This window comes from Sciurus carolinensis, unplaced genomic scaffold (assembly GCF_902686445.1).
Source record: "Sciurus carolinensis unplaced genomic scaffold, mSciCar1.2, whole genome shotgun sequence".
Taxonomy (NCBI): domain Eukaryota; kingdom Metazoa; phylum Chordata; class Mammalia; order Rodentia; family Sciuridae; genus Sciurus; species Sciurus carolinensis.
In genome coordinates, this window is record NW_025920268.1 from 11,290 (window position 1) to 155,468 (window position 144,179).

Consider the following 144,179-nt stretch of genomic DNA (forward strand, 5'->3'; position numbering starts at 1 on the left):
AAGTAAAAAAGTCAAATTTCTGCCCCTCCAAGTCTGAGTCCACCTCCTATAATTAAAATTTATATATCACTTTCCAGTTTTTCAAATAGGCTACTTTTAGAGAGGTTTTAGGTCATTGCAAAACTGAAAAAAGTCAGAGGTGCTGTATATCTCCATATTCCCCACATAAGCATACAGTCAATTTCATAGTTGATTTTTAAAAACAGAAAGTATATTAAAGCTTTATAACCAAAACTATGTTAAGTAATAAATATTATTTTAATTCCCACTTATAAGTGAAGAAAGTAAATCACAGACTACTGATTCTCACTCCCAATCTCTGTTTCTAGATGAAGATCATAGAAAATAACAGGTAAAAATTGCCCAGTGTCCTTCAGCTCACCTAAACCACAGGAATGTGAGCACTCCAGCTACTACTGCAGCTCCTCCAAACCACTCCTATCATGAAGTAAGTAAAAACATGCTAATCCTAAACCTAATGTAAGAAATTTACAGTCCCAATCACATTTAGAAGTCAACTCAAATCCTCCTGCCATGTGAGGCTTTCCAATGGACAAGCCAAATCAATTGTTTCAATATGCTGCTACATTCTCAGTCCTCTGTATTTTGGCCCTTCATCTTACCCCTTACAATATAATCTTACACTTTTTTTCAAAGACAACTTTTTCAGTGTTTTTAGCCAATTTTCTTTTCTAAGCTGTTGAACTTCAGTATCCACTACAATTTCACAATAATTTCCCTCTAAAAATGGTGACTTTCCAAATTCTAAATCACAGCCTCACATATGGTGGTAACTCCAAAGCTGTGCAATTCAACTGGCCACAAATATAGCTTAAATATAAATTTAAATTAACAAAAATCAATTAAATTTAAAAATCTGTGTCCAAAGTCACACTAGTCATTGTGAAGGACACAACAGACACACTGACTGCCATGTTGAACAAAATACACTGTGAAACATTCCAATCCCCCATAAGGGGCATGTCTGATCTACAGAATAAATACTTTCAAATAGAATATGCCTCCATATGCAATTTCTTTTCTGTATGGTCCAGTACAAGAACATCTGCTTCTCCTCCTACTCCTGATTGCTCCTCCCAACTTCTTTTATGTTGGCATGCTATACAAATTTTCCTCATTTCTCTGCTTGTCTCATTCCAATTTCTCACAAGATGAACTTTACCACATCACCATTCATATACTGGTGGCTTCCAAATCCCTATCATCAGCACATTTTATCATCTAATTTTCAGACTAATAATCCACCCATGAATGCATTTTCAATTGATTAGTTAAAAATGTTCAAGTAAAACAAGAAATTAAAAAACAATAAAACCTTTTCAAACTGAATCTTATTTCCTTTACAAAACTTGATTTTTAAACACAATTATTCTTTGTAATTGACAATTCAAATAATATGACTTCTCTATTCTTAAATTTCTACTGGCTTCACTATAATTATGAAATGAATATCCAAGTACCTCCCCGTATCTGTCCCCAATGTATTTTTCAAAATACAATAAATAACAGCATGTCTAGGACATTTCAGAAGGTAAGGTGCTGGATGGAAGTAAGACTGTTAAGCAGAACAAGGCCAGTGCTTCTAGTAAACAGTCTGGAAGTGAACTAAAGGCAAACACCCCAACTCCATGAGGAGTACCAGTCAAAGAAAGACTGAATACCACTGAATGATTCCTGGAGAAAAAAATATATATATATACATATATTATATAAATATATATTATATATATAAATATATATATAATATATATATAATTTATACTATATTTATAAATATATACATAAACAGTCTGGAAGTGAACTAAAGGCAAACACCCCAACTCCATGAGGAGTACCAGTCAAAGAAAGACTGAATACCACTGAATGATTCCTGGAGAAAAAAAATATAATATATATAATATATATTATATAATATATATATATATATATATATATATATATATATATATATATATATATAAATGTATAATACCAGGCTTAAAGAACTTGAAGAGTTAGCTGAGAAGTGCAGCAAGCATTTCAGGCAAAGAGAAAAACAATGCACAGAGGAAATACAAGAAATCCTTTGTCAGGGGCACAAAGGAAGGTATAAAACAAGTTGTGGAGATGAAGCTGGAGATATACAGAGGAACAAAAGGTTTTTTTCCACAAGTAAAATTTTAATATTCTATTTTATTAATTAAATCATTTACATTTTTGCTATAGACCAGATACTTTTTATTTTGTTAATTATACATGACAGAATGCATCTATACATTTTGAAATATCATACACAAATTAAGTGTAATCTCCCATTTTTTTATTATATAAATTGTAGTATCACATCTTTCATGCAGTCATGTTTGAACATGAGGTAATAACAAATGTTTCACTCTATCGTCATTCTACCCAAATATAAATCCCCCTACCTTTGCTCCCCTCTACCTAATATAATGTGATTCTATTCTTCCCTATTGCCCCCTCCCACTTATTGTGAAATAGCATCCACATAACAGAGAAAACATTTGGACTTTGGTAGTTTTGGGGTTTGGTTTATTTCATTTAGCATGATATTTTCTAACTCCATCTATTCACCAGCAAATTCCAGAATTTTATTCTTCTGTAAAGCTGAGTAATATTCCATGACATGCTCTCTATATACCATATTTTCTTTATCAATTCATTTATTGAATGGCATCTAGATTGTTTCCATATTTTAGCTGTTGTGAATTGAGCTGCTGTAAACATTGGTATGACTGTGGCACTGTAAGCCCTTTGGGTATAAACAGAGGAGTGGGATTGATGGGTCAAATGGTCATTTCATTCCAAGTTTTCTGAGGAATCTCCATACTGCTTTTCATAATGGTTGCACCAATTTTTGTTCCCACCATCAATGGATGAGTGTGCCTTTTTTCCCACATCCTTGACAACATTTTTTGTTGTTTGAGTTGTTGAATTATTGATAATTGCCAATCTGATTGGAGTGAGATGAAATCTTAGAATAGCTTTTATTTGCATTTTTCTAATTGCTAGAGATTGAACACACACACACACACACACACACACACACACATATATATATATATGTGTTGAATGATTGTATAATTTCTGTGAAGTGTCTGTTCAGTTTCTTACACCATTAATTGTTTGGGTATTTGTTTATTTTGGTGTTAGGTTTTTTGAGTTCTTTAAATAGTCTACAGATTAATGCTTTTTTTCAAAGTGCATGTAGTAAAGATTTTCTCTTAATCTGCATGGACTCTTTTCACATTATCAATTGTTACTTTTGCTGAAAAGAAACTATTTAGATTGAGACCATCCCATTTACTGATTCTTGATTTAAATTCTCGTGCTTTAGGGGTCTTGTAAAGGAAACCAGATCCTTGACTGAGATGAAAATTTGGACCTACTTTTTCTTCTAGTCGTCCCAGGATCTCTGTTGCAGCACCAAAATGTTTGATCCACAGTGAGTTCAGTTTAATGCAGGGTGAGAGATGAGGGCTTAATTTTATTTTGTTACATGTGGCTTTCCAGTTTTACCAGCACCATTTGTTGAATGAAGTGTCTTTACTCAGGGAATATTTTTGGTGTGTTTACATAACATGATATACCTCTTTTTCTGTGGGTTTGTCTCTGTCTTCTATTCTGTACCATTGTTCTATATGTTTGTTGTAGTGATAATACTATGTGTTTTAATTACTATGGCTCTGTAGTATGGTTTGAGATCTGGTATTGAGATGCTCCCTGCTTCACTTTTCTTGATAAGGATTGATATGGCTTATTCTGGATCTCTTATTTTTCCAAATGAATTTCATGACTTTTTCTAGTTCTATGAAGAACATCATTGGGATTTAAGTAGGAAATGCATTAAATTTGTATAATGCTTTTGGTAGTATGGCCATTTTGACAATATTAATTCTATCTATCCAGGAACATGGGAGGTCTTTCCATCTTCTAAGGTCTTCTTCACTTTCTTTCTTTAGTGTTCTGTAGTTTTCATTGTTAGAGGCTTTTCACCTCTTCTTCTTCTTCTTCTTCTTATTATTATTATTATTATTTATTTATTTATTTTTTTTTTTTTTGCGGTACTTGGGATTGAACTCAGGGCCTTGTGATTGCGAGGCAAGCACTCTACCAGCTGAGCTATCTCCCCAGCCCAGCTTTTCACCTCTTGTTAGGTTGATTCCCAAGTATTTTTTTAAGTGATTGGGAATTTAGTAATGTTCTTTATTTCTCTTTCAATGGATTCATTACTGATATGTAGCAATGTGTTTTACTTATGGGCATTGATTTTATATCCTGCTTCTTTGCTGAATTTATTTATTCTAGAAGTTCTTTCATGGAATTTTTTGGATCTTTCAAATATAGAATCATATCATTGTCAAACACTGATTGTTTTTGTTTTTACCTATTTGTATTCCTTTAATTTATTTTTTCTGTTTAATTGTTCTGGCTAGAATTTCAAGGACAATGTAGGGTAAAAGTGGTGTTAAGAGGGCATCCTTATCTTGTTCCAGGTTTTAGAGGGTATGCTTTCAATTTTTCACTGTTTGGAATTATGTTAGCTTTGGATTTAGCATACGTGGCTTTTATGATGTTGATGTTCATACTATCCCTAGTTTTTATACTGTTTTGAACATGTAGGAGTGTTGTATTGCCAAATACTTTTTCTGCATCTATTGAGATGATTATGTGCTTCTTGTTTTTAAGTCTATTGATATAATTAATTATGTTTATTGATTTCCATATGTTAAACCAACATCCCTTGGATGAACTGAACTTGATCATGGTGCACCACTCGTATAATATGTTTTTGTATGAGAGTTGCCAGACTCTTATTGAGAATTTTTGCATCTGTGTTCATCAGGGATATTTTTCTAGAGTTTTCTTTTTTTAATGTATCTTTGTCTTATTGTGGTATCAGGGTGATATTCATCTCATAGAACAAGCTTGGAAGGGTTTCTCTTTTTCTATTTCATGGAATAATTTGAGGAGTATTGATGTTTAAAGGAAATGGATTAGAATCTGTCTGGTCTTGGACTTTTCTAAATTGGTAGACTTTTAATGGTGTTTTTTATATTTCATTACTTAAAATTATTTTGTTGTAATCATTTATGACCTTCTGATTCAGTATAGGTCGGTCATATGTCTCTAGAAATTTGTCAATGTCTTCAATATTTTATGTTTTATTGGATTATAAATTTTCAAAATAATTTCAAATTGTCTTCTGTATTTCAGTAGTATTCATTTTGAAATTTTGTTTTTCATCACGTATTTTAGTAATTTGGATTTCCTGTGTTTATTCTTTGTAGTGTGGCTAGTGAGTTATCAATTTTATTGGTCTTTTTTGAAGAATGAACTCTATTGTCAATTTTTTCAAATATTTCTATTGTTTCAATTTTATTGATTTGAGCTCTGATTTTAATTATTTCCTATTTTCTACTCTTTTTGCTATTTATTTGTTGTTCTTTTCCTAGAGCTTTCAGATGTAATGTTGTCATTTATTGGATAACTTTTTATTCTTTAATAAATATCTCAATATAATAAATTTTCCTCTTAGTAATGCCTTCTTAATGTTCCAGAAATTTTGGTATGTTGTATCAGTGTTCTCATGCACCTCCAAATATAATTTTATTTCATCCTTGGTTTCTGCTACTATCTATTCATCATTCAATAGTATATTATTTAGGGTCCACGTGTTAGAAATAATTCTATTTTATAATTGATTTCTAATTTCATACCATTATGATCTGATAAAATGCAGAGTATTATCTCTATTTTTTGTGCTTATTAAGAGTTGCTCTGTGGCATAAAATATGATCTGCTTTAAAAAAGTATCAATGTGCTGCCAAGAAAATAGTGTATTTGTAAGGAATCCCACAAAAACCATGCCAGACACAGGAAATCACATAAGGGAGTTTATTAAGCAAACAGAATGTCTCTCTGCAGGATAAGAGAGAAAATGAGAGGAAAAGAGAAAGGGTGCATGCAAGAAAGAGTGTGAAAAGCGAGGAGGAGAAAGTAAGCAAATGTGTAGGAGAGCAAAGCAAGAGAAAAGATGGTGGGGTAGCTACTGTGAAGGAGATGAATTCTGCTGGGCTAACAGGGGACCAATAAGGGAGAAGGATACTTGCAAACTGACTGATGAACCAATAGCTAGCTAGGATGTTCACAGACTGACAGTAGTTGGGAGGCGGGGAAATGGCTGCAATGGAAAGGGCAGGGAGAGCAGCTTTGTACATCACAGTATTCACTCATTGATGGGTGAAATATTCTATTAAATGTTATGTCTAAATTATTGATTGTGTTACTTAGTCCTATGGTTTCTTTAGTTATTGTTTAGGAGATCTGTCCAGCAGTGACAGAGGTGTGATAATGTCACCCAGTATTATTGTGTTGTGGTCTACTCGATTCTTGAAATTGAGAAGGGTTTTATTTATTTTATTTTTATTTATTTTTTTATATTTTTTTATTTTTTCATACACAGATGTTCCATTGTTTGGAGCATAAATGTTTACAATCATTATGTCTTGCTGCTGTGTGATTCCCTTCAGTAGAATGAAATAAACTTTCTTATCCCTTCTGATTAACATGGGCTTGAAATCTACTTTATCTGATATAAGTATGGAAACCCCTGCTTGTTTATGCAATCCATATGAATGATATGTTTTCTTTTTTACTTATCCTTTCACCTTTAGTCTGTGGATGACTTTGTCTACTACGTGAGTCTCTTGGAGACAGCATATTGTTGGGTCTTGTTTTTTAATCCAACCTGCCCATGTTTCTTGATTGATGAGTTTATGCCATTAATATTCAAGGTTATTATTAAGATATGACTTGCATTCCCAGTCATGTTGGTTTATTTCTGGCTTTTAATTTGATTTACTTTTTATTTTGACTATTCATTTTGTGTTATTCCTCCCTTTGCTCTTTTTCACTTTTCTTTTTCACTTCATCCTCATGGACTATTTTGCTGACAATGTTCTGTAGTGCAGAATTCCTAATTCTTATTTTTTTAACTTTTGTTTATCTTAAAAGATTTTTATTTCATCTTCAATCTGAAAGTTAATTTTGCTGAATATAAAATTATTGGTGGGCAGCCATTTTATTTCAGAGCTTTAAATATGTTGTTCTATGACCTCCTAGTTTTGAGGGTCTGGATTGAGAAATCAGTTGAGATCTGAATTGGCTTTCCCTTATATATAACTTACTTTTTTACTCTCACAGTCTTCAAGATCTTATCCTTATTCTATAGTTTAGTCATTTTCACTTTAACATGTCTTAGTGTGAGCTTGCTGTAGTTTTGTATATTTGGGGTCCTGTAAGCCTCCTGTATTTAATTTTCCATTTCATTCTTTAGGTTTGGGAAATTTTCTGATATTGTGTCATCAAAAAGATTGTGCTTTCATTTTGTTTGTATCTCTGCTCCTTCTTCTATCTGAATAATTCTTAAATTTGTTCTTCTTGAGTTATCCCACAGTTCCTAGAAGTTCTGTTCATGTATTCTTACCATCTGTGCATGGTCAACATTATTTTTAATATTAAATATTTTGTATTCATTGTCTAAGGTTGTCTCTTCCAAATGGTCTAGTCTTTTGGTGATGTTTTTGATTAAGTTTATAATTTGATTTATTGATTCCTTCATTTTGAGGATTTATGCTTTCTTTTCAGAATTTCTAACTCTTTATTGAAGTGGTCTTTCAATTTTTGTATTTCCTCTTCTTTGATTTCACCCTTCATACATGCTTTACTTCACAGATCCAAATTAATCATGTACTTTCTTTACTTCTTATTGGACATTTATTCTATTGTGTTGTTAGTGGCTTCTCTAATGGGGGCATCTTGGTTTGTTTGTGGCATTTTGTTCTCTTGTTTTTTCATGCTACATGTGTGTTTTTCCATTGAGTTGTATGGATCTGAGACAATACATATTCTACACTGTCGACCTTTTTTGTAATGAATATTTTCAGTATCCTACCTTTAAGAAGGAGACCAATATCAACAACACCCAGTGCAAAAAATATAAAGTCTCAAATCTAATATCTTCCAGCAAGGTGACCACTGCCCTCTAGCTATAAAAAGCAGTGATGAGTTCAACCAATGTCCACGATAAAAACAGAAAATTTGCTATACAGATTTACAATCTCAAATACTGGCCAAAGAAAGATAAGAAACTGTGCAGGATGTGGTGTTCATGAGGGAGAAAGAGAGAAGCCAGAAACAAAAAGTCCACAAAGCATGGGAGAGGAACCAAAAGAGACTGGTTGTTATGTGGAGAAAACCTAGAAAGGGAAACTAAGAAGACAGATAAACAAGAGGAAGAATACTTATTGAGAGAAGAAAAATTAAAAATATAAGAATATACAGAATAGCAGAACTATAAAACACCAAGTGCATATTATCATCTTCCACAAATTGATGCACAAAAAACTCTCTGCTGCAAATATGGTAGAGAGAGAGATCAGAGAAGAAAAAAATAGTAAAATGAATCTCAGTGGAAAATGAACAATTCTCTTTGCCAGCATCCAAAATCTTCTCAGCCCTGTCTCTGAATTCCCAAAAGACTGCCTGACCCAGACACGTCCTGGAAGACCCAGTCACTGTCTCAGCACTCTGGGCCTTAGATTGTCTGGGTTTGGCCACATTGCACTCCCAGGTTCACAATGCCACTGGAATTTGGAAAAAGACAACCAGGGATGAGCAATCCTGAGATGCCATAACTAGGTGGGAGCAACCCACACTCCCAGGAGGAAGACCCCACTTGCAGCCAAACCCATATGCATCCTGACACTGAACCTCCAGTTCCTGGCCAGTGTCCCCAGACAGGTGCAGCTGTGCCCCAAAGTGGAAGTGGCACCAAACACACTGGTACCCCATACTGTCCGCAACCAACCCTGGAGTCACCCTGTCAGTGGAACTCTGGGCAGTGATGGAAGTGGTAGTAGCATGAGCTGATGGTAGTAGGTAGGGGGTCAGTAGCAGTTGCAGTCATCATTGGTGTTGACAGCAGGTGGGGAGACTGTGGCAGCAGTGGCAGCTGTGGTTCTGGCTGCAACTACAGAACACCCAGAGAGGAGAACTCTCAGTTACCTTCTAGGAGCAGCAACAGCTTTTGAGTCAGTGACAGCAGCAGTAGCAGCAGTGTAGTTGGAATTTGAGCATCTGAGGCACCATCAAGGGCATCATACCTCCAGGTGACACTGCAACAGCATCAAGAGCAGCAGCAGGTCCTGGAGAAAGACCTCTGGGCACCTGCAGCAGGGGCATCAGGGGCAACTGTGGCACAGATGCCTGCAGCAGTGGCACCCAGGGAAAAGACTTCCAGGCATCAGTGGCTGCTGCACCCCACCCCCCAGAGAAGACCTGCAAGCAGTTGCAAGCATCCGTGGTCATGCTATCATGGGAAGTCCCAGAACCTGGAGAAAACTCCTCCAGATTTCTGTGGCTGGTTTTAGTTTTTTAAAGTTTGAAATAATGTCTTCAATTTCATTTTTTCTTGTTATCCCATGATTCTGCAAGATTCAGTCAGTCTTTGCAGCATTTAGACTCACTTTTTGCTGTGTTTAGGCCAGAACGATCACATCATTTGTAAATAATTTTAATATGATAATAGCCATAGTTACTGAGTGTTCACCATAATGCTATAAAGTACTAAATTCTTACTAGGCTCTTTAATATTCCTATCAATCCTGCTTGAAGAAGAGGAAATTCAAGATAGATGAGATCAAATTCTTGCTTTAGGTTATAGAGCTAGTAAGGGATGACGTGTAGGTACAAATTGAGGACTGTTTTACATCTTTACATGTTTCATAACTACTGAGCTTCCCTGTCTTCCATGGACTTCTTCATAAATATTCCTCCTCAATACTGCTACTTTGTGCATAAAAATCCCTAGGAATAGTTCAGAGGGTACCAGAAGTATGTACCAGTACAGAGCAGATAGAACCAAAGACAGAAAAGTCACAGTTATGATGGTATATATTTTATAGAAAGCTCACTCCTAGCTTCCAGGTGATAATTGTGGCCCCAACTTCATTTTCAAGGGCAATGAATGACTTATAGGTTTGTTTTAGTCATCTCAGGGCAGGAGGGTTGCTTTTCTATGAACTAAAATTTCATCAATTTGTCTGCCCACTCAGACAGTCTTAGGTTCAAACACAACAGCCCTGATGAAGAGGAGGTGGGTGTAACTGTGAAAGTGGTCCACTTCACCTTTTGAATATAGATCTGAGGCTTATTTTTAAAAGAGGCAGGCTTTACTTTTCCACTTCTCCCTCTCCCCCTCCCTAACCTGGGAGTGGAGAACAAGATTACATTGAGTTCTCTGTGCTCCACAGGAAGGTCATATCTACCAGAGGATCTGGAAATGAATATCTTCCAAATTAACAAGTCAATATAAACACTCCATCAGGGTGCCCTGGGACCCCCTGTCAGGGTGCACCTGGAATGTAGCCTTTGAAGAGTTTCTTTAAAATGATCTTGTTCCTCCTGATGGAGAGAATCATATCCTTTGTGACAGGAGTTTCCTGTGTTTCTCCTTTGTTAGCAAAGAAATAAACATTTTGTTCTTTTTCTCAAAATCATATCCTTGTTATTTAATTGTCATTGGGGACAAGGACAGAGCATTTGGTTACAACTTTGTTCCCCTTCCTGGGAACCAAAGAGTAGGCCCCCACTCTGGTTTTCTTGGTCAGGTCTGGCACTAAGCAACTGCACTTTCATGCTGAATGAAGATGTATGACAAACTTTTTGAGAGCTGAATACTGGAAAGTTAGTAGATGGGAGAGTATGCCTGGGATTGAACCAGAGGAGTTATTTCTGTAAGTAAATGTAGTGACTGAGGGATTGCCAGCAGCTGCTGATGACCATTTTGCTTCATAAAATGCCTACCTTCCTTTTCTGCATTTTAAGGATTTCACCATCTTGTTTTACTTTGAGAAAAAGAAAAATGAATGCAGTAATATCAGGACACTTTGGCCATTTGGTAAACTCACTCTGTGTGCACACCAAGATCCTTGATCCTACACAACTGGTTGCCCTTTGTGGGAATGTCTAGTCCCTTTTTGTGGGGACATCTTTGGTGCCACTGGTGTAGAAGTCATGATTAAATGGTATTTAGGAACTTTGGGGGAATTTCTCTCAACTGCTCTGTCTGTTTTAAAGGTTCCTCTCTGACAGCCATGGTTCGGGGATCCTCTCTGTCTGTTTCTAGCTCTTTTGTTTGCATTTTCTTCTGGCCCCTTAATACATGGGAAATACTGTGTTGATCCTATAGATTGTTTCATGTGAAATATCTTGGCTGAATGGACCACCTATAGATACAAACCTGTCTAAGAAAAAGATGCTTTAATGTAACAGTCTGGTCTTTGAATTGTTTTCTGAATTATTGTAAAATCTTACACATGGGAATTGATCTGACAGAGATAAAATAGGAAAAACTTCTGTGTGTACAGGCATGTATGCAATTATGTAATAAGAAATCTTAAGAGGCAAAAACTAAGTTGGATGCAAAATGGTGCTCCCTCGAATGTGTGAGTATAGGAGGACCACACAGTAGGATTTATTTTTTTCTTTTCAACTCTGTGCAAAGAGTCTGAGTACTACTTCTCAGTCTTGCCCCAGCAGCTGCAAATCATATTGGTGTGGGTCAGGGACACATTCCTGATATAAAGGAGAAAAGAGAAAAATCACAGGAAAGCTGCCTGGTCTACTGAGAAATAGACAAGTAGTATGTGGCCTGTACCCTATGTTCCAACCACTTTTTGCCCATGAGAGTAAAACCAGAGTTTGAGAACAGGGCTCAGTTCATCTGCTTCTGCAGATGAATGAATCTATATGAGCTATAGGCCTCACTGATTTTCTATCCAGATTTTGGTCTCTTGGATTCAAAGAAAAAAATCCATGGATGGTGGCAGAGAACAAAAATAAAAGAAATAAAATTAGTTTTGAATGAAAGATAAAAAGGAGATGGATCCCCCTGTGATATGAGTGGGAAACTGTAGGAAAGTTTTTCCACTTAATTATACCAGTTCAGAAACTTAGACTTTGGACAAAAAATGTTTATCAGAGTCTATGCTCAACAGATATTAAAAGTGTTGAGGCTAATTGTTGTAATCTATTCTGTACAGTTGTTGGAAAGGTACCAAGGTTGTTGACTTGGACCATAACTTTCTATTTGGCTGTGTGCTTTTAGTTCTTATGTCTGAATCTTTTGTAACTTTCATTTGGTTCTACCCTACTTTTATTTTCCTACCACTCTGGGACAAAGGAGTGGACTGGAATGCTTAACCTAACAGGGTTGCCTTCACATTTGAAAAAACCCTATCTGGGGCCCAATATACTCATTGATGTTCAACTAACATACTTTAATGGGGATGGAAGATGAAAACTGCCAATCACAAGAAATAAAACAATGGGTTCAAATATTATTAAATTATATTATATTTAATATATATACTTATAAATATATATTAATATATATTTATGAATATATTATATTCAAATATTATAAAATTATAACATGAAGACAGAAGTGTCTCCCCTTATTAAGATCTGCCCTATTTGTTCAGGGGACACTTCTTGGTGAAGGCCTTCCCTCTTGCCCACAGAGCTAAAATAAAAAGGCCTCCCTTAGTCCCCACGATTTCAAACACCTGTCTTTTGGCCCTGCTGAATTCTGAAGAAAGAGATCCCTAACAATTTCTTTGACCTTCACTAGACAGTGCCTTTATATACAAAATTATGTAAAGAGAGAGTCTCTGGGTACAATTAACAATCGGGAACTCACTTAAAGTTGGTTGCATTATGATGATAGTAAGGGAGACTGCTCAAACAATAACCTGTGTTACAAACCCTTGAATGTATACTGGAGAAAAAAAAATAAGACACAGATTTTAAATATGTCAAACTATCTGACTCCTTTGCTGGGATAAAATTTGTTGTGTAAATTAAATTTACAGATAACATACTCACACCATAATTAAAAATTTCAAGTGAAAGTGTCTTCCAGGAAAAGAAAACAGAAACTGCTCCACTGGAGGTCTACTAGAAGTGAGAAAGACCTTTTAAGAAAATGTGACCCTGAGAAAATTGATCAATGTTATCTTAACTAAGTTTAGTTTTAGGAGGGAACAACTTGTCCCAGGTGGAAAAAAAAAAAAAAAAACAATAGCAGCTGAATTTACAAGAGCTAGATTGTGGAACCAACCTATAAGCCCTTCAACAGATGAATGGATAAAGAAACTGTGGTATATGTACACAATGGAATATTATCTAGTCATAAAGAAGAATAATATTATGACATTTTCAGATAAATGAGTGCAATTGGAGAATATCATGTTAAGTGAAACAAGCCAATCCCAAAATACCAAAGACAGAATATTTTCCCTGATAAGTGGATGATGATATATAATAGGGTGGTGGGGAGGTGGATGAGAGAAGAATGGAGGAATGTTAGATTATATAGAGGGAAATGAGAGGTAGGGATTATGGAAAATGGTGGAATGAGACAGATATCATTGCCCTATGTACATGTATGATGACATGAATGGTATAAATCTACATTGTGCACAACCACAGGGGAAAAAAAATATGTGCCCCATTTGTGTACAATGAATCAAAATGCTATCTGTGAATATAAAATAATAACAATAAAATAAGAGGCACTCATTCTTTTCTGAATGGTTGTTTAAATTGTACAATGAATCTGCTTTGCAAGATATCCTACTCTGCCTCTTCATCCTGTTAAAAAAGCTCACAATGATGAATACCAATTTATGGAATACTTGACAGCTATAAAATATTAAAATGTGATGTCAATTGCTTATAGGATGTTTCTTTGTCATAGAAACAGATGACTTAAGATCTTGACCAGGCTTGATTTTTATGAATAACCTAAATAATATACCTGAATAGAAATATATATATATATATATATATATATATGAAACTAAATATATTTGTCTGAACCCTACCTAAATATTGTATAAAAGTTTAAAAATGAAAGTTCATGTAGATTTAAAAAGCAAGTGCTATCTTTTATACCTTACATCTGGCATAGAGTAGCAGTGCCATTTAGAAAACTTAATTATATCTATCTGCTTTGACTAGGTCTAATTTGAATTATTAACACTGTTCCCTAAATGTATAAGAGATTTAAGGCTATCATTTATTTTTACTAGTACTAGTAAATTTTGCAAGCCTGTAAATATATGTGGATTCTGAATTTACTGTGAAAATTAAACCTAGTTAATATAAGGACATCTGTAAAATGGTGCAACTATTAGTTCTTTGTATATGAAGTGTACTCATGATCTTCTAAGATACAAATTATAAATATAAAACTGGGAAGAGCACTTAACCAAGCTGGTGTTCTCCAAAATGAAGTTGTCTAAATTGGTAATTTTAAATTATATAGCAATAAAAAAATTAAATTGGAATTTTATATCATTTAATATTCTGTCACTGAACCTGTTATCAATAAGATGTACGTAAAATTTATGTTACTTTTAACATGGAGGTAAAAATTTAAATGTATTTTAAAAAGATAAAGAAAGCCTGATCTCTTTAAAGGTAAATATTGGAAAACATGCAAGCATTTTGCCACTTTCCAACAAAGAGGATCAAAAATCTCTCAGCTTTTATTTGATTCATGATTCAGATGTAATTTGTGAAGAGCCCAACTTAAAGTGAGATAAGGTACTGCCTCCCACCTTACTCCATGTTAGAATGACTCCCAATTAAGTTAGACTTATGCTCATTTAAAGTTGTGTTCAAAAGATCAATTTTTGTTGTAAAGAAAACTGTGGTCTCAAAATAAACAGGAGGTATAATATAACTTAGTAAGGTTTGGGATTACGAAAAAATTGTGTTTTTTCGAACATAACTGATACCGCCGTTCATCAGTGATGAGTTCTGCTCCTTCTAATGTTGAAGACTGAACACTAGAGAAGCATGCCACGGCAAGCATATTAAGCAGGTTTTATTAAAAGGTAATAATACAGACTTCTCCCAGCGGGAAGAAGGGGGCAATGGCTGATGTTCTAAAGTCCCCAGAAGTGAGTTCACCCTACTTCTTTTATAGGTTAAAGTCTCTTTTTTTCTCCAGTTCTCTCTCCCCTTATCTCTTCTTCCTGCCTAAGTGAATAGGCCTAGTTTTGCATAAAGTGAGAAGCCGTGGACAGGGGCAGGCCAAGGTGATTCAGGCAGATAAGGGCCCAGGGGGCATTAATTAGCATCTCCTTGCTTGCAGTCCTTGATAAAGGCAGGTAAATTTGGTAATCAATGGGCTCTGCAGATCCTTGAAATTCCATTCTTCTAGGAACAATCTCCAACTTCCAGAGGCAGATGATGTCATGGCTTCATTCCCTCTATTTGACCTGATCCCCTATTTCTACCCTAACTACCTGTCCTTAATTCTGGTTTCATAACTATTATACAAATTGAATGCATTTTTGCTAATGTTATTTTCATTTTTTATTTTCCTTGTAAATTTTAATTGTTATGTGTTAGTACTTTATAGAAGTGTAACTTCTAATATAACAACCCAAGTTAATTTGAGGTAATGCGTAATCATCTACAGAGTGCAGATCAGATGTAATACTCCCACTACTAATACTGACCCCAATTAAAGAGAAGGGGTAAATGACTGTAGAATTAGAGATATTGAGGTTATAACCTGTTACTCTGAAGCCAGAGTTGGCGACAGGCAGTTAGTGTATAAATAGATCAGGCCAGATCGAGGAAATTGAGACCATTAAAGTCATCTGCCTCTGGAAGTTGGAGACTGCCCTCGGAAAATGGAATGTCAAGGACCTGTAGAGCCAATTGATAACCAAATTTACCTGCCCTTGTCAGGGACTACAGGCAAGGAGATGCTAATTAATGCTCCCTGGGCCCTGATCTGCATGAATCACCTTGGCCCTCCCTGTGCCCATTGCTTCTCACTTTATACAAAACCAGGCCTAATCACAAAGGCAGGAAGGAAAGAGATAAGAGGGAAAGAAAAAAAGAGAATAAAACCTATAAAAAGACAAGATTTGCTCAATTCAATGGATTCCACCTTTGGGTCCCCTTCTTCCACCTGGGAGAAGTATGCTTTCACTTTTCATTAATAAAGCTTACTTTCTACTTTATGCTTGCCTAGGCATGCTCCTCTGGCATTATACTTCAACACCTGAGGAAGCAGGACTCATCACTGGTAAATGGTGGTATCAACTCCCTCCTTAAGAATTGGAAAACTGCCTTCCTGGATGTTTAAAAACAAAAAAACTAGAGACCAAAATCGAGGAAGTAAAAAGACCAAGGAAAAAACAGTCAATATTTGACCCTTGCCCTCTAAAATCAGTGAGTATCCAAGAATGATAGGAGGCATTCTTCTAAGGACTCTGAATTTCTGATGAGTCACCAGATCTGCCAATTAGGAAGATCAAGATATCTCTAGAGAACAGAAAGCCAGCTCATATTTATACCGCCCTTTACCGGTGACGAGTTCTGCTCCTTCTAATGTTGAAGATTGAACACTAGAGGAGCACGCCAAGGCAAGCATATTAAGCAGGTTTTATATAAAGGTAAAAATACAGACTTCCCCCGGGAGGAAGAAGTGGGCCATGGCTGATGTTCTAAAAGTCCCAAAAAGTGAGCGCATCCTACATCTTTTATAGGTTAAAGTCTCTTTTGTTCTCCAGTTTTCTCCCCCCTTATCTCTCTCTCCTTCCTGCCTACGTGACTAGGCCTGGTTTTGCATAAGTGAGAAGCCATGGGCAGGGGGAGGGCCAAGGTGATTCAGGCAGGCAAGGGCCCAGGGGGCATTAATTAGCATCTCCTTGCTTGCAGTCCTTGATAAAGGCAGGTAAATTTGGTAATCAATGGGCTCCAGAGATCCTTGACATTCCATTCTTCCAGGGGCAGTCTCCAACTTCCAAAGGCAGATGACTTCATGGCTTCGTTTCCTCGAATTGACCTGATTTCCTATTTCTACACTAACTACCTGTCCTTAATTCTGGCTTCATTCCCCCCTTTAGCTTTAGGAACTCCTAACTGCTTTAAGGAAAAGAAAGGGGGTGTCGTTCGTTCTGGCTGCTTCGAAGCTGAAAGGGGGCAGCGAGGGGCAAGCAGTTTGGAGTTCCTTTTTTAAAAATCGGGTCAATCGAGGGGTCCACGGTAGAAGTCTGGTTGGGGAAGAGCAGGTTGTAAAGTCATCTGGGGGTGGGTGCTTCTATGATAGAAGAACAAAAAAACATGAGTACTGAAATGAGATTAGTACAAAGTAAATATTGCAGCATCTGGAACATGCCACTGAGTATCATGAAAATGACAGAAGTCAATCTCTCACCAGGTGGTGGAAGAACTGAGAAATTGTTACTATAACTAGGCCTAGCAAAGGCTGGAGAGGACAAGGCCTTTATTTGGGGACTTTAACATTGTCCAGGTTATCAGGAATGTAACACAACATTTAACTCTTAATGTCATAGATGTCCCCAGAAAATATAGTTAAGCTACTTAATGTCATCTGATTTTTGTAAAATATCCCTTTATTGGTATAACCTGTGTTTAGTAGAGAGCTCTATACGTCTGTTACTTAGGGCTAGATAATCATACAAGCAAACATAGATTAAGTCTACCTGTGTAGCTTAGGAAGGTCTGCAGGCCTTTAACTGACTAAAAACTTCTGACTCTGGCAGTTTCTCTTGATAGTTATCAGGCACATTTGCTGAAGAATCTTTCATTTGTAGCTTCCAGTTTTGATTCTAGTGGGCTAATACAAGTGTACATCTTAAGTTACATTTAACTATTATTTCTTTTAAATGCCCAAGAATGATTATATTTTGGTTTTAACTGTTTTGCTGGGTGTCTAAGATCAAGCTGGTCAAGTTGACCTGGTTCCTGTCTTGTTAAAGAGCCAACTGATTTCCCACAGGGGCCACTCATAGAGAACTTAAGAACAGCTTCTTAGCTCCACCAGTGCCATTGGTTAGGCAGGGTCTCCTTGATGAGGTGACTTCCTTTGGAAGCATTAAGGGATGTCTCCCTTTTTCCATGACCCTCCTTTGCAGCAGATGCACTGAGTGATTTTTCATCCTCTAGTCTCAACAATCTCCTTGATCAGGAGGTTGTGTGACCCAGAGTTGCAAAGCTCCTTAGAGAAGTTCTCTTGTTCATGGGTTCAGGCTGACTGAGAGCAAAAGTTCCAAATACTGGTCTATCTTGCCTTCTGTATTTAATTCCAATCTCTAAGTTTGATCTTAATCATCCAGCAAGCCAGTCTCACCAGTCATAAAGTAAGAGTATGGGGCTTTAACTTCAATGTCCATAACTTTACAGTTATTTACCCTTTTATCTAACTGGAGTCTGCATTAGTACTGGAAGTTACCACTATCTGTTCTACAGGTGATGGCTTATTATCACAAGTTACCTAGGTTGTGTGTTCTTGAAGCAGCTACTTCTGCAAAACATTAACAGGTAACAGTTTTACAAAATGAAATTAGCAAGAGTAAAAATATATTCCGTTTGTATAATAGCTATCTTGAATTTTGACTGAGAACCACATTATATCCCCTATTTGAGATCACAGTAATTTTACAACAAAAACCAATCTTTTGACTATAACTTTAAATAAGCTGAAGTCTGACTTATTTTGGAGTCACTCTAACATGCAGTAAGGTGGGAGGCAGAGTCTCATCTCAGGTAAGGCATGGCTCTTTACAGATCTTAAGTGTTCTAGTTCTGATGTTGATTTTGCTTCTTCCTTAAATATCATTAAGTAGTTTACATATACTGTGTCCTGAGTCTATATAAACTTTATAATTAACACAATTTAACATTGTATCTAAAACATGAATCAAAGAAAGGCTGAGAGAGCTTTTAACTTTCCTTGTGTGACAAACTGGCAAAATGTTTTCATGTTTCACAATATTAACCTTTAAACAAGTCAGGCTCTAACTTTTATAAATACATTTACATTTGAAATTCTTTCTCTCAGTGTAAAAAGTAACAAATTTTACATATACCCTATTGATAACAGGTCCTATAATAGAACATTAAATGATAGAAATAAATCCCCAATAAAATTTACTCTTTATAAGTTTAAGATTACCATTAAGACAAGTTAATCTGGAGAATAGCAGAGCTTGATAAATTCCCTGCTTTAAAAACGTGTATACCTGGAAAATATGAACACATTTAATATACAACTAGTGACTATTTCACAATTACCTTGACACTTTTATCTTACCAAATTTAGTTTTTAAAGAAAAATGTAGACTCTGTAACATAGTACAATACTCTAACAGTTGTTTAACCATAATTGTATAAACCCCAATTTTTAAGACTAATTGTTCTAAAGAATAAACTTGATAGACATAAAGTTAAGAGTAAATTAGTGTTTCTAAGAAATCCTTGTCATTTTACCATGTCATTTTTACCATATAGATTAAACTTTGGTTTATATCAGAACATTAGTATTTCACCTTAGGAAAAACCTTTAATAGCTTTAGCTGTCTCATATACATACAACCAACTTAGTTACACACAAACTTGCTGAAACTTGCCCTTTACTTACACACAGACTTTCTTAGCACTTACTTAGACCCTCATGTATTTCATCACACAAGCACTTTCTTACCCAGAAACATTTCCTTTTCCTTTTTACTAAATATATTTCCATACCCAGAACCTTTTATTTTCTTGTCCCGACCCGCGGGACATCAACGCGGAACGGCAAACCTAAGAGAGAAGGAATGAAGGGACAAGAGACGCAGGGAGAGGCAGCAAGACAGGAATTCTGATCAAGCTGCAAATTTTTATTGTTCACACAGGGGTATTTATATGCTCAGGGAATGAGGGGTATGACGAGGTGCAGCCTGGTTGGCTGTGTTCTTCTATTGGGCTCCTGATAGGCTGCAAGTTCGCGCCGGCGGGAAGGTGAGGTTCGCAACGGCGGGAAGGTGAAGTCCCGGAAGAGAAGCAGGGACGGCACCATACTGTCAGAATTATCAGCCAGGAGGGGGGAGGGGAGGGGCGCTGCTGCTTATTGTAAAGGTCAGAATGTTCTCAGAATGAGAACTTCTTGGTCCCTGACATTTCCCCCTTTCTTATATAAAATTATTGACCATTTTTCGATAGCCATATTTTAAGGGGGTGATAGAGGTTATGTGGCGAGACGGGGGCACAGCTTGCCTGAACAGGTATAGGGCTGGAGTGACAATCCCTCGGGAACTGCGCCTGTCTTAGGTTGTCCGTGGCAGAGCAACATCCTTACCAGTCATTGGATAATGAGGCTCTAGCCCTCATTTCCTGTCTTAGGTTGGTATGAGCTCTCACGAATCTTACCCGTCATTGGCTGTCCAGTTCAGCTCACAGGGGTGATGGTCTTTTAAGATCACCATCACGATCCATCATCTCCAGTCGATGGTAATGAACCTGAATAGGTTTCACCTGTATAGCCTCAATATGAGCTTTAAGAAAAGCCATGATCTTGTTGAATATCAAAGGACCTATAGATACAATAAGCAGCAAGCAAAGGAGGGGACCTAAGAAGGGAAGAAGATAGGGAAGGAGTCCACTGAATTCAGTCCATAGTGGATTATCAGCCAGTGCTTGTCGGCATTTTTCTGAGTCTTCCTGCAGCTGTTTGATCTTGTCCTTAACAATTCCTGACTTGTTGGCATAGAAACAGCATTTTTCCTGCAAAGACAGACAAATGCCTCCCTGTTCGGCAGTTAGAAGGTCTAAACCTCTCCTATTTTGTAGGACCACTTCTGCTAAGGAATCCACCTGATCTTGAAGATCTTGTATGGTGCTTGAGAGTATCTGTACATCAGAAATCAATTGTCTGGATAATTTTGTATATTGAGTAAGAGAGACCCCCAAACCAGCAGTACCTGAGGCCACTGCTGTAGAGGTTGTGCAAGAACAGGGTCTGTCATTCAGGGGATTTTTCGCATAGATTGTTAGCTGCATCTATAAGAGAGGAAGATTCATCCTCAGGGGGAAGGTTTCCGTCCCTGGGTTGTGGTAAATCATTGACCTGTTTGACCAGGCGTTCTGGTAACCATCTTGGGGCTGCTTGTTCTTGATCTAAAATACAAGCTGAGCCTCGTCCCCAAATGAGGACGGGGTCTGGGCCTTTCCATTTATTTGTTAAAGGATCGCACCACATAACAGATGGGCGAGCAGAACTAGAAGAGGGATGCCAATGTCTGTCTGCGGTCGAATGTCCTTCATTGTCTAGGGTAAGAAAGTTAAGAGCAAATAATGCATGATTAAGGCGATCCCTGGGAGTGGTAAATGCAAGGGAAGAGGCCTTAAGGCGGGTAAGCCAGGTTTTTAAGGTGAGGTGTGCACGTTCCACAATGCCTTGACCTTGAGGGTTATATGGAATTCCAGTAGTATGAGAGATTTGAAGAGTGGCACAAAACTGTTTGAACTTGGTACTGGTATATGCAGGGCCATTATCTGTCTTAATATGTGCTGGCTTTCCCATTATGGAAAAGGCTGAGACAAGATGAGAAATGACATCCTTGGTAGCTTCTCCGCAATGCGGTGATGCAAAAATAAAGCCACTAAAGGTATCTATGGAAACATGTATGTACTTTGTTTTCCCAAATTCAGGAAAGTGAGTAACATCCAGCTGCCAAATCTGATTGGGCAGTAATCCTTGAGGGTTAACACCCAGATGTTGAATAGGAAGGGAGACAACGCAAGCAGGACACGCTTTTACAATTTCCCTTGCTTGTTGCCTGGTAATTTTACAAAGTAGCCGAAGGCTCTGAGAATTTAAGTGGTGAAGTTTGTGTAAATCTGTGGCCTCTCGGATGGATCCAATAAGAACTGGGAAAAGGGACCGAGTGGCTGCATCAGCCTGAGCATTACCCCGTGATAGGGGACCGGGAAGATCAGAATGTGCTCTAATGTGTCCTAAGAAAAATGGATGTTTTCTAGCCTGAATTAGTTGTTGAAGCTGGTTAAACAAAAAGGCTGCGTTGGAGGAAGCCTTAATGGCGGGTGAAATCTCCAATAGGGGCACAGAATGGGCAATGTAAGCACTGTCTGTATAAATATTAATAGGTTTATCAAAAAATGTCATAAAGACTTGTGTTATAGCAAACAATTCTACAAGCTGTGCTGATGGATAAGCAGTGTCAAAGGTGGTAGGCTGATTATCAACAACAAAGGCTGCACGGCCATTGCTGGAGCCATCTGTAAAAACAGTAAGGGCTTGTGGAATAGGAGCCTTCCGAGTAACCCGAGGAAAAATAAATGGGTGTAACTGAGCAAAATGCAAAAGGGGGTCATTGGGAAGGTGGTTATCGATTATTCCCAAAAAGCCTGATAGAGCAATACCCCATTCATCCCTCGTCTGTAGCAAAAATTGGGTTTGATCCTTAGTGTATGGAATCAGAATGTTATCAGGGTCTTTGCCAAAATGTTGTCGAGAAAGCAAGCGACCTTTAATATTGATAGAAGCTACCTGAGCAGGATAGACAGCAATAACTTTAGAGGATGTGGCGGGCAAATGAACCCAGAGCAAGGGGCAACCCTTATTTTTAAAATGTGGATCCCGCTGCCAGAATAGTCCCGTGGGTGTATGAGGGGTGTGTAATATAACCAAAACCAAAGGAAGGTTATAAGATATTTGTGTAACAAATTGTTGAGCGATGGCTTCTGTGACTTGAATTAATGCTTGCCGTGCCTCGGGAGTAAGCTCTCGAGGAGAAGAAGGGTCAGAATCTCCCCTTAAAATATCATTAAGAGGCAAAAGCACATAGGTGGGTAGTTTTAAATATGGTCTTAGCCATTGGATATCCCCTAGTAGTTTTTGGAAATCGTTAAGAGTGTGGAGATGGTCCACACGCAATTGTATATTAGGGATTTGAATTTGATTAGTTTGAAGTTTGAGGCCCAAGTAGGTGTAGGGGTCCTGTGTTTGAACCTTATCAGGGGCTATCTGAAGTCCCAAGGCAGTAAGGGCTTTATAGAGATCCAAATAACAATTGTTAAGATCATAGGTATTAGGTGCAGCAATTAACAAATCATCCATATAATGTAATATATAAACTTGTGGCCACCGCTCTCTCACAGGGTCTACTGCTTGAGCAACATATTTTTGGCAAAGACTAGGGCTGTTAGCCATACCCTGGGGAAGGACCTTCCATTGAAATCTTTGCATAGGGCCCTGAAAATTGATGCGGGGGAGGCTGAAAGCAAAATAGGGTCTGTCATCAGGATGTAAAGGAATAGTAAAAAGCAATCTTTTAAGTCGATGACCATTTTATAATAGTCCCTAGGAATAGCTACCGGTGTAGGGATGCCTGGCTGTAATGCCCCCATCGGGCGCATAACCTTATTGATAGTGCGCAAATCCTGTAAAAGGCGCCATTTGCCTGATTTCTTCTTAATAACAAAAATAGGAGTATTCCAGGGTGAGGTTGAGGGTTCCACATGGCTGGCTGTCAACTGTTCCTGTACTAACATAGAGGCAGCCTCTAATTTTTCTTGGGTAAGGGGCCACTGATCCACCCACACAGGAGTTTGAGTTTCCCAAATAATTTTGTCTGCATGGGGTACAGGAGGGTCAGGGACCGACACTAAAAATCCACATACCCAAGTCCAAATTTGTCTGTTTTTTGTATGGGCTGTACAGGCTCAACCTGTCCTTGTCCTAGCCTTCCAAGGCCTGTACCAGGGATAAAGCCCATACGAAGCATTTGATGAGTGACTAAAGAGTCGGGACTAGCAAGAATAACTTTCATTTGGCTTAGAATGTCTCGTCCCCAAAGGTTGACAGGGAGATCAGGAACAACGAAGGGGGTAACGGTTCCTTTATTCCCTGTGTTATTTTTTGTGTCAGTCCAATTAAGCACCCTGGAGCTAACTAAGGGGTTTCTTGACTGCCCTATTCCTTTAAGGTCAGTTAGTGATGAGGTGAGGGGCCATTCTGATGGCCAATATTTTTGAGAAATAACTGTGGCGTCCGCACCAGTATCTAGGATCCCTTGGAATTTCTTTCCTTCAATAAATAAGGTAAGAGTGGGTCTTTTGTGGGAGATAGGTTGGACCCAATACACATCAGAGGAACCTAAAGAGGCTGTGTTTCCTGGTGAATTTCCTGAATTGAGGGGAAGGAGTATTAATTGTGCAATTTTTGTTCCTGCAGGGATGGCAGCTACTCCGTTAACAGCTGTGGCCAGTATTTTAATTTCTCCAGTGTAATCATCATCAATGATGCCAGGGAAGACCTGAACACCTTGTAAGGTGGTAGGAGCTCTCCCAAGAATAAGAGCACACATATGAGGTGGAGGGGGGCCTACAACCCCAGTGGGTATTATTTGAGGTCCTTGCATAGAGTCTAATATTGTATCGGTGGAGGCACAGAGGTCCAATCCTGCGCTACCTGGGGTAGCACGTTGGAGGGAGGTGATTGTGGAGAAGGACAGGGAGCCTGGATTGGGTTGGGAGTCTGAGAGGGAACAAACCTTATTGCCCCTGGGTTTGCTCTGGGGGTGGTCGGGGCCAGGGGCTGGCCCCGAGAGGAGTTTCCTGAGAAGTTAGAGGGAATAGGCTGTCCAAGGGCATTGGTCTTGGATCTACACTCCTTGGCCCAGTGGCGACCTTTACCACATTTAGGGCAAAGGGTGAGCGGAGGTGGTTTAGCCCCTGTTTGAGGAAATATGGGTCCTTGACCCAGTTTCCCTGTTGGGCAGTCTCGCGCAAAATGGCCAGGTTGTTTGCAAGTAAAGCAAGTACGTGGGCCAGGGTGGTGAAGGGCCTTGGTGAAGGCGGCACCAATGGCGAGACCAATGGCATGGGCTGTTCCTACCCCGGCACACAGCCTAATGAAGTCAGAAAGGTCCCCTTTATCTTTGTGGGGCCTAAGAACATCTTGACATATTGGGTTGGCATTTTCAAAGGCAAGATATTTTACAAAGGAGCTCTTGTTTTCACTTGGTCCAAGTAGGCGCTCCGCAGTTAGATTAAGCCGGGCAACAAAGTCACTATAAGGCTCGTCTGGACCCTGATGAATTTTTGCTAGGGAGGTGGTGGCCGAGCCCTTTTGAGGGAGCCGTCTCCAAGCATGCAAACCAGCAGTTTGAACCTGCGCTAGGAGCCCAGTAGGAAAGCGCGCCTGTTTAGGGTTGGTATCAAATGGCGCATTACCCACTAATTTAACATAGGTCCAGGATTTAGAGGAAGCCTTGGTTGAATTTTTTTGGGCAGTTTCCCGACAGTATTCCCTAAAGTCTGCGTTCCACAACAGGAAGTCACCTGCACTGAGGGTGGCTCGGGCCAAAAATTTCCAATCATTAGGGGTGAGCCACTGTGTACTATGGTTCTCTAGCAAGGCCAGTGTATAAGGTGCAGTGGGGCCATACTGTGTACAAGCCTTTTTAAGTCTTTCAAGAAAGCGGAGGCTCAGCCTTTTATAAGAACCAAGGGCTCCACTCTGTCCAGAGGTGGGCTCCTCCTCATCCCCTGATTCCTGGTCCTCCTCTTCTTCCCTCTCTGGTTCTACCTCTTGTTCCTCCCCTGATTCCTCTTCCTGACTTCCTTTTAAATTCACTGCTTCAGTTTGTGCGGGCTGATCTGCTTGACTGCGAGTGACTGGAAAGGCAAGAACAGGCTGACCACGTGGCTTCACCTTACGAGTATTGAGGGGTCTTGGGCCAGTTTGTGTTAACTCCGTGCCCAAGGCCAGTGAGCGAAGCTCGGCATCAAGGGCTTTTAGTTCTTTTAAAAGTTGGATTTGTTCCCGCCTATGTTGGAGAGACTCGCGTAAAGGGGTTAGATTAGGCAAGGGAAGTGGGGAAAAAATGTCTGGGGGGGGCAGTAGGTCCCTGAGGGGCCGGAGCACAAAAGGCAGGGGATATATAAGAGGGAGGTGGATTTTTAAGAGGTGGCAGGTCTGGAGAATGGTATCGAGCCGCTGCCTCCTCCAGGGTAGCCTCACCCTCTGGGGTCAACTCATCATAGGGATTTAAAACCGGATAAATCTTAGGGGGACTTTTAGGGGACTTTTTTGGTAAGGTGGGGTCTGGGAGGTTCCTGGGGTCTGGGAGGGTCCCAGGGTCCTGAGAAGGCTGAGTAGGGGGCATTTGAATACTAACCGAAGGGCATGCCGATGGGGGGCGAGAGGTAGATTGCATTGCCTGCTCCCCAATCTTTACAAGTTTTAAAGTACCACTGTCAAAGGGTGAACTTTTAAGAATCTCATTAATTAAATTCCAATAAGAAAAGACAGTGACGGGCACCTTTTGAGGACCAAAAGTCTCATAATAATCTTTGAGGCAGTCTCCTACTCTGAGCCACCTTTTACCATCAATCGATCCCTCGAGGGGAAACCAAGGACACAAATCCTCTATGTATGAAAAGAATAATCTTAAATCCTTTTTCTTAACACGCGCTCCCCGAGTCTTGAGGGCCTCCTCGAGACCCGTCAGAAACAAATCATGTGACGAGACTGCTTGTCCCATGGTACGTCACTTACCTTGCGCTGACCTCACTCTCCTCCTGGATCTGACTCCCGGTTGCGTCTACCAGGGCGATCCCGAATCCTGCTTGGCCAAGTCTTCCCCGGAGGGCAGCGTTCCGCTTCTCAAAGTTTCCAATCGACCACGTTGGGCGCCAACTGTCCCGACCCGCGGGACATCAACGCGGAACGGCAAACCTAAGAGAGAAGGAATGAAGGGACAAGAGACGCAGGGAGAGGCAGCAAGACAGGAATTCTGATCAAGCTGCAAATTTTTATTGTTCACACAGGGGTATTTATATGCTCAGGGAATGAGGGGTATGACGAGGTGCAGCCTGGTTGGCTGTGTTCTTCTATTGGGCTCCTGATAGGCTGCAAGTTCGCGCCGGCGGGAAGGTGAGGTTCGCAACGGCGGGAAGGTGAAGTCCCGGAAGAGAAGCAGGGACGGCACCATACTGTCAGAATTATCAGCCAGGAGGGGGGAGGGGAGGGGCGCTGCTGCTTATTGTAAAGGTCAGAATGTTCTCAGAATGAGAACTTCTTGGTCCCTGACATTTTCTCTTTCCTATTTGTTGACCCCCTTTTTGTTCACATTCCGAAACAACTCTTATGAAATTTCTGAATTTAGATAAATTACTCTTTTTTAATAAGATTAAATATTTTGTTGTTTATAGTACTCTAATTGAAACACAGTTGAAACTTTTGGGACCCTTTGTATATAGAATTGCACTTGTTATGACATAACTCTTAGTAACTTTGTTTTTAGTTTAGTGATGACACAAAGCAAGTTTAAACCCTTTTATTTACCGACCTAACCTATGAAAACACCAATAATGTTTAAGTATGTTACCCCATGTAATTTAAGGAGTTAAACCTACTCGATGTTATTTAACAATTAGCATTTTACTTTGTAAATTAATCAGATATCTCTACAAACACATTTGAGTAATTCCATACATGTTAACTCTAATTCACTTATTCTGTAAAAACCAAGAAATCAGACAAGTGTCCTGAACAGTATCTGCTCTCTCTTTCCTGTTGAAGAAAAGTCTTAGAAACAATTGATATTAGACATTTTACTTCCACAGTTCCAAAGTGCTGGGGACTCGAACCCGGGTCTGGAGCATGTGAAGCAGGCACTCTGCAAGTTGGGCCATATGGCCAGCACTGATATTAGACATTTTATTAACATCAATATTTTATTAGCTTGACCACCTAGAGACTTGCGATTTATTTTCAAAGACATTTTACTTTCATTAGTTTACCCAATTTGAATTGAACCTTTTTAAATCATGTGAATTAAGAGTATCTGGATCCATTTTTAAATTTCAATTTTAGGAGTGCTCAGTTTTGATACAGACAAAACATGACATCAGACAGCACAACATACAAATAACACAAAATCAAAGGGCTTGTAACTTTATAGGTGAATCTCCATTGCAATGCAACAGATGTTCAAAAACTCTAGTTGAATAAAAAAATAGAACTTATCAAAAAAATTATGAGCTCAAAAAATATATAGAATTAAAAAAAAACAAGAGTCCTGGAAAAATGATACGGCCGTTAATTACTTTAGTAAGGCACCATAAATTTTACTTTTGCTGGAGTTTATGTAAGGCTCTTTTTACCTTTTTTTGGGGGTTTGAGACCGGTCTCCTACAGAGCCTTTAGGCTTCCTATTTACATTTCAATGTAAGCCTTGACTGAGATCTGGAAGGATCTAATAGGTTTTAATAGAAACCTTGTGCCTAGGATATTTAGCCATTTCATTAGGACAGGTTGAATGTCAAAGAAAATTATGAGACCTTATTTTCCATTACTTTTGAGAATGAAGCTACTTTCCTAAGTTCCTCACTGAGATATACCATTGGTTGAGTTGCCTATGGCTGCCTATCCAGGATTTATTTTCCCCTTTGTGACAAACAGGTTAAATCTTGCTTCATAGGTAAACTGAGGACAGGAGCTTGAAGTAAGGCCCCTTCTTGATATTCCTGGGACAGAATATTGTCCTATAGTGGGTTTTTTCTGTAGTATTGAACCTGTTGATGACATAATTAAACTTTATCTTTGATATCTTATAATTTCTATTAGCTAAGAAGTTTAGGAGTTCTGCAATGGCCTTTTGATATTACTCCTGGGTGGAGGTGAAGCTAGAATTAAGGACAGGAAGTTAGTGTAGAAATAGGAAATCGGGTCAATTTGAGGAAATGAAGCCATGAAGCCATCTGCCTTTGAAAGTTGGAGACTGCCCCTGGAAGAATGGAATGTCAAGGATCTCTGGAGCCCATTGATTACCAAATTTACCTGCCTTTATCAAGGACTGCAAGCATGGAGCTGCTAATTAATGCCCCCTGGGCCCTTACCTGCCTGAATCACCTTGGCCCTCCCCCTGCCCTTGGCTTCTCACTTATGCAAAACCGGGCCTAGTCACGTAGGCAGGAAGGAGAGAGAGATAAGGGGGGAGAAAACTGGAGAACAAAAGAGACTTTAACCTATAAAAGATGTAGGGTGCGCTCACTTCTTGGGACTTTAGAACATCAGCCATGGCCCCCTTCTCCCTGCCAGGAGAAGTCTGTATATTCCCTTTAAATAAACCTGCTTAATATGCTTGCCTTGGCGTGCTTCTCTAGTGTTCAATCTTCAACATTAGAAGGAGCAGAACTCGTCACCGGTAAACAGTGGTATCACTGCCACTTTATGAGCTCTCCTCCTCCTGATTGGTATTAGGGCCTGTGACCAGAGCTCTGCCATCTCTCAGGACTCAAGACTGTGGGAAGATAATAAGCTTACCCTGCATGGGTAGGAAGACTGTAAAATTCTAAATGACTTTCCTGCCACAGTATCATGGTCATTGCTCCCTCTAGTCAAAGCCCCTGGATGCATATCACTTCCCAGACACCTCACTACAATCGAACTCAGCACACTGAGACTTCAGCAACTATGATGGGACCCAGAGAAGCAGGGAGACTGACCGACTGTGGCAAACCACTTGGTGCCAGCAGGAAAGTGTGTCCCCGTCATCTAGTGTTCATGAGTGGCAATGGCGGGGATCTGTGCACCACAACCAAGGATATTCCATATAAAAGAGATTTGGTCCTCCCAAACTAGTCCTCTCAATAGTGGTCACAGAGAAGCAACATGGTTTCCAGAACATACAAAATAATGAATTGGTTTTTGCTTCCACCTCTGGAGAAGTAAAGTCAAAATGTTTACAGGGTTTTGACTATTAGGCTTAACTGTGTTTGAAGGTCTTAAAGGAAACACTGGAACAATATTCCCTGAACTCCTGAGAACTAAGGAACCACGAGCCTAGCCCCTTGTTTCTCAGGGTCTGTGCACCTTGGTTTTAACTGGATAATTCTGGATGCCTATGTGCTGGGGATCAGTGAGTGAGGTTATCATAAAATATCTTTTTGCAAAGTGGTGAAAAAGATCCTGTTCTTGGAAGAAAGACCAAAGAAAGGCATAAGTATTTAGCTCCAAATATGCACATGGAGGGATCATAAAAATTAGAATTCCTGAGTCACTCTGAGTCAGATACTGCAGGTCTGGGGTGTGACCTGAGAATCTGCTTTGCTATCAATTTATCTGGTGAAACAGATGCTGGTTGGGGGCCAAATATTGGGAACACTGTAATGTACATACCTGCTCCCCATGACCTTTCTGGCACAGTCATTTTCCCCGCCTCCCAACTACTGTCAGTCTGTGAACATCCTAGTTAGCTATTGGCTCATCAGTCAGCTTGCAAGTATCCTTCTCTGACATTAGTCCCCTGTTAGCCCAGCACAATTCAACTGATTCACAGTAGCTACCCTGCCATCTTTTCTCATCTTTCTGTCTCTCCTACTTACTTTCTCTATTCTCCTCACTTTCACACTCTTTCTTGCACACACCCTTTCTGGTTCCCTTTCTTTTCCTCTCATTTTCTCTCTTACTCTGCAGGGAGACACTGTTTGCTTAATAAGCTCCCTTATGTGATTTCCCATGTCTGGTGTGGTTTCTGTGGATCCCTTACAAACACAACCTGAAACCTAGTGTGACTTAGGCCGAACTGCTAAAGGGCAGGAGCAAAGGACCTTTAAATGTTTATCAAAGAAAAGAAAATGAGTTGCTAACTAACCTCTGGATAGCACTTCCCAGTTCAAGCTCAACTGAGAGCTAATACTGAAGCCAGAATTGGGGACAGGCAGTTAGTGTAGAAATAGGAAATCGGGTCAGATCAAGAAAATAGAGGCCATCAAGTCATCTGCCTCTGGAAGTTGGAGACTGCAATGGGAGAATGGAATGTCAAGGACCTGCAGAACCCATTGATAACCAAATTCACCTGCCCTTGCCAGAGACTGCAGGCAAGAAGGTGCTAATCAATGCCCCCTGGGCCCTTGCCTGTCTGAGACACCTTGACCCTCCCTCTGCCCCATCCGCTTTTCGCTTTTTACATTTCAAAACCAGGCCTAATCCCGCAGGCAGGAAGGGAAGAGATAAGGGGAAAGAATGGGAGAATGAAACCCATAAAAAGAACGAGATTTGCTCATCCCATGGATTCCGCCTTTGGGTCCCCTTCTTCCACCCGGGAGAAGTCTGCTTTTCCTTTTCTTTAATAAAGCTGCATTTTCCACTCTACATTTGCCTCGGCGTGCTTCTCCGGCGTTATACTTCAACACCTGAGGAAGCAGGACTCGTCACCGGGTAAAAAGCGGTATCAGATTTGGAGGTCCCACCGAGATCTACGCCGAGGTAAGTGAGCTTTTCTCTTCATGCACCCCAATCTGTCCGAGGTGCATCTTTCTGTCTCTTTCTTTCTGGAGGGCAAAATGGGCACCCGTCGGCTACTTAAATGCAACTAGTGCAGCCGCCATTCTTAAGACTCGGGTGAGAGGTTTCTCGGCTCAGGCAAGTTTCCAATCCCCTGCTCTGCAGGCATGTTGGGGCTCTGCTGAAGCCATTTCCTACTTTTCTGTCCAGGCCCGGAGCTCAATTGCCATGAGTACACAGTGTCCCTAGTCCTGATCTGCCCAGGATGCATGGAGGCGGAGGAAAGGTTGGAGCAACTGCGGGGTTCTCGGCCGGGCTACTCTCGGGTGGATCCCAAAGGTTCCTTCTCTGGACTCCCCCTCCCGACCGCCCTAAGGGGTATCCAAGGTGATCAGTAGACAAATGGCACCGAGGGAAAGCGCCAATTACATTTGTATGGGCCGCGCAGCACACCGCACACATCCATTCCCTCCTGGATGTTTTCCCTTCGCTCGCCGATCAGACATTAAACATTCAGATAGTAGGATCATAGGAAAATCAATAGGAAAGTACTCAGGTTATCTTTGTTTGCATATTTAGCCTTTGTTAGTTTGTTTAAAGTTTTCCTGTGCTTAAAGGTGCTCAGTGTGTTCTAAGCTGCAAGGAGGATGTATACTTTAATTCAACCCCTCCCTTGAATCCCTCAGAGAACAGGGTATTATATGTCTAACAATCAATGGGTGTCCCCCTCACCCTTTGGAGATCCCTTTAGTCTACAAAATAGGCAAGAAGATGTACAATTCTTCTTTTGTTGTAGGAATTTATAGTGGCAGGGAGGAAAGCAGTAATGCCCTTAAGTTTGAATCCTCCAAGGGTCTCTAGCACAGGGCAAACTAGAGCCCCAGCACTTTGCCAAAGGAGGCCAGAAATACTTTGGCAAAGCCAGGTAGTGAGAGATGGGTTTTCTGGACCGGATTGAAGCTCAAACTTAGGGAGACGTCCCTGCACATAGTCTCCGGCGCGGGCTCCTGAGGTCTACTTTTCTTTTCTTCCACTTAGATGGGAGCTTCACTCTCAACAGTATTGCCAGGTTCACCACTAGCCTGCATACTGAAAAACTGGGGCAAATTTGACCCACAGACACTCAAGAAAAAGCGCCTCATTTTCTTCTGCCGCCAGGCCTGGCCTCAATACAAACTCTCTGATGGAGAATCTTGGCCACCAGAGGGAAGTACAAATTTTAATACCATTTTACAGCTTGATAGATTTTGCAAAAGGGAAGGAAAATGGTGTGAGGTACCTTATGTTCAGATCTTCTTTATTCTAAGGGAAGACCCCAAATTATGCCAACAATGTAAAATAGATTCAGCCAGAACCACTACTCTAAAGGAAGAAAGCATTAAAGAGTCACCTACTGAGGGAAAGGAATTTTCTGCTAAAGTCCATCAGCAGGCCTCCTGTCCTCCATACCCTGGTCCTTCTCCATCTGCCCCAATGGACAGATCAAATGTACTACCTCTCCAGGAGATGCCGGGAGGAGAATTTGGACCAATTAAAGTATACAACCCCTTCTCCCTCCAAGACCTAAGACAGATAAAAACAGACCTAGGGAAATTTTCAGAAGATCCAGATAAATATATTGAGGTGTTTCAAAACCTATGCCAGGTGTTTGACCTCACCTGGAAAGATATTATCCTGTTACTTAACCAGACTTTAACCTCCAATGAGAAGGAAGCCACCCTGAAAGCAGCTGAACAATTTGGGGATGACCTACACCTTGCTCATGCCGCAGGAGCCCAAACTAGATCTAAACCCAACTATCCATCGGGAGCACAGGCAGTTCCAAGAAATAACCCCGACTGGGACCCAAACGATGAACAGGATGCTTGGAAGATCAGACACTTCCAGATGTTAGTCCTTGAGGCCCTTAGGAGAATCAAACAGAAGCCTATTAACTATTCTAAGGTTTCTGAAATTACACAAGGTCCTGAAGAAAGCCCGGCTATTTTCATGGAGAAACTCAGGGAGGCAATGAGAAAACACACCACCGTGGATCCTGAATCCACAGAGGGCCATTTACTTTTAAAGGACAAATTTATCATTCAGTCGACCCCAGACATTCAGAGGAAATTACAAAAATTGGCATATGGCCCTGATCAATCCTTAGATGATATCCTCCGACTTGCAACTTTCATTTTTTATAATCGAGATGTAGAGGAAAAGAAGGAAAAAGAGTGTAGAGACAGAAGAAAAACTGAAGCACTGGTCTTAGCCCTAAGAGGAGTTAGCTTCCCGGGTGATGAAGAAAGAAAACGGAATGTACCTCAGGCCACAAAAGGGATTTGTTTCCGTTGTGGAAAGGAGGGACATTTCAGACAGGAATGTCCCCAAGCCAAACGGCCACCACCAAAGCCCTGCCCCAAGTGTCAAGGCAACCATTGGAAAAGTGACTGTCCTCAGGGGCATAGGTCCTTGAGGCCAGACTCTTCCACACAGGCCTGATGGGGCCCGGGGCCAATTCTAATGGCTCCCATAACTCCTATCACTATGCATGAGCCCCGGGTATGCTTCTCCGTAGGGAGCCAAGAGGTCAACTTCCTCTTAGATACTGGCGCTAGTTTTTCAGTGCTCACCTCTTATCCTGGACCTCTTTCCTCTAATACTGTAACGGTGCAAGGGGTGTCTGGACGGCCTATTACCAGAAAGTTTACTTCCCCACTGAGTTGTGAGTGGGATGGGATGATGTTTTCTCATGCATTCCTGATAGTGCCAGAATGCCCTACCCCTCTATTGGGAAGGGATTTCCTTTCAAAACTTCAGACTTCCATTACAATGAATTTGGGACCACAAGGATCATTATGTTTACCTCTACTAGAATGTGATATAAACCCTGAGGTATGGGCCACTGAAGGCAAGATTGGATGGACAAAAAGAGCAATCCCAGTTAAAATAGTCTTAAAGGATCCCTCTGTCTTTCCACATCAGAGACAATACCCGCTACGCCCAGAAGCAAAAAAGGGCTTATTAAAAATCATCCAGAACCTCAAACAGCAGAAACTTTTAGTACCTTGTAACAGCCCATGCAATACACCAATTTTGGGAGTTCAAAAATCAAATGGGGAATGGCGTTTAGTCCAAGACCTCAGAATAATTAATGAAGCAGTTGTTCTCCTCCACCCAGTAGTTCCTAATCCATATACTCTGCTATCTGAGATTCCAGCAACTGCCGCTTGGTTTACTGTGTTAGATTTAAAAGATGCCTTCTTTTGCATACCTCTGGATTCTCAGTCTCAGTATCTGTTTGCCTTTGAGGAACCAGATAGTGGATCTCAACTAACCTGGTCAGTACTCCCCCAAGGATTTAGAGATAGCCCCCACCTATTTGGACAAACTCTAGCTAAGGACTTAGCAGAATTCAAAGATAAGACAACTGCAATTGTTCTCCAATATGTGGATGACATCCTGTTATGCGCCTCCACCCAGGAGGAATGTCAAAAAGCTACTACAGAACTCTTAAACTTCTTAGCCAATCAGGGTTATAAAGTCTCAAAAAAGAAAGCTCAATTATGTCAGCAACAGGTCCAATATTTAGGATTACAACTATCCCAAGGAGTCTGCAAATTAGGACAGGAAAGAATAGCTCCCATAGGACAATATCCTCTGCCTCAGACCCTAAGGCAACTCAGAGGCTTCCTAGGAATAACTGGATACTGCAGACTTTGGATTCCTGGGTATGAAGAATTAGCTAAGCCTCTTACAGTCTTATAAAAGAAACTTTGCAACAAGGAACAACCAACCTAATATGGGAACCAGAACATATTAAAGCCTTTGAGACATTAAAAAGGGCCTTACTCCAAGCCCCTGCTCTTAGTTTACCTACTGAAGAGAAATTTAACCTGTTTGTCACTGAAAGAGGAGGAATAGCCCTAGGAGTGGTAACCCAAAAGAATGGGCCTATTCAACAACCAGTAGCCTATCTCAGCAAGGAACTTGATATGGTATCTCGGGGATGGCCCCACTGTTTACGAGTAATTGCAGCTGTAGCTCTACTAGTCCCTGAGGCAATCAAAATCACCCTGGGAAGAGACCTTATTGTCTACACTTCCCATGATCTCTCAGGAATTTTAAACTCAAAAGGAGGACTATGGCTTTCAGATAGTCGCCTTCTAAAATATCAGGCTTTACTTCTGGAAGGACCCATAACTCAAATAAGGACTTGTTCGACTTTAAATCCAGCTACTTTCCTACCAGAAACATTAGAGGAAAGTCCTGAACATGACTGCCAACAGGTCCTAGCCATAAATTACTCAGCCCAAGAAGACCTTCAAAACCTTCCCCTGTCTAATCCAGACCTCACCATGTTCACTGATGGAAGTTCCTTTGTGGAACAAGGAGAACGCAAAGCTGGATATGCTGTGGTGACTTTACATGACACTTTAGAAGCGCAATCTTTGCCCCCAGGCACAAGCACACAACTTGCAGAATTAATAGCCCTAACAAGAGCCGTGGAACTAGGGAAACAACAGAGAATTAATATTTATACTGACTCTAAATATGCCTACCTAATCCTGCATGCACATGCAGCAATTTGGAAAGAAAGAGGATTTCAAACAACTGAGGGAACAGCTATAAAAAAACTATAAACAGATCTTAAAACTATTAGAAGCTGTCCATTTACCCAAAGACGTAGCAGTAATCCACTGCCCTGGACATCAAAAAGGAATAGATGAAATAGCAGAAGGCAATAGACGAGCAGATCAGCAAGCCAAAGAGGCTGCTAAGGGAACTTTGCAACAAATAGCGACTTTAGCCCCTTTGATATGGACAGGCCCTCCCCCAGAGATAAGGCCCCAATACACCCAGGAGGAAACACAGCAGGCTTTATCTAGAGGAGGTAACCTCTTGCCCTCTGGGTGGATTCAAATGGAAGATAACAAACTCTACTTACCTGCTAACTCCCAGTGGAAGATTTTACACACCCTACATCAATCCTTCCATCTGGGAGAAGAAAACACTCTCAAATTAACTCAAGAGATATTTGAAGGGAAGCATATTTCAAAAACAATCCAACAAATAGTCAAAGCCTGTGAAACGTGCCAAAGGAATAACCCCCTTAACTCTACCAAAAAGCCCCCAAGGCTACAAAGAACAGGACAATTTCCTGGAGAAGACTGGCAACTTGATTTTACTCACATGCCAAAAAGTAATGGATTTCAATATTTATTGGTTATGGTAGATACATTTACAGGGTGGACTGAGGCCTATCCCTCCAGAACTGAACAGGCAGGAGAAGTAGTCAAAGCCTTATTACAGGAAATAATTCCTCGATTTGGTCTGCCCCGCAGCCTCCAAAGTGACAATGGAGCTGCTTTCAAGGCTGCTGTCACTCAGGGAATATCCAAAGCCTTAGGCATAAAGTACCATCTCCACTGTGCATGGAGGCCCCAGTCCTCAGGAAAGGTAGAAAAAACTAATGACATCCTAAAAAGGCACCTAAGAAAACTCACTCAAGAAACTCACTACCCATGGCCTAAAATGCTTCCTCTAGCCCTACTCAGAATCAGGAATACCCCCAAACATTAGGGCTCAGCCCATTTGAGCTCCTATATGGAAGACCATTCCTAAGAAATGATATCCTTAAAGATCAGGAAACTGCAGATTTAGTGGCTCATATCACAAAGTTGGCCAAATTTCAAACTGAGATCTGTAAATACCCTGCATCTGAGCCAATCACTTCTCCACCTCTGTATGAGCCTGGAGATCTAGTCATGATAAAAACCGTACCTTCAAGTTCTCCAAATTTAGACCCTATTTGGAAAGGACCTTTTCCTGTAATCTTATCTATCCCCTCTGCAGTAAAAGTGCTGGGACAAGAGAACTGGATTCACCACTCTCGAGTTAAAGCCTGTCATCCTGAGTCGACTCCCAAAGAAACTTCCTCCCAAGGAACTGAGGAGCGATACTCCTGCACTCCAATAGAGGACCTAAAATATCTCTTCCGCAGAGACAATGGTGATATGTAAACTTTTCCTCCTCTCTTTCTTTATTATTGTAGGCAGATCCACTGAAACTAATTCTTTCCTAAATTGGGCCCAGCAATATGCCACTAAATTACAAAAAGATAATTGCTGGATATGTGGACTATTACCCCTTTCCAGCACCTCTGGACTACCTTGACTGCCCATCTCTCAAATGACCCTCCAACCTATCACTCTTCAACCAGACTTTTACCATGGACCCCTCGATCGACCCGATTTATAAAAAGGAACTCCAAGCTGCTTGCCCCTCACCGTCCACTTTCAGCTCGAAGAAGTCAGAGCGGTCATCGACCCCCTTCCCCAGCAGCATGGAGTTCTAAGATTAGAGGGGGGAATGAAGCCAGAATTGGGGACAGGCAGTTAGTGTAGAAATAGGAAATCGGGTCAGATCAAGAAAATAGAGGCCATCAAGTCATCTGCCTCTGGAAGTTGGAGACTGCAATGGGAGAATGGAATGTCAAGGACCTGCAGAACCCATTGATAACCAAATTCACCTGCCCTTGCCAGAGACTGCAGGCAAGAAGGTGCTAATCAATGCCCCCTGGGCCCTTGCCTGTCTGAGACACCTTGACCCTCCCTCTGCCCCATCCGCTTTTCGCTTTTTACATTTCAAAACCAGGCCTAATCCCGCAGGCAGGAAGGGAAGAGATAAGGGGAAAGAATGGGAGAATGAAACCCATAAAAAGAACGAGATTTGCTCATCCCACGGATTCCGCCTTTGGGTCCCCTTCTTCCACCCGGGAGAAGTCTGCTTTTCCTTTTCTTTAATAAAGCTGCATTTTCCACTCTACATTTGCCTCGGCGTGCTTCTCCGGCGTTATACTTCAACACCTGAGGAAGCAGGACTCGTCACCGGGTAAAAAGCGGTATCAATACCTCCAGGTTAGAAGGATCACAACTTCTAACACAAGTAATTACCCTCTGAGGTTACCCTTTCCTGCCTTTGGGAACATCTGCATGAAATAAAGGAGGTGGGGGTCTATCAAAAAGCAAACTATTCCCACAACCAGGAGCACCAGGTCTGGGTCCCAGCTCCTCTCTTGAGGAGTCTATTATCTCTGTTATTTCTTTTAAGTAAAATTTATTTTCTATGCATGCCTTGGCTCACTCAGTTGTCAATCTTCAACACCAGGCGACCCAATTCTGATTTCTCATATCAATAGGGAACAGATAGCTTTGAGTGGTGAGAATCCCAGTCTAATTAAGAGAATTATTTTTTGAAGTGGGCCCACTGTGATGACCCCACATGTTTTCTTTTCCAAGAAGCAATGTACCTGCATCCCTGCCTGGCATACGTGGATGGGCAATGGCACATTCCTCAGCAAATTACCTATATTCTGCAGGGAAAATGCAGGCCTGAAATAATGTTGATAAGAGGGACTCAAGTTACTCTGAAGAGGGAGACTTCTGTGACCCTTTCCACAGACCAGATTCTGAAACTCCGGGTGATAAAGATAATATCTAAGAATTTATGGTTAAGAATCTAATTAGAAACAGCATGGGCCAAGGTGACCTAGACTTGTCATTGGCAGTGGGGTTATGACAGTCTGATGTCATCCAGCTGTCAAAAGGCAGACCTGGGCAGGACTCTCTTGAAACTTCCCTGAGATTCTCCAATAAAACTAGAGTGAAGGAGAGGAACACTTCTCTCTCCTCTTTGAGATAATTCACTCTCTCTTGAGAGTGTCCCCTTTCCCTTGTACTATTACATCAATAAATTCATGTCTGTTACTTTGAGTGACATGACTAAAATATTTCTAATTTGATTGCAAGAATCAGGATTTGAAGGTGGGTCTTTGCACTGTATCAGTTTCCCAGACATCACCACTTCTGTAAGCACTAAATATTTTAAAGAGTTCTCAAGATCTGCATTAATCTTACTTCAGCCATATTGTCAAGCTTTCTGGTTTTTCCAACTCTTCAGGAAAACTCAAAGGAAGAAAGTATACTATAGAGCTAAACACCAGGAATGTCTTTCTGCTCCACATAGTGGATGCTCCAGTTGATATAGTTTTTAATATGAATTGTAGATTTATTGAAATATGATTTGCTTAAAAATAGAACAAATAATTATTTACAAACATGCCTAATGAGAAAATGCTACATATAATACAGAAAAAAAGCAAACACTTTCAGAGTCCATTTATCCATTGGACACAATAGGCACAGTGCCTAGATCCTATAGGAATGTTTTATTTTAAAATCTAAAGAAAAATAAAAGAATTTAATATGTCCTGGATTATATTCTTCTTCACACAATGTAAATTTTAACCTTCTTTGCATAGGGAAGGGCATATGAAAGCAGAAGCAAGTCTTTAGGACTCTTGAAAGATGTACTCCAAAATGTGGCCATAAGTAGGTCATTCTCAAGACTTATATGGATTTAATTCATTTTCCCCACATTTTTATTAGTGCATTATAGTTGTACATAATGCTTATATTTGTTACATATTTTTTACATGCACACAATCAAACTATTATTTAACAATGATTTCCTAGCACTTCCCCTCCCTCCTCATTTGGTCCCACCCCTTGGTTCCTTTTCTTTACTGATCTCCCTTGGATTATTAGGAGATCCACCCACAGCTTTGTTTTCCTGTTTTCCCTCTCTAGCTTCCCTAGGGAGACATATATCCCTTCATCTTTTCAGTTTGACTTATTTCACTTAACATGGTTGTCTCTAGTTTCATGCATTTTCCTACAAATGACACAATTTTATTTTTATTTATGGCTGAATAAAAACCTATTGTGTATCTCTACCACATTTTCTTCATCCATTCATCAATTGATGGACACATAGGCCTGTTCCATAGTTTAGCAATTGTGAATTTTGCCCCTATAAATATGGATAAGTATGTATCCCTGTAGTATGATGACTTTAATTCTTCAAGATAAGTACCAAAGAGTGCTATAGCTGGGTCATATGGTCATTCTGAGCCTAGTCTTTTGAGGAGACTCCATACTTATTTCCACAATAGTTACACTAATTTTTAGTCCCATCAATAGTGTAAAAGTGTTTCTTTTTCTCCATATTCTCTCCAGCTTCTATTATTTGTGTTCCTGGTGAATGCCACTCTGATGGATGTGAGATGAAATATTAGTGCAGTTTTTTTTTTGTACTTTTGATTTACATTTCCCTAATTAGTAATGATGTTGAACTTATTTCCATATACACTTTTGCCATTTGTATTTCTCCTTTTGAGAAGTGTCTGTTTAGTTCACCTGCCTATAGATTAATTAGGTAATTGGATTTTTTGGATAGTTAATCTTCTATTGTTTCTTGTTACCATTCTCTAAAAATGAAAGGATATTGAGAAAAACAGCAGGTCAGTAAGCATTCTTTTTTTCAAGTGAAAGAGAATCAACTGGTACTAGGGTTGAGACTCAGTGGTAGAGTGCCTGCCTAGCACACATGAGATCCTGGGTTCAATCCTCAGTACCACATAAGAAAACAAAATAAAGGTATTTAAAAAAATAAAAGAAAATCAATTCAAACTAACATAGACAAAGGTGGGGGCAGTGTTTTATTTTACAATTGAAAACCCTGGGGGTAGTTCTGACTGCAGGCACAGCTGTTTTCTGCGATGTCCTTTTTTTTTTTTTTTTTGTCTTTTTATCTCTTAGTTTTCATCCCATTTTCTGGTCTCCTCTGTTACTGAAGCCTGAATTAAGGACAGGAAGTTAGTGTATAAATAGGGGATCCGTCAAACCCAGAAAATAAAGCCATGAAAGCCGCCTACCTCTGGAAGTTGGAGACTGCCCCTGGGAGAATGGAATGTCAAGGATCTCTGGAGCTCATTGATTACCAAATTTACCTGCCTTTTTCAAGGACTGCAAACATGGAACTGCTAATTAATTCCCCCGGGCCTTTGCCTGGCTGAATCACCTTGGCCCTCCCCCTGCCCATGGCTTCTCACTTTATGCAAAACCAGGCCTAGTCACTTAGGCAGGAAGGAGAGATAAATGGGGAAAGAACTGGAGAACAAAAGTGACCTTAACCTATAAAAGATGGAGGGTGTGCTTACTTCTGGAGACTTAGAACATCAGCCATGGCCCCCTTCTCCCTGCTGGGAGATGTCTGTATTATTACCTTTAATTAAAGCCTGCTTAATATGCTTGCCTTGGCTTGCTTCCCTAGTGTTCAAACTTCAACATTAGAGGGAGCAGAGCTCATCACCAGTAAACAGTGGTATCATAACTACAAGATGGCAGTAAGCTTTCTGTGCTCACCTCCTACCAGCCATTTGTGGGCCTCTAAAAGAATATGTCTGAACCAGTTCAAACCAACTTGGCAGATTGTGTTTCCTTGTTCAGAGGGTTTCCATGGTCTGATTTCTTACACTTGGTCATCTTCCCACCTCACCCAACATAGGGTGAAATGCAGAGGAAGGATCCCAGGAAAAATCAGGAGTTACTTCTGAACAAGAGAAAACAGACACTGGAGACAGATAAAAATATTCTGAGCAGATTCCCCTGCTGTCACCAGTGTGGCCAAACCTTCAGTTCCAGTGAGGGGCAAAAGGGGATTAAAAAATCAAGATGCACACAGATTTGAAGATTACACTGGGATAAAGTGGAGCTCTGCTCTCTGATGGAGATGTAGGTCTAAAGAGTTATACCAGCGATCCTTATTTATATATGTCTCATTATCAGGTTAATGACTATGAAAACATTATTCTTTGTGTTCAGGAATGTCACAGGAAATAGGACATCTAAGTAGCTTTTTCACAGTCACAAACTTAAATGAGCATTGTGTAACTCTCAAGAAAGTCCATTATTAAAAGTTATTCTAAAGTGAGCAGACATAGGAGAAGTGAAGCTCGTGAAATATTGTGGTTATCTAGCATAAAATTTTTTTCCTTCCCAGGAGATATAAACCTGAGATCAAGATCAGAGTTGATAGGACTCTTACATAGAGCCTCCTGATGCAGGGCATTGCCACAGCAGCAGTCCAGCATCCTGTGCCCTTGTACAGAAATATTTCCATGCACCAGGCATGCCATAACAATGAGGTTATCACAGAACCCCAAACTCAGTAACTGCTATCCCATTCTCTGCCACCACTTTCCACACTGATCTGCAGAGGAACAGCTAACTACACCACAGAGGTGGGAAGCCTCTATTTCAGCTCATGGCACTGTTGAAGAACCTAGGTATCAGGACATCCCCACTTCAGAAATGAGGAGATAAGGGCTCAGAGGGTCTTAAACTTCCTTCCCAAGTCCACTGGTCTTGAAAGTGGTAGAAACAGAACATAAAGACCAATCCAGTCTCCAAAGGTGTATTTTAAATCATTCTTGGTCTACCAGGTCAGTAATAGTCTCCCTGAGGTACAAAAGGTTTATCATAGACCTTGAGAAGGAAAATGGAAATCAGAAAGGATGAAGACTCCCTGATAGTACCTCCCAGAGACCCCGCACCAGTCAGTTTGTGGCCAAGTTTGGAAGAATTCTTTTCTGCTTACATCTTCTAGTTGTTTTCACACATGATTATTTCCACATTGCCTTTGTAATTTTTACACTTGTTATTTTTTGTTTATTTATTTTTCTTAAGTCACCTTGCCTGTTATACTTACAAAAATGTATTTAAATACTCAGTGGTTTATGGAAATTTTCAATAAAAATGAGTATCATTTTCCCCAAATAAAAAAAAAATCGACTTCAAAATCCCTAGAACTACTCATTTAATTACCAGTCATATGTGCACAATTCCAAATCATTCATCTGAGGCAGAGTCTTCAGATTGAGCTTGGGGAATTGGAGTTACTGGATCACACCAGAACCCAAATGATCCCTGTGATCTTCTGCCACATGCAGTTATCCAGGCACTTCTTCAATCTCCATTGCACTCTGAGAGCAAGGTGAGTGAAGTCCCAACTTCCCTCAGCCAAGAGGCCAGGAAGATGTCCTACCGCAAATGTAGTCAGGTTCACACAGTTCAAAATCAGGTTTCTGTTTCTGGTCACTGCATCCTTAGTTTCCAACCACATACCATTTTAGATGTGATCTAATTCAAGGGTCATGGTTCTTTTCAGCAACTTCTTTCCTGACCATTGAGTCATGACTCCCAATTCAACTATTCTGTGATTATTGCTTGTTAAGTGCTCCAGGAAGAATAAACCAGGTTTGTGTAGTGTCCCCAGGAAGTTGGGCAGTATGAGGCTGAGCAGTCACATCATTTCCTACTGCCCTACTGTCCATTTGCTTCTCAAATGTCTGCCAGAGACAAATCTCCATGGAAGAACAGAGGAACCACCAAAGGAAAAAGGGGCCTTTGAGAGCATGCAGGAAAATGCCCTTGGTGTACAAAGAAGCAAGCTATCCCTGAGGGTCTTTATCTCCCCATCTTGCAAAACCAACTGGGGCACAGCTAAATTGAATCAATATCCCCTGACTCCTGACACATGTTTATCATTTATTCAACTGAAAATATTTCCACCACAAATTACATTGGGCTTCTAGCTTTAAGGACAGATGATTAACCCTTCACTCTAGAATAATCTAATTTCCATAATAAGACAATGCAGTCACAATGATATTCTCTCACCTGGGAGATTAACCACATGATCTGCTAGACTCTAATGATCCTATAGAAATAGAAAACACAGGCTTGGATTACCTAAAAATATCTAAAAAGTCCCACCTCACCCCTCCCTCCTCCTAAAATCTCCAAGACTTTCCATCCTATGAATGGGAAAGGCTTTATGTGACCATTTAAACCAGATGCTCCACATGGACTAAATTTTATCTTCCTTAGAAAGCACTATGGAGGGCTGGGGAGATAACTCAGTTGGTAGAGTGTTTGTCTTGCAAGCACAAGGCCCTGGGTCCAATCCCCAGTACTGCAAAATAAATAAATAAATAAATAAACAAATAAATAAATAAATAAATAAAAGAACTATGGAGTCATTGTGTATTTCAGGAGTTAGGCTGTGGCCTGTGCTCTTTTCTCTTACAGTCAACCACTCTACTCCTTGTTTTTCAGCCCTATATTACAACTGAGCTTCTGTCTGGCTACCTCTGGGTCATCTCCCAGTGTTGGTGGGGGATAACCAAGAGGGGAGGCTGCTTTCCACCATCTAAGATTCAGCACAACTGCACCAGGAAGAGAGCTGAATGGGGGCAATTGACACAAACAGTCTAAGATATCAAAGGTGTGTATTATTCAAGGGCTGAGCTTGTGCCAAGAAAACAGTATTCCAAGGAAGACTGGTCTTGTTGGAAAGGGATGGGAAACAACAGAATTCCTTCCCCAACCAAAAATCCTCTGCATTCATTCTGAATTTACTATTTTGGGAAAGATGTTTAAATTTTACAGATTATTTTTATACTAGCTAAAACCTAGAGGAATCTAAATATTCAAGAGGAGCAATATGACTGAATCAATTGGTACATTGTTCCACAACTCTTATGCAGACTTAAGAATGATAGTTAAAAGTACAGTGGTTTAAGTAACTCAGAAAGTACTCAAATGTAAAAAAAAAAATAGAAAATTGAATTTATGATGAGATTACTACTGTGCCATCTGATGATGTACTTGCTGAGCAAAAGATCTCAAATATATTCAACTTTAGTGCTGCTAGTAAACTTGTGGGGTGGTGTGCAGAAAAATAGAGATATGTGACCTGATAAGACTCAGTGTCCCCACTTAGAGCCTCAGAGCTGCCTGAGACACCCAACTATCTCCTGCAAACTCTACACAGCTGCCACTGGAAACTAATGTTAGGAAGCTCATCTAGGTGTACCTAACCTGTCCTGCCCCATGGAAGGTGCCATGCTAAGAATAATGGCACTGGATATTGCAGAATCCAAGTCATCTTGAGGGTTTTTCCCCTAAATATTCAGAATTGAAATAAACATTCCCATGGGACTGAATGTGTTAATGTTGTCTGGGAATTGAGCTCTGACCCAGACCTCAGGGATTTTACCATCCAGGGTGAATATTCACAAGTGAACATTTTGCTTCTGGCTGGTCCTCTAGCACTGTAAGGGAAGTCAAGGGTGCCAGACTATGTTGCCAGTCAGTGCTGCAGTTTTCTGAGTCTTTTTTTTCTCTCTCCCTCTGCCTGAACCCCCTCAGCAGGACTCCACAAGGAATTTCCTTCATCAGCACTATTGAAGGTCATATATCGATATGCTGCTTGTTACCACTAGGATGAAACTAGAGTCCTGGTCTCCTTACTGTCTTTACTTCTTGTTAAGACTGATAATTGCACTGGTGAGAAAATACTAGGAGACTGTGGGCCATGTCTAACATGCCCAAGAGTCTGTGCCAGTCTTTATCTCAGCACAATGTGCCCAGAAGAAATGGCTGAAAAATTAAACCTCAATTAGCCAAGTTGTGATGCCCAGAGGGACATGGCAGGCCATGGTTTGGAGGTCTTTGGGCATATTTGTTCCAGCCTAAGTTTGGTTTAGCAAGGGAAATGGTCTTTCGGAAAATGGTCTTAGTTAGGGAAGTGGCCCATTCCTCATATCAAGACCTGAGGAGCAGGCCTGGAACCATTAGCATTCACTTCATGGGGGAATGCGGGGCTTCTGGCCCCAACATGTTGCATTTTCATGGGCAAGACAGCTGTGTATTGGGCATCCATGGAATCCTGGGTATGTGTCTTAAACTTCCTAGTCAATCTTCGAAGATAAACATTTTTTTGATTTAAAAAATGGAGTAATGTGGCCTCTGAAAGTCACATAATATCCTGACATGGACTTGTTTACCCACATATTGTCTTCATTATAATCTCTTACTCTCACATAATACCCTCACTGTGACCTCTTACACTGATATGCTACATTACTCTGGACTCTGACATTCATATAATACTTTACTTGACCTCTGACACTCACATAACACCCTCACCATTGCCTATCACACATAGTATTTTCACTAACTTCTGACACTCAACTAATGCCCTCACTGGGGCCTCTCACTCTCACATATTATGCTCAATGTGACATCTGACTTTCACATAATATCCTACTGTGGCTTTTGACATTCACATAATACCCTCACTTGGCCTCTGATTCTCACAAAATATCCTCACTCTTATGTTGACATTTGCATAATACCAACACTGTGATCTTGACAGTCACATATTATCACTATGGCCCCTGCCACTGACAAAGTATACTCACTATGGCATCTGATGCTCTCAAATATACTTACAATATTCACATATATTCATATATTTTTTCAGAATAATCCTTGAGATTGAAAATTTTTCCTGTGATCTCTGACATTAAAAAAATATCTTCTCATTTACAAAATGTCTTTCACATATTACACTCACTGTCACATGAGTTCCTCACATAATACATGCAGTGTGGCATAAAACACTGATATAATACCATACTGTGGCCTCTGACACAGAATGTCCTCAATCGATCTCTGACACATAATTCCTTCATTGTTACCACTGACACATTATATCCCTGTAGTGACCTCAGACACACATAATAGCAAAATTGTGGCTTTCTACAAACAAATTCAGTGAGGTCTTTGAATCTTACATAATACCTTAAATGTGGCCTATGGCACTGATATAAAACCCTCACTTGGTGTCTGACACTGACATATCATAATGAATTTTATACTCACTTGACACAATCACTGTGGTCTCTGACTCTCATACAATTTTCTCACTGTTAACTCTGACACTCACATATTACCATATTGGAACTTCTTATATAAAATCAACAATGTGACCTATAAAACACAAAATATCCTCTCTCTCCCTGCTGCCTGAACCCCTCACATCTTGACCTGTGACACTGACATAATATTCTCACTGTGATCTCTGATCCTCACATATTATACTCTGTTACTTCTGACACATAATTACCTCAGTATGATCACACTAACATAATAAACTCAGTGTGACCTCAGGCACTCAAATAATACACTAAGTTTAACCATTGTCACTGATAAAATACCCTAATATGATCTCTGGTCCTCAAAAATGCCCTCACTGTGATTTCTCACACTCATATAATACCCTCAGTGTAACCTCAGATACTAATATAACACCTGCATATGCTCTCTGACACATAATACAAAAAATGTGGCCTCTGACACTCAGAATATTCTCACAGGGGCTTCTGACACTCACCTAATACCTTCACTGTACCTATTGTCCATTACAGAATACCTTCATTCTGCCCTCTGACAATTATAAAATATCCTCAATTAGCAGTCTTACAATATTTTCACCAGACCTTTGACATTATATAATTTACTCACTGTGACTCAAAAACTCCCATAATACCTTCATGTGGCCTCTGGCACTTGCATAATATCCTCACTTGTCCTCTGACACTGACATAATATCCTTACTGCTCTTGTGTCACTCACATAATACCCTTACTGTGGACTGTGATCACACACAAAAAAATTCTCACTATGTCCTCAGGCACTCACAAGTTATTGTCACATGGCCTCTGTCACCCACAAAATATCCTCACTGTGGACTCTGACATGAACACAAGATAGTCAGTATGATCTCAGACATAAAGTAGTCTCCTGTGGCCACTGACACTCACATAATACCCTCATTTTGTCCTATGCTATTCACATAATATCTTCATTTGTCAGCTGAAACTCACATAATCCCCTACTGTATTCTCTGACATTCACATAACACCCTAATTCTGACCTCTGACACTGATAATACCATCACAGTGACATGTCTCACTCATATTATTTCTTTAGTGTGACCTGAGACACAAACCTGATACACTCAATGTGTCCTCTAATTGACATCATATCTTCACTGTGACTTCTGGTGCTCAAATAATTATCTCAGAGTGACCTCAGACACTGACATAATACACTAACAGTGTCCCCTGACATATACTATCCTATCTGGGGCATCTTACACTGCAATAAAAACCTCACTGTGACTTCTGGCACTCACATAAATACCTCACTCTGGTCTCTGACACTCACATAATAGCATATCAGTGGCCCCTAACACTATTAAAATAACTCACTGGACTCTGACACTACATAATATTTTAGCATGACCTCTTAAACTAACATAATGTACTCACTATGACACTGAACACTCATTTACTATCTTCACTGTGTCCTATGACACTGACATAATATCCCATTTTATCCTCTTACATTCATTTAATAATATGAATATGACCACGGACACTCAAATATTATCAATTTGGCCTCTCCTCTGATACTCACATAATACCCTCACTGTTGCCTGTGACACACATTATATTATCACTTGATCTCTGATGTTTATACAATAACTTCCATCGTGGCCTCTGACATTTGCAATGTCCTCACTTGGCCTGTGACTCTAACAAACTACCCTCATCATAACTTGTTACAGTCATAAAATATCCACACTATGGTCCCTGATGTTGAAAATATTTTCTCATTATATCCTCTGACACATAATATCCTCACTTTTCCTGTGTCACTCACATAAACTCTGTGTGATTTTGAAACTCATATATTACCCCCACAGTGAACTCTCACACTCAAACAATACCCTTACTGTGACCTTTGACACTGACTTAATATCTTCATTGTGGCTTCAGATTATATCCTAAGTGTGACCACTGACACTCACATGCTACACTCACTGTGGCCTGTGATGCTTACATAATACCCTCATCATGACTATATGGAAGGCTAGTCAAAAGAGATTTCTGAAGAGTGTAATGAGGGTTTGTGAAGTTAATATAAATGTCCACTCCAGTGTTTAGAAATTCTTGAAATGGAGTATTGTATGTACTCACTTATTTGTATAGGGACATGTCTACTTTAGGTGTGTAGAGACTTCTCTTGAGACATATAGTGAGGTCACTTTTCAATGTGTCAGGAGGGCACTCAGATGTGTAGGGAGGCTTCTGTAATTTTTGTATGGAGATGATTCCGAGCTGAGAAAGGAGGGTTACTCTTAGGTTTAAGGTTAGTTTTTGAGGTTAGGGCTTGGATTAGGATTATATTTAGAGTTAGTATTAGTATTAGGGGTTAGTGTTAGAGTTAGAGGGTTAAGACTTTGTTCAGTGTTGGTGTTAGGATCCAAATGATTATTTGGATTGTAATGGGAAGGACTCTGTACTATGTTGAAATGGCTATCTGAATTGTTGTAATGGTTCTCTGTGGTGTATTATGAGGGTTCCCTGAGGTGAGTACAGAGGCTCACTGAGATAATTAGGGAAGGCTTCCAAAAAACATAGTGAGTACTTACTGAGGTCTGTAAGACTGTCTCTCTGAGGTGTGTAAGGGTGTCTCTCAGCTGTGTAGTGAGGGTATTCTTTGATGTGTCAGCAGGAAACTAAAATGTGTGTACAGAGAGCCCTCTGAGTTTTGTAGGATGTGGCCTCTGAGCTGTGTAGTCAGGGTACTATTATGTGCATCAGAGGACTCCTTTACATATGTGGAAATGCCTCCTGAAATGAGTTGAGGGGGTTCACAAAGGTGAATCAGGGAGATGCTCTGTAAATTGTAGAAAGAGCTCACTGAATTGTGTTTCAAGGGCCATTTGAGGTGAGTACTCAGAGATTTGTGAGATGAGTAGGGAGAACAAACTGATGAATGAGGAAAGGCACTATTATGTTTTGCTAAGGTCAGGATTTAGGGTCAGGTTCAGGTTCATGTTCAGTGCCACTGTCAGGGATGTCTTTCTGGTATGTAAGAAGGGCTGAGATTTAGGCTTAAATTAGGGTAAGTGTCAAGCTCAGGGTTAGGTTCAGTATTTGCAATTTATAGGAAAGGCCTCTGTTGTGAGTCAAAAGGGCTCTATGAGATGCATATTGAAGACTTTCTGTCATCAGTAGATACTCTCTGAGGTGTTTATAGTGCACTTGCAAAGAAGTTTAATTAGTAGAACTGGACTGCAAAGGAATCTAATTTGTACAAAAAGAAATGCAAGGATGTTCCTCTGAATTGTGTAGGAAATGCATTTGAGGTAAGTAGAGGCAGCTATTTATTTGTCTAAGGAGGGTACTCAGATAATTTGGGAGGTGCTTTGTATTGGTAGTATATGACTGTGGAGGGAGCGAACTATGACAAGTGTAAGAGAGTTCTATAAAATGTGTTTGAAATTTCCTAATGGTGTGTGGGAGGGTTTCCTGAGATAAGCTCGGAGGGCTCACAGAGGTGCATAAGATGGTTGTTCGGTGAGTTGTAGAAAGGGCTTAATGAGAAGTGTTTGGTGGGTCTTTGAAGGTAAATCATGAGAGCTCTGTGACATGAGTAGGGAGAAAAAACTGATGTAGAAAGGAAGGTTCTATGAGGTTAAGATTAAAGTTAGCATTAGCATTAGTAATGTGTCAAGGTAAGGGTCATAGTCACTGTCAATATCAGCAAGGGCTCTCTGTGGTATGTATCATGGGCTAAGTGTTAGTGTTAGAGTTATGGTTGAATGGTGGGTTGGGGTCAGTACTTTCAGTGTATAGGGAAGGTCTCTGTTGTGAATTGAAAGGATTCCCTTAGGCATGTATTGAGGTCTTTCTGAGGTGAGTAGATGAGCTTTCTGAGGGATTTAGAGAGTACTTGAAATGAAGTGTAGTTAGTAAAGAGGGCATTTAAAGGAATCTAATTTGCACTTGCTGAGTTGTGTAGGGAAGTCTCTCTAAGGTGTGTAGAGACTGCTGTTGAGGTAAGTAGGAAGGGCTTTCTTTGATGTGAATGAAGGTTACTTTGAGTTGTGTAGAGAGAACTCTGAGGTTGGTAACTTGCAGTCTCTGATCTGTTTAGAGGAACATCTATAAATTCCATAGAAGAGATCTTTGACATGTATCAGAGATCCCTATGATGTTTGTGGGTGGTCCTTCTGAGATGAGTCAGGAGGGGTCACTCAGCTGTATAAAGAATGTGTACTGAGATGAATAGAGAGGACTCAGTGAGTTGTTTGTGGAGGGCCTCTTTAGCTGAGTATTGAGAGTTCTGTAAGAGAAGTAGGGAGAAAAACTGATATAGATGGAAGGACCTTATGAAAGGTGAAGGGGGATCTTTGTCACATGTAGGTCAGACTTGGTGAGATGTGTATGGAAGACACTCTGAGCTCTGTAGTGTAGGTGCTCTGAGATGTATAGTGGGGTCTGGTTTAAATGCATAAGGATGGCATTCTGATGTGTGTATGAGGGCTCTCACAGGTGTGTAGGGAGTTTTCTATTTGATATGCCAAGGGATCTATGGGAGTGTAAGTGGGCCTTATGACTGAGTAGACGTGTTAACACATTTGTGGAGTGAGGAGCCCCTGAAGTGAATAGTGAGATATCTCTGATATGTGTACGGAAAAGACACTGTGTTTTGATGGGAGGGTTTTTTAAGGATAGTATAAGAAATCTCTGAAGTGTTTTTTAGGACTTTCAATGGAGAATGATGGGAGCTCTCTTAGGTATGTAAATGCAGCACCCAGAGATGAGTAGGGAGAGTTTTCATAGAAGTGAGATCTATCTGTTTTGTATTTATAGCACTTGTTGAGGTACATAGCATGGGCATTCTGAGGTTTGAATTAACATCTCTCTGGTGTCTATATGGAGTGTTTTCTGAGATGTATATAGAGGGCTATATGAGTTGTTTGGTTGCTGCTCAATAAAGTGTGGAGGAAGCATCACTAAACTGTGTATGGATATCACTTTGAGGTGTGTAGGACGGGCTCTTGATATGAGTAGGGTGGGATTATTTAGACGTGTAGTGGAATGAATTTTTGGTGTGTAGTAAATGTTCTCTGGGGTGTTAAAACAGGTTGTCTTTGTGTAGGGAGGTCTCTGTGATGTATGTCGGGAGGACCTTCTGAAAGGTTTAGGGGAGATTTATAAGGTTTGTCAGTGGACTTCTTACTATGAGAGGGAAGGCTCACATAACTGAATAAGTAGAGCTTTTGCAGTATATAAGAAAGACCTCTGAGGTGACTGGAAAGAGCTCTCTGAGGTGAGTAGAAATTCTCTCTGAGGTGTTTACAGAGCATCGCATAGAAGTATAGTTTGTACAAAGGTCTTGTATAATTTGTACTCATTAAGATATATATGGATGTCTACCTGAGGTTGTCTACACAAGTGGATACTACTCTTGATATAAGGATGGTTTCCATTGATGTTTACTGACCATACTACGATATGTGTAGAGAGGATTCTCTAAGATTGGTAATGCGCAGCTGCTGAGCTGTGTTAGAAGGTGTGTATGAATTGTGTAAAAGGGTTATATGATGCTTGTCCTAGGACTCATTTTTGTGTGTATTATGGTCACCTTAAGTGAGTTGGGATGGCTCACAGAGTTGCACAGGGTGTGTGCACTGGAAATTATAGTAAGAAGTCAGTGAGCTGTGGTTGGGGGGCCATTTGAGGAGAGTAGTAAGAGTTTGGCAAGATGAGTAGGGAGGAAAAACTGGTGTAGAAGGGAGAGTACTATGAGGTTAGGGTTAGTTTAGGTCTAGGGTTAGGGTTTAGGGTCAGGGCCAAGTCATGGTCAGTTTCAGAGTCAGGGAGAACTCTGTGGCATTTAGGGAGGACTTAGGTTTATGATTAGGATTAGGGTTAGGTTCATAGTAAGAGTCAGTATTTATGGAGTATAGGGAAGGCCATGGTGGAGAGTCAAAATTGTTCTCTGAGGTGTTTATATTGAGGCCTCTGTGAGGTGAGTGTATAGGCTTTTTGAGTTATTTTTAGAGGACGTGCAAAGAAACATTGTTTCTTCTTGCAAAGAAGTATGGTTTTACTCACTGAGTTTTGTAGGGACTTTTCTGATGTCTACAGAAACTGCTCTAGAATTGAGTATGGAGGGTACACTTTGGTATGAAAGTTAAACTGAGGTATGTAGAGCAGTCTCTCTGAAGTTGGTAGCATGGGGCCTCTGTGTTATGTTCCGTGGACTTTATGAGGTGTGCGGGATAATTCTATGATATGTGTTGGAGAGCTACAATTGTGTGTAAGGGTCTTTTCAGTTGATTTGGAAGGGCTCACTCAGGTGTATAGATAGGGTAAACTGAGATGAGTAGAAAAGGTTCAGTTAGCTGTGTTTGTATTTTTTTTTTTTGATGTGAGTAGTGAGAGCTCTGTTAGATGAGTAAAGAGTACAAGTGGATGTAGAAGAGAGGGTCCCATGAAGTTTGGAAAGGAGATTTGTATTGTCTGAATTTAGTAATCATGGAGATGAGTAGACTGGACTCTGAGCTTTGCCATGTAGGTTCACTGAGTTATGTAGTGAAGCCTAATTAATAATTCAGAGGGATAGAATTCTGATGTGTGTTTGGAGGGCTCTGAAAGTTGTGTAGGGAGGTCTATATTAGGTGGGAAGAGGTATCTTTGAAGGGTACAGGAGGTCTGTTTGACATAGTACAAATGCTATATTAGATATGTAGGGAGGGACTTCTACAGTGAATAGTGAGGTCTTTGATATGAGTAGCAAGAATAAACTCAGGTACAGTGAGAGGAATATTTGAGGATAGAAGAGAGAAATTTTTGAGGTGTTTTGGTAGGACAATCATAAGAGTATCTTCAGGTTTCTTTTAGGTTTGTAGTTTTGGCCCTTGGAGGTAAATATGGAGGACTTTTTGGCTAGTTTTGAGAGCTACAAGAGATGTGTTGGTAGGGTTTTTAAAGTTTTATTGAAAGGGCATTCTGAGGTTTGTATAGGCATCTCTCTGAGATGTTTAGGGAGAACTGTTGAATGAGGTGTATAACGTGGGTGCTCATTGGTAAAAATTAAGAGTTAACTGAGGTGTGCATTTGTGGACATCTATGGTGAGTAAGGAGAGATCTCTGAGGTAAATGAGAACAAACTGATGTTTGAAAGGAGGGTTCTATGAAGTGTGTAACAGGGTCCTCTGAATAGTGAAATTATGGCATTCTAAATTGTGTATAGGCATGGTGTGTGGTGTGTAGCAATGGTTCTCTGGGTCCAACATTTATTGATAAATAATGTGTGTGGAAATCGTGTCTAAGGTGTGCATGGATGGTCCTCTGAATTCTGCAGAAAAAGCACTTGATATGAGTAGGTATGGCTCTGAGCTGTGTAGAGAGGTGACTACTATGTGCATAGGAAGAGTTCACTGAAATGTGAAAGGAAGGTTCTCTGAGATTTGCAGTGCATATTATTTGAGGTATGTAGGGAGGCCTGTATTAAGTGTGCAGGTGGAATCTATGAGAGGTGTAGAGGGTTTTGTCTGCATAGAAGTGCACTCTGTTTGATAGTTAGGACCCTCAGAAATGAATAATGAAATCTATCTGATATGACTAGGTAGAACACAATGAGATAAAATGGAAGTATTCTTTGAGTATTATAGTAAGGGAAATCCCTACAATGTTTAGGAAGACAACTCAACAGTGTGTCCATAGTCTTCTCTGAAGTGTGTCAGGCCAACCCTCAGAGGTGAGTAGAAAGGGCATTTTTCTGAGTAGTAATTTGTATCCGAGTTGTGTAGTAGGGTGTGTTGTTGTTTGTAGCATGGGAAATCTGAGTTTTGAATTAACATCTCACTGGAATTTATAGAAAGTACTCTCTGGGATGTATAGGAAAGGCTTTCTGAGTTGTTTAAGTGTTGTTCAATAACGTATGAAGGCAGTGTCCCTATGGGGCATATGAATGGCAATTTGAGGTGTGTAGAAAAAGTTCTTGTTATTAGTAGGGAGTCATTATTTAGACATATAGGGAAGTGAGTTTGAGGTGTGAAGGAAAGATTCTCTGAGATGTTAAGTGGGTTCTCATTTTTATGTAGATTGGGCTCTCTGACATGTAGGGAGGGCCCTCTGAAGAGTGTAGGAGGGCTTTATGAAGTTTGTATGAAGACTTATTGATGAGATTGTAAGTGTTCACTTAAGTGAATAATGGGTTTATTTGCAGTGGAAATAACTCTATGCATAGGAAAGGTCTCTATGTTGAGTCAAAAGTTTTCTCTGAGTTGGGTATTGCAGGCTATCTGATGTGAGTAGAAAGGCTCTCTACTGTGTTTAGGGAAGACTTACTAAGAAGGATAGTTACTAGGGCTTGTGAAGTACTAGTTTGTACTCACTCAAATATGTAGTTATGTCTCTCTGAGGTGTGGAGGGAATGATGTAAGGTGGCACTCTTTTAAAGGATAGTATCACAGCTTGATCAACATCAAAAACAATGAGTCACAAATATGAGACACAAATATAAACACACAGAGACAAAAACAGTAAGGGTCTGGTGCTATCTAAATGGGAATTTGAGTGGAGGGCTAGACTCTACTCACTTCCATGGCCTGTCCTGTTTCAACTATGATCTTCTTGGGAAATATCACCAGAGTTGTTAGTCCCAACAATAATACAGTACTTCCAATCTTGGTAAAGGCACCTACTAGGGACTTTCCTGATAAATAAACATCCAAAGATGAATAGACAACAAGAACTCATGGCTCTGGACTTGCCATCTCAACAGAATGAGCATTTATTTGGAATATGGATGCCTAGCTACTAGGGTTCCAAGTTTTGTGTGTTCTACGGCCAAGGAAGTGAGGTCACTTCCTTGAGGACTCCTTACTCAAAGCCTTTTCTCACACAAGATGTTTCTAAAGGCCCACTGAGATGCAAATATCTGACATCTTTCCTTGCAAAATTCATAAGTGGACATGGTTACATCAACACACACTGGATCTGGTCCCTAGAGTGTCACAGGTGTAGACAACTCACCTGGTTTGGAGATACAGTTTGGATCAGACCCATTTCTTCCTCTGGCCATGTGGGTGGTCCTGAAGAAGTCATTACACCTTACAAGACCTGAATACTTTTGCCATTTATTCCCCTGGGATTATTCTAGCATATGCTTTTGAAGTTGTCATCAGGTTTATAAGACCATTTATATATGTACTCCTTGGGAACCCTAATGTTTGAATCCTGTGTCTGTAATGCACCAACATACAGAAAACACAACACAGAAAGGAGAGGGACAAGGGATGACATACAACTCTTCCATGGTGTGAGTCCAACAATGAAAAAGGGAAAATAGACTACTACCTTGTCCTTGTTCCCACTCTGCCCCACTGGAAGTTTGTCATGACTGATTTTCAGAGATAGACTCCATGTGCCATAGACCTTCCAATTCTTCCTGTGAAATTTAGAATTGTTTCATTATTTCTTCTCATTGTATGATGTAGGTACACTACAAGGGATCACTGACCCCAGAGAATTCTATTGTCCAAAACCTGTTGTTTCCCCATCTAAGTGAATCCATATCAGCATCTGGTTTCAAAGAAAAATAAATCAGCAGGAGTCATGATATTTCACTTCCAGGATGTGGTCATCAGAATTCTCATTTCTTTGTCTCCATAGTCCCATAGCAGTGGCACTGCTATAATTCCAGAGATTTTTTGGAAAGTTTGTGTGGCAGCAAGCAAAGTTCCAGGGACCCCATTAAATACCAAGGAACTGGCATTTCTGTTTCCATTTCTAAATGTCTCACATAGATGAAAACATTTTGGTTATAAAATTCATAAAAGCGATTTTTATCAAGAAGAAATGATGGTGTGAATTTGCCAAAACTTTGTTTAATACCATGGTCATAACCATGGGTGTGAAATTCTCATTCTCTCTTTCTTTAGGGAACGTCTGCACTGCTACTTTCAAGGTCACAGCAGGTCACTTCTTTTTGTATGTGTTGTTGAAGACAGTATCTATTCTTCTAACTAAAATGGAAAGAAGACCCCAGTAGAAGAACCAAAAGCAGCTCAGAAGGCAATATTTATTCAACAGGTTACTGGAAGTTACTGGAGGACAGAGATGGACTGAGAATTCAGTTTTGAAAAATGGAAAATGACTAGGTAAATACTCTCTTCAGGGGATAATCATCAATCTAATGCTTGTTCACAGAGTGCCCTGTGCCCACTTTTGAATGAACACAGGAAGCTGTTGTCCTTATCTTCTATTAAGAAACATCAAAAATTAGCAAACTATCTCAAAGTCTTAGAACCATCTTTCTTGTGCATGCAGAACTAATTGGCTTTTCATTACCTTTCTACACAGAGGTGAGAATTTGATGATAGACAACTGGCTTGGAAAGACTTGAATATCAATATTCATATGTGCAATCACCCCTGTGGGAAGGCTTCCAGGATAGTGCATTGCTGAATGCTTCTATGTTCCTTGAAATTTACCGGGGAACAACAAATGGGGAGGATCACCACAAGGAAGACCTACAACTCTGAATGGTGCTGAGTTTGGTAAGCCCTGAGGCACCAGTGAATTTGAAAAAAGAAAATAGTCCCTGTGTTTTAAGCTGGTAAAAATCAAAGTCTTGGAAAATTCTCCCCTCTTATCTCCTGCTGTTATAGGTATTTGCTTTTGACATTATGGCATTATGTGATAACATTCCCTGTCCACTAGGTTTCTTCAGGAAGGAGAAAGATCCCTGTATGAACTTTGCAGGCCTGATAGGACCATGAAATGAGCATAAGTTCAGTCAATTTCCAAGTCACTATAAAAAACCTTTAAGCTAACAAGATTGCCTAGTAATAATTTCTCTCCATTGAGCACTCTTGCAAAATGCCTGAAAATTGATTTGCTGGGATCTTTGCTTAATTCTCCAAAACAGGAGAAAAAAGAAATCACAGAAAAGGGGTAATGGATCTGGGGTTCCAGAGGGGTTTGATTCCACTGGAAATAGATTCACTGTCTTAACAAAGAACTCCCTTGAACAAGTGTATTAATAAAGGTTACCTGAGTTTTAGTCCCTTTCCTCTAATACATCTTTCTACCAATATCCTCAAAATGGTTCTGTACCCAGTTGTCCCAGTGCTGACTCTCACACTCTGAAGCACAGCATCACCACATCCAAATACTGAGGGACCAAGCTCTGAGGACTCTTTCTAAGAAGAGCATCCAAGACAGAAGTGTAGTGTGCCAAACTCTAAATAGGAAAATCACAAGAAAACACATTCTTTTAAGATTATGATTTTTCTGACAGCTAGATCTATGTAGACAAAATTATATATTTTAAAGTGATATATTATGGCCACAGCTTCTCTACTGAAATCCAAATTAGGCAAATACAGTGATTAAAGGCACAGTGTGAAGCCCAGAACAATCAATGTCAGTGTGAGATTGAGACACCCTGGAAATACAGTCCACAGACTTTGCCCTCTTGTCTTGTGTTAGCAAGGAGCAGCAAGGCAGTGCAGGCTACATATGTCCCTCCTCATGTCCTTATATCTGCAGCTGTGTACTCAGGGTATGGTGATCCTGACAAAGAGACTATGGAATGTAGGGGCCACTGGGTTTGTCTTAGGTTCAAGAATTCAAGTCATATCTGAAAGGTCAAATCCCAGGTGGCATGATAGGCCTGATAGGATCATGAAATGAGCATAACTGAGGGATGTTTCATTGCAGTTGCATTATTGGTGACATGTTCCTCCAGAGAAGTGGGACAAAGACAATGTTTTTTATGTGGCTTGACAGTTGCCTTCTGAACACTTTCAGTTACTGGGCAAGGTTTGTATCTAATGGAGCCTGTTGAGAACTTGCATCCTGGTTCCAGTTCATTCTGTGTCTTACCTCTCTGCTTGCTCCTAGTGAAGCTCATGAAGAGCAGCCCTAGTCATGAGAAATCTATAGTAATATGGATTCAATAATAGGAATACAATCTACAGGACAACTTTTTTATCACTTTTGGATGGTGTGCGATTGGTAATAGTATTAATAACTAAGGATATATTGCATTCTTGAGGAGTTTTATTATATTATTTTTGCATAATAGACTACATAACAGTTATTATATTTGTTATGGATGTTATTGCACACCTCTTCTATCAATATCCAAGGTCTATAGAAGCTACTATGTTAAGATTAAATGCTATACTATGGATAATGTAGTAGTGTTAAAACCTCAGGGCCATTATTATAATAGTTGTACTTCCTATAGTATGAATATTACATCAATTTTAAAAGGTAGCTCTCATGTCAGTTTGATATGTCATAGTATGGATATCATATTAGTTTTAAAAGTCACAAATAAACCTTTAGGTTATTTTTAGAAACTCAAATATGCATATCATCTTTGGATTGAAGTCAACATGGTAGTTAATACATTAATTTTAATGATAAGTCATAAAATTATTTAATGCCAAAAATGCAGATATTTTATTAGCATATGTTTGTATAATATAAATATGCTATTTTAAATGCTACAGAACACCTGTTTACTAGATTTAGATGTTATATCAAGGATATTAAATGAATATTAAAATCCACAAGTGAATTATAATATTGGTTTCAGCATTTATGGAAAAGATGACATAGTAATATTAAAGTCTACAGCCTATATATTTCATTGGCTTTTTTAGGTGTTAATATGGATGTCATATTAGTATTTCAAGGTAGAGGGGAGCTAGTATATTCACTTTAGATGCTAGACTATGAATAACACATTAGATTTAGAGACCACAGCACAGTTTCTATATTCGTGTTTGATTCTGTAGTTTGAATATTATATTAATATTTGAGTACTCTGAATTGCTGTGATATCCATTTCTGATGCTGTAATATCATGCAATTATGTTAATATTAAAGGACAGAACAGCTCTTGTATAGTTTTCTATGCTATTGTATGCATATACTATTAAAAAAGCACATGGAACGACCATACTAGGAATATTGTATTATTATTGATGTCTACATAGGAGCTATTATATGTGTTTTAGATGGCTATTATGGATATAATAATCATCTTTAAGGTCTGAGGGAATCTATTATATTAGTTTAATGTGGAATAGTAAGAATATTTCTTTAGCATTAAAGACCACATGGCAACTATTAGTTTTAGAGGGTACAACAAATTCATCACATTCACAGTAAGGGTACCAAGCCAGGCAAATATTCTGTTAGGTTTAGATTTTATAGAATGGAAAGCATGTTAGTATGAACAGCTAGAGGCTAGTGATTACAGCAATTTTAATACTATAGTATGAATATAATATCAGTATAAAAAGAAAAAGGGACTGTTTAAAAAATAACAATTCTATTTTAAAATTAATTTTATTTATTTATTTTTTATGTGTTGCTCAGGATTGAACCCAGTGCCTCACTTGTGCTAGGCAAGTGCTCTAAAAGTAAGCCATAAACATAGCCCCAAAGGACAGTTTTTATATGAGTTTAAGAGGCCACATATTCCATATTCCATGAATTTGAAAGGACTCAGGGAAACAATTTTGGATGTAAAATGATTGATAATATGTTGGCATTAAAAGCCAAAGGACAACTACTATATTAGTTTTAAACTCTAATGTATGAATATTATGTTAATACTAAAGAACACAGTGCATATTAAGGATACTATGTGAGTGTCAGCAGTCACATTAAGGTTATTAGTGTCTTCAGTAACAGTGAGTGTATTATATGAGTGTCAAGTTCCACAGTGAGGATATTATGTTAGTGTCAGAGGACAAGTGTAAACATTATATGAGTGTCAGAGGCCAGAGTGAGGATATTTATGTGAGTTTCTTGTATCAGAATTATAATATTATGTGAATGTAAGTGGTCAAATGAGTTAGGTATTAGAATTTGTTTTGGTGAATATTCATGTGTGGAAAAACACGATACTCACAATGATCTCAATCACATAAAATGTGCTGTTGTGTATGCATACTCATGACCTGGAAGGCATGTCCAAGTAAGCTGCTTGCAAATTAATAACTTTGTTCTTTGCTTGTATTTTTGTTCTTTCTGTAATTTACATGTTAACCTTTAAAAATATAAATGGTATTTTTAAAAAAGTGGTCAAGTGAGGATTGTATATATATGTGAGTGTCCACAGGGCAAATACCTTGTGAGTATTTTAGGCCACGGTGAAGATATTATGTGAGTGTTAAATATTATGTAAATGGGATCAGAATGAGGATAAGTAAGTGTCATAGACCACATAAGGATATTCTTTGTTAGTGGCTATAGTGAGGTAATTACCAGAGTGTCAGAGACATTGTGAAGGTATTATGTGAGTGTTGGTAGGCAGATTAAAGATAATATGTGAATGTGAGTTGCCAGAGTGAAGACATTATGCGTCAGAGGCCAAGTGAGGGAAATATCTGAATTTCAGTGGCTACAGTGAGGACAGTTTGTCAAGGTTAGCAGTCACAGTGAGAATATTATGTGAAAAACTGAGTCCATAGTAAGGATATTATGTAAATGTCAGAGACCAGATAAGGACTTTATGTGAGTTTCAGATGTTAAAATGAGGGTGTAATGTGAGTTTAAGAGGCCACATGGAGGATATTTTATGTGTGTCAGAGACCAGAGGAAGAGTATTATGTAAGAGTCAGAGGTTACATTATGTATATTAGGTGCAAGTAATTTTTCATAGTGAGGATATTATGTGATTGTCACAGTCCAAAGTGAGGGTATTATGTGAGTGTGAGAGGTCACATGTTATTAGGTGAGTTTCAGAGGTCTCATATTATGTGAAAGTCAGAGGCCACATTGAGGTTTACATGTGAGTGTCAGAGGTCACAATCAGGGTTTTATGTGAGTATCAAGGTAATAGTGAGGAAATTTTTTGAGTAAGACCAAGGAAAGATATTATGTGATTGTCATGGCAGTAGTGAGTGTATTATATGAGTGTCAGAAGACACAGACTATTATGTGGAGTCAAAGACCATAGTGAGGATATTGTGTGTCAGAAGGCACAGTAAGGATTTTATATAAATGTTTGAGGCCACACTGAGGTCATTATATCAGTGTCAGAGGCCAGACTTTGTTTATTGAATGCCAGAGGCCTCAGGGAAGATATTCAATGAGTGACAGTGGTCACAGTGGTTACATTGATAATATTATGTGTCAGTGGTAAGAGTGATGATATGATGTGAGTGTTGGAGACTACATTGAGGGAATTATGTGAGTCTTATTGGCCACAGTGAGGGTATTATATTAATATCAGAGGCCACATTGAGGATATTTTGTGAATGTCAGAGGCCACTGTAATGATATTTTGTGAGTTTCAGAGGCCAGAGTGAGGGTATTAAGTAAATGTCAGAGGTTTAATTGTATATATTATTTACATGTCAGAGGCCATAGTGATGGTATTACATGAGTGTCAGAACCAAATGAGGATATTATGTGAGTGACAAATGTCCCAGAAAGGATATTGTATGAAAGTCAGAGACTAGAGTTGGGATATACTGCCAATCACAGGGACAGCACTGTGGAAATTATGTGGGTGTCAGTGGCCACAGTGAGGCTATTTTGTCACATCCGGGGCCAGCATGAAGATATTTTGAGTGTCCAAATTAACAGTGACTGTCTTAGTCAACAGTGAGTGTGTTATGTTTCAGAGGTGAAAATTATATTATGTGAGTGTATAAGTCCACATTGAAGGTATTTGGTGAGTATTAGAGGCCACGTTGAGGGTATTATATGAGTGTCAAGGTAACAGTGATGGCATTTTGTGAGTGTCAGATGCCAAGTGAGAATATTCTGCGAGTATCAGGGGCAAAAGTGAGTGTATTAGGTGAGTGATAGAAGTCACAGTTAGAATATTATGTGTGTCAGAGGCCGGATTGAATTTATTATATAAATATCAGAGACCAAGTGTGGATATTATGTGAGTGTCAGAGGCTACATTGCAAGCATGATGTGAGTGCCTCAGGTCACAAAAAGGTATCAAGTGCATGATAAGTCACATTGAATGTAATATGTGAGAATAGGAGGCCAATTTATGGGTATTATGTGAGAATCACAGGTTATAAAATGGATACAATGTCAGTATCAGAGACCAAAATGATGACATTATGAGTGCGAGAATTCGCAGACAGGATATTATATCAGTTTCAGACATCACAATGAGGGTATTATGTCAATGTCAGCGGACACAGTGAGGATATTTTATGTGTGTCAGAGGACCCAGTGAAAATATTTATGTGACTTTCAGAGGACACAGTGCAATATTATGTGAGTGACAGAGGTGAGAGTGGTAGTAGTCTGTGTCTGAGGTAAAAATGTGTGTATTATGTGATTGTCAGAGATCAGAAATGGGGTTTTATGTGAGTATCAGAGGGTGCAGTGAGGGTACTATGTAAGTGCCAGAGGTCACAGTATAGTTATTATGTTTCAGAGGTAGCATTGTTGATATAAAGTGTCAGAGGTCAATTAAGGGTATAATATCTGTGTCACAGGTCATATTGAGTGCATAATATGAGTGTCTAGATCACAGTGAGTCTATTGTTTGAGTGTCAGTGGTTAAAGTGAGAATATTATATTAGTGTCAGAAGTCTAGTGAGGATAATTTGTGAATTTCATAATCCAAAGTGAGGGTATTACAAAAGTAACAGTGGCTCCAGTGAGGTTAAATTGTGATTACAAGAGGTGACAGTGAGGACATTATATGAGTGTCAGAAGTAATGTGAGTATATTATGTGACTATCAGACTCACAGTGAGGATATCATGTGAGTGTCACATATCAAGTGAAGAAATTAGGTGAGTATCAGAGGCACCAGTGAAGATAAAAGAAAGAGTCCAAAGTCATTTCAGAAAATAATGTGAGTGTCAAAGATCACAGTGAGGACATAATATGAGTATGAGTGGCCACAGAGGTATTATGTCACTTTGTGAAAAAGAACAATGGGAATATTATTTGAGTGTCACAGGGCTCAGAATGGGAATAATGGGAGTGCTAGAGGACACATTGAGGATATTCTGTGAGTGACTCAGGCCATGTAAGGATATTATGTGTGTGAGAGAGGTCACACTGGGGTCATTATGTAACAGAGGTCACACTGAGGATATTATTTCAGAGTTAGAGGCCAAAGGAGGGTATTATGTGTCTGTCAGAGTCCACACTGAGTATATTTTATGAGTGTCATAGACCAGAGTGAGGGTAATAAGTAAGCATTAGAGGTCACAGTGAGGGTAATCTGTGAGTTTGAGATGTTAGATGAGGGTATCATGTCAGTTATAGAGGCCAATGGAGGACATTTGTGTCAGAGGTCAGAGTGAAGGTATATGTGTCAAATGTCACATTGAGAGTATGACGCTAGTGTCAAAGGACAAGTGAGGATATTGTTGAGTGTCACAAGTGACAATGAGCTTATTTTTTGAGTGTGAGATGTCAGATTGTGTTGGGGGCTATGCCATGCGGATTCGCCAAGATGGCGTCTGGCAGCCAGCAGGAAGTTGTTTTGGTCACATCGGCAGAGAAGAGGTTGATTAACATAAGCACACCCAGGTGATTTATCATTGGCCATATTCAATTACGTCCATGCACACAATGTGTGCACAAGTGTTCCCAAGTACCTGCTCATTTTGACCTTTGCCATGATTGGGCAGCTAGCTCCTCGCCTAATCTTCACATAATTGGCATCAGCCCTACCCTTCATATCCTGGAGGGGATATAATCCAGCTCTCCTCGAGCACCGGAGTTTGGGGTTGAAGTTTGAGTTTGAGGTTGGAGGTCCCAAGTTCCAGGTTCAAGGTTGGAGGTTCCAGGTTTGAGATTCCAGGTTCCAGGTTTGAGAGCCAGGGTTCCCGGGTTTCCTGATTCAACAATAAACCGTTCCAAATTCTAGAGCTTCACTACTCATTTGTCCCCCATGCCAAATCGATGCTGCTGGATGGCGTCAATTGGTGGCCCGTATGGGGAACTTCTGCATTTGTATGGGGAAATACAGAGAACTCTGCATTCGTACAGGGACCCGTAACATTGTATACAGTTATCAGCACCACAAGGATAAGGTAACAAAAGACAGTTTCGCTAGCATAATTAATGAGAAGGTTTCCCTATTTGAGGAAACAGTTGCCTTAAGGTTTTTTTTTTTTATTTTTTTACGTTTACATAGGGTAATGATGTTTATTTTATTTTTCCCCTCCCTCCCACCCCTCCCACCCCTCCCACCCCTCTTTTCCCTCTACACAGTCCTTCTTTCCTTCATTCTTACCGCTCTCCTTAGCCTAACTCTAAACCTAACCCTAAACCTAATGCTAGCCCGTCCCACCCCCCATTATATGTCCTCATCCGCTTATCAGCGAGATCATTCGTCCTTTAGTTTTTTGAGATTGGCTTATCTCACTTAGCATGATATTCTCCAATTTCGACCATTTGCCTACAAATGCCATAATTTTATCATTCTTCATTGCGGAGTAATATTCCATTGTATAAATATGCCACAGTTTCTTTATCCATTCATCAACTGAAGGGCATCTAGGTTGGTTCCACAATCTGGCTATGGTGAATTGAGCAGCAATGAACATTGATGTGGCTGTATCTCTGTAGTATGCTGATTTTAAGTCCTTTGGGTATAGGCCAAGGAGTGGGATAGCTGGGTCAAATGGTGTTTCCATTCCAAGCTTTCTGAGGAATCTCCACACTGCTTTCCAGAGTGGCTGCACTAATTTGCAACCCCACCAGCAATGTATGAGTGTTCCTTTTTCACCACATCCTCGCCAACACCTATTGTTGCTTGTATTCTTGATAATCGTCATTCTAATTGGGGTGAGATGAAATCTTAGGGTAGTTTTGATTTGCATTTCCCTTATTACTAGGGATGTTGAACATTTTTTCATATATCTGGTGCTTACTTGTACATCTTCTTCTGTGAAGTGTCTGTTCATTTCCTTAGCCCATTTGTTGATTGGATTATTTGTATTCTTCGTGTAGAGTTTTTTGAGTTCTTTATAGATTCTGGAAATTAGCGCTCTATCTGAGGTATGGTTGGCAAAGATATTCTCCCACTCTGTAGGCTCTCTCTTCACTTTTCTGATAGTTTCCTTTGCTGAGAGAAAGCTTTTTAGTTTGAATCTATCCCAGTTGTTGATTCTTGCTTTTATTTCTTGTGCTATGGGAGTCCTGTTAAGGAAATCTGATCCTAAGCCAACAAGTTGAAGATTTGGACCTACTTTTTCTTCTATAAGATGCAGGGTCTCTGGTCTGATTCTGAGGTCCTTGATCCATTTTGAGTTGAGTTTTGTGTAGGGTGAGAGATAGGGGTTTAATTTCATTCTATTGCATATAGTTTTCCAGTTTTCCCAGCACCATTTGTTGAAGAGGCTATCTTTTCTCCATTGCATATTGTCGGAACCTTTGTCTAGTATGAGAAAATTGTATTTATTTGGGTTTGTGTCCATGTCCTCTATTCTGTACCATTGATCTACCTGTCTATTTTGGTACCAATACCATGCCGTTTTTGTTACTATTGCTTTGTAGTAGAGTTGAAGATCTGGTATTGCAATACCCCCTGCTTTGCTCTTGCTACTGAGGATTGCTTTAGCTATTCTAGGTTTTTTATTCTTCCAGATGAATTTCATAATTGCTTGCTCTATTTCTGCAAGGTGCATCATTGGGATTTTAATTGGAATTGCATTGAATCTGTATAGCACTTTAGGTAGTATAGCCATTTTGACGATATTAATTCTGCCTATCCAGGAACATGGGAGATCTTTCCATCTTCTAAGGTTTTCTTAATTTCTTTCTTTAGTGTTCTGTAGTTCTCATTGTAGAGATCTTTCACCTCTTTTGTGAGATTGATTCCCAAGTATTTTATTTTTTTCGATGCTATTGTGAATGGGGTAGTTTTCCTAATTTCTCTTTCTGAAGATTCATCACTTATGTATAAAAATGCATTGGATTTATGAGCATTGATCTTGTAACCTGCTACTTTACTGAATTCACTTATGAGTTCTAAAAGTTTTCTGGTGGAATTTCCAGGTTCCTCTAAATATATAATCATGTCATCAGCGAACAGGGATAGTTTGAGTTCTTCTTTTCCTATTCGTATCCCTTTAATTTCTTTGGTTTGTCTGATTGCTCTGGCTAGAGTCTCAAGGACGATGTTGAATAGAAGCGGTGAAAGAGGGCATCCCTGCCTTGTTCCAGTTTTTAGGGGGAACGCTTTCAGTTTTTCACCATTTAGAATGATATTAGCCATGGGCTTAGCGTAGATGGCCTTTATAATGTTTAGGAATGTTCCCACTACCCCAATTTTTTCTAGTGTTTTGAGCATGAAGGGATGCTGTATTTTATCAAATGCTTTTTCTGCATCTATTGAAATAATCATGTGATTCTTAACTTTAAGTCTGTTGATATGGTGAATGACATTTATTGATTTCCAAATGTTGAACCAACCTTGCATCCCTGGGATAAAACCCACTTGATCGTGCTGCACTATCTTTTTAATATATATTTGTATGTGATTTGCTAAAATTTTGTTGAGAATTTTTGCGTCGATGTTCATTAAGGATATTGGTCTGAAATTTTCTTTCCTCGATGTGTCTCTGTCTGGTTTAGGTATCAGGGTGATATTGGCTTCATAGAACGAGTTTGGTAGGGTTCCCTCCTCTTCTATTTCATGGAATAGTTTGAGGAGTATTGGAATGAGCTCTTCTTTAAAGGTTTTGTAGAACTCGGCTGAGAACCCATCTGGTCCTGGACTTTTCTTTGTTGGTAGGCTTTTGATGACCTCTTCTATTTCATTGCTTGAAATTGGTTTATTTAAGTTGTGTATGTCCTCCTCGTTCAGTTTAGGTAGTTCATATGTCTCTAGAAATTTGTTGATGTCTTCGAGGTTTTCTGTTTTGTTGGAGTATAGGTTTTCGAAATAGCTTCTAATTATGTTTTGTATTTCACTCGTGTCTTTTGTGATGTTTCCTTGTTCATTCCAAATTTTAGTAATTTGAGTTTTCTCCCTCTTTCTCTTTGTTAGTGTGGCTAAGGGTTTATCAATTTTATTTATTTTTTCAAAGAACCAACTATTTATTTTGTTAATTTTTCCGATTGTTTCTTTTGTTTCGATTTCGTTGATTTCGGCTCTGATTTTAACTATTTCCTGTCTTCTACTACTTTTGGTATTGGTCTGCTCTTCTTTTTCTAGTGCTTTGAGCTGTAGTGTTAAGTCGTTTATTTGTTGATTTCTACTTCTTTTTTTGAATGCACCCCATGTAATAAATCTTCCTCTAAGTACTGCTTTCATAGTGTCCCAGAGATTTTGATATGATGTGTCTTTGTTCTCGTTTACTTCTAAGAATTTTTTTATTTCCCTCCTGATGTCTTCTGTTATCCATTCATCATATAATAGTGTATTATTTAGTCCCCCGGTATTGGAGAAGTTTCTGTTTTTTATTCTGTCATTTATTTCTAATTTCAATCCATTATGATCTGATAGAGTACAAGGTAGTATCTCTATCTTCTTGTATTTACTAACAGTAGCTTTGTGGCATAAAATATGGTCTATTTTAGAGAAGGATCCATGTGCTGCTGAGAAGAAAGTGTATTCATTCTTTGTTGGATGGTATATTCTATATATGTCCGTTAATTCTAAATTGCTGATTGTGTTGTTGAGATCTATAGTTTCTTTATTCAATTTTTGTTTGGACGATCTATCCAGTGGTGAGAGAGGTGTGTTAAAATCGCCTAGTATTATTGTGTTGTGGTCTATTTGATTTCTGGAATTGAGAAGGATTTGTTTGACGTACGTGGATGAGCCAATGTTCGGGGCATAGATATTTATGATTGTTATGTCTTGCTGATTTATGCTTCCCTTAAGCAGCATGTAATGTCCTTCTTTATCCCTTCTGACTAGTTTTGGTTTGAAGTCCACATTATCTGAGATGAGGATGGATACTCCAGCTTTTTTGCTGTGTCCGTGTGCATGGTATGTTTTTCCCCATCCTTTCACCTTTAGTCTATGGGTGTCTCTTTCTATGAGATGAGTCTCTTGCAGGCAGCATATTGTTGGATTTTTCTTTTTAATCCAATCTGCCAGTCTGTGTCTTTTGATTGATGAATTCAGGCCATTAACATTCAGGGTTATTATTGTGATATGATTTGTATTCCCAGTCAATTGACTCATATTTGTTTTTGACATGATTTGGTTTCTCCTTTATTTGGCTATTCCTTTAGGCTAGCGCCTCCTGTTGCTGATTTGCATCGTTGTTTTTCATCTCTTCCTCATGGAATATTTTGCTGAGAATGTTCTGTAATGCTGGCTCTCTTTTTGTAAATTCCTTTAGCTTTTGTTTATCATGGAAGGATCTTATTTCATCGTCAAATTTGAAGGTAAGTTTTGCTGGGTATAAGATACTTGGTTGGCATCCGTTTTCTTTCAGGGCTTGGTATATGTTGTTCCAGGCCCTTCTAGCTTTTAGGGTCTGGATTGAAAAATCTGCTGATATTCTTATTGGTTTCCCTCTGAATGTAATTTGATTCTTTTCTCTCGCGGCCTTTAAAATTCTGTCTTTATTTTGTATGTTAGGTATTTTCATAATAATGTGCCTTGGTGTGGGTCTGTTGTAATTTTGTATGTTTGGAGTTCTATAAGCCTCTTGTACTTGGTTTTCCATTTCATTCTTCAGATTTGGGAAATTTTCTGTTATTATTTCATTGAATAGATTGTTCATTCCTTTGGTTTGTTTCTCTAAGCCTTCCTCAATCCCAATAATTCTCAAATTTGGCCTTTTCATGATATCCCATAGTTCTTGGAGATTCTGTTCATGATTTCTTACCATCTTTTCTGTTTGTTCAACTTTGTTTTCAAGGTTAAATATTTTGTCTTCAATGTCTGAGGTTCTGTCTTCCAGGTGTTCTATCCTATTGATTATGCTTTCTATGGAGTTTTTAACTTGGTTTATTGTTTCCTTCATTTCAAGGATTTCAGTTTGGTTTTTTTTCAGTATCTCTAACTCTTTATTGAAATGATCTCTTGCTTCCCGTATTTGGTCTTTTAACTGTTGATTGGTGCGATCATTTAATGCCTGCATTTGCTCTTTCATCTCCTCCTTCAATGCCTGCATTTGCTCTTTCATCTCCTCATTAGCTTCCCTGATCGTTTTAATTACGTACATTCTGAACTCCCTTTCTGACATTTCTTCTGCTGTGCTGTCATTGGGTTTTATTGATGTAGTATCTAGGTTTGTTTGGGACATTTTCTTCCCTTGTTTTCTCATAATGGTCAGTTGTCAGTGGGACCCTGAGATATTGCAGTTTTCCACTATTGGCTTATAGTGTCCCAGTAGATTTCCAGTGTATCACCTCCCAGCCTTCAGTAGCCTGATGTCTTGGAGGAATCTGATAAAGCAGCTCATTCGAAGAATACTGCCCCTAGCCCCCTGCTGGTTCCACGTTTTGGAACTGGCTCTGTGCGGAAATGCTCTCACTGTGGGCCTGCACCGTGCAGCTGGCCGTGTGGGAAGAGCCCACTGCCGGAGTGTGGAAGACTACCTTGGGAAGACTCTAGCTGCCCTGCCCGGCTCTGCTAAGCCACCTCTATCTGGGCCTGCCACCCGGGCTGAGCTTTACCCAGTGGGCAGACTCACCCGTGGCTCTATTTCAGTCCGAGTCTCTCTATGCCTCCCCCTCTTAGCTCCTGGGTTCTGGAGCGACCGGGGGTGCAGTCTCCCTCTAGGCCGCCATCTTGGATCTCCCCGTGAAGAGAGCCCGCAGCCGGAGTGGGCAGAGCCACCTGAAGAGGTCTCTGGCTGCCCTGCCCTGATCTCTGAGGCTGCTTGCAGATCGAGGCTCTCCGCTGGTTCTTTGCAGGAGTACACTGCGCTGCAGCGGCTCCGGGACTCGGAGCCTGCTCTGTTCAGAAAGGCTCTCACTAGCGGGCCAGTTCCGTTCCGAGAACCTTGAGAAGCTGGCTGTGTGGGTGGGGCCCACCGCCGGAGTGCGCAGGGCTGCCTGTGGATGACTCTAGCTGCCCTGCCTGGCTCCGATAAGCCACCTCTATCTGGGCCTGCCACCCGGGCCGAGCTTTACCCAGTGGGCAGACTCACCCGTGGCTCCACTTCAGTCTGAGTCTCTCAATGCCTCCCCTTCTTAACTCCTGGGTTCTGGAGCGAATGGGGGTGCAGTCTCCCTCTAGGCCGCCATCTTGGATCGCCCCGTGAAGAGAGCCCGCAGCCGGAGTGGGCAGAGCCGCCTGAAGAAGTCTCCGGCTGCCCTGCCCTTATCCCTGAGGCTGCTTGCAGATCGAGGCTCTCCGCTGGTTCTTTTCAGGAGTACACTGCGCTGCAGCGGCTCCGGGACTCGGAGCCTGCTCTGTTCAGAAAGGCTCTCACTAGCGGGCCAGTTCCGTTCCGAGAACCTGGAGAAGCTGCGCCTTAAGGTTTCAATTGAAGGTTCCCTAGTGAGGGAGAATAATGAGAAGGTTCCTCTAGTGAGGGAACTTAACAGAAGTTTGTCCCAAGAGACAGCAAAGGACATCTTAAATGAATGTGTTTAAAGTGTTAGTTGTGTTAGTATTTCTATTGCTTTCGTTTGCTTGATTACTGTTTGTTATTTTAGTAGCAGTTAGAGAAACTATTCAGATTTTAATCATGGGATCGGGAATTTCTTGGCTCCGCATGGAGGGTTCACTTAAGGCATTATTAAAAGAAAATGGGACTCCATTAAAGACTAAAATTCAAGAACAGATAAGAGAGGGGGAAGAAATACTAGAATCTGTAAAAGAGGAATGATCAAGTCGAGCTTCTAAAAGAGGAAGTAGATATTCAGACTCAGAACAGGGAAGTGACTCTGAAGAACAGGAACTAACCCCTACCACGTCACACCCTCCAGCATATAATCCAGATCACCACTCTTTTCCAAGTTGTAGGAGCACATGTACTTGCTACACAGGGGCGGACCCAGAAAATGGGATGATGTAGAATCTCAATCAGTGCTCCCAATATTCCCAGTATTTGAAGATCAAAACAATCAGAGATATCATCAAATATTAGATATAAAATTAATAAAACAGTTAAAGAGGCAGATATGGTCTATGGAGTATAAGCTGCATTTACCATTTCTTTATTAGAAAATTTTTTTTTCTTTTTTTTATTGTAAAAAAATGGGATACATGTTGTTTCTCTGTTTGTACATGGTGTAAAGGCATACCATTTGTGTAATCATAAATTTATATAGGGCAATGTTTGATTCATTCTGTTATTTTTTCCCTACCCTCCCACCCCTCCCACCCCTCTTTTCCCTCTATACAGTCCTTCATTCCTCCATTCTTGCCCCCATCCCTAACACTAACTCTAACCCTAACACTAACCCCTCCCACCCCCCATTATGTGTCATCATCCACTTATTAGCGATATCATTTGTCCTTTGGTTTTTTGAGATTGGCTTATCTCACTTAGCATGATATTCTCCAATATCATCCATTTGCCTGCAAATGCCATAATTTTATCATTCTTTATGGCTGAGTAATATTCCACTGTATATATATACCACAGTTTCTTTATCCATTCATCAATTGAAGGACATCTAGGTTGGTTACACAATCTGGCTATTGTGAACTGAGCAGCTATGAACATTGATGTGGCTGTATCTCTGTAATATGTTGATTTTAAGTCCTTTGGGTATAGGCCAAGGAGTGGGATAGGTGGGTCAAATGGTGGTTCCATTCCAAGTTTTCTAAGGAGTCTCCACACTGCTTTCCAGAGTGGCTGCACTAATTTGAAGCCCCACCAGCAATGTATGAGTGTACCTTTCTCCCCACATCCTCGTCATTCTAATTGGGGTGAGATGGAATCTTAGGGTGGTTTTGACTTGCATTTCTCTTATTACTAGAGATGTTGAACATTTTTCCATATGTTTGTTGATTGCTTGTAGATCTTCTTCTATGAAGTGTCTATTCGTTCCCTCAGCCCATTTGTTGATTGAATTATTTGCATTTTTGGTGTAGAGTTTTTTGAGTTCTTTAGAGATTCTGGAGATTAGTGCTCTATCTGAAGTATGATTGGCAAAGATTTTCTCCCACTCTGTAGACTCTTTCTTCGCATTGCTGATAGTTTCCTTTGCTGAGAGAAAGCTTTTTAGTTTGAATCTATCCTAGTTATTGATTCTGCTTTTATTTCTTGTTCTATGGGAGTCCTGTTGTGGAAGTCTGGTCCTAAGCCGACAGGTCAAAGTTCTGGACCTACTTTTTCTTCTATTAGATGTAAGGTCTTTGGTCTGATTCTGAGGTCCTTAATCCATTTTGAGTTTAGTTTCATGCATGGTGATAGATATGGGTTTAGTTTCATTCTGTTGCATATGGAGATCCAATTTTCCCAGCACCATTTGTTGAAGAGGCTATCTATTCTACATTGCATATTTTTGGCCCCTTTGTCTAGTATGAGAAAATTGTAATTATTTGGGTTTGTGTCCATGTTCTCTATTCTGTATCATTGATCCATCTTTCTATTTTGGTACCAATACCATGCCGTTTTTGTTACTATTGCTTTGTAGTAGAGTTGAAGATCTGGTATTGCGATACACCCTGCTTCACTCGTTATGCCAAGGATTGCTTTAGCTATTCTGGGTTTTTTATTCTTCCAGATGAATTTCATAATTTATTGCTCTATTTCTGTAAGGTACATCATTGGGATTTTAATTGGAATTGCATTGAATCTGTATAGCACTTTTGGTAGTATGGCCATTTTGACAATATTAATTCTTCCTATCCAAGAACATGGGAGATCTTTCCATCTTCTAAGGTTTTCTTTACTTTCTTTCTTTAGTGATCAGTAGTTCTCATTGTAGAGGTCTTGCACCTCTTTTGTGAGATTGATTCCCAAGTATTTTATTTTTTCGATGCTATTGTGAATGGGGTAGTTTTTCTAATTTCTCTTTCTGAAGATTCATCACTTATGTATAAAAATGCATTAGATTTATGTGCATTGATCTTATATCCTGCTACTTTACTGAATGCACTTATGAGATCTAAAAGTTTTCTGGTGAAATTTCCTGGTTCCTTAAGTATATAATTATATCATCAGCAAATAGGGATAGTTTGAGTTCTTCTTTTCCTATTCGTATCCCTTTCATTTCTTGGTCTGTCTAATTGCTCTGGCTAGAGTTTCAAGGACGATATTGAATAGAAGTGGTGAAAGAGGGCATCCCTGCGTTGTTCCAGGTTTTAGGGCGAATGCTTTCAGTTTTTCACCATTTAGAATGATACTAGCCATGTAGCCATGGACTTAACGTAGCTGGCCTTTACAATGTTAAGGAATGTTCCCACTATCCCTATTTTTTCTAGTGTTTTGAGCATGAAGGCGTGCTGTATTTTATGAAATGCTTTTTCTGCATCTATTGAAATAATCATGTGATTCTTGACTTTAAATCTATTGATATGGTGAATTACATTTATTGATTTCCGAATGTTGAACCAACCTTGCATCCCTGAAATGAAATCCACTTGATCATGGTGCACTATCTTTTTAATATGTTTTTGTATGCAATTTGCTAAAATTTTGTTGAGAATTTTTATGTCGATGTATATTAAGGATATTGGTCTGAAATTTTCTTTCCTCGATGTGTCTCTCTCTGATTTAGGTATCAGTGTAATATTGGCTTCATAGAATGAGTATGGGAGGGTTCCCTCCTCTTCTATTTTATGGAATACTTTGAGAAGTATTGGAATGAACTCTTGTTTAAAGGTTTTGTAGAACTCGGATGAGAACCCATCTGGTCCTGGACTTTTCTTTCTTGGTAAGCTTTTGATGACTTCTTCTATTTCATTACTTGAAATTGGTCTATTTAAATTGTGTATGTCCTCCTCGTTCAGTTTAGGCAATTCATATGTCTCTAGAAACATGTTGATGTCTTCAAAATTTTCTATTTTGTTGGAGTATAGATTTTCAAAATAGTGTCTAATTATGTTTTGTATTTCAGTCCTGTCTGTTGTGATATTTCCTTGTTCATTCCGAATTTTAGTGATTTGGGTTTTCTCTCATCTTCTCTTTGTTAGTGTGGCTAAAGGTTTATCAATTTTGCTTATTTTTTTGAAGAACCAACTATTTATTTTGTCAGTTTTTTTATTGTTTCTTTTGTTTCTATTTCATTGATTTCACCTCTGAGTTTAACTATTTCCTGTCTTCTACTACTTTTGGTGTTGGTCTGTTCTTCTTTTTCTAGGACTTTGAGCTGTAGTGTTAGGTTGTTCATTTGTTGAGTTTTACTTCTTTTATTAAATGCACTCCATGAAATAAATTTTCCTCTATGTACTGCCTTCATAGTGTCCCCGAGATTTTAATATGATGTTTCTTTGTTCTCATTTACCTCTAAGAATTTTTTAATTTCCTTCCTAATATCTTCTGTTATCCATTCATCATATAATAGCATATTGTTTAATCTCCAGGTGTTGGAGTAGTTTCTGTTTTTTACTCTTTCATTTATGTCTACCTTCAATCCATTATGATCTGATAGAATACAAGGTAGTGTCTCTATCTTCTTGTATTTGCTGACATTAGCTTTGTGGCATAATATATGGTCTATTTTAGAGAAGGATCCATGTGCTGCTGAGAAGAAAGTGTATTTGCTCTTGGTTGGATGGTAAATTCTATAAATGTCTGTTAAATCTAAATTATTGATTGTGCTATTGAGATCTATGGTTTCTTTGTTCAATTTTTGTTTGGAAGATCTGTCCAGTGGTGAGAGAGGCATGTTAAAATCACCTAGTATTATTGATTTACAGTCTACTTGTTTTCTAAAATTGAGAAGGATTTGTTTGACATACATGGATGAGCCAGTGTTTGGAGTGTAGATGTTTATGATTGTTATATCTTGCTGATTTATGCTTCCCTTAAGCAGTATGAAATGTCCTTCTTTATCCCTTCTGACTAACTTTGGCTTGAAGTCCACATTATGTGAAATGAGGATGGATACTGCAGCTATTTTGCTGAGTCCATGTGCATGGTATGTTTTTCCCCATCCTTTCACCTTTAGTCTATGGGTATCTATTTCTATGAGGTGAGTCTCTTACAGGCAACATATTGTTGGATCTTTCTTTTTAATCCAATCTGCCAGTCTATGTCTTTTGATTGATGAATTCATGCTGTTAACATTCAGGGTTATTATTGAGATATGATTTGTATTCCTGGTCATTTGGTTCATTTTTTAAATTTTATTTATTTATTCATTTAATTTTTTGACACACTTTAGTTCCTCCTTCATTTGAGAGTTCCTTTAGGATAATTCCTCCCTTTGCTGATTTTCTTCTTTGTCTTTTATCTCTTCCTCATGGAATATTTTGCTGATAATGTTCTGTAATACTGGCTTTCTTTTTGTAAATTCTTTTAACTTTTGTTTATCATGTAATGATTTTTTTCATCGTCAAATTTGAAGATAAGTTTTGCTGGGGATAAGATTCTTGTTTGGCATCCATTTTCTTTCAGAGCTTGAAAAATGTTGTTCCAGGCCCTTCTAGCTTTTAGGGTCTGGATTGAAAAATCTGCTGATATCCGTATTGGTTTCTCCCTGAATGTAATTTTATTCTTTTCTCTCACAGCCTTTAAAATTCTGTCTTTATTTTGTATGTTAGGAATTTTCATTATAATGTGCCTTGGTGTGGGTCTGTTGTAATTTTGTATATTTGGAGTCCTATAAGCCTCTTGAACTTGATTTTCGATTTCATACTTCAGATTTGGGAAATTTTCTGATATTATTTCATTGAATAGATTGTTAATTCCTTTGGTTTGTTTCTCTAAGCCTTCCTCAATCCCAATATTTCTCAAATTTAGCCTTTTCCTGATATCCCATAGTTCTTGGAGATTCTGTTCATGATTCCTTACCATCTTGTTCAAATTTGTTTTCAAGGTTAAATATTTTGTCTTCAATATCTGAGGTTCTGTCTTCCAGGTGTTCTATCCTATTGGTTATGCTTTCTATGGAGTTCTTAATTTGGTTTATTGTTTCTTCATTTCAAGGATTTCTGTTTGGTATTTTTTCAATATCTCTAACTCTTTTTTGAAATGACCTTTTGCTTCCTGTATTTGCTCTTTTAACTCTCAATTGGTGCCATCATTCAATGCCTGCTTTTGCTCTTTCATCTCATCATTCAATGCCTGCATTTGCTCTTTCATCTCATCGTTTACTTCCCTGATCATTTTAATTATGTACATTCTGAACTCCCTTTCTGTCATTTCTGCCATGCTGTCATTGGATTTTATTGATGTAACACCCAGATTTGTTTGGGGCATTTTCTTCCCTTGTTTTCTCATATTGTTCAAGAATCAGTGGGTCATTAAGATATTGCAGATTTCCTCTGTTGACTTATAATGTCCCTGAAGATTGCTAGTATATCCCCTCTTATCCTTCAGTATCCTGAAGTCTTGGAGGAAGTTGATAATGCGGTGCTCCACAAGGAAGCTGCCTCTCTAGGGTTGGTGACCCTCAGGTGGGGTATATTCCCTGATAGTGGGCAGAGGTGCCTCCACTTGTTGACCAATGGTCATCCAAAGGGGAACTAGGCTGCAGACTGAGGCAAGGCCTGTTTGAGCCTGTGTCTCTGGTTTTACCGTCCTTGTGGGAAAACCTCACCCGGCAGGAAGGACTCACCCGCTGGGGAGGTCTCGCTGGTCAGTTCCCCTCCTAGAGGTTCCCCTCAATCTACAACTATCGCCTGGACTGAGCTGTCTTCCTCTGCAACATTCCCAGGGGCCTAGACCTACCTCCTGGGCCTGGGAGCCTCACCCTTCGCAGACCAGTCTCCGTAGGCTGCCTCTCCTCAGAGAATCTGCCCGCAGTCCTGGAAACTTCGCTCCACTCCAGGGCGTGTCTCTGTGCAGCTCTTCCACAAGAAGTCGGTCCTGGGACCCTGCTTTGCACCTAATTGCCTGGCTATGCGGCCCCTCCTTTGAGCTGCCACCTGGAGCCCCATACAATAGCTCCGAAACCCAGAGACCCGCCACACACCTCTTCCTCCGGACAGCCGCCCGGTTTCTGACACAGTCACTAGCAACTCACTTCGCATCTCCTCCTCCCGCCAACCGCCCGTAGCCCTAGGCAGTCACTCCAAGTCCAAGTGACCCGCCCTGTTCCTTCTCCTCCTCGGTGTAGCAACCCGGGTGTTCAGGAGCGGTCGCTCGGAGACCAAGCGACCCACCACGCTCCTCCTCAAGGCAGACCACCGGTGTTCAGGAGTGGTTGCTTTGAGTACAAACAACTCACTACTTGCCTCCTCCTCTGGCAACCACCTGTAGTTCTGATGCAGTCACTCCTAGGCCAAGTGACCCACCACGCTTCTCCTCTTCCTCCGGGCAAACCCCCAGTGTTCAGAAGTGGTCACTCTGAGTCTAAACAGTTCGCCATGCAGCTCCTCCTCAGGCAGTCGCCCGGAGCCCCAGTGGTTGCTCCGAGTCCAAGCGCTGTGCTGAGCCGCCTCCTCTACCATGATCCCTGTTGTCTGTGTTTACTGCTCCAGCAGGGGAGAGAGGTGTCTGGCTGAGCAACTCTACTTCACAAATTCCCTGCATTCTGGGGCTACCACCCCATCTGGGATGCCTCCCCAATGGGAGAGACTCACCTGGCGGCTTTGAGTTGGTCCCAAGTCTCTCACTATCTCCTCTTTTGAATCCTGCATCCTGGAGCATTTTAAATTTTTAAAATCTTGTTCATTTTAAATTTTTAAAATCTCGATTCTGAGGGCCGATCAGCTGCTGGCTGTCATTCAGAGCCTAATAAAAAACATCTACCTCAAGTGCTCTGGAAGAACATTCTATCAGGACAATGGAAAGGCCCAGATCTGGTATTAATCTGGACCAGAGGATCTGTTTGTGTTTTCCTGCAGGACGCACAATCGCCAATTTGGGTGCCTGAAAGATTAGTCAAGGCTTCCTCAATAGAAAACCAAGAACAACAAGAAGATGTGGAAGTTCCTCCAACTGCTGTTGTTGATGATCCCTCACCATGTTAATGGAGGAGTCGTGCGTTGCCTGGGGGATAGTAAAGGAGTGGCCTTGTCTTTTGCCCCTTGCTAACTCCATTGCCAGTCCTTCAAAAGCCTATTACTTGGCCTCCATTATGGGGGACTTGTCAATCTGGCTTTTGGACCTTGGTATTTAACTAATCAGACATATGTCATCTTAAAGTACAAAAGATTTTATAGAGAATTTGGAATATAAAGGCAATTTCAACCCCTTATCCATCTGTTCCTTATGCAGACCTAAGGCATGTATGGATATAAGCCCCCTGACTTTTGTAAAAGGAGGGTCTATAAGTAAAGGGAAGTGCACTGATCAAAAGGTTAATGGAGTTGATACTGAAATATGTGGAGAGAGTGAAATGATTTTTTCGTATACTTCTGTGTGCCTAGCTCTTCCTTTCCTTGTTGTGACTTTTAATGAGAACTTCTCTAGACAGTTATTTTCACAGATCACACAACAATGGACGGATGGCTTTGATGAGCTAGTAACAAGGCTTCAACAACAAATCCTCACCATAAGCGCCACTAAGGTGGAAGTCTAACTGGGAGGACTTAACACAGGAGCATTAGATGGGCTAGCACAATTTGGCACCAAATTCGGGGGACCCTTAAGTCTCACACTAATAAGCTTGGGTGTTCTTGTGTTATTTCTATTCTACATCTACAAACACCTCAAAGCCAGTCAACAGGCTTATAATGTGATCATAAAACAGGCCATGGCCACCCTTGGAGCAGGACAATCTCCCAGTATATGGCTTAGTATGCAGGATCAGTAGTCAAAGATGGGTAACCATGGGAAAACATTGTAGCAACTTAAGACAGAAGGGTAACCCCTTTGCTTTGGTATCCTTTGATGATGGGTAAGGACAGGATGTTGACTCCCAGGATGTAAGACAGGCACGATCCCTGCCAGCTTCCTTTTCAATTCATATAAGGAAGGGGGAATTGTTTGGGGCTATGCCATGCGGACTCACAAAGATGGCACCTGGCAGCCAGCCAGAAGTTGTTTTGGTCACATCGGCAGTGAGGAGGTTGATTAACATAAGCACACCCAGGTGATTTATTATTGGCTTGTTCAATTAAGTCAATGAACACAACGTGTGCACAAGTTTTCCCAAGTGCTCCTGATCATGCCTGCTTGTTTTGACTTTTGCCATGATTGGGCAGCTAGCTCCTCGCCTAATCTTCACATAATTGACATCAGCCCTACCCTTCATATCCTGGAGGGGATATAAGCCAGCTCTCCTCGAGCCCTGGAGTTGAGAGTTCGAGTTTGAGTTTGAGGTTGGAGGTCCCAAGTTCCAGGTTCATAGTTGGAAGTTCCAGGTTCGAGATTCCAGGTTCCAGGTTCGAGAGCCAGGGTTCCCAGTTTTCCTGATTCAACAATAAATTGTTCCGAATTCAAGAGCGTCGCTACTTGTTTGTCCCCCGTGCCAAATTGATGCCGCTGGATGGCATCAAGATTGTTGAGTGTCAGAAGTGTTGATTGTTGAGTGTCAGAAGTCAATCAGGATATTTTGTGACTATCAGAGTCACAGTGAAGATATTCTTTGAGTGTCACATGCCATAGGGAGGTAAAGTGAGTATCAAAGAAAGCAATAAATGTTATTGTCAGTCATCACACTGAGGTTGTTATGTCACTCTTAGCATTTTATGTGAGTTTCAGAAGCAACTATGAGGAGATATGTGTATCAGAGAAAAAAGTGAGGTTATTATGTCAGTTTCAGAGGCCACAATAAAAGTATCATGATTGTATCTGAAGTCACACCGAAGGTATTTTTTGAGTGACAGAGGTCACAGAAGGATATTTTTTCAGTGTCAGAGGTCACTGTGCGGGTATTGTGTGAGTCTAAGAGGCCATGTTAATGGCATAATGTGAGCTTCAGGGGTTACCACATGCATATTTGGTGAGCATCATTGGTAAAACAGAGGTTACTACCTGAGTGTCAGAGGTCACAGTGAGGTATTATGTGAGTGACAGGGCAAATTGGGAATAATATTTGAAAGTCAAAAAACAAAGTGAAGGTGTTATGTGAGTGTCAGAGGCCATTTTCAGGGAATCGTGTGAGAGTCAGAAGTCACACAAAGAATATTTAATCTGAATCAGAGGTCACAGTGAGGTTATTATATGAGTGTCAGAGGTCACACTGAGAGTATTATAAGTGTCAGAGGTACCAGAGAGATTATTATGTGAGTGTCTGAGACCACAGTGAGGATATTATATCAGCATCAGAGATCACAATGAATTTGTAATATGAGAGTTATAAGTCATGATGAGGGTATTATGTAAGTATCACAGGCCACAGTGAGTGTATGATGTGAGTGTCATGGTCACACTTAGGATATAATCTGAGGCCACACTGAAGGTAATAAGACAGTGCCAAAGGTCACAGTAAGGGTATCGTTTGAATGTGAGGATTCACAGTGGGGGTAATGTAAGAGTATCAGAGGTCACACAGAATGTTATGTGAGTGACACAGGAAAAGTGAGAATATTAAATGTCAGAGGATATAATGAGAAAATGTTTTCAACATCAGGGGCCATAGTGTGGATATTTTATGACTGTAATGGGTTATGATGAGTGTATTTTGTTAAGGTCACAGGTCAAGTAAGGACATTGTGTGAATGTCAGAGGCCACATGGAAGTTATCATATAAACATCAGAGACCACGTGACAATATAATGTGTGTCACAGGTAACAGTGAGGGTATTATGTGAGTATCAGAGAATTGGCCAAAGTGAGAATATTATTTGAGTGTCTGAGGTCACATTCATATTATTAAATGAATGTAAGATGACAAAATGGGATATTATGTCAGTGTCATAGGACACAGTGAGGATAGTAAATGAGTATTCAGTGTCACAGTGAGTATATTATGTTAGTTTAAGAGGCCATGCTAAAATACTATGTAGTGTCAGAGCCCAGTGAGTTATTGTAATACTGTCCTGGGCCACTGATGTGCTATTATGTGAGTGTCAAAAACCAGAGTGAGGGATTTATGTGAGTGTCAGAAACCACATTGAAGTTTTCATTGCAGTATCATATGCCCCAGGTAGAACACTGTGTGTTAGAGGGTGTTGTGAGTGTATTATGTCAGCATCTGAGGTCACTCAGATAATTATATGAGCATAAGAAGCCACAGTGAGAATATGTCAATTACAGGACACATTGATGGTATCAGGTTTGTGTCTTAGGTCACACTAAAGAAATAATATGAGTGAGACATGTCACTGTGGTGGTATTATGTCAGTGTCAGAGGTCAGAATGAGTGTGTTATGTGAATTTCTGAGAACACAGTAGGGTTGTATGTGAGTGTCAGCAGCCAAGTCAAAATATTATGTGAATGACATAGGATAAAATGAGGGTATCATGTGATGTCAGTGGCCACAGAAGACTCTTATATATCTGAGATCATACTGACTATCCTGTGTTCATGTCAGAATCCACAATGAGGGTATTTTGTGGATGACAGAGGCCTTGTGACAATAATTGAGTGCCCAAAGTCATAGTGAGAATTTTTTTGTATGTGATCAGAGTCCACAGTAAGGGTATTATGTGAGTGACACAAGAGCAGTAAGGATATTATCAGAGGACAAGTGAGGATATTCTGCAAATGCCAGAGGCCACATGAAGGTATTATTGGAGTGTTTGAGTCACAGTGAGTAATTTATATAATATCAGAGGTCTGGTGAAAATATTGTGAGACTGCAAATTGAGGATATATTGTAATTGTCAGAGGGCAGAATGAAGGTATTATGTGATGGATAATAGGCACAGTGAAGGTATTAGGTGAGTGTCAGAAGCCCCAATGAGAATATTCTGAGTGTCAGAGGACACATTTTTTGTATTATGTGTCAGAGAGCACAAGCAGGTGTTATTTTAGTATCTGAGGTTACACTGAGGGTATTTTATGAGTGTGAGAAATCACAGTGAGTGCATATTTTGAGAATCAGAGGTCACATTAGGATATTTTTATGAGTGACAATGGTTATACATAGGGTATTATTTGAGTGACTGAGGTCACACTGAGGGTATTATGTGAGTGTGGTCATATGGAGGTAATTTTGTGCCAGAGGTAAGAGTATAACTTGTGAGGATCAGAGGTCACAGTGAGAATATTGTCAGTGTCAGAGGTCAAGTTGCTGAGGGTGTTTAAGCAGCAGGGAGAGAGAGGATATTTTGTGTTTTACAGGTCACTTTGATGGTTTTATATCAGAAGTTCCAGTATGGTAATATGTGAGTGTCACAGATAACTGAGCAAATTGTATGAGAGTCAGAGGCCACAGTGATTGTATTATGTGAGTATAAATTCCAGAATGATATGTCAGTGTCAGATGCCAAGTGAGGATATTATATCAGTGTCATAGGCCACATTTAAGGTATTGTGTAAGATTCAAAGACCTCACTAAGTATAATATGTGTGTAGGAAACCTCAATTTTTGTATTATGTGAGTGAGGTCACAATAGGGACATTTACTAAAATAAATCAATAAATATCTACAATTTTCCTATCAGAATTAATTGAAACTCTATGAGCCAATGATTTCTTCCATGAAGTAGGTATTTCTATTACAAAATAAGTATATTATTTATTTAGAACTCTTCAACCAAGGTTTGTTGGTTCATTTTGCCCTCTGTGAACTTAACTCCTTTTAGCCTCCATTATACCTTCCTTTGCCATTAAAGGATTCCTCCCCATTCTTTCAAATATGACATGTATTTTTAGATATTAGGCCTGTGTTCCAAGAAGTAAGAGAAGAAAGAGGAAAGGGAGGAGTCAAAATTTACAAATGTATTCTATTGAATTTACCAACTCCACCAGTCCCAAGCTAAAAGCATGAGGTATATTTTGGCATAAGACATTGAGATTAAGAGTCAGACAGGTCATAGAGAATAACAATTGGGAAACAATTTGAAGAGTTAAAACCAATCTTAAGGTTTGCCACAGGTGAAATTCAGAAGATTAAATAGTGAGTAGAACATTTCACATTATCTGAAACCATAAATTAGGCAAAGAAATAGAAGTAAAGATTAAATCTAGCTATATTGACACCAGAGTTCAAAGTATAAAAGAATGCAGTTATTTGGAAATGAAATAAATCAAGAATGCACTTAGTTATGTTTTTGACTAAGGAAATTGATCCTTTGATCTGTGGATTGAAACTGTGGTTGAATTTTTCTGGATTAACCTACTGAGAAATAATCCTGTCTATTCCTGCTTTCAGCATCCCAGACTTTCTTGAACCATGTTCTGCCTCAACCCATTTCATAATTTGAAATTATGTTTACTAATTTATTTAATGTGGTGCTGAGGATTGAACCCAGTGCCCAACACATGTTAGGCAAGTGCTTTACCACTTAGCTACAACTCAAGCCCCAGTCAAGTTTGTTTGACAATAATATTTTATGCAAATTCCAATGTAGGAAGTGTAAGAAAACTGCTCCAACTGAAACAGAAGCCTCTGGAACTCTGCTCCCTGTCTCCTGGTCCAACCCACTTGAGGCTTCTGAGGCAACTACAAGTTTTCTTAAAGCATTATATTAAAATAGGTCATGCAAAGAAGTATATCTCTGTTTTATTGTATTTAGTTTGTTTGCAAGAGTATCAAATAATTTTATTACAGAACTTAATGCCATTAACTCACTTAAAAAATCAACATGAACATGAGAAAAGGATAAACACATTCAAGGCTCACCAGTCCTTGGAGGACAGGAGGGAGCCCTGAACAGGGAACCCACAAACCTTTATCCTTATGCCTGATGTCTCTGTGTCCCTGTTCACTCCAGGCTTCCACTTTCTGTCATGTCTGACAAGGGGAGAAAACTGACTAGAAGAGTCATGGACCAGAAGGTCACAACCAACTCTAAGGATATATGATGCAAAGGGCTTGTACATTCTAGTCTGTAACTCTGAGAAAGATATTGGATGTGCACTGTCAAATACCTACTCCTCACTAAGTTTTAATGCCCTTTGATACTGATCTTTCACTGTAGCTTCTGTTTATCCCAGAACACAAACCCTCAAATCCATGTGCAGTCTCCATGTTCAAGTATAAAGTTGTTTGAGAACCAACCTAGTGGCTGTAGTGTCCATAACCTGTAGTGTGTGGTGGGTGTCACACTCTAGGAGAAGCAGGTCCAGTGGCAGCCCAATGCAAGGGGCACACATGAACAACATTCTCACTGCTAATTTTCTTCCTGTTCTATTTGGGCACTGCCCCATATTCAAGGTAGAAATCTTGAGAAGAGTGCCACCCCCTTTCCCCCCCACCTTCCACCAAATGAAGTCATGCTCTCAGAGAACAGAGATCCAAGTCTTCACCATTAATTAAATAGAACTTTCCAAGGTTCCAGGAATAGTCTTAGAAGTGTCCTGAGATGGGACTGGTTGGTCCTGGCTCTCTACTCAGAAGGGGGCTCAGCACAGCTTCTACTTTCTGGGCCTCCAGGAACTTGTGAATCACTCCTTTGATCTGTGGATTGAAACTGTGGTTGAATTTTTCTGGATTCACCTACTGAGAAATAATCCTGTGTAATCCTGCTTTCAGCATCCCAGACTTTCTTGAACCATGTTCTGCCTCAGCCCGTTTTGTAACTGGTTCTTGTTCATTGTAGGTTTCCATTTCTGCTTGTCCAGATGTGTCCACATAAATCATCATTTTGCAGACTGTGGCGTCTGCCTTGGGTACCTAGGGGGCGCAGTCGGGCAGGAAGCTTCTGAATCCCACGGAAAATTGCAGGCGGGAGGGCGTGGCGAGTTTGAAAATAGGCCAGCGCCAGAGGGTGGACCTGGGCGCGGAGCCGCCTCTTCCGGTAGCCGGTGCATCGGGACTGTGCATGCTGACCACGGTGTCACAAGCCAGAGCCTGCACGGGGGCAGGGGCTTTTTGTTTTCAGCGCGGGCCTCACTCACAAGTGGCGAGGGAGGTGTGCAAAGGGTTTGTCCCGGACAACTTCCCCAGGCCTTTTGCAGGCTTGGGACGCCGCCCGTCAGCCCAGCGCCTCTCTCTGGCCCGGCCCAGGTCATTCCTGCCCAATCAGGTGCCCACGGCGCTCGGTTCTCCTTGCTCAGCAGCAGCGCGCTGCCCCCTGAACTTCTGAGCACCAGGCAGATACAGGGGAATGCTGTGGCGACGACCTCCTAGGGCCCCAGCAGGAAGAGGCAGGCGGGAAAGTTCGGCCCAGGCGATCTGGATGGTGGGCGCTGCTAGAACTCCAGTTGCATCAGTTCTGGTCACTGGCGCAAGGTAGGTAGGTGCTGGAGACGGGTGTCGTGGGGGGAAGTGATGGAAGGGCGCGGGCTCGGGTTGGCACCTGCTGGGTGGTTTATGGTGGGCGCAGGCTGGGTGGGCTTCAGCTTTCAAGCCCTGTCCCAGGGGCTCAGCATCGCAAACTTTGCATGTAGGAGCTCCTTCTGAGTCACCAGATTGGGACTGTGCATTGCACACTGCAGTGTGCCTTTAATCTGTGCAGGAATTGGAGGAGAGAAAAACTGATCTGTAGAGGGGAAATGCTAGAAAAAAACACCTGGCATGCACAGCATTGTTTTGAGTATTAAATGGACAATGCTCTTTCCAAACATGTAAGGAGGACTTTCAAGTGGCAATCATTATTAGAGTCTTACAGAAAGATAAGAATGAGACTTGACATTTAGACTACTGAGGAAGAGGGAAAAGATCAGTATAGGGCAAAGCAAAGTCAGAACAAGAAGGCAAGAGGAAGAATCATGTCATTTTTGCATGTAGGGATAAAGGAGCTTTATAAAATACCTGTTGTAACTAGGAAAGTAGCTGAGTGACAGAGTGCCTGCCTAGCATGTGCAAATCCTGTATTCAATCCCCACTACTGCAAAAACAAAAACAAAACAAAAAAATGAACAGAAAACATGTTGGTTGACACTGTCAACTACTGGAATCAGTTAGGCAGTGGTGTAGAGGATTGGGTTGTGGGAAAAGGAGATTAGAAGCTGTTCTGAAATGATAGCAAGGCTGCCCAAACCTGAGTAGAGTACAAGTGAAAGCTCCAACAGCAGGAGCTGTTGGATTTCCACTTGGCAAAATGGACTGTGTGCATATGGAGAAAGAAGGAAAGAATGAAGTTGGAGATAATTCCTAGGTTTTTGACTTGGAAAATCCTTGAAATTAATTATTAGAAATACTTGTTTTAACTTTAAAATGAAGACTTTGAAATGGCTGTCAAGAAACTTAATGGAAAACTCTATCTGGATGACTCAGAAAAACATAGGCCATTAGAAAAAAAATCTAGCAGGTATGTTAAGTTTAAATAACTAATCAGATTTTTTTTACAGCAAATCATCTATTTGAAATGAACTTTCTGATCTGATGATCAATAATAATCAATTTTATTTATTTAACATATTCTTGTTCCTGGTGATTTAAATATTTGAAAAATAATGTTACCTGAAAAACATGGGCTTCTTGGTTATCCTTAGTCTCCTTTAGTATTCATAGGTCTTGTTATCTGGGTCTTTGGATTACATTGAGGATCAATGAAAAGATGATCATTGTCGTAGATTAGTTGGACTTCATCTAATTTTATCTTTTCTTTTGCTTGTGTTTTATGGATTTTTCAGATAACGAGAAAGAATATGTTATTGTTTGGGAAAAGAAATCCAAAGTTGAAGAGAATGCAAAAGCAGATTCAGTAAAGCTCCCACCTACATTTTTTTGTGGAGTCTGCAGTGATACTGATGAGGACAATGGAAATATGGAAGACTTTCGGTCAGAGCTTCAAAAAGTTCAGGAAGCTCAGGGAAGAATGTCTTCATTGCTTTCCTTTCGGTTCCATTGACTTTGTTGATGAGTAAGCAGTAGAATGCTCTTAGCAAATGGTAATGATGGGTGTGGCTAGCAGATAGATGAATCTAAGAAAGTGGAGAGGCATATTATTTATGAATTTGTACCCTCAAAAAGTAGTTAGGATATTAGATTTTCCAAAATTGAGCTATAGATTTAAGGTGCAGTGCCAGTCAAAACTTCACCAGGATTCTTTGAAGATATAAATGAACTAAATCTCAAAATTTCTATTGAAAGTTACAATTATATGTTTGCTATTACTGATGAACCCACACTGAGACATTATCTCCCAGAGTTTTGAGTTTTTACCTAAAATGGATATCCAATTTTGTCAAATTTTCTTACTCCATCTATTGTTGCAATCATGGAACTTTTTATTAAATCCATGAAGTATATTGATTTTTGAATGTTCAGGAAACCAACATTGCATTCCTGGAATAAACCTCAATCATGGTATATAAATTATAAATTTTATATGAATTCAGGTTTGAGTAAAATTTGCTACAACTTTTGGATTTATATTTATCAGGGGTATTGGTCAGTATTTTTTTTTCTGGCCTACTGGCACATATCTCCTTCCCTCAACATAGACATGTTCTCCCTCATTAACATCCTGTACCCTTAGGGCATATTTGTTACAATCATAAAACCTGTATTCATGCATCAACACACAAAGTTTATAGTTTACAATAGGTTTCCCCCTTGTCTTGTACTTTCTATGTGTTTGAACAAGTACTTAATGAATGATGTGTACACCATTAGAGTGTCCTACAATGTGATTTCACTGTCCTGAAAAGTCCTCTCTTACATTCCTGATCCCCATCCCTATCTGCCACTGATCACATGATTATTGGGCTCTGTTTTTTAATATCTTTTAGATATTAATGGACATTTATTTATTTATGTGCAGTGCAGATAATGGAACCCATTGCTTCACATGTGCCTGGCAGGTACTCGATCACTGATCTACAATCCCAGTCCCTCTTTGTTCAATTTCTAGTGTTGGTTAAGAAGTTGATTTTGATATTTGTAAATGCTTTTCTTGTTTTTAAGAAATGATGTATTTATAATAACCCTCTCTCTAGCACTTCAGAAGTGAAAAATTGACCCCTTTGTCTTGATCATCCTTCTTTACCCTTGTTATGTTTCTTTAATCTCCTTTATCTGGTAAAAAAAAAACCAAAAAACAAAAAACAAAAAAAAACAAGATTAACTCAATCATATTTTTGTGTTTAAGTATATGTATTTGTGTGGTATAATCTTTTTTAAAATTTATTTTTATACTAAACGAATTGGATACATGTTGTTTCTGTTTGTACATGGAGTAACAGCATACCATTTGCCTAATCATACATTTACATAAAGTAATGGTGTTTGATTCATTCTGTTACTTTTTTCTCCCACACCAACCCTCCAACCCTCTTTTCCCTCTATACAGTCCCTCCTTCCTTCATTTTTGCCCCCGTCCAACCCTCCATTATGTGTCATCATACACTTATCAGTGAGATCATTCGTTCTTTGGTTTTTTTGAGATTGGCTTATCTCACTTAGCATGATATTCTCCAAATTCATCCATTTGCCTGCAAATGCCATAATTTTATTATTCTTTATTGCTGAGTAATATTCCATTGTGTGTGTATATATATATCTCACTGTTTCTTTATCCATTCATCAATTGAAGGATATCTAGGTTGGTTCCACAATCTGGCTATTGTGAATTGAGCAGCTATGAATATTGATGTGGCTGTATCTCTGTAGTATGCTGATTTTAAGTCCTTTGGGTATAGGCCAAGGAGTGAGGTAGCTGGGTCAAATGGTGGGTTTATTCCAAGTTTTCTAAGGAATCTCCACACAGCTTTCCAGAGTGGCTGCACTAATTTGCAGCCCCACCAGCAATGTATGAGTGTATATTTTTCCCCACATCCTCTCCAACACTTATTGTTGCTTGTATTCTTGATAATTGCCATTCTACTTGGGGTGAGATGGAATCTTAGGGTAGTTTTGATTTGCATTTCTCTTATTACTAAAGATTTTGAACATTTTTTATTATGTTTGTTGATTGCTTGTAGATCTTCTTCTGTGAAGTGTCTGTTCATATCCTTAGCTTATTTGTTGATTGGGTTATTTGTATTCTTGGTGTAGAGTTATTTGAGTTCTTTATATATTCTGGAAATTAGTGCTCTATCTGAAGTATGAGAGACAAAGATTTTCTCCCACTCTGTAGGCTCTCCCTTCGCATTGATGATAGTTTTCTTTGCAGAAAGCTTTTTAGTTTGAATGTATCCCAGTTATTGATTCTTGGTTTTATTTCTTGTCCTATGGGAGTCCTGTTAAAGATGTCTGATCCTAAGCCAACACGTTGAAGATTTGCCTACTTTTTCTTCTATAAGATGCAGTATCTCTGGTTTGATTTCAAGGTCCTTGATCCATTGTGAGTTGATTTTTGTGCAGGGTGAGAGATAGGGGTTTAGTTTCATTGTGTTGCATATGGATTTCCAGTTTTCCCAGCACCATTTGTTGAAGAGGCTATCTTTTCTCCATTGCATATTTTTGGCACCTTTGTCTAGTATTAGAAAATTGTATTTATTTGGGTCTGTGTCCCTATCCTCTATTCTTTACCATTGATCTACCTGTCTATTTTGGTGCCAATACCATGCCATTTTTGTTACTAATGCTTTGTAGTATAGTTGAAGTTCTGGTATTGTGATATCCCCTGATTCATTCTTCCTGCTAAGGATTTCTTCAGCTATTCTGGGTTTCTTATTCTTCCAGATGAATTTCATGATTGCTTGCTCTATTTCTGTAAGGTACATCATTGGGATTTAAGTGGAATTGCATTGAATCTGTATGGCACTTTTGGTAGTATGGCCATTTTGACAATATTAGTTCTGGCTATCCAAGAACATGGGAGATCTTTCCATCTTCTAAGGTCTTCCTCAATTTCTTTCTTCAGTGTTTTGTAGTTTTCATTGTAGAGATCTATTACCTCTTTGGCTAGATTAATTCTCAAGTATTTTATATTTTTTGAGACTATTGCAAAAGGAGTTGTTTTCCTCATTTCCCTTTCAGATGTTTCATTGCTTATGAATAAAAATGTATAATTATGTGTGTTGATTTTGTAGCTTGCTATTTTCCTGAATTCATTGATGAGGTCTAGAAGTTTTCTGGAGGAGTTTTTTGGATCCTCTAAATATAGAATCATGTCATCAGCAAATAGTGATCACTTAAATTTCTCTTTCCTATTCGTATCCCTTTAACTTCTTTAGTCTGTCTAATTGCTCTGACTGGAGTTTCGATGACAGTGTTGAATAGAAGTGGTGAAAGAGGACATCTCTGTCTTGTTCCCATTTTTAAAGGGAATGGTTTCAGTTTTTCTCCATTAGGAATGATGTTGGCTATGGGCTTAGCATAAATAGCCTTTACAATGTTCAGGTATGTTTCTGCCATCCCTTTATTTTCTTGTGTTTTCAGCATGAAGGGGTTTTGTATTTTGTCGAACACTTTTTCTGCATCAATTGAAATAACCATATGATTCCTATCCTTAAGTCTATTGACATGATGCATTACGTTTATTGAATGATGGTTGTTAAACCATCCTTGCATTCCATGGATGAACCCCACTTGATCGTGGTGCACGATTTTCTTAATATGTCTTTGGGTACGGTTTGCCAATATTTTGTTAAGGATCTTTGCATCTATATTCATCAAGGATATTGGTCTAAAATTTTCTTTCCTTGATGTGTCTTTGCCTGGTTTGGGTATGAGGGTGATATTAGTATCATAGAATGAGTTTGGTAGGATATCCTCATTTTTTATTTCCTGGAATACTTTGATAAGTATTGGAATGAGTTCTTCTTTGATGGTCTTGTAGAACTAAGCTGAGAATCCATCTGCTTCTGGCTTTTCTTGAATGGTAGGTTTTGAATGGCTTCTTTTATTTCATTGCTTGATATTGATCTGTTTATATTGTGTATGTCCTGGTTCAGTTTGGAATGAGCATATGTCTCTAGAAATTTGTCAATGTCTTCAGTAGTTTCTATTTTATTGGAATACAGATTTTCAAAGTAGCTTCTCATTATGTTATGTACCTTAGTGGTGTCTGTCATGATATTTCCTTTGTCTTCATGAATTTTAGTAATTTGAGTTTACTCTCTCCTTCTCTTTGTTAGTGTGGCTAAGGGTCTATTTTGTTTACTTTTTCAAAGAACCAACATTTTGTTTTGTCAATTTTTTAATTGTTTCTTTTCTTTCATTGATTTCAGCTCTGATTTTAATTATTTTCTGTCTTCTACTACTTTTGCTGTTATTCTGTTCTTCTTTTTCTGGGGCTTTGAACTGTAATGTTAGGTAATTTAGTTGTTGACTTTTCATTCTTTTCTGGAATGTGCTCCATGCAATAAATTTTCCTCTTAATACTGCTTTCATAGTGTCCCTGATATTTTGATATGTTGTATCATCATTCTCATTGACCTCTAAGATTTTTTTATCTCCTCCCTGATGCTTTCTGTTTTGCATATTTCAGTCAATAGCACATTATTTAGTCTCCAGGTAATGGAATAATTTCAGTTTTTTTTTTTTGAAATTGAATTCTACTCTCATTTCATTATGATCTGATAGAATACAAGGCACTATTTCTATTTTTTTGCATTTCCTAAAGGCTGCTTCGTGGCATAACATATGGTCTATTTTCGAGAAGTTTCCTTGTGCTGCTGAGAAGAAAGGGAATCCACTCGTTGATGGATGGAATATTCTGTATATGTCTATTAACTGTGGGTTATTGATTGTGTTATTGAGTTCTATGGTTTCTTTGGTTGGTTTTTGTTTGGAAGATCTATCTAGTGGTGACAGCGGTGTGTTAAAGTCACCCAGAATTATTGTGTTGTGGTCTATTTGTTTCCTTAAATTGAGAAGGATTTGTTTGATGTACAGGGATGCACCTTTGTTTGGGGCAAAAATATTTACTAGCATTATGTCTTCCTGATTTATGTTTACCTTAAGCAGTATGAAATTTCCTTCTTTTTTTATTTTATTTATTTATTTATTTATTTTGTGGTGCTGGGGACCAAACCCAGGCATTGTGCTTACAAGGCAAGCACTCTACTGACTGAGCTATCTCCCCAGCCCTGAAATGTCATTCTTTATCCCTCTGAATAACTTTGGCTTGAATTCCACTTTATCTGATATAATGATGGAAACCCCCACTTTTTTACTGAATCCATGTGAATGGTAAGTTTTTTCCCATCCTTTCACCTTTAGTCTGTGGATGTCTCTTTCTGAGATGAGTCCCTTGCAGGAAGCATATTCGTGGGTCTTTCTTTTTAATCCATTCTGCCAGTCTATGTCTTGTGATTGAATTAGTTTAGGTCATTAATATTCAGGGTTATTATTGAGATATGATTTGTATTCCCAGTCATTTGGGGTTATTTTTGGTTTTTAACTTGCCTTGGTTTCTCCTTTGAGTGTTTTTTCTCTAAGGTAGTTCCTCCCGTTGCTGACCTACATTGTTGTTTTTCATTTCCTCCTCATGGAATATTTTGTTGAGCACATTCTGTAGCACAGGCTTTCTCTTTGTAAATTCTTTTAACTTTTGTTTATCATGGAAGGATTTTATTTCATCTTCAAATCTGAAAGTTAGTTGTGCTGGGTATGTTCTTGGTTGGCAACCATGTTCTTTCAGAGCTTGAAATACGTTGTTCAAGGCACTTCTAGCTTTCAGAGTCTGGGTTTAGAAGTCTGCTGCTATCCATATTGGTTTCCCCCTATATGTAATCTGATGTTTTCTCTCACGGTCTTCAAATCCTATCTTTATTTTGAATGTTAGGCATTTTCATTATAATGTGCCTTGGTGTGGATCTGTTGTGATTTTGTGCATTTGGTGTTCTGTAAACCTCTTGTATTTGATTTTCCATTTCATTCTTCAGGTTTGGGAAATTTTCTGATATTTCTTTGAATAGGTTGTTCATTCTTCTGGTTTGTATCTCTGTGCCTTCCTCATTCCCAATAATTCTTAAATTTGGTCTTTTCATGATGTTCCATAGTTTTTGGAGATTCTGTTCATGATTTCTTACCATCTTCTCTGTTTGGGCAACTTTATTTTCAAGATTAAATATTTTGTCTTCATTGTCCGAGATTCTTTCCTCCAAGTGGTTTAGTCTTTTGGTGATGCTTTCCATTGAGTATATTTTTTGGTTTATTGTTTCCTTCATTTCAAGGATTTCCATTTTTTTGAGAATCTCTCTATTTATTGAGATGATCTTTTGCTTGCTGCAGTTCCTCCTGCTTATTGGTATTATCATTCATTGCCTGCATTTGCTCTCTTATCTCATACTTTCTTCATGAATCATCTTAATCATGTATAATCTGAAGTCCTTTTCTGACATTTCTTCTAACATACTGTCATTGGATTCTATTAATATAGAATCTAGATTTGTTTGGATCATTTTCTTCCCTTGTTTTTTCATGTTGTTCATGTATCTTCCCCTCTAGCAGTGCAGATCTGGGGTATTGTAGATTTCCCCCTTTAGGCTTATAGTGGCCCTATACGTTTTCAAAAACTTTTCTTTAAGGAGAGATCAATATTAGCAGTGCCCAATTCAGACACTATGCAATCCTAGACCAAATAGTCCCTATGAGGACAATAACATAATTGTCAAATAAACAGAATGAGTTCAAATATTATCTTCAGTAAGTCAAACAGATTTGCAATAAGATCTGCAGTTTCTAATGGAGGACATAGAGGATGCAGAGGGATGTAGAATGTAGCTGTTAATGGGATAAAAAAGAATACAGAAGTTCTAGATAATAGAAAGGGTGAGAGTGTAATCAAAAGAAATTGGAGGTTAGCATGCAAAAAATCACGAAAGAGACTCTGAGGGAACAGATAGTCAAAAGGAAAAGAGAGCAAGAAAAGTAAAAAGGTAAAAACAAAATTTTTCAATAAGGAGGAAATAGAAAATCTACAGTATAACAGTCGTATAGTAATGAAACTTCCCAGTGTTCAGTAGACTGATGCATGAGAGGTACGTGACAATGAGCTTCAAGTCTCCAACAGGCCTCTCAGGATGGGATTTGCCCCACCTAAAGATTGGAGCTATGGCTTCCAGGATTTTCCAAGAAGGCCACTCTGGCTTCCAAATGTGTTGGCAAATGGGGAACTGCAGCCTGGGGTGTGGACTTGGTCAGCTCAAGGTCCTGGAGACGGGGTGCAGTTGGTCAGGCAGGGTTCCTGGAAGTCGGGTGTGTTTCATGTGATTACGGGTCCTGGAGGCCAGGTGTAATCAGTCAGTCTGGGGTCCCAGTGATAGGACACAGTCAGTTGGTCTGGGGGTTTTGGTGGCAGGGAGCAGTCAGTTGATGTGAGGGTCCCAGAGGTAGAGAGTGATTGGTTGGGCTGAGGGATCCTGGGGACAGGGCTCAGTCAGTCTCGCCAGGGGTCTTATGGGTCCTGACTGTTGTCTCAAAATGGCAGCAGCCTACATGTAACCAAACCTGCATGTATTAGAACAGTGAACTTCCAGGCAATAGCAGGGAGCTCATGCTCCACTGGTGTTGTGCTGTCAGTCTGCTGGCAGGTGTCAGACGATCGGGAGGTGAACCTTGGGTGGTGGGTGATGGGTTGGTGAAAGGCAGGAGATGGACAGGCAAGAGGCAGGCAAATGGCGAATGATAGGTGCCTGACAGTGAGCAAACTGCACTGAAGAAATGCATCTATATGCTGGCATACTGCAGGTGATCACAGTAGAGAAATGGGATAAACATCAGGGGATCGAAAAGCAGCAAAAATGGCCTCACCAAGAAACAGATATCCTCTGCTTGAAACTGGAGTTATGGGGCGACAAGGAACACAGCCTACCTCTAGTTCGCCATCTTAGATCACCCCCGTAATTTTTTTTTTTTTACCACCTATATCATAATGATTTTCTTTGGACTGAATTTTGGCAATTTCTTTAAAAATCTAATTGGATAATGTTTTATTGGTGTTTAAGCAATTTACATTTTATTTAATGTAATTGTCATGGTTAGACTTTTATCATTTCCTTTTTAGTTGCATTTATTCCTTTTATTTTTCATTACTGTTTTCATGTTTTTTTAATTATTTCAATATTCTTCAAAATTCTTTTACATTTTATTATTGTACCATTGTTGTGGTAGTAGGAATTGAAAAGAAGAGCTTTGTGTGGGCTAGTCAAATCCTCTATCACAGAACTATATCACTGTTGATTTTTAAAATTTTATTTTCAGACAGTGTCCTGATAAATTACCCAGGCAATCCTTCTTCAGCTTCCTGAGTCATTTAGGGATTACAGGTGTGTGACAATTGGCAATTGACTGTTATGTATTACAGGTGTGTGACAGTTGTCAATTGACAGTTGTGTATTCAGTTTTCAACATATAATCTTGTTATTGCTTAGCAGTTCCAGGAAATTGTGTATTCTTTGTGTTTTTTTATTTTTACATTTAAAATTATATGATCAGTAAACATTGATAGTTTTATTTTTTCCTTCCCAATCTTTATATCTTTATACCTTTTGTTTCAGTGTATCTCATGTATTTCTAATGTATCTTCTAATATGAAGGAACATTCATACCTTGCTATTGTTCTTAATAAGAAAACTATTTTATCAATGTTAAATATCATGTTAACTGCAATTTTTTGGTAGATGTTCTTTATTAAATTTAATAATTTCCTTATTCATAATTTATGGAGAGTTTTTTATGGTGTTGTATATTGACAAATGATTTTTCTGCAACTATTAACATGAACTCAGGATTCTTCTTTCACCTGTTTTATGAGTACATTTCTGTAATCAGTTTTCACATGTTCAACCAGCCTTCCATACTTGGAGTAATTCTTACTTAGTTGTGTATATAATTCTTTTCATATATTGACTTTTTCTCTCATATTTTTAAAAATTGGTGAATTATAATTTGTGCATGATGGAATTTGTTGTTGTATATTCATATATGCATATAATATATTATTGTAATTTGATCAATATCACTCTCCAGCAAATCCCTCCCCCCCACTCCCAGTCCTTGATTCCTTTTCTCTAATGACCTCCCTTTGATTTTTAGGAGGTTGCCCCTCCTCCACTTTTGCTTTCTTTCTTCTCTAGCTTCTGCATGTGAGAGAGACATATGACCCTTAACCTTATGAGTTTGCCTTATTTCATTTAATATAAGGGTCTCTGATTCCATTCTTCTGAATAAATACCGAGTTGTGGTATAGCTGGTTCATGTGGTGGTTCCATGCCTAGTCTTCTAAGGAAACTTCATACTGATTTCCACAGTGGTTGTACTAATTTGCAGTCCCACCAACAGTATAAAACTTTCCTTTTTCTCTACATCCTCTTCAGCATTTATTATTTTTGTTCTTGATGACTGCTATTCTGAGTGGTGTGAATGAAATCTCAGTACAGTTTTGATTTGCATTTAGCAAATTGCTAACAATGTTGAACCTTATTTCTTATATTTGTTGGCCATTTGTATTTCTTTTTTTGAGAAGTGTCTTTAATTCATTTGCCCATTTATTAATAAGATTATTTGGTTTTTGGGTGTAAAGTTTGGATGTGTTTTTTTTTTTAGTGTAAAGTCTTTAAATATTCTAGATATTACTTATCAGAAGAATAGCTAGCAAAGATTTTCACCCATTTTTAGGTTCTCTTTTTACATTCCTAATTGTTTCCTTTGCTGGGCAGAAGTCTTTTAATTTGATGCTCTCCTAATTCTTAATTCTTGGCATTATTTCCTCTGCTTTTTGAGTTCTATTGAGAAAGTCATTTCCTGTGCCTATAAGCTGTAGTATTGACTGTGTTTTATTCTAGGAGTTGCATAGTTTCTTTAACCCACAGCCTTTTTAACATGTGCCATATCACTAGCTACACCCACCTACCCTGATTTTGTTGGATTTTTTTTTTGTTGTTCCCATGAGAAAAACTGATCTAGTTTTCCTTTGTTGTAATATCTGACTTGGGTATTAGGGTGATGCTTTCCTCAAAAGATGAGTTAGGAAGCATTCCCTCTGCTTCTGTTTCTTGGTAGAAATTGTAGAAATTGATATTTCTTTATTGAATATTTAATAGAACTCACCAGTGAAACTATCTGAATCTGATGTTTTCTTTTTGGAAGATACTGTTAATTCACTGTCTTTAACATACATGTACAGGTCTATTGAGGTTATTTCTCCTTGTGTGCATTTTGGTAGATTGCAATTTTTAAAGTATCAATCTAAATAAAATTTGTAGATATACTGCTGTGCATGATAGTCTTATTTTTACTGTTAAGGTCCATGATCATTAGTTCTGAGTCCTGTTTCATTAGTGATGTAATTTGTGACTCCTCTCTTCTTGGTTAGCATGGTGAGAGGTTTTTCAACTTTTATTGATCTCAACAAAGAAGTTTTGAGTTTTGATATCTTTTTCTTTAATCTGTTGATTTCCCATTTCATTGATTTCTCTTTTCTAAATTTTTATATTTTATACTTGTAGATGAACAGAATGCCTTTCTTTTCTTTTCTTTTATTATTTTTATGTGGTGTTAAGGATTGAACTTGGTACTTCATGCATGCCAGACAAATATTCTCCTACTGAGCTACATCCCCAGCCTCATTTCCTTGGTTTCTAATCTGTTAATTCTATCTACTTGGTGTAGGTTTATTTTGTTCTTCTTTCTCTAGTTTCTCAAGGTAGGAGTTTAGATTTTGACTTTAGATCTTTTTAACTTGATACATTTATTGCTATAAATGGTCCACATCCTTGCTTTCATGGCATCTCTCTAATTTTGATAAGTTGTATTTTAATTTTTATTCAATTCAAAGTATTTTTAATTACTCTTGAAACTTCTTTTTTGACATGTTATTTATGTTTAATTTACAAATTGTTTGGATTTTTTTCAGTGAATATTTTTGTTAATGATTTCAAGTTTATTTCCATTTTGGTTTGAGAGTATGCTTTGTGTTTTTTCCATTCTTTTAAGTGACCTCTTTTTCTTTTTTATGTCATGCTGGGTATCAAACCCACGGGACTTAAGCTTGCTAGCCAAGTGCTCTACCATTGCAGCATAACATGGGCCCTAGCACATGGTCTTTCTTGGTAAATGTTCCATGTAAGCTTTTGAAGAATGTGTGTATTTTACTTTTGATGGATGAAGTGGTCTGTAAAACTTATTTCCTTTACTATAGGTTTCATTGTAAAATTCCCATTTGGTTCTTTTTTATAATTGCTTCTTTACTGAGAAAGTCTGTTTTCAGTTAAGAGTGTCTGTCCTTACTTCTTGGAATATTGTCATAATATCTTTTTAAAGTCTGTTTTACATAGTTCCAACACATGAGTCATTTGATGACCACTCCCTCCTCTGGTCAAAGAGAACTGACTTGAGACTCTGGTGTGTGTGTGTGCCATTGGCAGTTCTCCTTCATTGAACCATTGTAATACCAAGCTGGGATATAGGAGAGACAGAAAAAAATTCCACATGGATGTCACACCAGATTACCCATCTGGTTCTAAGATACTTAAGTCTGCTATGTTTAGCCAACTTTCAGAGCTTTTTATAGAGTTGCTCTGCGTATTTCAGTCCAGGCGTCTAGTTGTAGGTTTGGGGAGAGAAAGGGTGAAGTGTGCTTATTCCATCTTTCCAGAAGTCCATGTCCTCACTTTCTTGTAATACAGGTTATGTGATCCTTTTTGTACGTAGGTATTTTTATAGGAAATAGCAAATTTTTTATTTCAAATTGTTTATTTTTTAATTTTTTACAGACTGCATTTTGATTCATTGTACACAAATGAGTACATAATTTCACTTCTATGGATGTACATGAAGTAAATTCCTACCATTTGTGTAAGTGTACATGTACATAGGGTAATGATGTCTGTCTCATTCCACTACTATTCATATGCCCCCTCCTGTCATAATCTAAAGTCTATATAATTTAAATTCCTCCATTCTTCTTCACTGCCCCCCGACCCCCATTAATATAATTTTCCACTCATCAGGGGAAATATTTGACCTTTGGTTTTTTGGGATTGGCTTATTTCACTTAGCATGATATTCTCCAATTCTGTCCATTTATTTGCAAATGTCATATTATTCTCCTTTATGGATGAATCATATTCTGTTTTGTATATATACCAGTTTCTTTATCCATTCATCTGTTGAAGGGCATCTAGGTTGGTTCCACAATCTAGCTATTGTGAATTGAGCTGCTATGAACCTTGATGTGGCAGTGTTACTGTAGTATACTAATTTGAAGTACTTTGGTTATAAACTGAGGAGTGGGTTAACTGAATCAAAAGGGGAGTCCATTCCAAATTTTCTGAGGATTTTCCACACTGTTTTCCAGAGTGGCTGCACCCATTTGCAGCTCCACCAGCAACATAAAAGTGTGCCTTTTTCCCCACATCCACACCAACATCTATTATTGTTTGTGTTCTTGATAATAGCCATTCTAATTGAAGTAAGATAAAATCTTAGAGTTGTTTTAATTTCTGTTTCTCTAATTTCTAGAGATGTTGTACATTTTTTCATATATTTATTAATCACCTGTATGTCTGCTTATGTAAAATATCTGTCCAGTTCCTTGGTCCATTTATTGATTGGGTTCTTTGTATTTTTGGTGTAAAGTTTTATAAGTTCTTTACAAATTTTGGAGATAAGTGCTGTATCTGAAGTACATGTAGAAAAGATTTTCTCCCACTCTGTAGGCTCTATTTTCATATTATTGATTATATCCTTTACTGAGAAAAAACTTTTTAGTTTGAGTCCATCCCATTTATTGATTCTTGCTTTGATTTCTTGTGCTTTGGGAGTCTTGTTAAGCAGGTCTGATCCTAAGCCGATGTGATAAAATTCGGGTCTACTTTGTTTTCTACTTGGTGCAGCCTCTTTGGTACAATTTCTAAGTCGTTGATGCATTTTGATTTGAGTTTTATCTAGGGTGAGAGATAGAGGTTTAATTTCATTTCACTGCATATGGATTTATAGTTTTGCCAGCACCATTTGTTGAACAGGCTATCTTTTTGCCATCGTATGTTTTTAGCTCCTTTGTCTAGTATGAGTTAACTGTATATATGTGGGTTTGTCTCTGTGTCTTCTCTTATGTACCATTGGTATTCCTATCTATTTTGGTGTCAATACCAACATGTTTTTATTGCTATTGCTCTGTGCTATAGTTTAAGGTCTGGTATTGTGATACCTCCTTTTTTGTGATGCTGGGGACTAGAACCCAGGGCCTTGTGTATGAAAGGCATAAGTCAGTATTTAATGGCATAATATTTTGTTACTTCCTCTGTGCAGAAATCTCAGAGTGAGGAAATAACTAGCACAACTTACAGTGTGTATACAGGTGGGACTGAAGTGACTGCAGCATTTTTCTGTAAATCTGAAGAACCTGATTCTATTACCAAAGATATTAGTTCATCATCTGTTTCCTCTGAAACTGTGGATAAATCTGTAGATTTGTCTACTAGAAAGGACACAGATACAGAATCTACAAGCCAAGGTAAAACTGAGAGTGTGTCTATAATCATGTATTACATAAAAGGACACCTGTATGTTTGAGAAGATATGAAGGGGCATAAGATATCAGCAGTACTAAGAAGGAAAGTCATAATGCCTTGCCAACAAAGAAAAACATGTATCTTTATTGTTAGACCTGTGATTACAGGGGTTACATAGTAGTGTGAGTCTTGACCTTTTTGCCTGAACATAAAAGATAATAGTTCACTTACATGGTGACTTTCTTTGTGATAATGTGTTTATTTTAGTATTGTTTAATGGTACTAAGGATTGTAGCCAGGCATGATTTAACACATCCACAGTACTTTTTATTTTTTTTATTCTGAGACAGAACCTTGCTAAGTTGCTGAGGCTGGTCTTGAACTGGTGTTCTTTCTGCTTCAGCTTCCTGTATTGCTCAGATTATATGTATACATCACCACACCTGACTATATTTCATATGTGTGTGTGTGTGTGTGTGTGTGTGTGTGTGTTTGTGTGTGTGTATGTGTATCTGTGTGTATTCTTAACTGATTTTGGTAGTAAGATGATACTGGCTTTCTGTAATGTGTTTGGAAGAGTTGTTTGTCTTTCAGTTTTATAGAATAATTAAAGGAGTATTGGTGGTATTTAACCAATCTTGTAAATTCAACTGTGAATTCTTCTAATCCTGGGCTTTTCTTGTTAGGAGGTTTATTACTGCTTTAATTTCATTATTTGTTGTTGATCTGTTTATATATTTATATCCTCTTGGTTCAATTTCAGTAGGTTATTTGTGTCTAGAAATATGTCCATTTCTTTTAGATTTTACAGTTTATTGGTCAGAAGTTTTCTAAATATTCCCTCATGATCCTCTGGATTTCATTGTTATCTATTGTGATATATCTCTTTTCAACTTCAATTTTATTTATTTTGGATGTTCTCTTTATTTTGGGTAATTTCACTATGGGTTTGTTAATTTTGTTTATCTTTTCAAAGAACTAACTTTTCTTGTACATTTAGTCTCTGTTTTATTTCTGCATTGATTTTTACTATTTCTTTGTATTGCTTTGGGATTTGTTTTGCTCTTGTTTTTTAAAGACCTTGAGTTGCATAATTAGGTTACTTATTTGAGGTCTGTCAAGTTTTTTTTTTAATGTATGCACTTATAATGTTATAAACCTACCTATTCTAATTACTTTTTCTGTGTCCCATAGGTTCTGGTGGGTTGCGATTCCATTTTCATTTGAGTCTAGGAATTTAAAATCTCCCTCCTGATTTCTTCAATGACCTATGACTCATTCAGAAGTGTAGTTTTCAATCCCCATGTATTTGTGTAATGTCTGCAGTTACTCTTACCATTGATTTGTAATTTCCTTCAATTGTTATAAGATGCAAGAAAAATTTCAATTTGTTTGTATTTGTTGAGCTTGCTTCCATGCTGAAAATATGGTCTATTTTAGAGAAAATTCTGTATAGTGAAAAAAAGAATGTGTTCTCTACACCTGTTAAATGAAACAGTCTGAGATGTTAAGTCCATTCGATCTATACTGTAATTCAAATGTTTTTCAGTTGATTTTGGGGGCAGGGCAGTTCTGGAAGATCTATCTCTTGGTAACATTAAGGTATAGAAATCACCCACCATTATTAATTGTGGCTGGTCTCTCCCTGTAAGTCCTGTATTATGTTTCATAAAGTTGGATTCTATGACATTGGTACATCTATATTTACAACTATTACCTCTTCTTGAGATGGATTATTCCTTTTTCAAGAGTATAAGAACCTACTTTGTCTCATGACTGATTTGAGGTCAGTTTTGTTGGATGTAAGTCTGGTTACTCTTGCTTACTTTAGGATTCCATTTAATGGGAATTGCATTCTCCATCCTTTCATTTTCAGTTTATGAATGAATGTTTTTGTAGTAAGATGGAGTTCTTGCAAGTAGTAAGCAGATGGACCTTTCTTTTAAATTCTATTAGGTATTCTGTGTCTTTTAATTAGAGAATTCACATCATTTTCATTAAGGGTTATATTGAAAATATATTGAAAGAAACATACTAGTTCATGTCATTAGTTTTCTTTTGGTTGTTTCCAGAATTTTGTGTTCATTTCTTTCTTATTTATCTTAATTTTTTTGTTCATTTACTGATACAATCATGTTTGATTTTTACTTGTTTCTCTTTTGCTTAACTCCCCTTCTAGTGAGATCTATTCTTTCTTATTCTTTTCTGGTTGTGCTGTATGATTCCCCATCTGTGTGTAGGATTATGTAAGGTTTAGTAGAAATGAATTCTTTTAATTCATTCTTACTTTGGAAAGCCTATCTCTTCTTTGATTCTGAAAGATAAGTTTGCTGTATATAATAATTTTGCTTGGCAGTTTTGTCCTTCCAGGTCTTGAAATCTATCAGTTCATGCCCTCCTGGCATATAGAGTTTTGTTTAGAAATCTGCTATTATTCAGATTGGTTTTTCTTTATAACTTATTTGGTGCTTCTCTCTTGCAGTTTTTAATAGTCCTCCTTCTGTATTTTTAACATTTTAACTATAATGTTCATGCAGAGGTTCTATTCTGATCATTTCTACTTGGTGCTCCATTATCATTTCAAGATTGGGAAATTTTCTTGTTACTTCACTGAATATGTTTTACATGCCTTTAACCTTTATCTCTATTCCTTCCTCTAGAACTATGAGTCTCTTTTATTATCACTTTTTTTTTTTTTTTTTTGCGGCGCTGGGGATTGAAACCATGGCCTTGTGCTTGCAAGGCAAGCACTCTACCAATGAGTTGTATCCCCAGCCCCAAGTCTTTTTGTTTGTTTGTTTGTTTAAACTAATTTTTTATTTCCTCTAATTTGTTGTACTTGAAAGTAGAATGCATTTATACATTTTATAGATCATACATAAATGGAGGTAATCTCATTTTTCTGATTGGATATATTGCAGGATCACATCAGTCATGCTGCCATACATGCATATGATGTAATAATGTTTGTTTCACTCCACTATCTTTCCTTCCCCCATACCCCTTCCACTCCCTTCACTCCCCTCTACCTAATATAGAGTAACTATTCTTCCTTATCCCTCCCTTCTTCTTGTGAATTAGCTTCTGCATATCAGAGAAAATATTTAGCCTTTGGTTCTTTGTGTTTGGCTTATTTTACTTAGCATGATATTTTCCAACTCCATTCATTTACCAGCAAATGCTATATGAGTCTTAAGCTTGATCTTTTTAATGTTGTTCCAAAGTTTTTATATGAACATACTGTTTATAGCTTCTTGGTAACACTTCCTTTTTAATAAGTCTGAAAGTTCTAGTTCATCCACCCTGTGTTCAAACTCTGAAAATTTGTTTTCTGCTTGGTCTAGTCTATTGGTGAGACTTGAAACTGGGGTTTTTATCTTGATTTATTGAGTTTTTTATTTCCACAATTTCTGTTTGTTTTTTCCCAGAATCTCTCTTTATTAAATTGCTGTTTCATATTGCATTGTATTCCTTAATTTATTCATCTGCTTATTTGTATCTTCTTTGAATCATTTAATTATTTTTAAAATACTTTTAATTATAGATGGACATAATACCTTTATTTTATTTATTTATCTTTCTTTGGTACTGAGGATTGAACCCAGTGTCTCACATGTGTGAGACAAGCATTCTACCACTGAGCTATGTACAACACCAGCCCTCATTTGATTATTTTAATAATCAGTTTTTAAACTTCTTTGTTCCAGCATTTTATATCCATTGGTACTTATGGATTTGGTTCCTGGGAAGTTATGAACTTTGGGAGTCATGTTGCTTTGTTTCATGTTTTTGTGTTTCTGTCTTGAGACTTTTACATTTGTTGAACTAGTGATCTCTTCCAGTATCATGTGAGGGGCTTATTAGTGAGTAACCTTCTTTTTACATTGTGTCATGGGATATAGGTTTTTTGTGTAGTGTTGAGATTCATTGCAAATGGAGTTTATGCTGTAGTTTCCCTGAAGTTCCTTAGACTGTGTTTGGTGGATTTTGACTCTGAGCACTTTGTCAGAATCTGAGGGATTTGCTTCCTTTGTAGGCCTTCTGTGATTTTGATATAGACAGTGGAACATACAAAGTATACTTTACATGGTTATTTCTCTTAGCACTGTACAGGGTAGGAGGACTTGGGTGCAGCCAGTGCTAGGGCCCCTTAATAGTGGCATGGTAACAAGAGTCATGTTATTTCTCTGTTGTTGCTCAGGGGCTGTAGTAGTCTTCAGTCCACCCCTGTCATGTGTGCATACTTGCAGCCAGGTTGTCTGCTGGGTGCTTTTCTCCACCCTATTTTTATGTTGGAGGATCCATCAAGGTTTGAGGAAGACTCAGTCCTGAATAGACTAAGGTACAATTTCTCTCAACTGGGTCAGGGCTAAAGTTCAGTGTCATAACATCTACCATGTTCAAGGTGCTGGACTTAATTCATAGTTCTAGTTTGAGAGGAGAAAATGACCACCAGTTACAACAAACAACTTGAAAGCAAATCATATATCAACATACAATAAAAACATAAAAAAAGAACCTCTACAACCCAAATAACCAAAAAGAAGAAAGGGGTACGCATAATATAGAATAGGTTAAAAATTAGACCTTAATGAAAGTAAAATTAATATTGAAATAGCTGGGCACATTGACTCACACCTATAATCCCATCTACCCTGGAGGCTGAGGCAGGACTCTTTCAAGTTTGATATTAGCCTGGGTGTTTAATGATACTCTGTATTTGTTTGTTTGTTTGTTTCTTTCTTTCTTTCTTTCTTCCTTGCTGTAGATTGACAGAATGCCTTTATTTTACTTATTTAATTTATGTGGTGCTAAAGATCAAACCCAGTGCCTCACACATGCTAGGCAAGCTCTCTGCCACTTAGCTACAATCCCAGCCCAGATACTCTGTCTTAAAAGTAAAAAATAAAAGACTTGTAGCTCAGTGGAAGAGCAACATTTGGTTTGATCCTCAGTACTGTGCAAAAAAAAAGTACTGGATAAAATTTTAAAGGGAGGAAACAGAAGAAAGAAGAAAAGTGAAAAGAAAGAAATGGAAATAAAAATGAGGAAGTAGAGATAAGAGCAAAACTACAATTAAATAATTAAAACATTTAATAAAATTGGATAAAAGTATTTAAAAAAAGGGAAACAAAACAGTAAAGAACAAAATTAAAATGAAAGGAAAACCAAAGATATTTAAGATGGAGGCACTTTTTTCCAAGACCTCACATTTTTGTCATTTGCCAGGTATAGGGATGTTGTGGGGGCTGGTGGCAGTATGATGTGTTCCTTTTCAGCTGCAGCTCAGGCAGGTCAAACCAGTTAGGGCAGTGTGTGAACTGAGCTCAATCTCCCCTTGCTCACCAGCCAAGGCTAAGGCAAAGTTACCTAGAGTAGTGCTAAATTTATGCCCAGGTCTCTGATTTTGCATCAAGAATGGGGTTGTAGTGACAGTTGTAGCCATCCCCCATTCTCTCAGCCTCCATGCCTGTGAACCAGTCTGGTTTGCTCACCCATGGTGCCAAGATCTTCAGTATGTACACTTGGGCATGTGACAAATATCCAAACTGTAGTGGTTTGTTGTCTGCCTCTGAGCGTGGAAGACCAAATCAGTGGAATCTGCACTGGGGTAGGGAGCCTCTTGAATGAACAGATTTACCAGTTGAAGCGGTGGTGCTCCTGTACCCAGCCCTATTGTAAGTCCATTCACAGCTGCTGTCCCTCCTTTTCAAGAGATTCAACCATACATTTTATGTAGAAGTGTCTTGTTGCTTCTCTCTGCCTCATAGACCATATTTACCACTGCCTAGAATCCTCAGCAGTCAATTCCTGGGCCCAAACTGACTCTCAGAGTGGACACCTGCTGTAACAGAGAAGAGGAGAGGACATTGGATCTTGGAGATATAAAAAATGCAGGGGTTTCAGATCTCCCATGCAATAAATTCAGACATTTGGACCCATCTTTAGATGGCTCCTCATGACATTGATGAATTTCTTGCAATGTTCAGGGAATCTCTTCTCTCATGATAGCTTGCTATGTAGATTCTGAGTTTCTTTTTATTTTAAAGCACCATATTTTGGGGTTTTGCCTGATCACTGGCTCCCTGTGTTCACACTCCAGTACTTTTCTATGGCCCCTACCTCAACATGCAGTTCCACAGCTTCCATTTTGGTTCAGTCTCATAAAGCAGTAGGTAAGCCTTGACTGCCTCTAATCTACCATATTCAGGAGTTCTTGATTCTAGTTTTCTCTAAAGTTGCATTTAGGTGACATACAAATAAGATAGCATTTGGTGGATGGAGTCTTATTGTAGGAGGCTTGGATTAGATAATTAGGATGTGATGTTAGTATATCTTTTTTATTGACAGATGATTTAGATATCCACTTCTCTAGAGATAAAGTTGGTTACTTGAAATGTTATCCTGATGAAAGAAAACATTGTACAACACCTTTTTGCAGTTCATTCAAGCACTTAAATGTGAATTGCTTAAGTATTCTGAATTATTACTGTTATTTTTCACTCAGTACTTCAAGAAACTGATAAAAGGAAAAGGGCAAATTGTTCTTGTGTTTGCTTTTCCTTGAGGAGATGAATAAGCAGTCTGGGCGCACACTGAATAGTTGAAGAGACTAATTTATTAATTTTTGCTGAGAATTTCTTATTAAAGCATACACAACTTGTGTTTAATGGCAAAATGGAAAGGTAAATTATTTGCCTAATTTAAGACATAAAAAATTACTTATGTGTGTATTCATCCACACACATGAAAATTGTTCTCTTTTCTTTAAAAAAGGAACTCAGAAAAAAACTGCAGTATAGGATTTTGAGGTGGCCAGTGTCTATTGAAGATCCAATAATACTAAGCACTGTACATGAAGTAGTTGGGAGAACCATTGAAGGGGATGTAGTAACCAAAAATGTATCATGCAATACTGTGCTAAACAGGGTTATAGTTTTATAAAGGAGATAATGGTGAAATGAATGTTCAATTGAATATTTAATGATAACAGTTTGTGGGTAGAAGAAATACAGTGGGTATCAAGAGGAAAAAACATTTTGAAATAATGTAAAACTATAAAGATGTGTGCATATACAAAATAAAATGTTGAAATAAACAATTGTGCTTAAATATCTCTATATTATTAACATAACCCTATTTGGGAGGTTGAATATTTTAAATAAATTGCCTCATTTTCTCATTAAATGAGTTGATTCACATAAAGCACTTTGAACATTGCTGGATACATAGTAAAATACTCAAATATTAACTATTTTCATTATTGATAGTACTTTTTTATTTATCATTCACAAAATAATCAATTCAAGACCAGGACATGAGGCAGATTGAATGTAGAATAAGAAAAGTAGAATATAATTTAATAATTATAGCTTCATAGAAATTATGGTCTTGTGTTTAACTGATATTTTAGTCATTTTATGGTTACATAAGTGACATGGATAAAATTCCAAGTTCTAATTTGAAAGTTTTGGATTATGAAGGTTTTCACACCATTGGACCTTTTTCACAGTTCCTGTCTACTATCTATCTAGAAGTACCCTGTCCAGCACAGTGGCTACAGACCACATGTAGCTATTGAGAACTTGAAATGTGGCTGGTCTGAATTGAGATACTGTAAGTCTAAAATACACATTGGATTTGAAAGACTTAGCATGGATAAAAGAAAGTAAAATATCTTCTTAATAACTTTTATATTGATTTATGTTGAAGTGGTAACATTGTAGTTATACCAAATTAAACAGAATATATTGTTAAAGTTTACCTCTTTCTTTGTTTTCAGTGTTCTGCTAGAAATGTTTAAATGACCTATGTGTCTTGCATTGTATTTCTTTTGAACAGGGCTGATCTAGAAATTTCTAGTCTAAGATGATCTTTTAAGAGAAACCTGGGATTCTAGTTTCATTTCAGTCTTTACTAGTCATGTCACTGTCAGTTACCTCACTTCTCTAGAGTTCAGTTTCATCAGGGTAAACTATTTCTTTACCTAAAATAGATAATAGTATGTGCTGTATCTCTCTCACTAAATTATTGGGGATTAGCAGAAAGAATTTGGCAGTTCTAGAGCATTCTACAGATATATGTCATTTCTAATCAGGCCTATGTAATGACTAGAAAAGGTTGAAGGATGCTTAGTGGGTATTCAAAATCAATAATGGTTCATTTTACTTTTTTGTCTTTTACATGTCTAATTTTGCATTTAAAAAATGTTTGCTTTTCATATTTTTTCTCATTTGTTAAGCTGTTAATATTTAAATAGAAATTTTATTCTTTTCAAATACTATAATAAACTTCCAGGTTTCTGTGATAGACTTTTTTTTAAAGCCCACATGATGAACTGGATTTTTTTCATGATTTGAAGAATTGGGAAACAGAAGAAGAGATTGAGAATGATCATAGAGTTAGTACCTCCAAAATAACCAGTCATTTAAAAAAGTGGAAAAATGTAATATATATGCATATATAAATTTATATATATATAATACACATTTTATATATATATATATAAAATATAATATATATAGTATAAATATGTATAAATTATATATATAAAATATACATTATATATATATATACACACACATTTTATATATATATGTGTGTGTGTGTGTTTGTGTGTGTGTTTGTATGTATTTTTCATTTAAATAGTAATTTTGGGGTTGGGGCTGGGGCTCAATGGCAGAATGCTTATCTAGCATGTGTGAGGCACTGGGTTTTTTCCTTAGCACCACATAAAAGTGAAATAAAATAAAGGTATTTTATCCATCTACAGCTACAAAATAATCTTTAAATAATAATTTTTTTAGCACACATAAAACTTGCCTCTTAATAATAACACTGGTCCTTAGGAGTATTTCTGTTTTCTGCATATTTCTATGTTCTGAATTTTTGTAAACCATGAGATGATTACTGTGCTTGTTATTAACTAGAGAAGAGAAAAGTGAACTTCATTATTTTCCAGTTGTATGCCTGTGCTTTCAAAACTTCTCAAGATAAGTTACTAACAATACTTCTGTGATGCCTTCAATTCTTTTTCATGTCAGTGTTTGTTAGAAAGTGAGGAAATGATTGTGGTAGTGTTTTCCTAACCCTAATATTTTGAGAGTACAGATTACTTATAGTATGGCTTCCTCGACACTGAACTAGTAGCAACTCTCTGTGTACCTGTCTTCCTTTCAGATGTTTGTCAGTATTTCATGCAACAGGCAATGAGTGATGAAGCCTTTTGCCTTTTGTCTATAAGGATTCCAGCACTGTTGTTGATTCTCTCTTTTTTCCTGCAAATATGTTGTCTGCACACAATAAATACTCATTTTCCCCTTTCTCCCCTATCCTTCATCCCCTTTGTCATATGGATCTCATTGTTTGAAGACAATGAAGATATCTTCAGCTTGGACTTAGTCTTCCCACTAAAAACATAGATTAAACTATTTTAAAAGCTAAATGTATGTGAAAATTGACCAAAAATGTAAGGAGTGCTCAGACCAGAAATTGGTGAGGTGGAAACTTGGAGAGGGAAGCAAAACACTGAACTGGTATTACTTTATTTACTGAACTGATTGACATGAAACTTTTCTTTCTTAGAAATTAATTCAGGGTCTGTCTAAGATGTTGGAATCCTGTAAGCTAATGCAAGTTAAAACCACTGCTAGAGAGCATTTTATGCTCTAATTATTAGAAGAAAATGAATTCTGATGGTATAGTGTTGGCAGGGACATGAACTAAAAGCAACTTACTTATCCACTGCCTTTGGGAGGAAATTAATGTAACCACTTTGGAAGAAAATGGCATCAACAGTAAAGTTGAACCTGTGCATATAGCATAGTACATGTATGCTACAGTCATATGCCCAAGAAAAAACTTGAACTTGTGTATCAGATGCATGACTGTGTAGCATCTGTATAGACAAAGCACCTCAAATACCTCTCTGTGGGAGAAAGTTTTCATGAATTTATTAAATAGGATAAAGTAGTGAAAGTTTTTGAGCCCACCATTCTGAAATCAACATGGGTAGATTTCAGAGAACTTATTACTACTTAAATAAGGAGGTTATAGAAATTATTATAGACATATAGTTGAAATTGGGAAAAGCAAACAAGAATTGTGTATGTGGGTATGTGTTAAAATTGCTTTAATATTCTTTTACTTTGGACAAATTTTGTTATAAATATTAACTCATTAATTTTTTAAATTAATGGGTTTCACTGACTTTTCCATGCATGCATATATCATGTTTTTTTATTATTTTATTTTTTTAAATTGTAAACAAATGGGATACATGTTCTTTCTCTGTTTGTACATGGCGTAAAGGCATACCATTTGTGTAATCATAAATTTACATAGGATAATGTTGTTTGATTCAATTTGTTGTTTTTCCCTTCCCCCACCCCTCCTACACCTCTTTTCCCTCTATACAGTCCTTCCTTCCTCCATTCTTGCCTCCCTCCCTAACCATAACTCTAAACCTAAAACTAACCCCTCCCACCCCTCATTATGTGTCATCATCCACTTATTAGCGATATCATTCGTCCTTTGGTTTTTTGAGATTGGCTTATCTCACTTAGCATGATGTTCTCCAATTTCATCCATTTGCCTGCAAATGCCATAATTTTATCATTCTTTATGGCTGAGTAATATTCCATTGTTCATATATACCACAGTTTCCTTATTCATTCATCAATTGAAGGACATCTAAGTTGGTTCCACAATCTGGCTATTGTGAACTGAGCAGCTATGAACATTGATGTGGCTGTATCTCTGTAATATGCTGATTTTAAGTCCTTTGGGTATAGGCCAAGGAGTGGGATAGCTGGGTCAAATGGTGGTTCCATTCCAAATTTTCTAAGGAATCTCCACACTGCTTTCCAGAGTGGCTGCACTAATTTGGAGCCCCACCAGCAATGTATGAGTGTACCTTTCTCCCCACATCCTCGCCAACACCTGTTGTTGCTTGTATTCTTGATAATCGCCATTCTAATTGGGGTGAGATGGAATCTTAGGGTGCTTTTGATTTGCATTTCTCTTATTACTAGAGATGTTGAACATTTTTCCATATGTTTGTTGATTGCTTGTAGATCTTTTTCTGTGAAATGTCTATTCATTTCCTTAGCCCATTTGTCAATTGGATTATTTGCATTCTTGGTGTAGAGTTATTTGAGTTCTTTATAGATTCTGGAGATTAATGCTCTATCTGTAGTATGATTGGCAAAAATTTTCTCCCACTCTGTAGGCTCTTTCTTTGCATTGCTGATAGTATCCTTTGCTGAGAGAAAGCTTTATAGTTTGAATCTATCCCAGTTATTGATTCTTTCTTTTATTTCTTGTGCTATGGGAGTCCTGTTGAGGAAGTCTGGTCCTCAGCTGACATGTTGAAGCTCTGGACCTACTTTTTTTTCTATAAGATGCAAGGTCTCTGGTCTGATTCCAAGGTCCTTAAACCATTTTGAGTTTAGTTTCTTGCATGGTGAGAGATATGGATTTAGTTTCATTCTGTTGCATATGGATTTCCAATTCTCCAAGCACCATTTGTTGAAGAGGCTATCTTTTCTCCATTGCATATTTTTGGCCCCTTTGTCTAGTATGAGAAAATTGTATTTATTTGGGTTTGTGTCCATGTCCTCTATTCTGTACCATTGATCCATCTGTCTACTTTTGGTACCAATACCATGCTGTTTTTGTTACTATTGCTTTGTAGTAGAGTTGAAGATCTGGTATTGCGATACCCCCCCTTCACTCTTTCTGCCAAGGATTGCTTTAGCTATTCTGGGTTTTTTATTCTTCCAGATGAATTTCATAATTGCTTGCTCTATTTCTATAAGGTAAATCATTGGGATTTTAATTAGAATTGCATTGAATCTGTATAGCACTTTTGGTAGTATGGCCATTTTGACAATATTAATTTTTCCTATCCAAGAACATGGGAGATCTTTCCATCCTCTAAGGTTTTCTTTAATTTCTTTCTTTAGTGTTCTGTAGTTCTCATTGTAGAAGCTAATGTTAGCAAATACAAGAAGATAGAGACACTACCTTGTATTCTATCAGATCATAATGGATTGAAGTTAGAAATAAATGAAAGAGTAAAAAACAGAAACTACTCCAACACCTGGAGATTAAACAATATGCTATTATATGATGAAAGGATAACAGAAAATATTAGGAAGGAAATTAAAAAATTCTTAGAGGTAAATGAGAACAAAGAAATATCATATCAAAATCTCTGGGACACTATGAAAGCAGTACATAGAGAAAAATTTATTTCATGGAGCGCATTTAATAAAAGAAGTAAAACTCAACAAATAAATGACCTAACACTACAGCTCAACGCCCTAGAAAAAGAAGAACAGACCAACACCAAAAGTAGTAGAAGACAGGAAATAGTTAAACTCAGAGCTGAAATCAATGAAATAGAAACAAAAGAAACAATAAAAAAATTGACAAAATAAATGGTTGGTTCTTTGAAAAAATAAACAAAATTGATAAACCTTTAGTCACACTAGCAAAGAGAAGATGAGAGAATACCCAAATCAATAAAATTCAGAATGAACAAGGAAATATCACAGCAGACACGACTGAAATACAAAACACAATTAGAAGCTATTTTGAAAGTCTATACTCCAAAAAAATAGAAAATTTCGAAGACATCAACAGGTTTCTAGAGACATATGAATTGCCTAAACTGAACGAGGAGGACATACACAATTTCAAGTAATGAAATAGAAGAAGTCATCAAAAGCCTACCAACAAAGAAAAGTCCAGGACCAGATGGTTCTCAGCCGAGTTCTAAAAAACCTTTAAAGAAGAGCTCATTCCAATACTTCTCAAAGTATTCCATAAAATAGAAGAGGAGGGAACCCTCCCATACTCATTCTATGAAGCCAATATTACCCTGATACCTAAACCAGACAGAGACACATCGAGGAAAGAAAATTTCAGACCAATATCCTTAATGAACATCGACGCAAAAATTCTCAACAAAATTTTAGCAAATCGCATACAAAAACATATTAAAAAGATAGTGCACCATGATCAAGTGGGTTTCATCCCAGGGATGCAAGGTTGGTTCAACATCAGGAAATCAATAAATGTCATTCACCATATCAATAGACTTAAAGTCAAGAATCACATGATTATTTCAATAGATGCAGAAAAAGCATTTCATAAAATACAGTACCCCTTCATGCTCAAAACACTAGAAAAAATAGGAATAGTGGGAGCATTCCGTAACATTGTAAAGGCCATGTATGCTAAACCCATGGCTAATATCATTGTAAATGCTGAAAAACAGAAAGCATTCCCTTTAAAAACTGGAACAAGGCAGGGATGCCCTCTTTCACCACTTCTATTCAACATCGTCCTTGAGACTCTAGCCAGAGCAATTAGACAGACCAAAGAAATTAAAGGGATATGAATAGGAAAAGAAGAACTCAAACTATCTCTATTTGCTGATGATATGATTATATACCTAGAGGAACCACGAAATTCCACCGAAAACTTTTAGTACTCATAAGTGAATTCAGTAAAGTAGCGGGATATAAGATCAATGCACATAAATCTAAGGCATTTTTATACATAAGTGATGAATCTTCAGAAAGAGAAATTAGGAAAGCTACCCCATTCACAATAGCATCGAAAAAAATAAAATACTTGGGAATCAATCTCACAAAAGAGGTGAAAGACCTCTACAATGAGAACTATATCATGTTTTTAATTGTGTGCATCCTCCCAACTACTTTCTCTTACCCTGCTCTTTCCTTCACTGTCTTCTTTTCTTCTCCTTCCCTAAAATACCTTCTCTATTTCTTTTTATCTTTTTTCCTAACAGTTTCCATGTATGAGGGAAAACATGTGACACTTGTCTTTCTGAGTTTGGCTTATTTCACTTAACATGAGAAACACCAATACCATCTGCTTTCCTGCAAATGACTTGTTTGTTTCTTTTCTATGACTGAATAATATTCCATATGTGTATATGTCTTATTTTCTTTACCTATCCATGTATTGACAACACCTAGGGTGATTCCTTAAGTTGGTTATTGTTAGTAATGCCACAATAAAAATAGGTATGCAAGTATCTTTTTTGCATGTTGACTTCATTTCCTCCAGAAATATAGCCAGGAATGGTATATAGTTGCATAATATGGTAATTCTGTTTTTAATTTTTTTGAGGAACCTGCCTGTTGTTTTCCATAATGGTTGTACTAATTTACATTCACACCAACAATATGTAAGTGTTCCTTTTTCACATCCTTGTCAGCATTTGTTATTTTTGGTTTTTTGACTATCTGTTTTGACTAGGTGGGGTGGAATCTCAGTGTAGTATTTATTTGCATTTCCCTGATAGCCAAAGATGTTGAGAACTTTTTGAGATATTTATTGGCCATTTGTACTTGCTTTTGAAAAGTGTCTGTGCAGGCTCTTTGCCCATTTTTTGGTTGGATTACTTGCTCTTTTGTTGATAACTTTTTTGTGTATATAATTCTGAATGTTAATATTCTGTCAGATGAATAGTTGGCAAATACTTTCTGTCATTCTGTAGGATCTCTCCTAACTCTCTTCTTTCTTTTGCTGTGTGGAAGCTTTAAAATTTTGTGTAATCCCATTTGTCAATTCTTCTACCATTTCCTGAACTATTAGGATTTATTTTGAGTTCATTCATGTACAGGCTGAGACACAGAGGTCTAGTTTCAATTGTCTACATTTGAATATCCAATTTTCCCAGTAGCATTTGTTGAAGAGCCTATCTTCTTTCCAATGTGTTTTTGGCTACTTTTTTGAGAATCAGGTAACTATAGAGGCATGAGATTATTTCTGAGTCCTCTAATTCCATTGTTTTTTGTATTTTTTAAGTTAGTACCATGATATTTTTGTTACCATCAAAATGCAGTGTAGCATATTTGAAATCAGGAATCATGCTGCCTCTAGCCTTGCTCTATAATTTTTCCTCAGGATTGATTTGGCAACTTTGGGTCTTTATGCTTTCTTCTGAATCTTAGAATTTTCCCCCTATTTCTGTGAAGAATGTTATTGGTATTTTGATGGGAATTGCCTTGAATTTGTAGATTGCCTTTTGATAGTTTGGCCATTTTAACAATGTTAATTCTCCTAGTATTTCAATGTGGGATGTCTTTTCATCTTTATCTTTTAGTGTCTTCAGTTTCTTAAGCATTTTATACTTTTTACTGTAGAGGTGTTTATTGCCTCATAAATATGGACTTTTTAGATATAAGTGATAGAAATTAAAAAGAAAAATAGGGAATAATTAACATTGTATTTGGACTTGTTAGTTTGGTTACAGAGAAGGGAATGTGTTAAGTTTCTGAAGTAATATTCCATTTCATATTCTAGGCAATTAATACATATTGTTCTCATAAATTTTAAAATAATTAAATCAGAAATAATTTCATACTTAGATAAAGTTGCATGAAGGATTCCTGTATACTTTTAACCCAAATTTTCTACATGTTAACATTTTACTGTACTTGTTATAACATTCTTTCTTTCTTTTCTGAAATTTTTCACAATACAGTAACTTTATACTTAAAATAATTTTCCTGGAAGGTTATTCTGAGACTGTTTTGAGCTATAATAAAGTTTAAAATTAAAATTTTATTTACTTTGTATTTGACCTGCCAAAAGATAGGGCCTCATCAAGACCTCAGACTGAATGTTGCAATGTCAGTGACTCTTCTTTGATAAGTGCCAGCTGTCCAAATCCAAAATGTCAAACAAGCAGACTTTACTCCACATCAGATAAATCAGGTATATGATGAGTTATTTCAAATACATCTGAAACTGCAGGTAAGATATAAATACTGATTTGAGAATTCAGAAATATTTATATTCTAGGCACTAAGAATTGAATACAATTTTAATAAGTATAGATAATTGGGTTAAGAAAAGGTCAGAAGGGAACAAACTCAATTTGTAGGAACTGTTCAGTGAGAAAATATAGAGAATGAAAGAAAAATATTGGTATTAGTGATTTTTTTCTGTGGGCATGTGTCTTAGGCTATGTTCTACGTTTATCCTCATCCCATCCCATTCTTCACAAACAAATCTGCAGGTAAAGTGTGCTTTTTGAACTAGGTGTTCAAGATTCATTGTTTTAAGTATTACATAGTAAGAAGTTTTCTTCCCAACTCTAACTAAAATGTATTTTTGAACCTTCTTTCAGTTTATCTTTCTTTGGTATTTGTTTCTAAAGGGTGTAATTTATATATTTATCACATTTCCACTAGGAGTACAGAAAGAAACACATGTAATAGTTTCTGTTTGCTATTCTTTTCATTGGAAACATTATATACACTTGAAACACCCCAAATATTTTAAAAACCAGTAGTTCATTTTGTTAAATTAATTCATGTTGTAATAATGTAGCATTTCAGAAAAAAGTTTTTCTTAATCTGAATCACTAGGAAAAAATTAGAGAAAGACAAAATCTGGTCCTTGACCCAGAGGTAGAATTTAGAGAGGAGAACAATGGAAAGGTCAATCTAGGTACAAGGAGTTAAGAGATGAGAGTTGTTTGGAAAGGAGTGATTGTCATATTGTGAATTTAGCTTCCTGTCTGGGAAATAAAATAGTGAAAACTGAGGCTAACTGTTTTATAGGTTTTTTAATCAAAGAAGTGATAGTAGAAAGACTTTTGATAATACTCTATAGAATGAAAAAGAAGCAAGGTTGCAAGGATAGATCATCTGTAGTAAACAATAAAGAAAAATATTTCTTAAAAAGTAAAGTACAAGGGATTAATCTGATTTCTTTAATATTTAGACTGACTTTAAAATTTGCTTTGTAGTGTTAATAGTTGTTAAGCATTTACTTTTTAATGCTTTTACTATTAAAAAGGAGTTTTTTGACAAAAGTTTAATAGGAACATATACATGATCCAATTTTTTATGCCATGGTATAATAGGCACCAAAGAGGCACCTTTAGAGAGGGTACATGGATATCTCTGAACAGTCATTATTGATACTCATTCAAGGCTTCTAACTTGACAGTATTTTTCCTCATGTCACCATTTCATTATTGTTCTGTTGCTCACTAATTTTCATCTCCCCACATTCATCCCAATATTTAAGGGGCTACATCCCTGCAGTAGTTCTTGATCATGTCTGTCACCATTTAATTTCAGTGGTAATTTCTTGACTATATATTTTTTCAGCTTGTTGTCTATTCAACAGACTCAGAAATGCTTTGAAGTGGAATTGGTGACCTCCAAGCATATACATTTTTGTTACACTATTGATTTAATGTATTCAGTAAATATTTGAGCACCTATAAATATGCATTTGTTTTGAGTAAAATATATATGCCTGTTGCTACATGTAGCTTATTAGAAGCAGTCATAAGTACCCACATAATTATAATTTTATAAACTTAAATGAAGGAATAATAGATGTATACTGTAAGTACCCGATGGGAGAGATTTTGATTGAGATTGGAGGAGATTGAGGTAAGATTTTTCTGAGAAATTAACATTTAATTTAAATCCTGAAAAATGAGTAAAGGTTAGCCCAGTGAAAGATTTAGATTCTACACTGAGACATTCCAGTATGAGAAATTCCTGAGGCATGGTAAGTTAACATATTTATTCAAAGAAAATGTAGTAGGTAGCTCTGAAGATTTTTAAAGCATGAAAGTTGCAAAATCTAATGTGTGTTTACTTAAATGTCTTAGAGAGGGACAGGGGTATAAATTGAGATACCAGAGAGCATTCTTCTGCAGAATCCCAGGTAAGAAATAAGGGTGACTTGGACTGAGTTGGTAGCAGAAGAGTAGAATAAAGGTTATTGTAGAGGTAAAATATTCTGGACTTGGCATGATGAATTCAATAAAGTATAGGAAGAGTAAAGTAAGTAAGTTTATTCTCACATTTCTAGTTTTGTGCATTGTGGAGAAAGAATGGATTTCAGGAAGAAGAGCAATATTTCTGTTTGAAATGAGTCAGGTTTGGTAGTAAAACACATTAACCTGGCTATTAGAAAGTAGATAGTGGGTGATTATCTAATTTGGGAGTCATCTATGTGTTACTGTTTTATCACTGTTATAAAATACCAGAGATAATCAACTTATAAAGGTAAAAAGTTTATTTTGGCTCATAATTTTAGAGATTTCAGTTCATTATTGATTGACTTCATTGCTTTGGGTCAGTAGCAAGACAGTACATATGGCAGAAACATGGGACAAAAAACACTGTTCAACTCATGGCCAGGAATCAAAGGACAGAGGCATCAGGGTCCCACTCTCCCCTTCGGGGACACATACCCAGTGACCTAAAGATCTTTCTTTAGGACCCAGCTTATAAAGATTCCACAACCTCCCACTTAGTGTCATTCTGTGGACCATGCCTTTAATACATGAGCCTTTGGGGGACAGTCAGCATCCAAATGTGTTAGTGTTTAACATTGTCATCAGTGTGAGAGGTTAGAGAAGTTGGTGTGAAATAATGTTACTAGTCTGAAGTATCTTGTATTAGACTGGGCACCTCAAGGATACAGAAAAGTGGTTGGATTCTGGAGATATTTAAAAGGTGAGTTAAATAGGACATAGAGATTGTTTGGATGAAGGAGATAGGCTAGAAGTTTTATCAAGGGCAAAATGTGAGTTTAATTTTTGGACAGTTGGATAAATCATGCTGCTTTTTGCATATATAGAAAACTGGAGGAAGAAATTAGTTTATTCCTTTTTAACTCATAACTTAAAAATTAATTTTTTAGTGTATAGTTAAATTATTTTTATTATATTCACAGAGTTGTACTATTGTCACTGTAAACAATTTTAGAATACTTCATTATCCCAAAAATAAACTCCAACATATTAAAGGTTATTCTTCATGTTCTCCAAAGTCCCCTCCACCCTAGGCAACCACTAATCTACTTTCTGTTTCTGTATGTTTGTCTATTCTGAACTGTTCATAAAACTGAAATCATATAATATGAGATATTTTAAAATAACTGACTTCTTAGCATGCTAATTTTAAGGTTAATTCATATTATACCATGTATCAGCCCATGCTTTTTATTCTTTTCCTTTTAGTACTGGGGGATTGAACCCAGAGGAGTTATATCACTGAGCTACATTCCCAACTTGTTTATTTTTACTTCAAGGCAAGTTCTTGCAAAATTATCAGGTTGACTTTAAATTTACAATCTTTCTTCCTCAGCTTTCTTAGTGGCTATAATTACATGTATGCTCCCTGGTGCCTGGCTAGCACATGCTTTTTATTGCTAAGTAATATTCCATTATATAGATATATCCCATTTCTTATTTTACTCTTTAATTTCTGGACACTTGAGTTTTTTCCACTATTTGGCTATCATGAGTAATGCTGTTATGAATGTTTGTATTTACATTTTGTGTGGACATGTACTACATTTCTTTTGGGTGTATATCTACAGTGAAATGGCTAAATCATAGATTAACTGTGTTTAACTTCTTTGAGGAACTTGCAGACTGTTTTACATTTCCACTAGGCAGTATACAGGGCTTCAGTTTTCCCCACATCTTTTCCATCAGTTATTTTTCTGTTTTTGAGAAAGACATCCTTCATTTTTCTGGGTCTTTTGTGGCTTTGCTTTGTATGATTCTGTAATGTCTAGCTGAATTCAGATTTGGACATGTTCATTTTGTGCTACCTGAATGTATATAGGTAGAGATGTTAAATAGACTGTTTAGACTTGAGTTTGGCACTTGAGACAATCAACTCAACAGTTGCAGGTTGGGAACATATGGTAATTTTAGCTATTGAATGTATATAATCAAGCAGAGAATGTAAAGAATGAGAAGAAAAGTAACTTAAACCCAAATCCTGAGCAACCATAGTAGTTACAGGATGGTGGAGACATGGAGCCTACAAAGGGGACGGAGAATCAATGACAAGTGAAGGTGGTAGAAAACCAGGAGAACATGATATCATGTAAGCCATTGGAAGTATTTTAAGTTGAAGGAAAGAGATAGTCATATAACATGCTGCTGAGAGATTCAGTAAAATAAGAACTGAGAACTTATCTTTAAATTTCAAAACAGGTAAGTCATTTTAGTAGGGCAGTGTGGGCTAAAGTCAGATTAAAATCAATTGAGGAATGACTTGGAGGTAAAGAAGTTTCAGCAAATGTAGAAAATGTTTTAGGAGGTTTGGTTGGGGAGGTAATATGGGAAGGAGAAAATATTTTATTTCAGATATGAAAAGAGAAATTGAAAATGTTTAGAGATAATCAGAGCAGTCTTCACAAAGGGGCTTAAGGCAATGAGATCCTGAACCTATCTGTGTACAAAAGAGAAGGGAATGAAACTGATGTTCCCTTCTGTGGTCTTCCCTATGAATTTACCAGTCCATCCACAGACAATGTTCAAGGTATTGTGTTTAAAATTAGGAAAGAGTAAAAAGGTTTGAAATACACACATGGAGAACAGAATAAAGAGATGACCATGAAAATGTAGCAAGTTTTCTGAATAGCATTGATAACTTAATAGAGGATTGAGACCATGAACAACAAAACAATCACTTTACATGGTGTGTGAATTTTTTCTGATGGTTTTTAATCAGTGTTATCCTCAGGACAGGGAAGATGGTAAGTGTGTTAACCCAGACCTGGAATCTTTCAGCCCTTGGTGATAGAAGAACAACAAAGTAAGGGAGTGGAGGATATAGGTAAAATAATGGACCATGTGTAGCAACTACTGTAATCCCTGTTTTATGTACCAATGCATTTTCAAAAACCACTTGGTTAAACCACAGTGTCAGTGGATAAAAATATAATTTGCAGATTTTGTGAATGTTCTGTTTAAAAGTCATTCATATGTGGTATTTTGATACAGTGTTAAACTGCAGGACAACAGAATTTTGCTGAAGAACTTCAAAAGCAAGAATGTTTTTTAGTTGAAAGAGAACAACTGCTTTTCAGACATGAAAATCCCTTAAATAAAATTAAAGATGTTGAAGAAGAGTTTCTTAAAAGATTTCAGATTCTTGAGGAGTTCTCATGAAGTCATAATTTTTAGAGTAATATAACATCTTTTCTCTTGGTTTGTGTAATAGTAACATTTTGTCTCATTTTCTCATTTAACCTTCTCCCTCCTTTTCTCACACACACACCCACACAGATGCACACACACCTTATTTTCTGAACTATTTGAAACTACCGTGCAAAAATCAATACATAGTATCCCTAAATACTTAGGCATGTGTCTCTTAAGAATAAGTACATTCTGTATAGTATTATATATCATAAAATTAATGCTAATTGAAAAATAAAATTTAATATATAGTCCATATTCACTTTCCCATTTGGTCTCCAACTTGACTTTTATTACTTTTTTTGTTTTGTTTTGTTGTTTTTAATCAAGGACCTACACAAACCCTATGCATTATCTTAGACTTCTTTGAATCTAACATAGCTAACCATTACTATTTTTATTGTTCATGGGACTTTTCTTTGGAGTCTACATCAGCAGTGTTGAGGAATATATTGCATCCTAGATTTGCCTGAATGTTTCCTAACAGTGATATTTGGATCAAATACTTTTGGCAAGAATTTTATATAGTTAGTACAATTTGACAACTATTATACTAACTATAGTTAGTATATTTTATCTTTGCTTAATATTCATATGTACTATAATGTCTCTTGGTGTCATATAGATTATCTCTTATACACATAATTTACACAGTAAAATTCAATGTTGTACATTTATATTAGTTTTGAAAAATGCTTTTAATTTTGTAATTGCCACCATCCTCAAGATAAAATGTAATTCCAGCATTCAGAAAAATTTACTATATTCTTTTAAAATATTTCTTTTCCCATCCTTAGCCTTTAACAACCATGTGTCTATTTCCTGTCCCTAGTTCTGCCTTTTCCAGAATATTCTGTAAATAAGTTCATTTCAAACTTTTTCTTTAACTTGTGATTTTTAGCAGCAGCTCATTTATGATGTCAACTTGGCATGCTTTTCTTTGACTTTATCCAATTTGTGGTTTATTATTTTTTTGAATTTGTAAAATTATGTCTTTTGCCACATTTGGGAAATTTGCAGCAACTATTTCTTCAAATATTTTTTATGCTTCAATTCCCTTCTCTTCTGTGTGTCTCCAGACTCATATGTTAGTTCTTTTACTGTTAGCCATAAGATTTCTGATGCTGTGTTCACTTTTCCTCATTATATTTTTTCTTTTGTGTTCTTTGGACTGGATAATTTCTATTAATATATCTTTTAGTTCACTGTTTTCCTTTTTCATCTCCATGTTGCTATTGAACTTTGTTATGGTTTAAATATGAGATGTCACCTAAAAACTCATGTCTGAGATGGTGTAAGAAAGTTTAGAGGTAAAATCATTGAGTTACAAAAGCATTAACTTAATCAGCATATTAATCCATTGATAGTTTTTAACTGGGTGGTAACTATAGACAGGTATGGTGTGGCTGGTGAAGAAACATAGTTGGGTTTGTTCTTTTGTTGCTTCCTGGTATCATGTGCTGTGATGCTTTCCTCTGCCACTCCTTTCCACCATGATGTTCTGCCTCACCTCAGGTCCAGCAAAGAAGTCCGTCATCTGTGGACTGAGACCTCTGAAACCAGGAGCCCCAAACACATTTTGGCTCTGAAATTGTTCTTGTCAGGTCTTTTGATCACAGCAGTGAAATACCTGACTAAATCAAGCCCATTTAGTGATTATTTATTTCTGACATTTTGAAGTTCTAAAACTGCTAATTATTTTCTTTAATTTTTTTTGCTCATAACAATTTCTGTCTTTACATTTACTTTCACATTTACATTTACCTCATAGAATATACTTAAAAATTGAGCATCTGGATCATCTCAGGATTGGCATCTGTTGATTGTATTTTTTCTTGAAACTTCATTACATTTCTCAGGTCTTTGCATGTCCAGTGACATTTGGATTGTATTTGAAACATGTTGTATAGATTCTGTGCCTTTTAGAATCCTCTGGAGAATATTGTTTACTTAAAGCATTTATTCAGCCCAGTGACATTAAGGCCTTAGCTCTTTCTGATCTTCTATAGGCTGTGATTCTCAATTCAGTTTGTTTTTCAGAGCCTTTGCAGTTTTGCTTCATAATTGTCTTGTGCATATGCCACTTAGAGGATAGTTTGAGACTTGGCAACAGTTTAAAATCTTACTTCAGCTCTACAAGCCTTTGGCCTGCTGTGCTTGTTTTGTCCTGTGTCTGGACAACTCAGAGATGAACCCAATTTGTACATCTTAATGTACACCAAACTGAGAGGATGCTTTGAGATTTCTTCTCCAATATTCTCCCCACAATCCAGATCACAAGGTCCCATCTTCCTGGTTTCTTTGACTGTCTTTAGCTCAGAGCTCTTAGGAAAGTAGAAAACTCTACTTCCATCCAGGTTTCCACGTTGGGGCAGAAGTTTGAGAGAAAAAGTAGAAACAAACCAATGAAACAGGAAACTTCACCCCTTTGACATTGTTTCTGCAAATTTTTAATCCCTCTTCTAATTCCTGACTCTTGTTTACTTTTCATAGCCATCAGTAGCTGCTATCTGCTTTCTCTAGGGTTTTTAGTGGGCATCAGTAGGAAAAACAGAGTGTAGTGGGTTTATCCTGGCATATCTTATTTGGATGTGGAAAAATTAGGTAATAGAAATATTAAACTAGTTTTAAAGTAGCTACATATGACTGTATCCTCAGTTATTTAAGGGATCACTTAATATCGTAATAAAATTACATGAAAGTAATTTTTTCACAAAATTACATGAAAGTAATTTTTTTTGGATTTTTTCATAGGGCTAAGGAAAAAATGTTTAAATTCACAGATCTCTCCATGCTAATTTTATTCTTGTTTCTCTCTTTAGATTTGTCTACTACTTTTATTAATTATAAACATAAATGTTTTATTTTAATCATATTTATATAATTACTTAGAAGGAAATTTATTTTCTTGATTTCCTGTACTTGCTTGTTTTGATATTCTATGAATAAATGAAAGAATTTTGTATCTTAAACCTAAAACATTTTATCCTATTTAAATTTAATTATAGGAAAGTTGATTTTTATCATTTCTGAAACTGATTCAGGAGAGAAGTAGGGCTCTAAGAAATTATGTATTTAACATTTAAGTGTTAAACTGACATAAAATTTTAGCTACTTTATGGTAACACACTAGCTAAAATTTACATGTTAATCTATAAATCTAAGAATTGCCTGTTAGTCTCCTGAAAAAAATCACAAATACTTTGTTGTTTTATTATTCCTTGATATGAAAAAGAATATACATTGATGACTTTGGGTGGATTTCTCTTAGCAGAATCAAAAAATAGACTTATTTCTACTTAATTTATATGATAATATGTTTGGGTCTTTCACAAATGTTTTTGATATTTTACTGTTAATTTGGCTTATTTCACAATTTTTATAAATTATTTGCCACAATATTCATCTATGCTTAAATCCACTGATTAACATTTTTTGTGACTGAATGTGTTCTACTTTTAGTTAATTTATGTTCAGTAACATTAGTGATATGAGTTCCTTATCTGATTATTAGATTGTATTTTTTCCTTCTTAGCAACATGATGCAGAAGTTGAAAACATAAGTGAGATTCTTAAGAAAAGGAATAATGAAAACAAGAGACTAAGATCCTTTTGATGCATTGAAATAATTGAATGATAACTTAAAAAAACAGGTAACATTTATTTTAATATATTTTAGGTAATAAAACCTTCTAAAAACTATATTTTTATATAATGAATAAGTAAATATTAGAACATTTAGTTAGAGAAAATTTTGATTGGATTTATGTTAATTTTATTTTGAAACACTTACAAATATAAATAAAATAGTCTTAAACTGCTCTTATATCCCTTTCTTGTATATTGGAAAGCAAGTTATACACTTGAAAATTTAAATTTTTTTTCTTTATTCTTTATGACAGAGTCTTCCTGTTTCCCAGATTAGCCTGAAATTCATGATCTGCTTGTCTCAGCCTTCTGAGTGAGCTGGGACCACCACTGTGCCCAACTCTAAAATTTTCTTAAAATTTTGAATTTTTTTGTAGTTACTACATTACTAGATTAAAAATAAGTGAAAGAAAAAATCCTGATAAGCTGAAATAATTAAATTTTAGACACTGATTTCTGACTTTAAATCTTACTATTTAACTGTAATTACACACCTAATACATGAGGCACAGATGTAGGTAGGATTAGGGAACAGGAACCCTTTCACAAAAAGACTTCAAATTGAAGCATTAAGTAAAGAAAGAATAGAAAATTTGAATAGATATATAGAGGGCATAGTTAGGTTTAACATATGAGAATTCCAGGAAGAGAAGTACAAGAGAATAGGGCAAAAGCTTAATATGATAGCCCAGAATTTTACAAAACTGGTGAAAGATTCAAGAAACTGTTACTACTGACAAGGATAAATTTTAAAGAAATCATACATAGGCACACTACTTTAAAACTGCTGGAAATTTTAGATGTAGGTTAGAGGGGAAAGAATTAAAAAGCTGTAAACCAAAGTTTTTCTTTTAAGGAAGAAATACCACTTACCTTAAACCTAGAATAAGAAGAGAGAAATTTTCCTTAATTATAAAGCCAGCACAGCCTTCAATCTAAATTTTGACATTATAAGAAGGAAAGAAAATGGGACCAGTCTCTTAAGAATATACACACAGGCCTGGGGATATAACTCAGTTGGTAGAGTGCTTGCCTGGCAAGCACAAGGTCCTTGGATTTTTAAATTAACAAAGTTTAATCCAGTCATACAAAGAATAATACAGCTAAATGGTATTTAGTTCAAGAAAACATGGGTGGTTTAACACTTGAAAATTAACATCTGATTAAAGGAGAAAAATCATATGATAATTTCAATTGATATGAAATTCAGCAACATCAAATGGTAATAGAAGGGAATTTCTTAAGTTCTCACACAGTACCTACAAAAAATCCAACAACAAAATAATACCTAATGGTAAATTATTATTGATATCTTGTTTTATGAAATGAGAATAAAATAAAGGTGATTGCTGTTAATACTTTGTTGAACACTTTATGATGTTCTTGTTGAACCAGTAAAGGGAAGAAAGGATTGAAAAGAAAAAAAAATTAGTCATTCACAGATATATGATTATATACTTATATACATTACATAGATATCCAAAGAAGTATATAGACAAACTCTGACTGAATAAGCAAATTTATCAGACTCTACAAGTAAGATTACCATATGATAATCAAGTGTATTTCTATATGCCAACAGCAAGAATGAAATATTAAGTGCTATTTACTGAAAGGTCCCATATGTAGTATCATAAAAAAAAGAATTGACTACCCAGGAATAAATCTAAAGACAGATGTGTAGGACATCTATCCTGAAAGCTATAAACAGTAAATTAAAAAATAAAACCTAATTTGAAGGATATGTTATGTTCATGAATGAAAGACTCATTGTTGTATACATTTCAGTTCTTCCCATTTATTAGATACATGTTATAATCTGGTTACTTATGGTACTGCACACTCAAGATTTGTACATAAATATACATATATATATATATATATATATATAGTTGTTCAATAGTATATATAGTTGTTCAATAGAAATTTTACTTGAAAAACATTTCTCATTACAATAAATGCCTTTAAGATGTTAGGAACCTTGAAAATTTTTCATAGAATGAAAGAAACTTTTCTGTTTAAGAGAATATGGTGATTTTTAGCTGTGACCTACGTAATCATGAAGGCTGCCTCTGTTTTGCTACATTGTTTGATTAAGTATATCAGATTGAGAAACTTTTTTTAATATGAAAAAGTATTTAGTTTTATATTTGAAATATTTAACTTTTTTCTCCCTAGTTAAATGAAGTAAGTGAAGAAAACAGGAAGACAAAACTTCAGGCAAAAAGAGTTCAAGCTCATCTCAATAACTTACAGGGAGATTGTCCTCACAAAATAATTACATTTGGAATTGTTTACTTCTCATACAACCATTCTTTAATATGTGGAGATGTACTATTGCAGAGGAAGTATGAATTTATGACATCAAGAGATTGAAAGAAGATTCCCATGCTGCTCATGAAATGAAAAGCATAAAACAAGAAAAAGTACCAGTTTCTAAAACTTCTAAGGTATGATGTGACTGAAAATTTCCTCAGAGAAAAATTTACTTTGTCCTCAAGTCTTTTCCTTTCATTTAGCAAGCATTCCTTTTGGTATTCTTTTAGAGACAGATATCTCTAGAATATTGCAACTACATTTTTATTTGCAAAAACAAAATATTTTAGCAGTGTTTCAGGTACAGTAACTCAAATCATATGATCTTATTGGTAATAATGACCTTATGATTTTGCATATCATGTTAATAGAATTTACAGTATAAAGACAGTAACTTTGTTGGAAAGAAGAAAATATAAATTCCTGTAGTGAAATTTCTTTACCTTTGGAAACTTTCAGATTTGTTAGTCTCTTAGATATATGATGATTTATACTGTAGAGTTAAAGCCAATTTTACATTTCTGTCTTATCAAACTTGAATCAAGAACATTCATGAAAATTCCTTATTTTGTTAATAAATTTCAGTTTTTTACCTTCATTTTTATGAGTTTCTTGCTTATCTTAGCCAGCATTAATGTTTTCAATATTAGTTGGCCATATTTGATTTGGAATTTTTTTACTTGTTTGGAGAAGCTCTGTCCTTAAAAAAATATCTAAAATATGCTAAAAGCACATTAGGTGAATTCTTCTATAACTTTGATGAGATTATAAATTGACATAATTGTTTGATTTAATTTTTCACATATAGGTATCACTTAATGGGCAGTATATGAACTTCTAATGGTCTTCATGGACTGGATTTCACACCATCATCTTAGCAAAGTAAAACATGAAGAATCTGATATGGATGGTGAAAAGCCGTTACTCAAATCTTGTTCTCAGCAAAAAGATATTAAAGAAAATTGTGTAAAGTTTTGATGATTAAAGTTGAAATATATGGTTCAGTAGATTTGAATTGGATAAGGAAAAGCCTTGGATATCGTATAAGTGAAAAATATTGAAAGTAGATTTGATAGAAAAATGACCATAGTAATAGTCACTTCAAAAAGTTTCATTTTGGACCCTATCAAACTAATTCACACTTATATTTTTCTGAATGTGATAGGAATTTATCTTTTCAAAAGTAGAGATTACACATTAGGGGCTGGGGAGATAGCTCAGCTGGTAGAGTGCTTGCCTTGCAAGCACAAGGCCCTGAGTTCAATCCCCAGTACTGCAAAAAAAAAAAAAAAAAAAAAAACATTAGTGGTGAAATAATTATATATTAGAATTATAAATATACAGTTGTGTGGATAATTATTCCTTTCCAAAATTTTAGAATTCAGAACCTACTAGAACCTACTTGGTCTTTTGTCATGAAGGGCTATAAAGATTTATTTTCAAGAGGATTATAAAATCAAGGAGAAAGAACTCATTTTTATTAAATTCATTTTTATAGTAAAAATATGGGATACTTCTTGTTTCTCTGTAAATGAAGTAGAGGCATACCATTTGTGTAATCATACATTTACCTAGGGTAATAATTTTTGATTCATTCTGATATTGTATTCTCCCCCCATCCATCCCACCCTTCTTATCCCTCTATAGAGTTCCTCCTTCCTCCATTCCTGCACCCTTCACACCCCCTATATGTGTCATCATCTGCTTATCAGTGAGATCATTCATCCTTTAGTTATTTGAGATTGACTTATCTCACTTAGCATATTCTCCAACATCTATTTGCCTGCAAATGCCATAATTTTATTATTCTTTATAACTGAGTAATATCCCATGGTGTATATATATATTACACAGTTTCTTTATCCATTCATAAATTGATGGGCATCTAGTTTGGTTCCACAATCTGGCTATTGTGAATTGCACAACTATGAACATTGATGTGGCTGTATCTCTGTAGTGTGCTGATTTTAAGTGCCTTGGGTATAGGCCGAGGAGTGGGGTAGCTGGGTCAAATGATGGTTCCATTCCAAGTTTACTAAGGCATTTCCACAATGCTTTCCAAAATGGCTGCACTAATTTGCAGCCCCACCAGCAACGTATGAGTGTACGTTTTTCCCCATATCCTCTCCAACATATATTGTTGCTTGTATTCTTGATAATCGCCATTCTAACTGGGTGAGATGGAATCTTAGGGTAGTTTTGATTTGCATTTCTCTTATTACTAGAGATGTTGAACATTCTTTCATATGTTTGTTGATTGCTTGTAGATCTTCTTCTTTGAAGTGTCTGTTCATATCCTTAGCTCATTTGTTGATTCAGTTATTTGTATTCTTGGTGTAGAGTTTTTTGAGTTCTTTATATATTCTGGAAATTAGTGCTCTATCTGAAGTATGAGTGGCAAAGATATTCTCCCACTCTGTAGGCTCTCTCTTCACATTGCTGATAGTTTCCTTTGCTGAGAGAAAGCTATTTAGTTTGAATCTGTCACAGTTATTGGTTCTTGCTTTTATTTCTTGAGCTATGGGTGACCTGTTAAGGAAGTCTGATCATAAGCCCAAAATTTGAAGATTTGGACCTACTTTTTCTTCTATAAGATGCAGGGTCTCTGGTCTGATTTCAAGGTCTTTGATCCATTGTGAGTTCAATTTTTTGCAGGTTGAGAAATAGGGGTTTAATTTTATTCTGTTGCATATGGTTTTCCAGTTTTCTCAGCACCATTTGTTGAAGAGACTGTCTTTTCTCCATTGCATATTTTTGTCATCTTTGTCTAGTATGAGAAAATTGTATTTCCTTGGGTTTGTGTCCATGTCCTCTATTCTGTACCATTGGTCTACCTGTCTATTTTGGTGCCAATACCATGCCATTTTTGTTATTAATGACTTGTAGTATACTTGAAGTTGTGGTATTCGATAGTCCCTGCTTCACTCTTCCTGCTAAGGATTACTTTAGCTATTCTTGGTTTCTTATTCTTCCAGATGAATTTCATGATTGCTTGCTCTATTTCTGTATGGTACGTCATTGGGATTTTAATTGGGATAGCATTGAATCTGTATAGCACTTTTGGAAGTATGGCCATTTTGAGAATATTAGTTCTCCCTATCAAAGAAAATGGGAGATCTTTCCATCTTCTAAGTTTTTCTTTAATTTCTTTCTTTAGTGTGTTGTAGTTCTCATTGTGGAGGCCTTTCACCTCTTTTGTTAGATTGATTCCCAAGTATTTTATTTTTTTCAAAGCTATTGTGAATGGGGTAGTTTTTCTAACTTCTATTTCTGAAGATTCATCAATTATGTTTAAAAATGCATTGGTTTTATGAGTATTAATCTTATATCCTGTTACTTTACTGAATTCACTTATGAGTTCTAAAATTTTTCTGGTGGACTTTTGTGGTTCCTCTAAACATATAATCATGTCATCAGCAAATAGGGATAGTTTGAGTTCTTCTTTTCCTATTCATATTGCTTTAATTTCCTTGGTCTGTCTAGTTGCTCTGGCTAGAGTTTCGGGGACAATGTTAGATACAAGTGGTGAGAGAGGGCATCCCTACCTTGTTCCCATTTTTAGGGGGAATGCTTTCAGTTTTTCACCATTTAGAATGATATCGGCCATGGGCTTAGCATAGATGGCCTTTACAATGTTAAGGAATGTTCCTACTATTCCTATTTTTTCCAGTGTTTTGAGCATGAAGGAATGCTGTATTTTATCAAATGCTTTTTCTGCATCTATCAAAATAATCATGTGATTCTTGACTTTAAGTGTGTTGATATGGTGAATTACATTTATTGATTTCCAGATGTTGAACCCACCTTGCATCCCTGGGATAAAACTCACTTGAACGTGGTGCACTATCTTTTTAATATATTTTTGCATGCAATTTGCTAAAATTTTGTTGAGAATTTTTGCGTCGGTGTACATTAAGGATATTGGTCTAAAATTTTCTTTCCTCAATGTGGGTCTCTGTCTGGTTTAGTTATCAGGGTGATATTGGCTTCATAGAATGAGTTTGGGAGGGTTCACTCTTCTTCTATTTCATGAAATACTTTGAGAAGTATTGGATTGAGCTCTTCTATAAAGGTTTTGTAGAACTCAGCTGATAACCCATCTGGTACCGGACTTTTGTTTGTTGGTAGGCTTTTGATGACTTCTTCTATTTCATTGATCTATTTAAATTGTGTATGACCTCCTTGTTCAGTTTAGGTAATCATGTCTCTAGAAAGCTGGTGATGTCTTCGAGATTTTCTGTTTTGTTGGAGTATAGGCTTTCAAAATAGCTTTTAATTATGTTTTGTATTTCAATCCTGTCTGTTGTGATATTTCCTTGATCATTCTGAATTTTAGTAATTTGGGTTTCTCTCTTCTTCTCTTGTTAGTGTGGCTAAGGGTTTATCAATTTTGTTTACTTTTTCAAAGAACCACCTATTTATTTTGTCAATTTTTGTATTGTTTTTTTTGTTTCAATTTCATTGATTTCAGCTCTGATTTTAACTATTTCCTGTCTTCTGCTACTTTTGGTTTTGCTCTGTTCTTCTTTTTCTAGGGCTTTGAGCCATAGTGTTAGGGCATTTATTTGTTGGTTTTTTTCTTCTTTTATTGAATGTGCTCCATGAAATAAATTTTCCTCTAAGAACCGCTTTCATAGTGTCCCAGAATTTTTGATATGTTGTATCTTGATTCTCATTTACCTCTAAGAATTTTTTTATATTTCCTTCCTGATATCTTCTGTTATCCATTCATCATACAATAGTATATTATTTAATCTCTAGGTTTTTGAGTAGTTTCTGTTTTACTCTGTCATTTATTTCTAATTTCAGTCCATTATGATCTGATAGAATACAAGGTACTATCTCTATCTTCTTGTATTTGTTAACAGTAGCTTTGTGGCATAATATATGGTCTATTTTAGTGAAAGATCCATGTGCTGCTGACAAGAAAGTGTATTCGCTCTTTGTTGGATGGTATATTCTATAAATGTCCATTAAGTCTAAATTATTGATTGTGTTTTTGAGATCTATGGTTTCTTTGCTCAATTTTTGTTTGGAGGATCTGTCCAGTGGTGAGAGAGATGTGTTAAAATCACCTAGTATTATTGTTTTGTGGTCTATTTGATTTCTGGCATTGAGAAGGATTTGTTTAATGTACATGGATGAGCCACTTTTCGGGGCATATTTATTTATGATTGTTACGTCTTGCTGATTTATGCTTCCCTTAAGCAGTATAAAATGTCCTTCTTTATCCCTTCTGACTAACTTTGGCTTGAAGTCCACATTCTCTGATATGAGGATGGATACTCCGGCTTTTTTGCTGTGTCCATGTGCATGGTATGTTTTACCTCATCCTTTCACCTTTAGTCTGTGGGAATCTCTTTTCTGAGATGAGTCTCTTGCAGGCAGCAAATTGTTGGATCTTTCTTTTTAATCTAATCTGTCAGTCTATTTCTTTTGATTGATGAATTCAGGTCATTAACATTCAGGGTTATTATTGAGATATGATTTGTATTCCAGGTCATTTGGCTCATTTTTTTTGTTGTTGTTGACAAGACTTGATTTCTCCTTTATTTGGTTGTTCCTTTAGGGTAGTTGCTCTCTTTGCTGATTTATATCATTGCTTTTTTATCTTTTCCTTATGGAATATTTTGCTAAGAATGTTCTGTAATGCCAGCTTTCTTTTTGTAAATTCTTTTAACTTTTGTTTATCTTGGAAGGATTTTATTTCATCATCAAATCTGAAGGTAAGTTTTGGGTATAAGATTCTTGGTTGGCATCCATTTTTCTTTCAGAGCTTGAAAAATATTGTTCCAGGCCTTTCTAGCTTTTAGGGTCTGGATTGAAGAATCTGCTGATTATTCTTGTTGGTTTCCCCCTGAATGTAATTTGATTTTTTTTTCTCTTGAGCCTTTAAAATTCTGTCTTTATTTTGTATATTTGTTATTTTCATTATAATGTGCCTTGTTGTGGGTCTATTGTAATTTTGTGTATTTGGAGTCCTATAAGACTCTTGTACTTGATTTTCCATTTCATTCTTCAGATTTGGGAAATTTTATAATTTTATTTTATTGAATAGATTGTTCATTCCTTTCATTTGCTTCTCTAAGCCTTCCTCAATTCTGATAATTCTTAAATTTGGCCTTTTCATGATATCCCATAGTTCTTGTAGATTCCATTCATAATTTCCTATCATCTTCTTTGTTTGGTCAACTTTGTTTCCAAGATTAAATACATTTTGTTCAATATCTAAGATTCTGTCTTCCCAAGTGTTCTATCTTATTGGTTATGCTTTCTATGGAGTTTTTAATTTGGTTTATAGTTTTCTTCTTTTCAAGTATGTCTGTTTAGTATTTTTTCAATATTTCTAACTCTTTATTGAAATGATCTTTGCTTCCTGTATTTGTTCTTTTAACTGTCAATTGGTGCAATCATTCAATGCCTGCATTTGCTCTTTCACCTCCTCATATACTTCCCTGATCATTTTGATTATTTACTTTCTAAACTCCCTTTCTAACATTTATTCTGCCATGCTGTCATTGGATATTATTGCTCTAACATCTAGGTTTCTTTGGGACATTTTCTTCCTTTGTTTTCTCATATTGTTCAGGTATCAACCCCTCTACTAGAGAAACTCTGGGATATTGCAGATTTCCTCTCTTGACTAATATTGCCTCTGTAGATTTCACATAACTCACCTCTTAGCCTTCAGTAGCCTGAAGTCTTGAAGGAACTTGATAATTTGGTGCTCCTCTAGGAAGCTGTCATTCTACAGGTGGTGTCCTTCAGGTGGGGTATATTCCCTTGTGGCTCTGATTTGCTCCCGAGTCTCTCAATACCTCCTTTTCTTGGCTTCTGGGTCTTGTCAAAGGTCATCTAGTCTCCTGTAGATATCTCAGGAAGGGAATTGCCCTTCCAATAATGATGGCCACACCCTCAGGTAATTCAAAATGCCTGGGCCAACCTATAAAGAAGCCTCTGGCTAACTCCATTATGGCAACAAACCACAGCATGGTGGTCAGGCAGGGTTGTTCAGTGTTTGTGTCTGTATTTGGCCTGGTAGTTGGGCGGGTTGGCTACCCACCACCCCACTCCAGAAGGCAGACAGGTTGGGTGCCCACCTTTTACCTCCATGATGCAAGTGCCCTGACTCGCACTACAGCTCACTCCACAACTACTGAGAAAGAACTTCTTGTATTACTGATATTAAATTGAATATTTGTGCTAATGATTTCTAAATAGGATGAAAGATATTTAGAGATTGATTGTTAGATTCCATAAGAAATACTTGAAAAAACTGAAGAGTCAGAAGTATGAGTGATATTGGCTAAACTATATTGTTTTATTCTCTGTGTGTACAAATATGAAATAACAAATCCCATAATATATATACAACTATAATGCAAGAATAAAAAAAGTAAAAAATTAAAAAAAGAGATGGAATTCAAGGAGTCAACATATCATTATTTCTGTCTTTGACAATGAAGGACCATGAGTGATGGAACGTGGGTGACTTCTAGAAGCTGGAAATTGCCCTTATCTTACAAGTTAGCAAAGATATGGTGATATAAGTTCTACCACTTCAAAGCATTGTATTCTTCCAAAAACCTGAATAACCAAGGAACTGTATCATCTCCAACCTCCTGAAAGAACATAGTTTCTGTAGACATCATGATCATCATGATCAATGAAGTCTGAGATCCACATCAGACTTCCAGCCTACAGAACTATAACATAAGTGGATTGTTTAAATATTAAGTTTGTGGTAAATTGTTATGGCAGTGATGGGGACAAATAAACCTTTGTATAGGATTTTTATCACCTACATCAAGTATTCCCCTATGCCAATGCTAACCATAACTTAGAATATATGCTAATTATGAAGGCCTGCAGTATTTAAATTCTGCAGAGAAATTCCATTTTGTAGGACTAGATGATGTGAAGGCACAGTCATAACATTAAAGCTAACAATTGGCAATTTTAAAAAATGGAATCTGAATCATATATAACTGTACGTCAGTTTAATGGCATAAGAATAAAATATTTATAACATATACCTTGGAATTTTCTTGGTCATCTTTGAAGATATTATTTTTTAATTTATTTTTATTGAAAACAAATAAGATACATGTTGTTTCTCTGGTTCTACATGAAGTAAAGTTGTACCATTTGTGTAATCATACATTTACATAGGGTAATGGTGTTTGATTCATTCTGTTATTTTTTTCCATCTCCCCCATGCCTCCCACCCCTCTTTTCCCTCTATACAGTTCCTCCTTCCTCCATTCTTGCCTCTCTCTCACCCCCCATTATGTGTCATCATCCGCTTATCAGCGAGATCATTTGTTCTTTGGTTGTTTTAGATTGGCTTATCTCCCTTAGCATGATATTCTCCAATTTCATCCATTTAGCTGAAAATGCCATAATTATATTATTCTTTATGACCGAGTAACATTCCATTGTACATATTTACCACAGTTTCTTTATGTATTCATCAATTGAAGGACAGCTAGGTTGTCTTGACTTAATTGGGATTTGCAATTTTTTGCTGAGCATAGATTCTTATATTTAAAATAATGTTTCACCTTACTAATATGTTAATAAAGGTAAAGCAATCTTAAAGCTTAAGAAAAGTATTAATAGAATAAGAAAAGGGTAAATAGTACCAAATTAATGAATTAGTGAATTGAATACTTATGACCAACATCTGATTTTAAAATAATGTGATCATTTAAAAAAAAACTTTTTTTCTTTGGTATGAGAATAACAAGATTAAAGTATAAACCACTTTGGTGAGTCTTATATTTATTATAAGAATACTACTATAACTCAAAAGTAATTTCAAAGAGTAATCTCTTTTTTTTTTTTTTTTCTTTTGCAGTACTGGGGATTGAACTCAGGGCCTTGTGCTTGTGAGGCAAGCACTCTACCACCTGAGCTATCTCCCCAGCCCAAAGAGTAATCTCTTTAGAAATTAACTTTTGGATCCTTCTGACACATTTCATTATGTATTTCACAACAGTTGTGACCCATTATCATTTAAGTATGGGTTTAATACATAAAAATGCAAAAAGTCTCTGGGAACTAAATGTGGTCAATTAGATAGATGATCAGACTAGATATGCCTTATGAAGCTTAATTTTCTTGTGTGATTCAAAAATAGATGGGTGGAATATTTCCAAAGAAATTGAGAAAGGAAAAATGTAGTAGCATAAATTAGAGTCTGAAAAGAATAGATGTATTACAACCAATGGTTACAATATTTTGGTCATAGAACTATGCATCAAGATGTTAATCTAGGAAGATCCAAACCCTCATAATCCCCTGGACACACCAAATTAACTATAATATGTAGACCAGGACATGTTTGTGAGGACTCCAGAGACCAGTTAAAATGCTGTCACAAACAGGTCAATGTGCAGCCAAAAAAAGAACAGGAAAAATTGTAAAATTTTGCATGTCCATGTCCCACCCCCCCTACATTACAAATGCAACCAGGAAGAATCTCCCATATCCCAGATCCTCCTTTGGAATGGAAGCAAAAGTATGGACTGTGTAGTCAATGTTTTGGCTTATTGGAGGCTGCTCACAGTACTGGTATCTTGTCTTGCCTATTGGATTTTGTCTTGCTGAAGAAAATGATGGCATAGTTTGGAAGCTGCACAAAACAGGTGAATGCCATACCATGTTAGAGCTTCAGAGATGTGTACTTTTGCACAAAGAAGTCAGAAGAATCATGGACTTCTGAGAAGAAACTAGAAAGACTGTGGAATTCAAGACAATATAAAGTATATAGGCCTAGTGAAGACTTATCTCTCAGAAAAACCTGAGAGGTCTTACAGTCTCTAGTCAGGCTGATTGATGAAATTCTTCCCTGCATGAAGCTACTTGTATAGACTTGGAAAGGTGGTTGTTTTTCAAATGCCCAAACTGGGGGTGCAGCATTGGGGTTGGTGAGAATCACAAGTCATCCAAAGAAACAAGGACATTAGTTCAATCAAATGAACAAAAACCACGTTCCAGACACTGACCTTGAGGAAATGCAGATCTCTGAAGTTTCTGAAAAGTATAAAACTGTCTTAAAGATACTCAGTGGATCAAAAGAGAACCCAGACAAAAGAAAATTGGGAACATGATGTATGAGCAAATGAGTATCAGCAAAAGGATGGAAATTATAAGAAAGAATCTGTTTCAGTCAGCTTTTTTACCACTGTGACCAAAAGACCTGATGAGCAATTTTAGAGGAGGAAAATTTTATTTGGCACTCAAAGTTTTCAGAGGTTTCGATTCACAGATAGCTGACTTCATTGTTCTGGGCCTGAGGTAAAGCAGAACATCATGGTGGAAGGGTGTGGAGTAGACAAACTGCTCAGTACATAACAATCAGGAAGCAGAGAAAGCTCCACTCACCAGGGGGAAAAATATACCCTAAAGAAAAACCACCAGTTACCTACCTCCTCCAGTCACATCCTAAGTGCCTACAATCACCACCCAGTTAATCCATTCAAGAGGATTAACATGTTGATTAGGTTAATGCTTTTAAAACCCATTAGTAAACTTACTTCTATTGCCTTACACATGAATTTTTTGGGGGGATACTGCATATCTGAACATAACAGAAATACAATGTCTGATTTGAAAAATTCACAATTAGACTTGATCAAACAAAAGAAATCATCAGGAAACTTGAAGACAGGTCATTTAAAATCAAGTAAGAACAGCAAAAGAAAAAACTGAAGAAAGAGAACTTAAAGGACTCATGGGATACCATCATGTCGACCAATGCACGCATTATGGGAATCACAAAAAAGAAGAGAGAGGAAGAAGGGGCAGAGAGCTTAGTTGTAGAACTAATGGCTGAGGATGATTTTTCTGAGAAAAGAAATAGGCATCCAAATTCAAGAAGCTAAAGAAACTCCAGCTAAGAAATCCAGAGAACTATATCAAGAAACAATACAATCAAATATTCAAGTCAAAGACAAAGTGATCTTAAAAGTCAAAGAGAAAGTTGCAGAAATAAAGCAGATTGTCACACACAAAGAAATTTGGATAAGGATTTTATCAGATTTTCAGCAAAGACCTTGCAAGCCAGAATACAGTATAATAGCACATTCGAAGTGAAAGTAAAAAAAAAACAACAACAAAAAAAAAACTGTCAAACAAAGTGTACTTTATTCAATGAAGTTGTTTTGCAGAACTAAAGGAGAAAGTAAGTCTTTCTTGGATAAACAAAACATTAGAACTGCCCTACAAGAAGTTCTAAAAAAAATCCTTCAAGTTGAAATGTAAGTACATTAGACATCAAATATAAAGCCATATGAAAACAGAATTCTCTGGTAAAAGTAAATATATGGACAAATATAGTAAGTAACTGTATTGTAATTTTGGTGCAAAGCATGTACTCTGAAAACCATAGAGGATTATTAAAGAAATTAAACCTTATGTGTAAGTTTTGAATTTATATTGTTTCATCCCATGTACGAGCTGTTTTTTTTCCTACAAATATTTTTGTTTTGTTTTGTTTGCATTGGGAGGGATGTAAAGGAAAGCAGAATGTTTTATTAGTTTTGCTTCAGTGACTTTAGGAAAAATTAAAAGTCCTAAACTCTGGTTAAAATAAAAAAAAAATCTCTAAATAATGAACAGACGTGATCAGGGAGACAATATTCTTAAGATGCCAGTACTCCTCAATTTAATCTACAGCATCATTATATTCTTTATCAAAATCCCAGCTAGCTTCTTTGCAGAAATTGAAAGGGCAGTCCTGAAATTCATATTGAATTGTTGTTGACCCAGAATATCAGCATCAAGTTTAGAAAAGAAGTATACTTTCTTCCTAATTTTAAAATTAACTATAGCACTATAGTAGTGAATAGAGTGGTACTGGCTTGAAGTTGGACATACTGATCAGTGGACTAGAATCAAAGTCAGCAATGAACCTTCATGTTTACAAGGAATTTATTTTTGCCATAGTACTAAAAGTGTTCAGTGAGAAGGGAATAGATTTTCAAATAATGCTGCTGAGACAGTTGGGTAACTGCATACAAAGAATGATGTTGCACTCCTGCCTTAAACCATATATTAAAAACCTACTGAAATTCATCAAATGTCTCAATGTGTAAAGAGGTTAATGTATAAAACTTGGAAGAAAACATGTAAGTAAATCTTTGTGACCTTGAATTTAGCAGTGTTTTCTTAAGTATAACTAAAAGCATAAGCAACGAAAGGAAAAACTAACAGAATAATGGGACCTTTGAAAATAAGAATTTTCTGTGTTTCAAAAGATATCAAGAGCTGTGGTTGTAGCTCAGGGGAAGAGTGCCTAGCATGTGTGAGGCACTGGGTTCCATCCTCAGCATCACATATAGATAAATGAAGGTCCATCAATAACCAAAAAAATTAAAAAGAAAAAGATATCAAGAAAATTTAAAAAGACAACTCACTGAATATAAAAAATATTTTCAAATTACATATTGAATATTCTGAGTATTTAAAAAAACTGAATAATAAAAATTCTCAATATGCCCAATGAATTTGAATAGACATTTATGTATAAGAGATGTGTAAATGGTCAGTAAGCACATGAAATAGAACTCACCATTATTAGTCATCAGGGAAATGTAAAAGAAAACCATGATATACCACTTCAAACTTACCAGGAATGGCTTATATAAAAAAATCCAAATGATTATACATTTGAAGAAATTGAAACTCTTACACAGTGCTAATAAGATTATAAAATGTTATAACTACATAGAGAGATAATTTGGCTGTTCATTCAAAAAAGGATTGTCATGTTACCTTATATCTCAGTAATTCTACTAGGTGTGTGGTAAAGAAAAATGAGGCATTTGTAGCCATAAAAATGTGTACATGATTGTTCATAGTAACATGACTTATCATAACCAACAAATAGAACTAGCCCAAATATCAACCAACAAATAATCAATAGATTTTTATATCTATTATAGTGGATTACTGTATTTATAATAATGTTACTATTATTAAAAAAATAATGATGTTTATGCATGTTAAAACATAAATTTTAGCATTATGGAAATTCATCAGAAATCTTAGAATGAACCCACAATTTGACCCAGCTACCCCACTTCTCCATTTATACACAAAGTACTTAAAATTAGCATGCTACAGTAACATAGTCACATCACCATTTATAACTGATCAATTCACAATAGCTAGATGGCAGAATCAAACTAGATGCCCTTCAATAGATGAATGTATAAAGACATTGTGGTATATATACAAAATGGAATATTATTCAGTCATAAAGAAGAATAAAATTTGCAGATAAATGAATGGATATGGAGAATATCATGCTAACTGAAATAAGCCAATCCCAAAAAAACAGGCCAAATGTTTTCTTTGATAAGTGGACTACGATATGTAATGGGGGAGGGGTGGGAGGGGCCAGTAAGAGAAGAATGGAGTAACTTTGTTGTGTAGAAGAAAATGGGGGGTTGAGGCAGGAAAGATAGTGAACTGAGACAGACATCATTACCCTATATACATGTATGATTACATTAATGGTGTGAATCTACATCATGTACGTAGATATGAAATGTTGTACTCCATTTGTGTACAATGAATCAAAATGCAATCTGTAAAATAAAACATGAATTTTGAAAACATTATGATAAGTGAAATAATTCATTCACAAAAGACCATATGGTATGATTTAATTTGTATGAAAAATCAAGAAAAATCTATAGACAGAAAGTAGTTAGTGGTTGACTGGGAGACTTGGGGTAAAGTGTTGGGATGATGCTAATGGTAAGATTATTTTTGGAGTTGGAAAATGTTCTAAATCTGGTTGTGGTGATGGGTTGCACAATTTTATTAATATTCTAAAAATCACTGAATTATACAGTTTAAAAGTTTGGTTGTAGATGAATCAGATACTGAACCCAAATCCATTTACTCACCTCTGGTAAAGAAGCTCAGTGGACCATGAACAAGTTATTGCAGTGAGAATAAAGATATATTCAGTAAGCCAGCAAAACTGAGAAGATGGTCCTACTATCCCAAAAGATCATCTTGACACAAGTTTCAGACTCCATTTATCTTTAGACAAGGGGAAAAGAGGGAGTGGTGTGGTTAGGAATGAATCTATGACTGGGAATATCTAGGCACCCATTTAATGGTCTGGAGTTGGATTTTGCAAAATCTGGTAGTTGGAAATCTGTTCATCACGATGCCCCTGTAAAACTTAAAGTATCTTAGATACCCTTTTCTTGTTGCCTTTAGTGTTGAAATGGGAGGAGAAACATTAGGGGAATTTTGGGCAAATCAAACTTTTAATACCAGTTCTGAACAAATATTCCTGAAGCTACTAATGTGTCTATATGTAGAGTTGAACAGAAGCAATCTGACCCAAAAAATTAAGGAAGCAAAGGAGACAGATAAAATGCAAAGGCAAAGATGCCAGACTTTTCACCCTGTTTAATCACCCTTTGGATATCTGCATAGACCCAAGTGAACAGTTAGTGATTTTCTTTTTTTTTTTAGTCGTAAATGGACACAATGCCTTTATTTATTTCTATGTGTTGCTGAGGCTAGAACCCAGTGCCTCACATGTGCTAGTCAAGTGCCTTACCACTGAGCCACAACCCTTGCCCAATAGTTATTTCTTTTGACAAAAGCAGCCTTCAAGTCCTTGAAAGGTAATATAGGCAACAGTTATCATCATAAACCCACATGTCAGAGGCACTCTCTGCAGCAGAGCTAGTGAAAGACTAATATAATAATATATTAATATATATATATTAATAATAATTATTAATATAATAATATATATAATAATATTATAATATAATATTATTATAATATTATAATAATATTATTTATAATATATACATAATATTATATATAATATTATAATAATATATAATAATAATATATAATAATATTATTAATTATATTATAATATATTATAATATATTATAATAATATATAATATTATATATATTATAATATTATATAATAATATATAATATAATATAATATTATATAATAATTATTATATAACAATATCAGCTGTGTGATTTGACCTTCAAAATTGGTGATTTTTAAAGTCACCTGGACGTAAGTGAAGCTGGAGAGTTTATTTAGATTTTCCCTCAGTTACAAATTATGTCTCAAAAAAACTATCGCTAAAAAACCCACTACCACAATGAAAACAATATAACCAGGGATACATGGTGCTCTTGGTCTTTGTGACTCCTGAGTCTCTATATTTTGGACACTTTACCATCTCCTTTCTCCCCCTCCTCATGTTTTATGTTATTATGTTGAAGAGTCTGAATTTGTTGAATATCTTGTAGTCTTAATTATTCTGAATGCTTCCTTGTAGAGTTATTAACCTGTTTCCTGGAAGGAATGCTTTATAGTTAGTCACATATTAAAATGAGGTGGGAAAGTTTAACACATAAAATTTTACTGACATTGTTATCTTAACTTTGTATGTGGTTATCAAATTGCATTTATTCATGAAAGTATCCATAAAAGTACTATTTGGATATTTTTCAAATTATGAAATGTCTGTAATTTTTTCTTTTTCTGTTTCAGGTTTTATTGTTTGAATTATAGGAAACGATACCTTAACACTAGTAGGAAGTCAGTGAAGAACATTGAGGGGGAAAATAGTATCAGGTTTATTCTTTCAAAGGATTGTGCTGTTACATGGAGGTGGGATTGGAGTCAATCACATGACTCTAGTGGGAGAATAATTAGGAAACTTATGTAATTAAGGTGAAATAGGTATCAATTTGGATTTGGAAGGTGGGTATAGAATTAGAACTGCACTATTTTGAAAGGAGATAAAACTGATCAGATTTATTAATGGATTCCATGTAACAATTGAAGTGTCAAGGTTGACATTCAGGTTTAAGACTTTTGCTACTGTATGAGTATTGATAGCAGTATCTCAGAGTAGGGACTATTGGGGGAGGGAAATCTCAGTATGTAGGGTAATCTGAAAAGTTTCTTTTGAATATGTTGAGTTTGAGATGATTTTAAAAAAGTAAAATGGATTGTGTCTAGAAGCTATTGCCATGAGAGACCCAAAACTCTTGGAAAAGTTACATATAT